General features: G+C 43.9%; 3 protein-coding genes across 3 annotated transcripts; 1 reads left to right on the top strand and 2 right to left on the bottom strand.

Annotated features, from left to right (window-relative positions):
* The first annotated feature begins 30,537 nt into the window (after positions 1 to 30,537).
* On the top strand, positions 30,538 to 81,881 carry EXTL1 (exostosin like glycosyltransferase 1). Its single transcript, XM_063312122.1, has 11 exons — positions 30,538 to 32,066; positions 62,304 to 62,397; positions 65,353 to 65,460; positions 68,821 to 68,940; positions 70,064 to 70,196; positions 71,852 to 71,970; positions 75,584 to 75,673; positions 76,156 to 76,242; positions 77,853 to 78,013; positions 79,938 to 80,109; positions 81,454 to 81,881. The coding sequence occupies exons 1-11, from the start codon at positions 31,129 to 31,131 to the stop codon at positions 81,640 to 81,642; spliced, it is 2,211 nt and encodes a 736-aa protein (XP_063168192.1). The 5' UTR covers positions 30,538 to 31,128; the 3' UTR covers positions 81,643 to 81,881.
* A 13,451-nt stretch (positions 81,882 to 95,332) lies between these two features.
* Positions 95,333 to 111,414, bottom strand: SLC30A2 (solute carrier family 30 member 2). Its single transcript, XM_063312185.1, has 8 exons — positions 111,235 to 111,414; positions 108,259 to 108,473; positions 107,415 to 107,561; positions 103,279 to 103,432; positions 100,845 to 101,004; positions 100,012 to 100,117; positions 98,929 to 99,063; positions 95,333 to 97,516 (listed from the first exon to the last, which is right to left on the bottom strand). The coding sequence occupies exons 1-8, from the start codon at positions 111,291 to 111,293 to the stop codon at positions 97,371 to 97,373; spliced, it is 1,122 nt and encodes a 373-aa protein (XP_063168255.1). The 5' UTR covers positions 111,294 to 111,414; the 3' UTR covers positions 95,333 to 97,370.
* A 4,344-nt stretch (positions 111,415 to 115,758) lies between these two features.
* Positions 115,759 to 132,212, bottom strand: TRIM63 (tripartite motif containing 63). Its single transcript, XM_063311753.1, has 9 exons — positions 131,923 to 132,212; positions 128,426 to 128,595; positions 125,850 to 126,018; positions 121,682 to 121,777; positions 119,956 to 120,189; positions 119,606 to 119,628; positions 118,881 to 119,005; positions 118,060 to 118,126; positions 115,759 to 116,194 (listed from the first exon to the last, which is right to left on the bottom strand). The coding sequence occupies exons 1-9, from the start codon at positions 132,079 to 132,081 to the stop codon at positions 116,134 to 116,136; spliced, it is 1,104 nt and encodes a 367-aa protein (XP_063167823.1). The 5' UTR covers positions 132,082 to 132,212; the 3' UTR covers positions 115,759 to 116,133.
* Between the last annotated feature and the right edge of the window lie 11,556 nt (positions 132,213 to 143,768).

Below are 143,768 nucleotides of genomic sequence, written 5' to 3' on the forward strand. Positions count from 1 at the left end.
CCAAACTCCAGTTCTTTATCTGCTCACACCATAAAGACAGATCTTGCCAGACTAAAGCTACCCTACCTAACTTAAGGGGAAATAACCTGGGAAGGTTCTAGGGCAGGTCTATCCTGGACCTCTTAGTCTTCCCACCATTGCCTCCCGGACTGTGCCTCCTCTTATCTTGTCCTCCTCTTTGGAATGTGCTCCCTCCTTCCTGAGAACCAGCAGCATTACCGAAATCCACCACAGCTATTTATGACTACAAAGATCAGAACAATCAAAGGAATGGTCTTACTGGTGTAATGTATGGTTCCAAAACCTGGACTTGAAGAGAGCAGCAGGAGGGAAAAATACAAACAACTCTTCATCCTATGGATCTGGAGACAGTTACTAAGAATACCACTGATTACAAGAAGAGCTGATCAATCACTCCTTGACCAAATCAAGACTAACTTGAGGCGATGATCAACAAGTAGAAGCTCCCATAACTTGGGCATGAGTTGAGCAGATGGTGGGCTGTATAATGTAGATCAGTGTTTTTCAACCTTGGCAACTTTAAGATGCGTGGACTTCAACTCCCAGAATTCCCCAGCCAGCATTGCAATGCTGCTTCTGACCATCTGTCAGCAGAACACTCTAAGAAAACAGAACAGAAATGAGCCAACTATAGTGGGAGGGGAGAAGCTGTCAAAAGAGTTTGAAAACGGGCTGGATCTGCAGAGAAAAAGAAATCTGAAGAAATTATCCTGGGTACATCCCAGTGGGACAGGCAGAGGGACCTTCTGCCCTCTCTTCTGGCCATATGCACCAGCACTTTGCAGCAACACATACAAATCCATATCAATTTTTTAAAAGCTATTGCGTTAGTGTCTTTTATCAGCTGCTGCCACAACTTGCATTCAGTTATTTTGTCCCCCTTCTGAGGCTGGGGTGGTGGTGGATAATTGTCACAGGGAAAGAACATGTTTAAAGCTCCTCCATGTCCACCATGATCCTAAAGGTTCTTGGTTTTGCTGGCTGGGGAATTCTGGGAATTGAAGTCCACGCATCTTAAAGTTGCCAAGGTTGAAAAATATTGATGTCGATGAGTAGAATCACAGAAATTATAGGAGTGTGCTTAGTGATTACTAAACAGAGGCTGAAATGGCAAGATCTGAACATGTACTCACTGAGAGGTGAGCCCAATTCAGTGGTGACTCACTGATTAATCAGTTCCTGTCTGCCAGCCCTAGTTCTAATATTTTTTTGCCAACAGAACACTGCCAATCAACCTTCTGAAATCCAGCAGAGGGAGCCATATAACTATTCAGCCACCAACGGCTTTCATTCTTTGTGATCTGATGGAATATTGGACATCAATTATATCAAAGCGTTCATCACTCTGTCCATCTGCTTCTGACCATCTGTCAGCAGAACACTCTAAGAAAACAGAACAGAAATGAGCCAACTATAGTGGGAGGGGAGAAGCTGTCAAAAGAGTTTGAAAACGGGCTGGATCTGCAGAGAAAAAGAAATCTTGAAGAAATTATCCTGGGTACATCCCAGTGGGACAGGCAGAGGGACCTTCTGCCCTCTCTTCTGGCCATATGCACCAGCACTTTGCAGCAACACATACAAATCCATATCAATTTTTTAAAAGCTATTGCGTTAGTGTCTTTTATCAGCTGCTGCCACAACTTGCATTCAGTTATTTTGTCCCCCTTCTGAGGCTGGGGTGGTGGTGGATAATTGTCACAGGGAAAGAACATGTTTAAAGCTCCTCCATGTCCACCATGATCCTAAAGGTTCTTGGTTTTGCTAGAGGTGCTATTTATGTAACAAAAATGTGCATGTTATTCTCTTACTTCCACAATTAACATCCATCTAGCTTGGCCTTGAGAGCCAGTTGGGTGTCGTGGTGAAGGCACCAGGCTAAAAACTGGGAGACCGTGAGTTCTAGTCCCGCCTTAGGCACGAAGCCAGCTGGGTGACCTTGGGCCAGTCTCTTTCTCTCAGCCCTAGGAAGCAGGCAATGGCAAACCACTTCTGAAAAACCTTGCCAAGCAAACTGCAGGGACTTGTCCAGGCAGTCTCTGAGAATTGGACACAACTGAATGGATTAAAAAAAAAAAAGCTTGGCCTTGGGTCTAATGACTAGTTGGGGTGCCAGCACAGAAAGGACTCTGCTTTAGGGTTTCTCCCCACTTATATCTATCCACAGCACAAAGATGCTGTGGGAACTTTCTTCCCATGTCCCTCACCAGTCCATGAGTGAGACAAGCTTAAGACATCCTTAGTTGTAATAATATTAAAGTAGACTTTCCCCCTTATTTTGACACCATCCAAGGATAGCGTTGAGGTATTTCAAATCTGTTAGGTTTGTCACCCATTCCTTGGAGGAAAACCAGGGGATTGTGGTGAAAGAGAAGAGTGGCAACAGAAGCAGGATGGAAATCAGCAATTTCACGTTGGTCTCATTTTCTGCCAATTGAAGGGTAGCTGGAGAGCTCTTCTGCTCAGCAGTGAGACATCCTCAAATACTCACTCACCTATATAATAATATAATAACCTTTCTTGTGATCAGCAACTAAGTTTAAACATGGTTCCATGACAAGGGTTACAGAGCTTGGGAAAAAAGTTAAAAGGTTTCTAGAGAAGCTGCCCAGAATAAGAGAAAGCTAAAATACTATAAACTAGGATACAGGAGAACTCACCCACATCTTGAAGACATGTACTGTAAAGGATTCGGGCTTTATATTAATAATTCTGCTATGATATGTTTGATCAGCAGTTTGAGAAGCAGCATGAGACTCTGTTCTTATAAATGGTAATAGCAGCAAGAGTTTTATATGCTCCAAGATGGAAGGATACACAAATTCCCACAATGGAAGAATGGATGGTTAAACTAACGGAATTGGCGCAAATGGCTAAATTGACAGCATTGATAAGAGAAAACTCTGTAACTGGATTTGTTTCTACTTGGAAACTGCTTTTGGACTATTTGCTTGTATGTGAAAAAAATGAAGTTCTGATTTTGGGTTTTGATGATTAAATTGTTTGATTTTAGAGAAATAATGTTACTAAACAATTAATAGTAACAGATTAACTTTTTAATATGCTTTTATATTTGTGTTGAAGAAGGTTGGAAGTCACTTGTCTTTTATATTTTTCTATCTATTCCTGCACTGGTTTAGTTTTCCCTGTTTCTTTTTTGTATTCTATCTGTTCTATATTCTATATTTTGTATTTTAATTAAACTCTGAAAAAATTAATAAAGCTTCAATAATAAAAAAAAAATTCTGCTATGAGGTGAAGGAAGAGGAGATCCTTCAGATTGGAGCCTTCCAGCGTACCTTGAATGGAAAACAAACGGCTGTGGGAGTTATTCAATATTAACTGCAGGTGGAGGATGGAACAGCCTTACTTTTCAACTTTAACCCACTTTGTGCTTAGTTCTTTCAGCTCATCTCAAAGCAGCACAATTAAAGCTACTAATTAGCAAGAAAAACCGGCTCTCCCTTTCATTTGAAGCTGTACCACAAGAGGCTTGTGATTTTCATTAAATACACGATGGAATTATGTTGAAAGAGGCACTTTTTCAATAAAACCTTTTCTCCCCTTTGTTTGTTTATTTATTTGCAAGGGCTTCTATTTTGAACTTAGTTTGGGGAGGAACTCAAGTGTTTTCTGCAAAGAGGCAGAAGTCACTCACCCTGAGCCAAAGAAGAAAATTGTTCCCAGATGGCCAAACCACGTTTTTGGGAAAGCTGTTTAAGCCCAACACCACTGACATCTGCAAGTTGGAAATGGTTGGGGAGAATTTTTGCTTGGTCTCCCCTCCTGATGGGTTTGGCTCAGTATAGCTATATATCCTGACGCCCTTCATTTTATCACTAATCAGATAAGTAGGCATGAGCATGACCAGGGTGAAATCACAGTTTTATGTATGTTAAGGGTTTCCAGAGAGAAATTTGAAGATTCTACTTGGTGGTTTTGAATTCCTTTTCTGTGGATTAGGTCTCTCTAAGAGATGGTTTGGAAGACCTCAACAAACTTGTACAGACTTTTCAAGGCTGACCTATTTTGCTGCTTTGGGCAATGAATAAGAGACACTACTCCCATTCCGTATAGAAAAGCCAGTTGGGCTGATAATTGAATCTTTCTTCAACTCTGGTAATGGGGCAGCAACTCTGACTGTTTCTGAAGGCAGGATGGGTCATGAGCAGGCTGGTTCTCTCCTCAGTTCTCAGTTCTCTCCTCCAAGAACTTGATGCCACCCATGAACATCTTCAGTAGAAGCAATGACCTCAATCTGCTTAACGATAGGACCAGCATTGAGAATTCTGTTCCCTAGCACTTCCTAGGAATTGCCAAGAAGCTGGAGATATGTTTGGTCCATCTTTCCCAATCTGGGTCCTTCAGAAGTCTTGGACTACAACTCTTATGCACTCCAGACAACTTGATTACAAGCTGATGTGGGTTGCAGTTCAAGACATATTTCTACCTATTATAAATACGAAGAGAATGTTCAGACAATCTTAGAAAAGAGACTGGTGCAGAATGGTTCACTCTATCAAAGGTGAGATATCAAGGGTGGGATGAGAAGCAATCAGGTAGGATGTTTATATATCACATCATGAGTATTATCTTCAGTTCTTTTCCAAAAGACAGGAGAAAGAGGACAGAAGGGGCAACTATTCTGCTTTCTGGAACATTCCCTCAAAATCTTAACGAATTTGAATGCAGCTGCAACAGTGCTTAGACTGGCCTGGTGAAGGACACAGGTCGGGAAAAATGGACTAAACATATCTCTAGGGTGATCTTACAATTAGGAAGGACCCATTGGATGATTTGGGCTCAGTCACAGTTTATTCATCTATGCCAAGCCAGAAGGTGGATTGTCTACCATGCTGTACAAAACTAGCCATTTTGATTTGTAAATTACAGGTCATGGCTTAGTAGGACTCATCGCTTTTGGCTTTGTCAATGATCTATTATAAAGACAAGAGATTAGTGAAACCCAGCCACTAACTCTTAGCCTAACCAACCTTACTGGGTGGTTGGGAGGTTAAAATAGAGGCTGAGGAGAGAAGCACGTACTTTGCCCTGAGACCCTGGAGGGCATAAATGGAACATGTAAATACATGCATACATAAAAGCACACAGGTCTATAATACTGATAGGTGCAGCCATGTTGGCCTGAGGGCTGCCCTGGACTTTGTATGCCTTATCAAGGACTGAACTCTAAAAGACAGCAGGAGCAGAACCTAAAGAGGTCCCAATTTTTTATTTGATTTAGGCCGTTTTTAATGGGGTAAAGGCATAAGGCTCTTCTTTTGACCCTTGAAATCTTCCTGTTGCTTGGCCATTTCCCCCCCTTGCCTGCTTTTTTTTGGGGGGGGGGCTCTCAGAATCAGAAAACAAATACTGATAGCTTTTGCACTGTGCCTTAATCTAATCTGTCTTCCCCAAGATAAGACCCCCAACTGAAAAACTACAAGGGCTTTAAAAGTAGAAATGCATAGGAACATCTAATGGTGGATCCCCATCCATTCTTCTCCTTTGGGTTTTTAATTTCTTGATGTAATGTGGACTCCCTTCTCTTTCCCCCGAGTTACCTGCAGGATATGGTCCAAAAACTCAAGATGGAACCACAATGGTGTGATCGAAGCTCCACCTGGTTTTTAGGTGACACACATAAAAAACAGGCATAGCTTTGATCACTCCATCATGGCCATCTTGATGTTTTGGACCACACTCTATGGACACCCTGGTTACCTGGAAACTCTTTTAAGGTAGCTGTTCCTTCCCTCCCAACAAGTCTGCATCTTGCCTGGAACAGATGCAGCATGAGGATGCAAATGCTGTAACTGAGCAGAAGGGTAAACTGAAATTAATGTTTACTAATGAGAGCCGCCAGGCTCTCTGGGGACCAGTTTATGAAAAATAAATCACAGTGTCCTTGCTTTGGAGAACAGGCTGTTAATTACAACTCACTTCCTTTTGGGACATTTACAGGAGGAGGCAGAGAGAATAACGGCCCATCAGTGCAAGCATTTATGGGACTTTTCTGGAGCTTTCAGCTGTTCAGTCTCTGGTTTGTTGAATGTCAAGGCAAGGTTTGATGCTGGCCCCTTACGCAATGTTTTTGGGGAAGCCACGACTCAGCCAGGTGAATTTTGAGATACCCCTTTCTCTGATTTTTGTTCCTTTAGTTCCTCCACCCTAAAGAGAATCCATCTTAATGCCTTTGCTGCTTCTCCGTGTTCTCTTGGAGAACATCTCTAGATCTTCATTGGCCACTCTTGGCACCTTTTTCAGACCTGGGAGAGGTGAGCTGCCCACTTCATCTTACTGCATTAAATCTTAATGCATTTCACCCCTCCTTTTCTCCTTCTCATCCACTGAAGTTGATGGCCCAGTAAATGGAGTGCATGGAAAAACCCAAAATACTACTCTTGGGTTTCCATTGTAGCTGATGAGTTTTTACTGCCTTAAATGAAACAGAAATGATCCATCTGATCATTTCAAGACATAAATGCCATACAATTAATACGATTACTCATTGTGCATGCTTTCTCTCCCTTCTGTAACGTTAAAAATTACAACTCAATAGCAAGTTTGAGAAAGGCTGTGGAAACTGCATCCAAGGCTAATGTAAATACGAACTTGCAGGGAGGGGGAACTGCTGGGGAGAGAAGACATTTCAGGAAATTAAAAAGATAAGAGAGTATGCAAATGCAAGCTGAAAAAAGTTGCAGGTCCTCATGAGGCAATTCAGTTAGCATCTGTGTGTGTGTGTACGGGGGAGGGGATGAAGCGTGAGAGGTGCACATCTTGTGCTACTTTTTGGGGTGCTAAGAGACTGTCACAACTGAAGAATGTTATACAGGAAGCACAAAGACAGGTCAAAAACAGACCCATATGGACTGCCCTGAGAGTCAGTCAGTCAGTGGAACCCTAACCATTTACAGTATTAGTTGTATTCAGGGGACTGGGGGGGCCACTGTCAAAAAAGTCAACATGATGTCCGGGACATTTTTTAAGCCTTGTTTCTATTTTACATGTGACACATGTGCGACCCATATAAAAAAAGGGTCAGGGCTTTAGGTGGTCTTGGCCACCATCTTGAAGTTTTGATATACCCGCTCCCCCACAGATGCCCCTTGTTGTGTTTGTTGTTAAACTAAAAACTCTGGATCAGATAGTAGTATGAAGGGAGGTGGGGGTTTTTTCTCCCCGCCCCCTCTCTTTTTAACCCTTTCCTTCTGCATTTTTCTGGCTGAAAATCCAATCTCCTGAAACTGCCATTTCTCAAAAAGCGGCTTTTGAGAGCAAATAGAAGGACCAACTGCAACAGAGGCTGTGTTTGCATGGCACACACAAACTAACCAACTACAGTAAGGTTAGCGTGTTGTACAAATCTAACCCTGCAACTGAACTGCAATGTATTACGCAACACCCAAATATCGGGTAAATGGATCCGTTATCCATGCAAAACGGGGCACTCCAAATATTTCAGCCGTACTTTTAACATGTTCAGAGGGAAGCTTACCTTATCTCAGGATCCAAGCTGCATCTTTGCAATGCTTGCTTTCTTTTTTAATTGCATTAGCCTGGAAGGGGCAAAATAATTAACCGAGTAAGTGCAAGCATGGAATGCAAATTTAAACGTTTCCTTCCCTCTGGCAGTTCTGAGGAAAACCTCTCTTCTGAAGCTGGTGTTGGCTTCTAAGAAAATCTAGCCCTGATCTCAATGACAGATTCTCCCTTGGTGTAAATAGCAGCTTTGGAAAGGGAAGAAAGAATCCTGATTGTTCCCTTGTGGGGGAAAACATGCAAACACCCTCCACCTGATGAGAGACCTCTGAACCTATTTGTTTTTATAAATCATGAATATGCTTTTTGCACATTACCTGCATTGGGCCAAAGACCATCTAGAGACTGGGTTTACCTACCAGGCTGAGCTGTGGTTTACTTAACCATAATTTGATCAATAAATCATAATGGGCTGGGTCTGCGCAACATGCTAAACCATGAACCACTGTAGATAAATCACAGTGACTGGGTTAATATACCATTATAAGCCTAAATCAAACAAGCCACATTATGGCTTAGCATAATGCATGAACTCAGCCAGTGAGTATACGGCAGAAAAAGGCGATGCATCTTAAGTAATCTTTTGAGACCCTCAGACAGTAGAAACCCAGGTTCAGATCTCAGTTTCAGCCTAGAAACAGCTGCAGGATCACTTTTAACACTTTCACTGTTGCCCTGCATTTTTCCTACCAATTCTCATTCAATTTTTGAAAAGTCTTTCCAAGAAAAAGAGAATTTTAAAGGAAGTTACATGGCTGGAGCATTCTTACTGAAGTGGTGAAACTGTGTGTATCTTTTGTGGCACAATAATTTCTCCAGCAACTTACAGCCTACCCAGATTTCCAAATTATTCCACAAAATAGCTTGGAATGGGAACAAAATCTTCACACTATGATTTGAATAGGGGTAAGGGGGAAATGGGTGTTTAAAGTCTCCCTCCCAGGAAAAATCACCCAAATCTTTCGGGACTCAAGAGGTGCAACGTTTCAAAAAACCTGGCCTAAAATTTCACCTTCCCACTACAGTAAAATCATGTCCCTAGTCATGTCCCAGATGTGCCCTTGCAGCCCAGAAAAGGTTGCTCGCCCCTTAGGTGGCCTAAGTTCAAGAAATCAAGAACTTCTCCCCATGAATTCACTTTCCAGCCCTTCCTGCTTAAAATCTGGGGGAAGGTGAAGATATCAAACTGAGAACTCTGGCAACTCTTGATTGTTCAGTCACTATGTACCACATGCCCTTGATGAAGCTTCTTGGAGCCTCTCCTGTGGCTTCATTCTGATGGAAATTGGAATCTCGGAACAGGGTCCTACTTACTGTCCCTGTTGGTGCTTCCTTGACCAAGGGTGGCAAGCAGTGGCAAGTTCTGGCAGCTGTTTAATTTCCTATAGTTCCTCAAAGCAAAACAGCCTGAGGTTCTCCAGGGCACTGGGAGGAATATAAAATGGCAGATGATACATTAGTTCTAGCTGCTCCTGCCAGACAAGATTGTAGCCAGGTGAATGGGCGGATGGGATGGGCCAAGGGAACCTTAAGGCTCTTTCCATAGAAATTCTTCCAAGCACTACTCAGACTTTTTGGGAACAGCTTAAAGAGGAAATGCTTTGGGAATGATCTCTTTGAATAACCTTTTACCTCATAAGCTCTACCTTGCTTTGGTTTAGGTGGATGAGTGGGGAGAAGAAGGAACAATTTTGTGTTTTGATACAAAACAAGTTAACTTCTGGAGGACAGAAATGAAGCTGAGGACTTACAAACCTGTGGAGAAATTTGAGAGTTGGGGAAAGCAGAACCTCATCTAACAGGAGGACCACCCTTCAGGAAGGAAGGAACCCTTGGAGATACCTGGACTGTTGAATCCTGCAAAAAAGTTGCTTTAGTGAAGAACAACGGGGCTTTCTAAAGTACAGGAAAAACTTTAATCATAGGTAAAGCATGAGTTGAGGATCTGCCTCATGGGAGGTCTGGAAACTTGGGGTCAGTGAAGCATACTGGTGGCCCCTATTATGGTCCTGACAGCCTGAGGGCTCTGACTCCTTCTATCTCGTATTTTATTAATATAGCTTTATTTGTTGCTCGATTTCTATCCCACATTTCATACAGGAGCTCAAGGCAGCATACACAGCATTCCTCATTCCTCCCGTTTTATCTCCACGACAACAACCCTGTGAACTAGGTTGGGCTACTGTAAATCCAGATCTCCTTACACCTAGTCCAGCACCTTCCCCACTACATCCCGCTGGCCCTTGGGCTGAGAAGGAGGGACTGGCCCAAAGTCCTGCAGGAAGCTTCCATGTGCTTATACTTGGGGCTCCCTGCTCCTGGTCCATCACCACTCTAAGATCTACAGCTAGCAACGAAAGCAACCTCCCCCAGAGATACCCTCCAGCTATGCTAGGTCTGAGGTTCCCAGAATTCCCCACCAGCTGGTTGACCACCCAGAGCAATCCTGAAGACAGCTCAAAGCAACAGAGCGGAGTTGGCAAGACGTCCTGCTTCTCGCCTCTTGTTTCTGTTGGCCAGACTCTGTGGTCCCAAGGGTTCTCCTCCACTCCTTCTCCCCCTGAAGTTGCCTGAGGCTGCCAGATCACAAATGATAGCCTTCGCAGTGGTGAAATGCAAAAGGATGGAAACTTCGATGAGGTTGAAAGGGAGGGGAAGCCATAAATGTGGGGTTGAGGGAAAGGGAAGTGGGCAGGGAAAGAGATGCTGAGCTGGAATACTACCCTTGGAAACAGATTTTCGGGGAGGGGCAATCTGGCAAGGCAATTCCACTGGAAGTATAGACTCCGTTCTAAAAAGTCCTATTTACACCATGGATCTCAAACTTTTTGCTCTCAAGGCCCTCCCCCACTTTTAAAAATTATGGGGGACCCCAAAAGAGAGCCAGTTTGGCCTAGTGGTGAAGGTCTCAGGCTAGAAGCCAGGAGGCTGTGAGTTCTAGTCCCGCCTGAAGCATGAAAGCTGGCTGGGTGACCTTGGGCCAGTCCCTCTCTCTCAGCCCAACCCACCTCATAGTGTTGTTGTGGGGAAAATAGGAGGAGGAAGGAGTATTAGGTATGTTCCCCGCCCTGTGTTATTTATAAAAATAATAAAGCGGGATAAAAAATAAAAAAGAGCTTTTATTTGCATGGGTTATATTTATCGATATTTACTGTATTAAAAAATTAAAATTGGCACATTTATTGAATCATGTAAAAAGAACAATCTGAAACCCATTATTAACATAAATAAAATATTTTTCAGGAAAAAAACCTGTATTGTTTAACAAATAAAAAAAATAATGAGAAGAGTGACATTGTTCTAAAGTTTTGCAAATACCTTCAATATCTGGCAAATAATTTTGATTTCGCAGACCCCTGAGAGGGTCTTGGGAGAGCCCCAGGGGTCCTTGGACCACACTTTAAGGATCACCAATCAGATTGGCTCTGAAAGCAGATTTCTTGCCATTTTCTTTCCCCATAGCACATGGGGGGAGGCGCATGAGCCTTCAACAAAACTCTCAGGGTATTCCCCAGTTCCTGGTTCTGTGGGAGAAGCCACGGCATGCGGCTATTTTCCCAAGATGGGGCCATTCAATTCTGTGTTCGGTGAAGGGATTCCTTTGGGTGACCCAAATCTTCCATCCACCATCGTGGCCCCATTTTCTGGCATTATAAAAGAGGAAGAAAACTCTCCCCTTGTTTATTTATAAAGCATACATCCTGCAAGGTTATACTTTTATAAGGCAGTGCCAAAACTGCCTGAGCTTTTTCCTGTCCCCTCGCAAAAGAGGCTTCTGTGCTTGAGGTTTTTAATTTCTTTTTTTCATAGTGGGCTTGATCATTTCTTTCCAAGTTCTGCTTTGCCCTTTGGGGGCTTACTTTATGATTAGAGATGACAGATGGTGCTACTGCTGGTTATTGTTAATTTTCTGCTATTGTTGCATAGCGTTCCATCATTCTGAAGTCTCCTTGGTTGTCCACACTTGCTAATTGAAATAGACCCATAGCAGGAAACTCCGTCTGGGTTTCATGAAAGCACAGACTTAATTTGACCTATTGGAAATGTCAGTGTACAATGCAAAACAAGACATTCACATTTGCTCAGCCACCCCGTCACTACATTTGGGTGAAAATATCATACTTTGTCTATGAGTATCTTACTAAAATTATCTTTTCTTTTAAAAAGTATTTCAAAAGCATTTTCCCATCCAATTGAATAAGGAAGATAAATGGGGGAGGGATGTCACTAATAATTTCATATAACTCTCTCATGTCTTCCTTAACCTGCTTTTTTCCTAAATGGAAAAATTTCTACAGAGGGAAGGTCTATGAACCTTGTTTACTGTGGCTCATTCAGTAAACCATAGGAAATGAATATGGCAGTAGACTCAGGGCAAATTCATGCAAAACAGGCACCACCAACCATGGTTTGGCTGCCTGTATGGCTGGAGGGCCTTCTCATCCGAATGTTGTATCTGTGACCACCATCTTTTCTGTAGACCAGCCTTTCTCAACCTTTTGACCCCGGAGGAACCCTTGAAATATTTTTCAGGCCTCGGGAACCCCTGCACAGTCAGGCTCAGTTATAGGCCGGAAGTTACAAAATGATTATATTCGTTTCTTGGGTAGGCCTGTCTATATTCATTAACAGTGTCCTTAAACTGAAAATAAAGAATGAAACTGACCTCTTTAAGGTGAAGTTGCCTGAATTTGAAATAATTTTTAAATAAATCGTGATCTCCCAGGGAACCCCTAGGGACCCTCACAGAATCCTAGGTTTCCACAGAACCCTGGTTGAGAAATCCTGCTGGAGACTAAACATACCCAGGTCCTTTAACTGTTCCTCACACAATTTGTTTTCCAGACCCCTCACCATTGTTGTTGTTGTTGTTTATTTGTTCAGTCGCTTCCGACTCTTCATGACTTCATGGACCAGCCCCCGCCAGAGCTTCCTGTCAAATGTCAACACCCCCAGCTCCCCCAGGGACGAGTCTGTCACCTCTAGAATGTCATCTTTGTGTACTTAATCCAATTTGCCACTGTCCATTTTGAACTGCAGTTCCCAGAGAGAGGCAGAGTATGCCAGGTGGGATCTGATCACGGCAAAGCAGAGAGGAAGAATTACTTCCTGTGATCTGGACTGAATGCTCCTCTTAATGTACTCAAGATAGCATTTGCCTTTTTAGCAGCTGCATCCCAAGGCTGGCTCGTGTTTAATTTCTTCTCAAAAGGAAATCCAGAACCTTTCCTTATTTAGTACTGCCAAACAGGTCTCCCACTTTCCATACTTGTGGGTTATTTCCCACATCCATGTCATGAGAATGTATAAAACTTTCAATACCCCATGGATTTCCTCTCTGATTTATTTTAACTAGTGGTAGTCATTGGCTGTTGGAAAATTAACTTTGCAAGGAGTTGCCTAATGCATTGGTGACTAAACCAAGTTGACTGGTGGCTGTGTCATGCAAATGTGGCTGTCTCTGAGTTTTTCACTTACTACACACTCCCCAGAGTATGATGTTTGTGTGGGTGTATACAAGAACAAGACCATTAAATAAACAAATGAAAGACTTTCTAAACCCCATGAAAGAATGTGCCTGTAGTCGAAGAAAAGCTTGAATCAAATATGTAACACTCCAGAATACAAAGAGATTTCACATTCTAACACATTCCATAGACTCTGAAAAAACCACCTCGTGTGGTTTGCTTTATAAGAATGAAAAATTGGTATAATTATAATCTTCTCAGCAAGTTTCAGTACTTGCACCTTTCACAGCGGCCATGCAAAGCATGTATTACCAAGCGGGACTGAGTTGGATCAAGATTTAGTTCTAAGTAGACTAGATTCATAGAAAGCAGTGGGCCTCATGATTAATTTTCCCTGTTAATTTCAAAGGTTCAGATCTAAAATGAACTGGAAGTACTTTCAGACTACCACCTTTCCATCCTTAAAGTATTTTAATTCCTATTGAAAATCTACTTGATATTGTTCTGGGTTGTGCTGGCCATTTCAGATTGCTACCACCACCAATTATTCTTCTCCAGCCTTGAGGTTCCCACCTAAACATACACTTTTTCCACCTCTTTGGAATAACAACAATAAATGGGTACCACTTCCCCATGATTTTGTGCTCACTATGGTTTGTATCTACAGTCCAGAGATTCCTACATTTGGGTTCCTTTCTCCAGTCAACCCCAAGGAGAGAGAAAGAAAAACAGAGGTCTAGTGGGGACAGAGAACTCCCCTCCCAGCATGAGTATGTGTCATTAAGTCAATGTCAGCTCTTAGGAACCACATAGATAGATTTTCTCCATCTGTCCCTAACCTGGTCCTTCAGGTCTTCCAATGATGCACCCATCACCAATGAAACCAAGTCCATCCATCTTGCTGCTGAACATCCTCTTCTTCTCTTTCCTTCCACCTTTCCCAGCATTAAAGCCTCCTCCAGAGAGCTGGGTCCTTGCATAATGTGTCCAAGATAGTGTAATTTGAGCCTGGTCATTTGTGCCTCGAGTGAGAACTCTGGGTTGATTGGTTTGATGATCCATTGGTTTGTTTTCTTGGCTACCATCCCAGTATAATAAAGCTAAAACAAGTTGATTGGGAAATAGTATCCATCATTATAGCTGTTCTCTGATCAACAGAAAGCATGGAACAAGAAATTTTGTATAAGCCATCAACCATGGTATTGTGCAGTCTATGGGGGCTCATCACAAATTCCTCCTCAGATGAAATCTTGCCTGGAAGTGCTCTGGGGATCAACAATCTTTACCAAAACACTGCTTTCCGCAAATCAGGTTGCCATTACAGGAGGCACAAGACAGGTCATCAGTTGACACTTGTCATGACTTGTACCTTTAGTCACTCTGTCTGGAATAAGCAGTCACTGAATGGACTGCCAGATGAAATTCTGGCATTGTTCCTTCCTGTACTTTTAAATGTTAACATTTAAGGGCTGTGAGGAGGAGAAATTCAGTAACTAAACTCATCCTGGTACAGAAATGTTAGGATGAAATTAGATCTTCTAAATATATTCTTACCATTAAACTGTTGTATCAGCCTTCTCCAAGCTAGAGATCTCAAATCTCATGCTAGTTTGAGGTGATAGGACTTATAGTCCTGTATATCCAGAGGACGCTAGAGTGAAGAAGGCTGGCCTATGAGACAGTTTGTGCAGCTTCCCAAGTAAAGGGCGTTCACAGGAAGATTAAAGAAAGTCAAGATGGCAGCCATGCTTGGACAATCATAGTCCTCTCCTTCTATATGCCTCATAAAAACGGTCAGAGCTTCAATTGCAGGGTCACAGCTGCCATCCTGACTTTTGCAAACCTCCCTTCCAGATGCCCCTATCTCAAGTGTCTCAAGTTGAACCTCCAGTATCAATCCAGACAGAAAGTCTCATCTGTCTGCTTTTTTCCATAGGGCAGCTGTTCTGCTTTCTGACATTCTCTAACCTCTCTCCTAAGCTGGGTGTAGGGCTGTCAGCTTCCCCAGGCTCTGAAAAATATCTCAGTCCAAACCGGAGGCAGAGAAGACCACAGACTTCCACTGAAGAAACATCAAGTCATTATTCTCAACCATCAGCTAGTAATATATTCGCTATGGTGGGAAACGGTCCTCAAAGGCCACTTTGCCCCAGATCCTTTCCATCCCATCCCAACTCGATTTGCTTTCAGTCACCCTAGAGAACCATAAGGAGCCTTTTGGGGGCAGGGGGGCTAGGAGCAATATGATGCAAATAAATTGAGTCTTAGGTTTCATTGCCCAACCCTTCCATCTCTGTCTACTTTCCTGTTATTGTTTCTTTCCCAAAGCAGAGCCTTTCCCCCTTTTTATTCCTTGGCTGGGAGTATTTATGTGGCTAGCGCAGACTGAAGGAATGGCCGTGTCTCCATAGATCATCCCACCAGCCGTAAAAGCTGGCAGAATGAAATGAGCTTAGTGTACGGGAAAGGGGAATTGGGAGGCGGGGGAAAAGGAATGATTGAAAATGTTACAGATTGGTCCAAGGCCTCATCTCTCTTTTGCAAGGAAGAAATGACTTCCCTTTCTGATCAGCCGATCCCAGGGCAGCCCTGTCTACTTTTTGCTCCTGATTAAATCGGCCTCTGTAGCTTCTCACATATTTATTAGGCTCCCCGAGAAGCGCTGGGTGGGGAAAAAGGACTCTATGATGTGTTCCCATGACAGCCTCTATACATCATACAATTTGTCCCACAGAAGGAAAGACTTGTGAAGGTCTTTCTTATAAGGGCCTGGTATAAAGAAAGAAAGAAGCAATCAAGCAAGCAAGCAAGCAAGCAAGCAAGCAAGCAAGCAAGCAAGCAAGCAAGCAAGCAAGCAAGCAAAGATTGTTACCAGTATAGGAACTAGCCTAATTAGTGGTGCATCACCTCAGTAGCTTCAGGAAGCAGCTTCTAGGGACCATCATAATGACCATTGTATTCTCCTTCAAGTCAAGCCCAACTCTGGGTGACTTCTTGGACACTTCCACAAATTTTTCTTCACAACAGTGCAAAAGGGGTTGCCATTGCCTTCTTCTGGGATGTGTTTTGGACTTCCCAGTCTAGCTTACAGCCTGGGATTTGTTACTGGTCTTTCAAACAAAATTCCAACCAGATCAGATCCAACTTAACTTTCTGAGATCAGCCAAGGTTGGCTCCATGGTGTGTCTAGCTGGGTGAAACTTCCAAAAGCTGTTACCCAACAGTAATTTTTAATGTAGCAAAAGGGGGAAATTATTTAAGATGGGAAAGGAGAATAACCATGTTAATTTGAGTCATATTAATTTCAGTTACATGTAAGTGAAATGAAAGTAATTTTAATTTTTGTCCTAGCCTCCAGAATGTCACTTCAAGGTAGGGGGGTCCAAAAAGTTATGATGGCAGCCACAACCAAGTGGTTGAACCCCTCCCCCACTTTTTTACAAGTGTTGCAACATGATTGTGGTGCCATCTTCACTTTTTTTACCCTTCCCTGCAGATATCCCTGGACTCTAATGTATCCAGAAAATGTCCACCCTTGATTTAGATCAGTCTTCTCAAAACTAGTGGCTTCTAAATGTGAACCCTCCTTTGAGGCTTCATACATAGACCCACCAATAAACTGTCTTAGATCAGCTATTACTGTACAGTATTTCCCAACCATGGCAACTTCTAGGTGTGTGGACTTTAACTCCCAGAATTCTCATCAATGTCCATGCTAGCTGTGGAATACTGGGATTTGAAGTCTACTCACCTGGAAGTTGGCAGGGTTGGAAAATAGTGAGCTAAAACAAGGGTGGAAAGGAAGGTATCTGCTTAGCAGCTCTAGCCCATCACTTGCGGACCCTTGCAGAGAACTTGTGCTAATCTTCTCCCTCTAAAATATGTTCAGATTATAAATGGAGTCTGTCTGCACCTGAAACCATCTAGAACAGCCTGAAAAGTGAAACTAGACTAGACAATCCACAGAGGGCAGAACACAATCTGGTCATATTAACGTCAAACATGGGGTTGCCTATATTGTGCCAACGTCTCTATGGTCACCTTCCTTGGGATCTGTGAGGCTTCCTGGATCGCCTAATTTGAAAACACACTGACCTAAAAAAAAAAAAAAGGTACGTAGCATATAGTAAAAGAAAGCACCAGCATAAACTTATGGCCAATAATGGCTATAGGCCCTAGATGTCTCCATGATCATTTTTAGAATACCAAACTGATGAGTGCTGTAACTCAACGTTTCCTTTGGAAGTCTTCCTGCGTACAGTCAAGAAAGCTCTGCAGGAGGAAGAGTGGGGCTAGAGGAGAGTGATAGATGACCCACTTAGTAATTCTGCAGCTTGTAACCCATTATTTTGTGAATGGGCATGCCGCTGCAGCAATGTTGTGAGAGAGCCCACAACCGACATTCCATGTGTCCGACATTCCATGTGTCCCCTGCAGTCCAAAAAGTTGGAGGTCCTTGGGGGAATACATATGAACAATAATACTTGAACCAAGTAATGAGGATGAATAAGCATGGAGGTCAATGCACGTGGAACCATCCAGGCTGTTGATCCCACCCTCCTTTGGCCAGCTTCTTCCCCCAGTCTTGTCACACTTGTAAGGCGTGTGGATTCCAACTCCCAGAATTAGGACACAGACATGTTTCCAAGTCTTATCTGGATACCAGGGTATATGGCAAGACTTGTGAAGGTCATTTAGACCAGTGTTTCTCCATGGCTGGCTGGGGAATTCTGGGAGTTCCACATCTTAAAGTTCACAAGGTTGGGAAACATTGTTCCCCTGTCTTATCTATTAAATCCCTAGAGATCACTTGCAATAACTATGTGGCTGCAGCATTTGCATTATTCATTGTGCTTGTGTGACAGCAACGTAGGAACAGAACACTGGAGTATGTGGACCTTTGGCCTGATCCAGCATAGCTCTCCTGATCATTTTAGGTCAGCAGTATCTGAATCTATCCTTGAGATGAAATCCATTTCACACACCCTGGTGGGGAAATGAAACCTCTCTCTTAGCTGACCTTGGTGACTGGGGAAAAGCTAAGCAAGGCTGGTTTAGCATTTGGATGGGAGACCACCAGGAAATACCATAGCTGTAGGTTAGGCAGGGAAGTTGGAAAACCTAGAAAGAGGCAATGGCTATACTGTTCCCAAGAGAATTGCACGGTCGTGTCCATGAAGGACTAGCAGCTGGTGTCAGCCCTCCCAGGTAAACCAGACAGGAAACACAACGAGATGAGCTAATTCTACTTCATTGTAAGGCTATGTTAACAGAATCTTGCAAGTCTGAAAGTACGATTTTCCCACCATCCCTTTTTACTGCCTGAGCAATTAGGGCAGGCCCTTCCTAAGTTTCTTTCTCTGGCCACTACTCTGTTGTGGACCCCTTCCTCTTTTATCTGATCGTTCCAAAGCACCCTTCCATTCCATCACAGCTGTCTTGACTCAGTGGTACTCTAAGTCTTCTCCCCTATATTCCTGCTTTGGCCAGTGACTGGCAACAGCATCTCACACGGGCTCTTTTAAGCAACTTAGAAAAAGAGCTGATTGCGAGAGGCTGTTCTGTGAAGCAGTGCTACGGCGGCTGCCGCTGGGGTGTGTCTGCGTGCGTGTCCCATGCTCGCAGGAGGATCAGACTGCTGTAGTACAGCTGGTTTCTATGGGCTTGACCAGAGTCTTAAATTACTGTACTCACGCTCCAGACCTGAGCCTCACCTTAAAACAAAGACAAGCTTTCTTTGGGTTGACCAGAAAAGAGCTGAAAATCCGTCACGCACAAAAATAAACACTGCGATGGCAGGCTCGTTAACACAAGGAGTCCTTGGTTTGAAGCCGTTCAGGCTGTTCCTTGTTTGCTCCTGGCCAGGGCGCGAGCAAGCAGCGAGTACCACACCCAACCTGGGCATGTCGGAAGCTCAGGTTTCTGCTTCCAGCAAGGCAAGGGGATCGAGGGGAAGGAGAGAGGTGGTGAGCAGACAGCCCTCTTCTTCTAAAAGCAGCTCTTAGGTGATTGAAGAGGTGCGGGAAATCAATCCGATCTGGCAAAGAGTTGAATCACTGCTCACTGAAAACGCTGCAGAAGGAGAGCCATGCCTGTCCGGGGTAGCTGAAAATCAGGAGGAGTCTGGCAGCCCCTTGTCCGACTTTTTATTAAAAGGCAAAAGCTTTTACGAGCTGCAGCTGCCTTTTAATAAAATTTCTTAGTCGGAAAAGGGGCTACCAGACTGCTCCTGATTTTTGGCTCCCATTACGACACACCTACCTTAGGTGGGTGTGTGGTAATGCCAGCTACCCTGGCTTTTAGCAACGGCATGTACCTCATTTTCCTATGGCCCGAAAAATGATCAAAAGCATAGTGATGCATGGCTCGGATGAAAGGAAGCTTTTCTGCATTTGAGAAGCCAAGGTTAAGAGATAAGAAATAGCTGGAAGCCTCATAGGCAACCCTCAGAGTTCTGTCATGATTGTGGAAGAAATGTGGAACGTAAGTAGAATTTTAAAAATGCAAGCATACTGAATTAGCTAAATTAAAAAGCAAATTTCATATCAGAGATGGTCTAAGCAGCTAAACCAGGATTTCTCAGCCAGGGTTCTATGCAACCCTAGGGTTCCGTGAGAGGTCACTTGGGGTTCCCTGGGAGAGCATGATTTATTTAAAGAATTATTTCAAATTCAGGCAACTTCACATTAAAGAGGTAAGTTCCATTCTTTACTTTTAGTTTAAGAACACTGTTCATGCATATCTACAGGCCTACCCACGAAACGAATATAGTAATTTTGAAACTTCTGACCTACATTTGAGCCTGAATGTGCAGGGGTTTCCCGAGGCCTGGAAAATATTTCAAGGGTTCCTCCAGGGTCAAAAAGTTGAGAAAGGCTGAGCTAAACTGTAGAGGGCAAAGGGAATGGCCTTGAGGGACAGGAGGAAGAGCTGTTACCAGGAAAATGGTCAGATAAAAGAGGACTTAATCTAGGGCAGGAATATAACCTGAGTGTATGTCTCAGACAAGCCCCTCCCAAGTTCACACAAAGATTAAGGGAGGGAGGGGGAAGTCCATTCTGAATTGCAAGATTGTGTTTTACAGTAAAAGTAGTACTGAGCTACGTGACATTGGATTCGTAGTCTGATCTGCCTTGAAGGTCTGACATAAACTGACTTTGGATTCAGAAGATAAGCGGAGTCCAGCCTGGTTAGTATTTGGGTGGGAGATAATCAAAGAATCATCCCAGGGCAATAAAACTGACTAGGTGGTCAAAAAAGTTTTCTAGATGAAGACAACAGCTAACCACGTCTATCCTGTTGCCTCCCGAATTCTGCGAATACATCCACATTGTCACCAGGAGTTAAGCTCAATTCAAGGGCGCCTTTTATCTTTCTTTTAATTTATCAGAGATGGGTAAAATTTAAACTTTGCTAATGAAGGGTCTCCTTCCTAATGTCTGTGCTGCTCCTGGCGATGCATATTGTCCTAACAGCCAGGAAACACACTGAGACAAGGAACTGGTCTCTAATATTTATTGCTAGTACTTAACAGGAATCCTAACAAACTGAAGAAGCGTGGGAAAACCCAGACATATAAACCCCAAAGGTTAAGGCGGTCCCGATCTGTGTCTCTTTGAATGGCTGACCAATTCCTCAGTGCTACGCATGCGCTTGACAGTCTGGATGGGAGCCCCCTGCTCGCCATCCTTACTCATGACACATATACTTGACTTCACAGTATCCTCTCTTTTCAGCAGCTAAAGTAGGCCTTTTTTCCAGCTTAGTTGCAATTTACTAAGTACATCAAATGCGTATCTGAACTGTAGCTCCTACATGAAATCAATTCTTGTTTTCCCACCCAAAGTTAGTGGTTTTGTTTTGTTTTGTTGAATTCAAGAGACAAATTAAAGGGAAGGGGTTCTTTTTAATTTAAAAAAAAAATTAAATATAGGAAGTTGGCAACTAAGATGGGCGGCTATAGAAATTAATTAATTAAATAAAAAAAGTTGCCAATTACCAATAAACTCAGACCTATATTTTGGAAAGAAGAAAGGTAACGGAAAAGCAGAAGTTGATTTGGATTACTGTTTTTATTGGACATTAATTGTTTTCAAAGTTGTGGCTAGGCTGACACATTGTACATAATGTGATCTTTTTAGTTTCAGTTTGGCCTGTTGTGAGAACCCAACCATTGCGGCTCATAAATCCTGGTTAAATAACCACAACTTAGTGCAATGTGTGAATCCATTCCTAATATCAAAAATATCACATGCCTTACAGATTAAGCCAAGTCTGCAGCCAATACCAGAACCTTGGTACTCAATATTCAATATTCCAGTACAGTAATACAGGCAGAAATTCACTATATTCATTCACAATTCTGGAGTAAAATTGTAGCTTTGAATGGGGAAACAATAAAATGCTTAGGATCTGAAAACCCCAAAGTAACATTCAGATTAAAAATACGTGATTAGACAGATGTAGAGATGTAATTCAGTTTTCAACAGTGATTAAGGTTTGTGGATCAAGTCATTGGGAAGATGAAAAGGATGCAGCTACCTGTTTGATTTCAGGTACAGGAGATAGATTACTATTATTTAATAAACCTATTTCATAAGGAACAAAAATGAGAGTGGTTTTTTTTTTTGGTGCCTTTAAGACAGCTCTGACTCCTAGAGACTGCCTGGACAAGTACCTGCAGTAAAAATATATAGAAAAGAGATTTTGCTATATTTTGGAATAATAGAATTCGAGATTCAGTGCTTCCATCTGTTCTACACCACTGCTCCACATTTTTAGGAGAATGTTAAAGCATACTTCTTATATAGTTATTTTTGGATAAAGGGAATTTATTATAATAAACAAGCACAGCTTCTTTAGCTTCTACACTTTTGTAGTAATAGTAATAACATACTTTAAACCTGTCTAATTTGGCAGCCATATAAATCTATTAAATAATAAAAAGTGTTCTGCTAGTGCCAAATGAAATAAAAAAATATTTTCATGAGTTTTTCCGATGCAGTTTTAATCCTGCTGAACTATTTCAAACAACTTTCTTAATGTTTTGTCATTTAACTAATTTTAGTTTTTATATTTACATTTTGATGGATTGGAAGTAGCATAGAAAAATAGCATAAAGATACAAAATTATTAAAAGTCTAGACAAAGTGATTATCTGGACTTTGCTATTTAGCACCAGAGCATCTGCGTGTTGTTCCTTCTTGATCCGGGCCATTCATTTACATTCGTATCTGTTTTCTTTTAATCTATTTTTTTTAATCTATGTGGACAAATTGAACATTTGAGAAAATGCTCAACTCTCATTAAGAACGTTACTCCTTTTAAAGTATTACCCTTAGGATTGGAGGTAGAGATCTTATTTGTTTCCCATTCATTTCTCTCCTTTCCACTTTAAGTCACCTTTAGTTTTAAAACTACAAAATTCCACACTTGTTTTCACCTAAGTGGAATTCTAGCTTGTGTGGGCATGTGGATTTGACCACAAGATTTTCCAGCAGTGGCCCTTGGCCAACACTATACACCCTTATTTTCTGGAAGGCAGTCTCTGTTGAATCAAGGAAACTAATCTCTTTAGTGTTTAGAAAAGCCTTAAAGATACTTTAAAAAACAAAATAAATCAATTGCCAATGGCTTAAAATTAATTTTTAAATGTGATGTTATTCTAATATTTGAATTGATTCCAGTTTCGCGTTTCTATCGTAAACTGCTGTGATACTTGGTGGGGTAAGATAATAATACATAAAAATGCATACAATAAATGTGTTTGCTGTTTCTTCTCCTTTAAACTAGGAATGGCCAACCAGCAGTTCTATGGACACATGGCCCCACTTTTGGCCCCATCCCCTTTTTTTGTTTCTTCCACAAAGCCCTATCGGGGCCCTCCTCTGATAGCACCACCCAGTGTGATAGGCGAGTCCAGATGTGTGGTGGCACCAACTTAGATGGTTTTAAAAGGGGATTAACAAGCTGAAATTCCTGATAGTTGGGGTGGATTACAGGGGGAACCTTCTCTTTACTGGTTGCTGGGGAATAAATCTTTCTACTCTGCTTCCCCCATCAACAAGAGCTTAGTTATAGAAGACTGGATGCTTCGATCTCCGAGGTCTCTTCTTCCATTCTGGTGATCTACCATTCACTCCAGAGCAAATAAAAGCCCCAGTGCCAGATGGAACAACTCAGTGGAACAAATCCAGGTAAAAGCCCAATAGCCACAGCATCAATTCTTGATGATTAAAATGTCATTTTGAGCCAGAGGCTCAAGATGTGCATCCAAGGAGGGCGGGGAAGTCACACCAGCCTTGGCCAACACCATCTTTTACACTAAACATCTTGCCAAAAAGAGTGAGCTCCAGAGTGCGGTGAAGAACGAAAGAGCTGTCCAAATGCCAACAGCTCAGTGGTTTGAAGGGCTCAAAGAAACCTCTTCTTCATAAAAGTCGGTGGCATCTTTCAAGCATCTTTGCTGACAAGGAGTCAAAACATGGTGGTGTGCTAGAACTGGTCTTTAAAGGGTGGAATGGCTTGAAAACAGGTTACTAGAAGCTTTACTCTCAGGAACAGGTGAAGAAGCAAAGGACAAAGGCTGGCTTGGGGTGTCCCAGGATGGAGAGGGAAAGTTAGTGTTGGAAAGTCAAGATGGCAGTTTTGACTGCGCAACTGCTATCTTGACTTTTTTTTTACCTTTTCTCGTGGGCACACCTGGGGCTGGCACTTGAATGTTACTTCAACTGAGGATGCATAATGTGAGTCCTTGGACCATACTTGCTTCCTGAACGTCTCAGATGTGGCCCACAGAATTCTTCCAAAGAGTGCACCAAAGTATAATTTCTAACCTGCTGATGGGTTAAAATGTTTTTAAGGACTTGGGGAGCAGTAAGGTAACTGAACTTAATGGAAATGAATTTCAGTTACAGTTAAATGCAATTTAATTAAATCCATTCTAGTTTATCCTTTGGCCCTGTTGAGCATTTTGTTCTGGCTCAGCTACACTTTGGAAGGGAGCTTCTAGTGCTCCAAGGCTGTCAGCTCCCTGAAAATAGCACAACCAAGAAATACCAGGATTTCAGATGAACTGAATCTAATTTACTATCATTTCCCAGCCTTTCAGGTTCTTTTATGTGACAACTGCCACAAATCCCAGTCAACAAAGTCAAATGGGAGTGGAGGCTTATTAAGGGAATAGTAGTTCAAATGATCTGGAGCAGCGTTTCTCAACCTTAGCCACTTGAAGATGTGTGGACGATGCTGGCAGGGGAATTCTGGGAGTTGAAGTCCACGCATCTTCATGTGGCCAAGGTTGAGAAACACTTGGATAGATATTGCCTCCCAGCTAGAAAGAGAATTAGTTTGAAAAGGATAGCAGCTCTAAGGATAGTTTCATCGTGAGGGCTCTTATGCTGTTCTTCTAGCATCTATTCAACAACAGATAGGGTAGATGTTGGGAAGAGAAAGAACAAGCTTTAGTAGATCTAGGCTTAAACAGATCTAGGCTTCTTCTTTCCAAAAAGCTGCAAAATTCAGATGTTTTTCCTAGCTACACTGAACCCTGCTAAACCCCCTTTTTAAGCTGCATCTGTGTAGGTGGTATAAAAACAATAGCCACCAGCTATCAAAAGGCATTGGTGTTCATGTTTGTGGCAATTACCCATGCATTTGAGTAAACATCATATGCACTTAAGTTGAACAAAAGTATAGGGGACATCTGGCTTTGCACTATCATGACACTACCATCTAAAACAAAAGTCTGTCTCTCTCTTGTACCCTTTACTAACAAAGTTGTAAGTATATATAGAGAGAGATTTGGCTCACAGTTGTATTAAACTATTATTTAACTATGGTTTATTAAATTAAGCACAATTGGCCGGAGGTAGCATATAACACATTTAGCTGTAAACCATGGTTTGCATACTATAATGACTGAGTGTCCACAACATGCTGAAGCTACAGGATGGCTCAGCATGTTGTGTGAATTAGGCCAGAGGGATAATTTTCTCTCTCTGATCTTCATAATGGGATCTCTGACTGATCCCCCTTGCCACCTCCCATTTCCACTTTCGTTCATTGCAATCTCTTAGTTCTGCTCATAATCTGATAATTCCATTCTTTATGAGATCACAACCTTTCACCATGGCAACACAATTGACCTGATTTGTAGGAAAGTTGCATGGCACATCCCTGCCAATTGGCAGCCCGCTGTTGTCAAAACCAACACTCTGTGGCTTTAAAACTGACATAAAATAAAGCTAAAATTATTGACAAGGAGGGCTCGGAGGATGGGACAGAAAAGGATTTGAGTTAGTGTCCCCAAATGGAAATACTTGACTAGTAAGCTGTAGGCTACATTCATTAAAATATAAGACTCCTGTGCCTTTAATAGGTGCAAATAAAATAGAATTTGAGTCACAGTCTTTTTTTCCCTCTTGAACGCTGAGAGGAGGGGAGGAATTGCATTTCCTAGACTTCATCATTCCACTGTGAATCTTCTGAGGATGTTTAATCTGAAGCCTCCTGACGTGCAGGAGAGATGTCCCATCAGTACGCTAAAGACTGTGGTTTTCTCAGCTGACTCCTGAGGTCTGCATTTAGGAGCCCTTTCTTTTTCTCTGTATGCCCATTAGCCAGGCCCCACTGACTGAGAAGCTTGAGGGGCATTGTCAATCCCACCCCCTATGCAATGAACATGATCTTCACTGAGTGGCTTGAAGTGGAACAGCTCTTCCGTGCAGACCTTAAGCTTTGGCTTTTAAAGCAAAATAGGCTTCCCCAATCCTTGTGGCACACTTTAGCTACACAAGGATTCATGCAACACATTAAGCTATAAACCATGGTTTTTTTTATCCATTCAATCCTGCCTGATTCTCGGAGACTACCTGGACTAGTCCCTGTGGCTTTCTTGGCAGGTTTTTCAGAAGTGGTTGGCCATTGCCTGCTTCCTAGGGCTGAGAGAGAATGACTGGCCCAAGGTCACCCAGCTGGCTTCGTGCCTAAGGCAGGACTAGAACTCACCGTCTCCTGGTTTCTAGCCTGATGCCTTAAGCACTACACCAAACTGGCTCAAACTATAATAACTGAGTGCACGCAACAGGGGAAACCAATGCTAAACAAGCTACATGTGGTACCTTACTCAGAACCATTTTGGAGTTGAGCAGCATAATAATACCATGAATAAACCCCACTCAGAGAATGATACTATTATTGGTAGTATATACCATCTTCCCCAATCTGGACCCTCCAGATCAGTGTTTCTCAACCGTGGCAACTTTAAGATGTGTGGATTTCAACTCCCAGAATTCCCCAGATCATTTGAACTACAATTCCATTAATAAGCCTCCACTCCCATTTGACTTTGTTGACTGGGAGTTAAAATCCACATTTCTTCAAGTGCCCAAGGTTGAGTAACACTAATTTAGAATATCTCCATGGAAGGGAGTTCCATGTTCTATATCTTTTTTACATACTGGTTGATCTTAGGCAAAGGCAAATCCTGGGAGTTGAAGTCCACACATCTTTAAGTGGCCATGGTTGAGAAACACCGATAGAGCCACTGTAGTTGTAACATCAACGTAGTCCATTGCACAGACAACGGACTACTGAGACCACTTGGGGCTCTTATGCCTTGAATTTAAAGTTTCCTTGTTCTTATTCCTATCAGACTTGGGATGTTCATTATGCTAATGTGGCTTGTTTGGTTTTGTAGGTTGTGTGAATCTAGTCATTGTGGTTTATTCAACAAATTATGGTTAAAGCAATGACTTAATTAGATACAACTTCTCACTTTCAGTTTCCTAAGCTTACTTTTCCTCTTTCAAGTTATGGATAAAAGGTATAAAGGTAATTGATTGTCACCTTGCAAACTGAGACCCTGCAAATGGAGGGAAATTGCCTCAGTGATTAATCTTAAGGGGGAGGAATAATGTGAGGGATCATCTGCCCATTCTGAACACCCTCTAGCTCATCCTGATCCCTGTGCGTGGCGGTGGCCTGACTTGTCTTCTTTCCTCTAACTACTAAGTCTACATAATTAGGATCGTCCACCTTGATCTCCTCAATCCAGGTGACAGTGCATATCATGGGTTGTATGCTAATTTAAATCAAGGTTTTGCATCCTGGTTTTCTAGGAAATGTTGAACTATATGGTTAAGTGTTACACACACTGAAGGTTAGAGTTAGTTTGTGGTTAGCCCCCAAGCATTGAGGTAGCAATTAACAAAGCTATCTAAATAGGAATCTTGCACACCAAATCGTGAGGCCCATCATTATTCCATAATGCAAACACAGGGGTATTTATTCACTGTAGTATCCACTAAGCTTTGGATCTCTCCTAATATTGTATAAGTCATCATGTTTGTGGGTGGCTAGTGCCCTAGAGTGCTCGTTGCATACAAGGACTGAGTTATTATTGGCCATTTGGATTCTATTTTTATCTATAATTATTGTTTACTTGTGACTGTATTTTTAGATATACAATAAAATTACAATATATAAAAATACAATATTTATGGTTTTATTGATTATTGTTGTAAACCGCCCAGAGTCCCTCTGGTGGGAGGAGATGGGCAGTGACAGATTTGATAAATAAATAAATAAAAAAATAAATTTTACAGACATAAAACGTGGCAGCAGTTTCAAAACTTTGCTAGTTAAACCCTTGACATGATGGCATGCATTTCTCCTGTACTGCATTTTTGAAGGAAGGTGACAAGAAGCAAAAAAGATGGTGGAAAGGGACCAGGACGCATGGGGCCATGTGCTATGGAAACAAGGACTGAGAGATGTGAGAAGCATGGAAAGAGGGAGAGGATTGATGTGCTCAAGTCTGTCTTTCCCAATCTGGCACCCACCGGATGTCTCAGAACAGAAAGGACTTGTGTTCTGAGCGTTGTAGGCTCTTTATCTGCCCTTTAAGATGCAGAACAGGAAGAACATTTTAAGCCTTACCTACTCTGGAAAGATGTAGTTTAGAGTTGGTCTACCACTGTTGACTTGAATTCAGCAGGAGCTCTTGTTAGAGGATGTGGTCCTGAGCATAAGCAGGGTGCTGAAAGAATACGAAGTATTAAAGTTGTAGAACATCCCAATTAAAAAAAAGTAAAATATGCTGATAACATAGTTGTCTTGGATACAGACAATCATTACACTTGAAGCAAAAGCTAGGCTTATTAAATACATGAGGATAGAAAAGCTCACTTTTATCTCAGCTACATTTTGAAGAGAAGGACGGAGGAACAGGAAATCAAATACTAATATTTAAGCTAAGCCCTTAAATACTATGGCTCATCCAGCAAGCAATAAGTCAGGTGAGAAAGACCAATAGAAAGAGGGACAAATGAAGACCCTTCTCCTTATCTATCACCAGCCATTTGCCCTAGTGGTCAAAACAAGCCCTCTCTCAGAAGCCTGTATGGATTATGGCTTAGCTTCTGTCAATCAAACCATGCATAACTTACTCAGCAAGTCTCCCATGAGCAAACCATAGCTTTTTAATGCAACAAATGAATCCAGGATTTTAAAGGCATCCTATGCAATGCTGAGCTATAAACAAACCACAGTATAGTTTACTGTGATAGGTAATACTAACCAAGTGTTGACCCGTTCTTTCCCCAAAAGCAGTGTTTGTAGAGGTAGTGGCCCCACTCCAAGTTGGAACAAGAAAATACCCAGATGCAGGCAGAGAACTGCCCAATTACCAAGACAGGCTCAGAATGATCTACACCATCTGTTCCCAATTGGGGACCTTCCTGATGGAGAACTGATTGATTATGTGCCACCAAGTCATTTTTTGATTCCTAGCAACCACATAGATATATTTTCTCCATGATGATCTGTCCCTAACCTGATCTTTCAGGTTTCCAACATTGGACCCATTGCCACTGTGACTGAGTCCATCCATCTTGCTGCTGGCCATCCTCTTCTTCTCTTTCCTTCCACATTTCCCAGCATCACAGACTTCTCCGAAGAGTTGGGTCTTTGCATTATGTGCCAAGATAGATTGATGTACCCTCAATTGGAGACTGCACGCATAGACTTTTTCATGACAATCTGTCCCTAACCTGGTCCTTCAGGTCTTCCCATCGCCACTGTAATTGAGTCCATCCACCTTGCTGCTGGTCGTCCTCTTCTTCTTTCCTTCCACCCTTCCCACCATCAGAACCTTTTCCAGAGCGCTGGGTCGTCTCATAACGCGTCCGCAGTAGGATAATTTGAGCCTCGTCATTTGTGCTTGGAATGAGCAATCTGTATTGGTTTGACGGAAAACGGGGGCTCCTAAAACCCCCAATTTGGCTAGTAACCCATCGCATCTGGAAGGGCCGCGATCGGTACCAAGCAATCCCCCCTGACCCGCAGCTCGAAGCAGGAGTCCTTCCCGCCCGCGGGGAGCGCAACCTTCGCCGGAACGCGGCCGCCCCCCGGTTCCCCCACGTGGACCCGCATCCTCGACGGGCGCGGCGGCAAGAGCCAATGAGCCGCCTTCCCTCCGCTCCCGGAGTCCCCGGTTAGGAAAGAGCCAGGGGGCGGCCACGCCCTTTGAGGAGGCCGGGAACGAATCAGAGGAGAGGGGGCGTGGCCGGGTGGAATGTTGTGAAGGTGGGAGCGCAGCGCTGCTCGTTGAGGAGCGCGGGCGGGCGGCGAGGGGCCGGCGGCGCGGAAGGTGGACGGGTTGGTGGATGGATGGATGGATGGATGGGGCTCGCCCCGTTCTTGACCGTCGCAAGGGAGCCGGTGAGTGCGGAGCAATGCGGAATGTAATGGACTAAGAGGGAAGGGCGAACGGCAGCCCAGAAGCTCTTTGGTGCGCTAAGCGCGCTGCGGTGCCTTGCCCCGGGATCCCCGCCGTGTTTATTCGGGGAACCCTCTCTCTCTCCGTGTACTTGGGATCTCTGACTCCCGGAAGACTCGGATGATCCAGGGCAAGCGGGAAAGCCCAGAAAGCTCCTGTTCTCCGGCCAAAGGGAGAAAAGGGACAGGCGGATTGGGGGGCAAAAAAGATCGTAAAAACCTGCGCCGGGACAGAAATAACTTCGGAAAGGGCTGGGGACTCCCAGGAAGCGGGGAGCAAATTAAAGGGGTCCAAGAAAGACGCGGAGGTGATGCAGAGATCCTCAGGGAGGCTTGGGAGGACCTCCGGAAGGCTTCTGTGAAGGTCGAGAGTTAAGCTGGTTGAAACTCCTGGGTAGCTCAAAGAATAGTTATATTAATAAAATAGAGGGAAACCGCAGAAAAACGTTGGCTTGAAGATCATTGGTGGAGGAAGATTTGGGCTTACTTCTTTGGGAGCAGAGAAATGTCTCCGTCGGAAGGCACGCAGCGCCAAGAATCCAAGAAATTTGGGACTGCGAGCGTTTCTTTGAATTTGTTCAAGGGCCGAAGAAGACGCAGTCACCTGGTTCATCTGTTCCTTTAAAGCAAAAACTCAGATTGAAACCCAGCCGGAGTGGAAGAAAGGGAGATTCTCCACTAAGGATCAAGTCTCCAATGAGACTTTTATCTGTTACCTGTTGGATTGTCTGATCATCCCCTAGAGGTATGTGATAAGGGTGGCCAAATCAGATACCAGAACAAAAGAAAAATCCAACAGAGGCACAAACTGGAAGGGTGAGTTGATAAAATGACATCGTTTTTTTTTTAATCACCAGCGGAAGAAACATAGGGCAGTCTTTGAAGATTTAAAAAGGAGGGAAAAAAACAACACCACCAGGAAGTGGTAAGAGAAAAAATAGTAATCAAACTCAGGCTGTTTACACAGACTGAAATAAATATGGAGTAAACATTGTAGATGATAAAGGCTGTGTGGTTCAGAACCACACCAAATTGTTGGAACTGAAGAAGTTGTTAGAATCAGCTCTAACAAGAGAAACTGTGGAGAGGTGAATTTCAAGGCTAGGGTGGATCCCAAAATGGGGAAAGAAATTGGACCCCTAGAAATGGCCATCGGCAGCATTCTTAACATAGACTCCAGTTCTGAGGTTTGAGCTCCTGTTTCTCTCCAGTGAATATAATTCCACCTTGTGCCTGAATAAGTTCACTTTCTGGATTGCTGGATTGGTCAAACGGACTTCCTTTTCAAATAAGGATTTGGTGGGTTCTGTATGGACCTATGCAGGCCAGGAAAAAATACATGTTCATGACTCTCGTTGCCACGTGGCTTCTGCTCGTTTTGTTTGGAGGAGACCAAATAAGACACTTTGCCTTTTTCTCCAGCAAAAAAGTTGAAGTGCTGAAGACCTGGCCTTGCTGGGCAGACGGGTTTCTTCTCAAGAACTTTGCAGATTCTGAGGAGCTCCAGAGCAATGACAGGGGCCACAGTGACCGATCTCCCAAAAGCCGGCAGGAGTTGAGGTTGAGTGTTTACAAGAACAGCAGGTGCCGCATGGAGACTTGCTTTGATTTTTCCAAATGTAGGGAACACGGGTTCAAAGTTTTTGTTTACCCCCTGGAAGGAGGGGATCCTGTATCAGAAAGTTACCTCAAAATCATCACCTCCATTGAAGGATCACGTTATTACACCTCCAACCCTGATGAAGCCTGCCTGTTTGTTCTAAACATTGACACCCTGGATAGGGACCATCTCTCCGTGGAATATGTCCATAGCATCAACGAGAAAATCCAAGGTTTTCGGCTTTGGAATGATGGGCGAAATCATCTCATATTTAACTTGTATTCTGGCACGTGGCCTAATTACACTGAAGACTTGGGCTTTGACATTGGACAGGCTATTCTAGCCAAAGCCAGTTTTTATGTTGAGAACTTCCGGCCTGGTTTTGATATCTCCATCCCTTTGTTTTCGAAGGACCATCCCCAAAAAGGTGGGGAAAGAGGCTGGCTGTATCAGACTTCTCTCCCACCCAAGAAAAAGTATCTCTTGGTTTTTAAAGGGAAAAGGTACCTGACCGGCATTGGTTCTGACACCAGAAATGCTCTCCGCCACATCCATAATGGAAAAGATATTATTTCTCTGACCACGTGTAAGCATGGGAAAGACTGGGAGAAGCACAAGGACAAACGATGTGACAAAGATAATACCGAATATGAAAAGTAAGTAAACTCTTTTTCTCTCTGAAGTGCATCATGCAGCAAGGCAAAGTGAGGCACTAGGTTTTGGATAGCGTTAATCATTGTTTAATTGGCTGTGCCCCAAGTTCCAACTGCATAGGGTGCAATGTTTATTTTCAACCTCAGGTACTGAGATGTTTAGGGCAAGCTCTGCTTATAGCTCAAATGGGTTGCTAAGATGATTAGCTGTTGGGGTAAGGAAATTAGAGGAATCAGCAAATTTTTAAAAATGCAAATACTGTAGAGCAGTGTTTCTCAACCTTGACAAGTTTAAGATGCGTGGACTTCAACTCCCAGAATTCCTCAGCCAGGATGGATGGCTGGGGAATTCTGGGAGTTGAAGTCCACGCATCTTAAAGTTGCCAAGGTTGAGAAACACTGCTGTGGAGGTTCTACAGTTAAAAACTGGGATATAGGAAAGCCTTGTTTGTTGTATGCCCCTTATATCAGTTTTGCTTGAATGTCATTAAGACGTTTGCCCAAACTACTAGGGCTAAATTATCCTTGTCGTCTTTTCCACTTTCAGAGCCCAGGTCTCAAAAATGTGAAACGAAGGGTGTCTTTAAGCATATATAGAATATTTTCCTCTCAATACTGAATCCTTGCAGCCAGCTTTTATTTTTGTAGGATGGGAGACAAAGGCACAAGGGATAAATTTTCCCTCCCATCTAGTTCTGGGATTTGATGCCTCCACATTTCAGCTTGCAAATGTTAGTATTTCGGATGATTTACAGGGCTTAAGCAATATGCATTGTCTCCTGCAATATCTCTTAACTCAAGGTCAGAAGAGGTGGCTAATTCCTAACAACTAACTTTGAAGACTTCTGTGTGACTTTTAAGCATGCATGGAACATTTACAGCACTATTTGGCACTAATAAAATGATTGTGTTAGATGCATAGTGTTTCATGCTCAGTTCTGAAGGCAACAGCTGCCTTATAATCCACCACTAATCTGCCTGTTTGATTTATTGAAATTGACATACTTTGCAAATCATCTTCAGAAGGCAATTTTCTGGATGGGAAAGATAGCGCTGAGGGACTTTTCCAGGCAGTTCCTCATTATAACTCAGATAACCTAACCAAATCCGTTTCCATTTTCTTGTATGTGACTCATCGCTTACCAGAATTCAACTGTAAAGAAAATGTGATGAATCTTGTAATGGTTTCACCAATACACATTTGATAAGACTCAACCTAACGGGCCAGTTTACACATGCACAAGCATTGCTTATGACTCCTAGCCAGATATCTTAACTAGCTTAACTGCATGAATGTATTGAAAAAAGTGAGGGACATAAACATTCATTTTGCTTGATCTTTACTGGTTCAGTCTTACGTACATAATGGATCCACCCGTTTTATTAAAGCACAATTTATTTATTGGTAACAAAGCCTTTCAATGGCTAATATCAGATTTATGTTTCTGTATCTGTAGCTGTTGAATAAATTACCTTTCACTTGGTTCAGCCAGGGTTTCTCAACCAGGGTTCTGCGAGAGGCCACCAGGGGTTCCCTGAGAGACCATGATTTATTTCAAAAACTATTTCAAATTTGGGCAACTTCACATTAAAGAGCTAAGTTTCATTTCTGATTTTCAGTTCAAGAACGCTGTTAATGCATATATACAGGCCCACACATGAAACAATTATAATTTGGTAACTTCTGGCCTATATTTGAGCCTGAATGTGCAGGGGTTCCCCGAAGCCTGAAAAATATTTCAAGGGTTCCTCCAGGGTCAAAAGGTTGAGAAAGGCCATAACCCTTGTTATATAAACCACAGTGTTTGAGTTCATGCAAAATGCAGAGAAAAAACCAAACAAACCACAATTTGGCTCACCAAACCACTTAAGTCACGTTGGAGTGCATGTGCCAGCCATCCCTTTGTGTTTCAAACTCAGTGTGGATTTAGATAGTGTGTGTGATTCCTCTATTCCTGTTCGACAATAGTGCAGAAGTGTGGGTTTGTGAGTGTTTTGATGGTTGCCTGATAGGAATGGGATAACAGTCCAGGACAGAACATTTTGGTGTTGTAAGGAAAGCAACTGAGAAGAAATGATTTGGGGGTTTGAAATGCTGTTTGGGACGTATTCCAGTTTCTAGATACCATAGTGCTGATGTGTCATTCATGTCTATGTATGCAAGGGGGAATGGCTCAGTTGTGGAAGGTTCTGTCACATAAAGCAGGATTTATTAGAACAAGGGTCACTTTAGTACAGATAGTTCTTGACTTATGACCACAAGTGGGACCAGAACTTCTGTTTCTAAGCGAGGCAGTCATTAAGAGAGTCATGACCGATTTTACGACTTTTTGCCATGGTCGTTAAGCGAATCTGTGGTTGTTAAGTGAATCATGTGGTCCTTAAGTGAATCCAGCTTCCCCCATTGACTTGGCTTGTCGGAAGCCAGCTAGGAAGGTCACAAATGGAGATCACATGACCCCAGGACACTGCAACCATCGTAAATACATGCCGGTTGCCAAGTGCCTGAATTTTGATCATGTGACCTCAGGGACGCTGTGACAGTTGTAAGGATCGGTCATAAGTCACCATTTTCAGCACCATTGTAACTTTGAACGGTCACTAAACAAATGGTCCTAAGTCGAGAACTACCTGTACTGTAGTTTCTTCCTTCACTTCGCTGCTCTGTAGTACCTCTGTACTACTTCTTACTGCAAACATTCTGGGGTTTGCCAAACTGCCTTTTTTTCAATTGGAGTGATGAAACCGTATTTTAAAGTCCTGATTAGAAATCCAAGACTGCAAAAAGAATCAGACTATGCTCTGCAATCCTGGACTGGAGCTGGAAATTAAACCACCATTTCTTCCTTTGTATTTTGTAGTTTCTCATTATGTCAAAGGGTTTGCATTAAAGCGTGCAAGAAAACCAGTTGGGCAATATATTCTTAACTTTCTATTACCCTGAATTTCACAACAGTCATGAATGCTGGTATGTATGACCAGTTCTCTTGGGTGAAACCAACCTTATCTATTTTTCACCTTTTATTTCAACAATTAGGGCTAGTCCAAAGCTGACTGAAAATTCTTGATTCTATCTCACTTTAGCATATCATTAAATTGTTTCTACAAGTCCTTGGAAAATATGCACTTGGTAATTTGTTAATAGACTTGAGACATTCAATCTACTTTCTACATGATGGACCAGTAGTTTTGAAACTTTTTTCCAGTTAATGTTTATTTGGTTTCTTTACTTCTAAGACCTTAAATTCAGTTTTTTTTTTACTGTTGAATTTCTGTAAGTACATATAAATGCATTGTTTTCCTCACCCATCTATTTAGCTATGTCCAAGTTGTGTGTATAGTTTAACTTAATTTGGGTTGCTTCTGTTTTGCTTTGGAAAGGGCAAGGTTGGCCCTGAAAACAACTAATAAATAATTGGAATAAAATATTTACTAATTTCCTCTGACCGTAAACTATGCAAGGTACCTTTACAAGGCAACTTTTAAAACTAATTAATTGCATCAGTATAAATTGTCACCCTTGAATCAGATTCTTGAATCAATAGCCAAGTGGTTTTTCATAAAGCAACAGCCTACTAATTTAAATAAAAAAAAAACAAGTTCCTAGTTCTCATTGTGGTGCAAAGCAGTTTGTCAAATCAAAACCCATCTGTACACATATCAGTTATTGGTAATTTGAAATTGTATTTGAGTAAATAAGCTTTTCCCAGGTTTTTCCTGCAAACCTATCAAAGGCCAGGTCTGGCTCTTGCTCCCTGAGATTACAGCTACAGTATATGTGTGAAAATAGAGCAGTTTGACAATAAATACAGAGACCAAGCAGATATATCTGAACTCTGTGGCTGCAGCCCCCCAGTCCCATCCTTTGGCACAACCCATCATTGTTTAGGTTGGGTGAAGCTGCCCCAATGTAGTTTATTTGATAAGCCACCGTTGAGCAAATCATGGCTCACCGCAGTGCGTGAACCCATAGATTGCACTGAAGCCTGGGTACATAGGTAGATTTGCACTATTCATCATTTGTGGGGAAACCCCCTTCTCCGGTTCTTTTGCCTTCTACTTCCTTGGGGTTGCATTTTCCTGCCCAAAGAGGCTGCAATCAGTTAATTTTCAAGGAAGCTTCATATCTTGGATCTCCTGTGGAGTGTGAAACCAACCAGATGAGATGATGCCTCTGTCAGAGCAGCAGAAAGGCTGCCAAATTTGTCTACTGCTGTGTGCGTATGTTTGAAAGATCCCCTTTGCTTGCTGCGTCACAGCCCAGGAGCTGGTCTCAGCAAGGTTCCCAGTTGTGTGGCTTCTTAGCAACCATCAGCAAGGACGTTTGGGGCAGCACCACTCAGCTGGAAGGAATCTGCTGGCTTGGGAAGAACGGCCTTGTGTGCGTTGACAGAGGCCTACAGCTGTCTGTCATTAGTCGTGCAGAACTGGATCAAAAAGGAGCAGTTTGCAATGATGCCATTTCACGAGATGTGGAAAAACGGAGGCAGATACAGGTGCTGGGTGGATCCATCGGGAAGTTTACCCGTACAAGCTGTGGTGGGAATGAGAACCAAACTAGGAAATCTTGTGGCAGTGTCAGCTGTAGGCTAATACTGGTATGAGGGATACTGTACCATTTTGACTTGCAAGATCAAATGCTAAAATGCACAGCTTAGAACAGTGTTTCTCAACCTTGGCCATTTTACCACGCGTGGACTTCAACTCCCAGAATTCCCTAGCCAGCATGGCTGGCTGGGGAATTCTGGGAGTTGAAGTCCATGCATGGTAAAGTGGCCAAAGTTGAGAAACACTGGTTTATACCACAATCTGTTTGATCTCTAGCAACCTGAGAACTAACCACTCCATTTGATAAACAACTCTTCTGGATATGGAGGTGAAATCTGGAGGTCCAGAAAATGACGCATAGGAATGCAACAGTAGGGAATTACAAGCTACAGTTGAAGCGCAGTTGTGGATGAATAAATATTGGAAGGAAAAAGGCCAGCACGGTAAGACTGGAGAATGAGCAGCCTTTTTGAAAGCTAATTGTTTGTCCTATCATTGTAAAGGAATTTAAAAGTACCCTTAAGGAAGGAATGAAATTGATGTTAAGGAAGGACTTGGACAAGTCCAGAGATTGAAGAAAGTGTGAGAAAGAAACTCAAAATAATCCCGCCTTGATTTTGCTTAGAATAAGCTGGGACGGACAGAAATATGAATGGGCTTTCAGGATTCTGTTCTTATATCCTACTATAATAAAGCAGCATTCCTAGAATCCTGCAGTGTCTGTTCCTTGACCGGGCCTACCTCAAAGGGCTGACAGTTATGACCTTGCCTCCCTATCAGACCTATTAACTTAGCCTTCCTCCATCTGATTTCTTCCAGATGTGCAAGGACTACAAGGCCAGGATCCCCACCTGGCATGGCCAGCATTGATTCAGTTTTGCTTTTTGCCTTTCTATCACGCTACTTCCCCTCTGTTGTTTAATTGCCCACCCCGACGACCACATAAACATCCTAAAGGTGTTCCAGGGCTCACCCTATGAATTCCTGTAGGGACAACCTGTAAGCTGGGGGAAAAAAATGACATGGTAAATATTTAGCCTGGACCATAAGGAAGGCTGAGAGAAGGAAGATCGATGCTTTTGAACTGTGGTGTTGGAGGAAAATTCTGAGAGTGCCTTGGACTGCAAGAAGATCAAACCAGTCCATCCTCCAGGAAATAAAGCCAGACTGCTCACTTGAGGGAATGATATTAAAGGCAAAACTGAAATACTTTGGCCACATAATGAGAAGACAGGACACCCTGGAGAAGATGCTGATGCTAGGGAGAGTGGAGGGCAAAAGGAAGAGGGGCCGACCAAGGGCAAGGTGGATGGATGATATTCTAGAGGTGACGGACTCGTCCCTGGGGGAGCTGGGGGTGTTGACGACCGACAGGAAGCTCCGGCGTGGGCTGGTCCGTGAAGTCACGAAGAGTCGGAAGCGACTAAATGAATAAACAACAACAAATATTTAGGAGAGACTTGCTTGGGTCCCTTTGAATATGGTCATTTACAAGAGAATATTGGGCATAATCTTAAAATGAATGCCCAGACAAGGTGGGGAAAAACAATGAAGTGCCAATTAGCAGCCATGAGTATTTTTAAAATCTTGCAAACAACAGATAAGACATTGCTGTGGATCTGGCAGCTATTTGATGACATATGCGGTGCATTCAAAAACAGCATTTCTGTTCATTTTGCAGCCTCACTGAGCATCTCAGCTCTTGGCAAAATGATTGCTCATCTCCTCTTTGCAATGACGCATCTTCGCCTTCTCTTGGGCCTTTCATGCAAAAATACACATATATGAAAAATGCAGCGCCAGACGTTCTTGGGCTTAATATACTGAGATATAAATCAAGATGCAGATTTTTTAGATTAATGAATTCATTTATTTTCTCAATATCCTTCCACTACCCCAGCAAAACATTTCTCACCTGTTTATCAGTATTTCTTTCCAGCCACAAACAAGATCCAGGGGAAGAGGAGGAAATGGTACATATATAAGAAAACAACTTAATCATTCCAGGACCCAAAGTGGACTCTTGATTTATTATTTTAATCTGTATCCCACTTTTTCTCTGAGGAATTCAGTTTGCACGTGCAGATAAAATGCATCCCACATTTTACCCTCACATTAAAATAGTGATGGGGTTCACACATTAGGCTAAGTCACGGTCTGTTTAACAATGTTTCTCAACCTTGGCAACTTTAAGATGTGTGGACTTCAACTCCCAGAATTCCCCAGCCAGCATGGTTGAGAAACACTGGTCTAAACGGTGTATTTTAGCATTTGATCTTGAAAGTCAAAATGGTACAGTATCCCTCACACCAGTATTAGCCTACAGCTGACGCCGCCACAAGATTTCCTAGCTTGGTCCTCATTCCCACCACAGCTCGGAGGGGTTAACTTCCCGATGGAACCATCCGGCACCTGTATCTGCCTCTGTTTTTCTACATCTTGTGAAATGGCATCAGTAGAAGGTTGAGAAACACTGACATAAACAACTCACTGCAGGCTCCTTGGCTATCAGTGAGGAGCTTCACTGGTTTACAAGAGAGCAGTTGGCTTGATGTATTTTGGGTGGGAAATGGACCCATTGCAGAGGTCTTGAATCCCATCCCTTTCTTCTCAATAAATGTTGCTCAGTCAAATGTGAGAATTGTGCATTGAACGAATTGCTTTAGGTTTTAGACAGCTGCCAAGGAGCCTGACACCAATCCTGAGATCTTAAGCATTTCTTGTCAACCTGCCTTGTTTCCCACTTAAAAGGCTAATGCAGCCACTGTGCATTTTCCTGATCTTTTTGCTTGCAAAAGTCCCTCTTTCCCCTGCTGATTTAAAGGAAGTGGATGGTATGGAGGCCGGCAGCCGTGGCAATCCGTGGTCCCTTGCGCTGCTTTGTGAACTGGGGTTTGCCCTAGCAGTTCAGCAATTTGTGTAGAGCTCTCTAGGTCTTCAAAAGAGTAGAAGTTACCTTTCCCCACTTTTTAAAATAGAGTCATGACAGTGTAGCCAGAGTAAATAAGTGGGAAAGAGTAATCATTATTCAGTAATAGGAGAGGTCTTCTGGAATTACTGGGGTGGGGGGAGAATTATTTCTGAATAGTCCCTGGTGAGTCTTCCTCCTACTAATTGTATTTCACTCGCAGATGCAGCCAAGGGTATTTCTTCTGCACCAGCTGGTTCCTCGAAAGGGAGAAACCCACCAGATTCGCTTACCTTCTGCCCAGCCACCTGCAGAAATCGGAATAAGGCTTAAAAGCAGCCATATGGCTCTTTAATGAAAACATCACTTCCAGTAGATTTGCTTTGGGATGTGTGCAAGACGCACGGTAGGAAGGCAGATGGAATCAGATCAAGATCCACAGATTGAATCGGACAAAGAGACAAGCAGGGGCGAGAGGAAGGTCTGATGGAAGGGGGCTAACCGCTGACCTCTCACTAGGTATTTCTGAGATGAGAGATTCTTGATGTCTAGTTTGCATCTTAATATAGTTGAGCCTCTTGTTGGGGGTGAGAGCAGAGAGAGATGAATTTCCCTCTGCTCTGTATGTGTGATCTCTCTCGGTTCTGGGGGATGAAAAGAAGCTCTGGAGACCTTGATGACTTATGCATCAAATAGCATTATTAAGTACTGTATTTATATATTGGGCATTTCAGTCTATTTAAGAGCACCCTCTCCTATTAGGATGCTCTCTAGAGGCTTGGGACTACAGTTCCTATAATTCTCACCTGGCGTGGCTGAGTATGATAAGTGTTGGAGTCCACCATATCCAGGGGCATCTGGTTGGGGGAAGGATAAGAACCAACTGCACATTTTTAGGGGTTACCGTCAGTTTAAACATCACATCTCTGTACAAAGCAGCAAGGATCTTGAACTGAAAATTCTCAGCATCTTCACCAAGATAATTTCTATGATTATTTCAAGGCAAGCTATGACTGGAATAAATCGGAGATGCACTGAGAGTGAAAATAGCCCTTGCTGTTTTTCAAAGGATGCAATTAAACTAAGAAAGGTGGATGTGCTTGTTCATAATCATCCTGAAGAAGGTATGCATAGCATCTAACTGTCTGAAGAGGGGGATTGTTGTGGAAGAAAGGAAGTACATGCTCTGGATGCAGAAATTGTCAGATATAATCTTTGGCATCTCCCTTATCAAAAGGATCCGATTCCAGATGCTGAGAAAGAAGCAGATTTTTGCTTAAGATTTGGGGGAGCTGCTGCCATTCAGAATTGTCAGTATATTTTGCTTTGCTTTAAAAAAATTAAAAAGAAACAGGTGAAATAAGCGGAGGTATTTATTTAGATATAGCTTTATTTTTAAATAGCTTTATTGTGTGCGTCTGCGTGTGTATAAAATCTGTTCAGTTGTGTCCAATTCTTGGAGATTGCCTGGACTAGTCCCTGTGGCTTTCTTGCCAGGTGTTTCAGAAGTGGTTGGCCATTGCCTCCTTCCTACCGCTGAGAGAGAGTGACTGGCCCAAGGACACTCAGTTGGCTGCTTGCCTAAGGTGGGACTAGAACTCATGTCTCCTGGTTTCTAGCCAGGTGCCTTCACCACTACACCAAACTGGCTCCCATCCATCTACCCACCCTCCCTCCCTCCCTCCCAAGTTGGATATCTGTGTCACTTTAAATACCATAATGGGGAAATCTCATTTTTAATGCTTCCCCATATTAAAAAAAAGTACATTGTTAATTAGGCCAGCATACCTGAGATAATTTTTTTAAAAGAAAATTCCGCTTCAGGTCTCTCCTTTTTGGAATAGAGAACTTTAGGCTGGGTTTGGTTGCATGCAAGGAGATTCCAGCTATGGTTCTTTAACGTCCTGCCTGAAGTAGCAAAGGGCATTCTGGTGCTGCTCCCACGCATTTCTGTAGATCCAGATTTGTTTGCTTAAAATTGAATTGAGAGGGCGGAGGGCTTGGGAGGAGTGCTATGCCGAGGGATTTTCCAAGGCCACCAAATCACATGATTCACCCTGCCTTTTTTTTTTTGCTGATTATCATATAAGAAGGCAGATGCATTGAACACACAAGATACTCAGGCAATTCAACTACAGTAGTGTTCCATCTCCAAACAGGAACTCGCTGATCTAGCCAGGCAAGGTGTACATAGCTGTGTAAACTCTGTGTCCCGTGAAATAAATAGACCAAATGAGATTTCCTGAGAATTTTGAAGTCATACAGAGTTAATTGAGTTTTATTTGGATCTTGCAACTCAAAGGCTGTTGCAAACAAGGGCCTGATGATGTTTGCTGGTGTGTATGTAAGAGGTATTAATGTGCGTGCTCCTCTCTGATAACCACACAGATAATTATTCTCTAACTTTGAAAATAGGTGCCAAAGACCTAATCTTTGACAGGCAAGTACAGAACCTGACCACAAACACAAAGAACAAGTCTCTACAGCCCTCCTCTGACTCCCATGACTGTGGCTGGAATGCTTTCATCCCTTGATTACACATTGCTGAACATGTGCGTGCTTTGAAAATTGTTTGGAAGAGATGCTTCAGAATACATGGGAGTGGGAGTGCTGCATCTCTTAAAAAATGCTGTGTCTCTTTTTCAGGCTCCTCCTCCTCCTTTGGAGAAAGAAAAAGACTTAGCTACTGTAATGAGTCACCATAAATACAGTTCATGAAAACTGTTGCAATGTTTCTCAAGTTTTCTCAAGTTCAGGCTGTAGTGAACATTTTTCTCTCTCTCCTGTATAATCTTAAGGGTATGCTGAAACTTCTTTCTGTTTCCCACTTGCACACAACCCAATCAGAAGTGGGGGTATTTTGGTAAACTTTGGGGGTTGGGCATCATATTTCTGAACTAGAATTAACTTGTTAGTATCAGAGACTACAGGTAGTCCTCATTTAACAACCATTCATTTAGTGACGGTTTGGACTTTCAACAGTGCTGAAAAAAATGACTTACAACCGGTAGTCACACTTACGACTGTCACAGCGTCCCCACAGACACATGATCATGATTTGGGCACTTGGCAGCCAGTTCGCATTTATGACCATTGCAGCATCCTGTGGTCATGTGATCGCCATTTTTGACTTTCCTGGCTGGCTCCTGGCAAGCAAAATCAATGGGGAACCATGTGATTCACTTAATGACCACATAGTTCACTTAACCCCTGCAATGATTCGCTTAACAACTGTTACAAAAAGGTAGTAAATTTGGGTTGGATTCACTTTATTTATTTATCAAATTTGTCACCGCCCATCTCCTCCCACTGGAGGGACTCTGGGCAGTTTACAACAAAATCCTCAATAAAACAATAAATATATGAAATACATTATAAAATTACATATTATTAATATTATAAATAAAAATAAAATCCAGATGGCTATATCTCATTCAGTCTTCACGTGGAAGGGGTACTTCAAGGCACTAGCCAACCCCAGGCATGACTCCTCTCCTCCCCAGGCCAGCTAGCGGAGCCAGGTCTTCAAGTCTCTCTGAAAGGCCAGGAGCGATGGGGCTAATCTCACCTCCGGGGGCAGAATGTTCCAGAGGGCGGGTGCCACTGCAGAGAAGTCCCGCCTTCTGGACCCCGCCAGATGGAATTCTCTTACCGATGGGGTCCTTAGCATGCCCTCTCTGCCAGATCAGGTGGGGCGGGTAGATGTAACTGTTGAGGTTTTCCTACTAACAGATTAAGACTGCTATTGTATCAAATCATTTTGGCCAGGTGAAGGGGTTGTATTAGATTGTCTCCTCTCACGTGCTTCATGCAAATAGCCTGGGGGAGGGGAGGAGCTGCCCGGACTTGTTCTTACTTCCTCTTTTTCCCTCTGCTGGAAATGTAGCTCAGCAAGGCTTGCTCCAAAGGGAGTTACGTACTTTAAATGTTTTGCTTTTGTTTTTGCTTTCTGTAAATAAATTATTTTTATAGAAATGCTTGGTGTGTGACTTTTTTGACCTCTCCTGGGCTAAAGGCTTTCCCAGCATCTGCCAACAGGTTATGGGCCCAGTAAACAACGCAGTAAAACCCAGAGAGAAAAGAGAGATCAACTCCACACCTCATGCACAATTTAAAGGCAGGTAGCAAAGACCTGTGAAGATTTTCTTTGGAGCCACCTGGAGATTTTCCAGCAACTGCCGGTCTACAGGACAAAGAAGCCAGCTGAGGTGACTTGCAAAAGAAGGAAGAAGCCATGGCTACCTCCCAGCCCTCAGCGATGCCTCTGGAGCACCTATCAGAGACCAACTATTTGAATTGGGCCCTGAAGATGGAGATGTATCTTCGCAGAGAGAATCTTTGGCTGCAAATTGGTGAGCAAAGCCCCCAAAATCCCAGTGCTGAATGGCTGAGACAGGATGAGCGGGCTAGAGCCACCATTATCCTGGGAGTTGAGGACAATCAGCTAGTCCACGTGCGAGGCATGCAGTCTGCAAAGCAACTTTGGGACGCTTTGAGAGACTTATATGTAAAGGCAACAGCAGGGAGTAAAGTTACTCTGACGAAAAAGCTGTACAGAGCCTACCTTGCAGAAGGAGATAGCCTTCCTGAGCACCTGCATTATATTCAGCAGCTGTTTGTTGAGTTGCAGGAGAGAGGAATAGAATTTACACCTCTCACAAAATCCTATATCCTCCTGTCCTCACTAAATGAAACATGGGACACGCTGATTTGTACCCTGGAGGCTTTGCCTGAAGCAGACCTCACCCCATCGTATGTTACACAGCGCTTACTCGCTGAATGGGAGAAGAGAGAGGAAAGATCCCCCCCCATCTCTTCTGGAAAGCTGCAAGACCAGAAAATGAGGGAAAAGAAGGGAAAGGAACCTGAGGCCACAGCACTAGCCAGCCAGCGATGCTTCACTTGTGGTTCAGCTGGACATTTGCAAAGAGACTGTGCCATGAGACCCAAGAGTAGAAAGACAGAGCAGAAGAACATAAGGGCAACACAGAAGAAGGCTCTTCAGACAACCCAAATTGCACAGGTTGCTGAGAAGGGTAATTCTGATGTATGGGTGTTAGATTCTGGGGCCAGTTGTCATTTATGTAATTGTAAAAGCTCTTTTGTGTCACTGTCTAAAACTGAAAGACAAAGTGTATCTTTGGCTGATGGGTCTGTGACCAAAATTATGGGACAAGGTGACTTGTATTTATCCTGCTTAGGAGAAACTGTAAAAGGTGTGTTGTATGTGCCAAATTTACAATCAAACCTTTTATCTGTGGCACAATTGGCTGCAACAGGGTATATCATAACATTTAAGAAAAATGGTTGTGAGATACGTAAAAATGGGAAATTGTGTGCTACTGGTATGTTAAAAGACTCCTTGTACATTGTGCAAAATGCAAGGAAGCCAAGCTGCAAGGCTGCAGTTGGCAACACACCATATCATGACCAATGTGTACACCTGATGCACAGGAGATTTGGTCATGCTAATTTCAAGTATATAGCACAAATGCCACAGCTGAGTGCTGACCTAAAGATAAAACCCTGTGATAAATACTTAGACTGTGTAGTTTGCAAAGAATGCAAAACACTAAAAGCTCCTGTGAGTAAGCACAGTGACAGAGTTACAACTAGACCTTTGGAAATTGTACACTCTGACATTATTGGTCCTTTTGCTCCAAGTCTTGGACAAGCAAGGTATGCAATGACCATCATTGATGATTTCTCAAGATACACATTTATCTACATCTTAAAACATAAAGATGAGGCATTTGAGAAATTTAAAAGTTTTGTGACATGGGCAAATGGAAAATTCCCTAGGCCTGTATCTGCACTCCAATGTGATAGAGGAGGAGAATACCTTTCTCACAAATTCAGAAGGTTCCTAGTGGAAAAAGGGATAGAACAAATTCTTTCTAACCCGTACACCCCTCAGCAAAATGGTGTTGCTGAAAGAAAGGGCAGAACCTTGCAAAATGCGATGGAATGCATGTTAAAAGATTCACGATTATGTTTTAAGTTCTGGGGAGAGGCTATATCGACTGCCACTTATGTTCAGAACAGGTTGTATAACTCTATGATTCAGGACACTCCATTCCATTTGTTTTATGGTGTGAAACCAAAGGTAAGCCATCTTAGAGTGTTTGGTAGCACTGCATGGGTTCACATTCCAAAACAGCAGAGAAGGAAAGGAGGCCCCACAACAAAGAAAGCCATCTTTGTTGGCTATGAACAAAGCCAGAGGAGCTACAGGTTCATAATGGGAGAGAAATTAATAATTAGCAAAAGCGCTTCTTTTGCTGAACAAAACTGGGGGAGATTAAATTCTAGCTCTCCAGTTGGACCACCACAAGAGAACAGCAAGGACTTGCTGATGGTGATCTTTTACCTGATGAGGACATTAAACCAGAAAAGCAAACTGAAGATCTGTCTGATGAGATAGATGCTTCTCAGGAAAGTGATAGGAGTCAAAATTTAAGCCCTGTATTACCTCGCAGATCTCAGAGGAGTAATAAAGGCGTTCCTCCACGTTTTCAGGCTGAAACAGTAAAGGCTTTTCACATATTCACAGAACCTGAGTCTTTAGAACAAGTGAATGCTTTACCACCAGAGATTGCACAAAATTGGCATTCTGCCATGCAACAGGAATTAGCATCCTTGAAAGAAAATAAAACATGGAAACTGGTAAATCTACCTCCCAATGAACGCTGTCTGGGTTGTAGGTGGGTTTTCAAACTGAAAAGGGATGCTGATGGCAAAATCCAAAAATATAAAGCAAGGTTGGTTGCAAAAGGGTTCACTCAAAGGAAAGATTTAGACTATGACAAGACTTTTGCATCAGTTACTAAAGGTGAATCAATTAGATTACTGTTAAAAGTTGCTGCACTCAAGGGAATGTCAGTTAACCACTATGACATTCAAACTGCATTTCTCTATGGTGATTTAGACCACAGATTATACATGCAGCAACCCCCTGGCTATGAAAAAGGGGAGAATCTAGTCTGTGAACTGCAGAAGTCAATCTATGGGTTAAAACAAGCTGCTAGATCCTGGAACCAAAAAGTAGATGAAAAACTGCAGAATTTTGGTTTTGAAAAAGGAAAAGCAGATCCCTGTGTATATATGAAGAAGGACAAACAAGGCTGTATGTATCTGTGCATTTATGTTGATGATTTGCTGCTGTTCACATCAACAGAAAAACAAAGGCTTGATTCTGAAGCCTGCATGAAAAGCCATTTCACATTAAAAAGCCTTGGAATTATAACAACCTAGGTTTGAAAAAAAAAAAAACAAAAACACAGGAAGAATGGTAACTTTCTGTTAAACCAAAGGGGAGATAATGGTAATGGTAATGTGAATGGAAAGACATATAAAGTCAGAGAAGATTGGTTTGCATCTTAATCTGTAGTGTAAAAAGGGGAGTGTTGAGGTTTTCCTACTAACAGATTAAGACTGCTATTGTATCAAATCATTTTGGCCAGGTGAAGGGGTTGTATTAGATTGTCTCCTCTCACGTGCTTCATGCAAATAGCCTGGGGGAGGGGAGGAGCTGCCCGGACTTGTTCTTACTTCCTCTTTTTCCCTCTGCTGGAAATGTAGCTCAGCAAGGCTTGCTCCAAAGGGAGCTACGTACTTTAAATGTTTTGCTTTTGTTTTTGCTTTCTGTAAATAAATTATTTTTATAGAAATGCTTGGTGTGTGACTTTTTTGACCTCTCCTGGGCTAAAGGCTTTCCCAGCATCTGCCAACAGTAACCGGGAAGAGGCGGTCCCTCAGTAACCTGGCCCCATGCCATGTAGGGCTTTAAAGGTGATAACCAACACCTTGAATTGGGCCCAGAAGCAAACTGGTACCCAGTGCAACTTGCATAGCAAAGGTGTTATATGTGCCCTTCTAGGGGCGCGACAAATAGCCCGTGCAGCTGCATTTTTGACCAGCTGAAGTTTCCGGATACTCTTCAAGGGTAGCCCCATGTAGAGCACATTGCAGTAGTCAATATGGGAGATAACAAGGGCATGAGTGACCGTTCAAAGGGCCTCCTGATCCAGGAAGGGGCGTAACTGGCGCACTTAATGACTGCTTCGCTTAGCAACCAAAATTCTGGTCCCAATTGTTGTTAAGCGAGGACTGCCTGTAAGCTCCATTTGGGAGCCAAGAGTTGGTAACCACCATATTTTCCCCATATCAATCTGAAAATTGTGCCATTTCATGGCATTTTGTGAGAAGGCGACACGGGATATGTCTACTTCTACTACAAAAAAAATGATAGTCACCAGTGGGGGCTGCCGAAATGCTTTGAAATAATGCATTTTAGCTTTAGGATGTTCTGTAGGGTTAAAATGCATTAGTATTTAGGAGAGACATGGAAAATGGGTGTGGAAATCTGATGATTGGCCCTTGTTTCTTGATTTGAAGCAGTTCAGTGCTGGAAGTTAAGGGAAGCAAAAGAGGTTTTGGTGAGACTGTGGACTGTTGCAAGACGATTGACCGGTGAAAGACAGGATACCCCCACACCCCTCATCTACCCCGGAACTAGAGAACGTGTGAGAATACCACATTCCAGTAATGACAATGTTGCTGAAATATTATTCCTCCTTTTAAAACGAAATTGATTCCTATCAGGTCCAGTGAGCAGTTGAAAAAAAAAACTGCAGAAGGGTTATTTTGTCTGATACTGTGTGTATGAATGCACAAAGAACTCTTTCGATAGATTCTTTTTCCTGACATAATTAGGTTGCAGTGCTGATGTGGATTCATCCATCGTGTGCAATGAGAGAATTTGCCAGGTCAGAGAATCCCACCTGAGTTTGCAAAATGCCATGTTCCTACTTTGCTTGTTCGACAAAGTAATAAATAATGCCATACTAATTCCCCCAGGATTAGGTTTTTGCCCCTTCAGCAATCTGCAAGTTATTTACTTACTTTGGATGTATGGGATCATTTGCATGGCCATTAGCATTTAATTTAGAAGAGGCTGTCAGTGATGGCCGCAGGGAACAAGAACCTGAGAAAGGTGTAGAAATAACATTTGGAACAACCTTTATCAGCCTGTACCACTGAAGACTTTAGGAAAAGTTTGGATTGGATGTTCAAATGCTTCCCCAAGGCAAGCACTGACATTTGGAATGCTAGCACATCAAAGAGAAACATTTTAGCCTATTGTGGTCCATGTCACGCTCTGATTGCTTCTTTCTCTTAACCTGAGGAATTACTGTGATTTCTTATTCTGAAATAAGACAGTTCTGTGCTACTTCGTGGCCTCTTCCTCCAGCAAGGTAGACTTAAACCTTGCAAACGACGTAGGCTTGTGGTACAGAATTCCCTCCTTATTTGGACTTGATTTGTGGCACTGTGCAGATACTTTGGAGGGGTCTCCAATTGAATGGAATATCATGTGCCCATGGTTTTCAAACTGCAGCATGGCACAAGGAATGTGCAGGGTCACTGGGGTGTTTTAAATTTTTACAATGTCCATTTGCTAAGCTGGGCTTTGCAATGTCCTATCTTCGCCAACACTAATGGTCCTGTGAACCAAGAAACCGTGGAAACCTCTGTCGTATACCATTCATGCGTATTTTGAATTCTAGCATCACCAGTTCAGAAAGATCAGGAGGCTAGTGATGGGAAAGTCTTCAGTGACACATTAGAATAAATAATCTTGGGTATAAAATAGCTTCCTGTAAATTCATCCACTTATCACACCATTCCCCTGGCATCTTTTCCATCATTCATGCAGATCATTGGCATTCAGGGCATGAGTAATGCTGCCATATAGACATAGACATAAGTTTTCCATCATCCCAGAGAAGTGAAGACTTAAGACATAGAGTCCTACAGACTTATCAGATGTCTTCCAACCTATGAGTCTTGAAAGCTGAATAAGTGAAAATGAGTAACGCTCTCATGCTCTGATCAGCCTAAATTTTCTGTAATCTTAATGGGCAAGATTATCAGGGCCAAGGCAAATATTTTCAGAGTAAAAAACATCGGGTACCTTCTAAAGACGCCCACTATGTGTATCTGGGGTTTTCACCAACTCAGAACTTTCCAGATATAATGAGACCATAACTCCTGTGAATTCTGGGAATTGTTGAGGACAAAAGATTCTGTACATCAGCTGACCTTAGTGTCCTTCCTGCCAACTTCTACCTCTCCAAAGAGTTCCCTTGCAAGAGATCTCTGTTGGAAGGTGTACAAGCAAAAGGGTTGAACAGAAAACAGTATTGTCCTGCATTTTTCACAGAATGGTTGTAAACAGTGATTATCCCTTCTTGCCCTTTCAAAAACACTGTCTGAGTCCACACAAGGCAATTAACTTGGTTACTTAATTAGTCCATTTTCTCACTTCACAGAATACCAACCCAGTAAGGGTTCTGATTTCATACAACATGCTGAAGCCACCCACTTGCACACAACAAATCAAACTGAGTGTGTTGTGTGAATGTACCCACTGGATCTTTAACTTCCTTGGATAATTATGTTATGCTAATGTAATCTCTATATTTTCTGTAGATCAGGGCTATGGAAATGTTTCTAGAATGGGTTTCACTTTAGAATGGTGTGTCACTACAGTGAAGAATAGGACAAAAGCTTTTATTTTAATCCACATTTAATTGCCTTTAAAGTTTAATTAATTAAATGCAAATAGTTCCTGAAATATTTAATTCCTTTGGTTACCTTGAGCTCATTAAAACATGGTAAGTTTTGGAGAAGGTTTGAGGGTAGGTCCAAGGCTTTGTAGAGCTGCTGCTGGGGATCATGGGTTGTGCCCCCTGCCTCTAGGGACTGGATGCTTTGTGGTCTGGGGTGCAACCAGGTAATTTTAGATCCTGGTCTATGTGTATATGAATGGAACTTTGCCTCTTCTTTTAAAGCTGTTTTTTCAGGTCACTCTAGTAACACATCAGGTTTGGAGAAGAAAAGCAAAAACGGTTCTCTCAGAAGTCAGATTAATAAGATTTTTTAGGAAGTCATTTGCAGTGATAACGCTGGAATTCTGGCAAGTAATTTTGCTTTCAAATGTGGAAATTATTTATAGGCAGTTCAAAGCGTTTAATTCTGGCTTTCTTCCTCCTGTGCTTTTGGTGTAATGGGGAGGGTTCTGGTCCCTTCTAAGAAGATGGGCGAGTCTGTCCTTGGGTTCTGTTTGCATAATGATTCCTAGCCATGTAATCAAAATGAGTGTGCTTGGATGATTGTTTAAGCTAGTGGCATCATCACCTCATGGCAGAAGCAACCCGTTGTGTGAAAAAATACTAGTGACTTTCTGTGCTGGTAAGAGGCATGGAGATGAAGTTATGTAAAGAAAAATAGATGGAGTTGAATATGATTAGCTGGGAAAACAAAGCTACCCTCATATATTAGAAGTCAGGCACATGGATGATGGATCATATGTGTTCTCTGTTGCTCCAAATTAATAGGGGCTGAACCAGTGAGAATAGTTTGCAAGAGAAAGGACTTGGGGTAAACTTTAGGAAGAACTGTTTGATAAAGCAAGCTATCCGATAGTGGAACAAACAATTTAGGAAGACATTAGAAATCTTCTTGGAGATGTTAAAGCTGGCTATCTACCTATCAGAGGTCCTATAGCCATGGATTTCTTATATTAACAGGAGATGGGACTAGATGATCTCTGAGGACATTTCTAACGATGTGATTCTGTAGTAATACTGCGAAGTAGTTGGTGACTCCAAATCAAATCTTTATTATGGTCCTAGACCAGCATAGGTGACTCCAAGTAACCATACAGTGAGAGGCAGTTTTCCTGGACAAGGAAGTTCTGCAGTTGACTTAGACTTGGGAATTGGTTGTTTGAACTTGGTTTCCTGTGAACAAAACCAACACGGGCCAACTGGTATGTTCCTTGTGTGTTGGGAATTCAATTCCCTGAATTGCCGACCAGCATGAGCATTAGCTTTTCTTGCCTGGGAATGTTGGGATTGATAGTCCTCACACATCTAAAGGATTAAGAGAAGAAAACCCTTAATACTTCTATCCTCAGCTGGGGGATAGAAGTATTTGCTTTGCTTCTTGTCTCTCTTCTTAAAAGGCAGCCTAGATTTTTTTTTTAAGTCTCCTTGGGGCTTGTTGTGGTTCTGAAAGAATTTGAGGCCCTTCTTCCTTTCAGTTAAAAGTGCATGAAAAGTCAAAGCTGGTTTAGCAACCGTTGCTGCTGCCGCCGTCGTTCTTATTTGAAGTTGGGCAAGGCTTTGGATTGAGCCACAAATCACAGGAACACACTGGGGCAGAATACTCCCCCTGGAAAATTAAGTCTTGCAAAAACCAAGCCCTTGCACTGTTAGACAGAATGCCCTCTAAACTGAGCCATGATCTCTGTATGGAGAGAAAGATATTTCATCGTGTGAACTTCATCTTGGCACAGGGGTTGATTATATTTGGATTCAAGGACCCATGTTGTAAACCATTATTGTTGTTGTTGTTGTTGTTGTTATTATGGTTGGTTGCACAGTCAGCTGGATGTTGAGACTGGATCTGGCATTTTTGTCCACCTATCAAGTCCTTCCCAAGGACCTGGGACAGGCAGATGTTGTTGTTTAATAATATTAAAGGTATCATCGCAGGATGTAAGCTGCCCAAGTAAAGCTGCCTTTTGCCATTGACCGATGGCGATTTTGTCGATGCCGATGGTGTTCAAGGGGTGCTCCAGAAGTTTTGGGATTGCACCCAAGGCGCCTATTACTATTGGTACTATCTTTGCTTTCTTTGCCTCAGTTGTTCTATTTGCAGGTTTTATATTTTGTGATTTTCTCCAGTTCTTTCTCTTCTCTTTGGCTATCTCCAAGTATTATCATTATCATCATTATCATTATCACCACAAACTACTATGGTCCATCAGAGTTGGAGAGCCAACTGCCAAAAGGCTGAAGTTTCAGCAGTTATAAGAGAAGTTCAGCAAGTAAAGCACTTAGCTTTTATCTACAAGAAAAATGTCCCTAGTTGATTTTGTGCTTGTCGAACATCTATTAAAAGCAACAAAGCTCTGCGAGGGGCAGATGGAAGACGGCAGGGGTGGTGAAGAAGAAACAGGCAATGCTAGTTTGGAGTATGCATTCGTTTGTAACAGGAAGAGTCCTGGTATGTTCCAGTTTATCATTGTTCCATTTAAGAATGAACATGGTTGACCAGTGGGGTTGCAGTAATAACTACCCACAGATTATTACAGAATATACCACAAAAACAGTCAAGCCATGCTAAAATGAGGTTGGGTAGGCTTGTTCAGAGCCAGTCTGGTCTAGAGGTTAAGGCAACGGGCTAGAAACCAGGAGTCTGTGAGTTCTAGTCCCGCCTGAGGCATGAAAGCCGGCTGGGTGACCTTGGGCCAGTAGCTCTCTCTCAACCCAAGAGCCAATCAGGCTTGGTATGAGAGTTCTAGTCCCGCCTTAGGCAGGAAAGCCGGCTGGGTGACCTTGGCCAGTCCCTCTCTCTCAGCCCAGCCCACCTCACAGGGTTCTTGTTGTGGGGAAGATAGGAGGAGGAAGGAGTATTAGGTATGTTTGCCACCTTTAGTTATTTGTAAAAATAATAAAGGCAGGATATAAAATAAAAATAAAATTTAATTTTTTAAAAAAAATAGTAGGAAACCATTTGAACATTGAGTGAACTGGGCCATTGTGTTATGCATAATATCGTTTCTTTGCATGGTGTGGCTAGTTATGTGAATTGTAGTTTATTACCCTGGGTTTAGCCAGTGGTACAAATTCCTATGCTGAAGCTTTACAATCCTCCTCCTTTGAAAGAAAATTTGAAAATCAAATTCGCCTTCCTGATGAGGTTTCACTCTTAGCCCTTGTGAGGGAACAGAATGGTTGGGTGTTAGAATTTCTTATTTATTTTATTTTATTTTATTCCATTTCTACCCACCTGACTCCCAGTGACTCTTGTTGCTCATCCAGTCCTAAATTCCTGTGTGTGGCCCATGGGGTCCTTGACTGAAGTCAAATCCCCTTTCAAGTGGGTCTTCTTTTTCTCTTGCACATGAAGCCCCATAGATCAGACTTGGACAGGCTGGGAGCAGCTCCAGCCAAAAACTCCCAAGGAGGATGCTGAAAGAAATCTGGGCTGGCTGTGCCAACCATGTAGCTAATTCACTGCAAGCAAGCTGGGACAATTGTGGTAGTGTATGTGGGGCAAAGAACTGGCAGTTTCAGGGATCGCTGGATGCTCTCCAGCCACCTGACACTTGTTCTCCATCCAGTCCCAGGCTGTTTGCTGTGTCTGTCCACAGCTGCCTTGATCTCACCCAGGCTTTGCCAGCTGCACTGCCCTGTTCAGCTCGTCCCAGTCCTGTGCCCACGTCTGTAAATGCCTCGTGTTTGGAATTAACTAAAATGATGCAATTTCCCCCCAACCTACCCTCATTTTAAAAAGATGTCCATTTGTGAGTGTGTGTTTTTGTCTCTGAGGCTAAACTCTTTTTTGACATAGGCTCTGAATTTCCTACCTTCTAACTGTGTTCACACAATGCCGTTAACCAGGTCTGTTACAAATCTGGGGGCTGCCTTAAATCAACAGAGAAACTAGTTTTTGTTTATGGCAGCGGTGCCCAAACTCTTCCGCTCATCGACCCCTTCATGAAGTTTCAGATTGTTCGTTGACCCCCAAACATTTTGTTGTTTATTCGTTTAGTCGCTTCCGACTCTTCGTGACTTCATGGACCAGCCCACGCCAGAGCTTCCTGTCAGTCATCAACACCCCCAGCTCCCTCAGGGACGATTCCGTCACCTCTAGAATATCATCCATCCACCTTGCCCTTGGTCGGCCCCTCTTCCTTTTGCCTTCCACTCTCCCTAGCATCAGCATCTTCTCCAGGGTGTCCTGTCTTCTCATTATGTGGCCAAAGTATTTCAGTTTGGCCTTTAATATCATTCCCTCAAGTGAGCAGTCTGGCTTTATTTCCTGGAGGATGGACTGGTTTGATCTTCGTGCAGTCCAAGGCACTCTCAGAATTTTCCTCCAACACCACAGTTCAAAAGCATCGATCTTCCTTCGCTCAGCCTTCCTTATGGTCCAGCTCTCGCAGCCATATGTTACTACGGGGAACACCATTGCTTTAACTATGCGGACCTTTGTTGTCAGTGTGATGTCTCTGCTCTTAACTATTTTATCGAGATTTGTCATTGCTCTTCTCCCAAGGATTAAGCGTCTTCTGATTTCCTGACTGCAGTCAGCATCTGCAGTAATCTTCGCACCTAGGAATACAAAGTCTTTCACTGCTTCTACATTTTCTCCCTCTATTTGCCAGTTATCAATCAAGCTGGTTGCCATAATCTTGGTTTTTTTGAGGTTTAGCTGCAAACCAGCTTTTGCACTTTCTTCTTTCACCTTCATCATAAGCCTCCTCAGTTCCTCTTCACTTTCAGCCATCAAAGTGGTATCATCTGCATATCTGAGATTGTTAATGTTTCTTCCAGAGATTTTAACTCCAGCCTTGGATTCCTCAAGGCCAGCTTGTCGCATGATGTGTTCTGCGTACAAGTTGAATAGGTAGGGTGAGAGGATACAGCCCTGCCGTACTCCTTTCCCAATCTTAAACCAGTCTGTTGTTCCGTGGTCTGTTCTTACTGTTGCTACTTGGTCGTTATACAGATTCTTCAGGAGGCATACAAGATGACTTGGTATCCCCATACCACTAAGAACTTGCCACAATTTGTTATGGTCCACACAGTCAAAGGCTTTAGAATAGTCAATAAAACAGAAATAGATGTTTTTCTGAAACTCCCTGGCTTTTTCCATTATCCAGCGGATATTGGCAATTTGGTCTCTAGTTCCTCTGCCTTTTCTAAACCCAGCTTGTACATCTGGCAATTCTCGCTCCATGAACTGCTGAAGTCTACCTTGCAGGATCTTGAGCATTACCTTACTGGCATGTGAAATGAGTGCCACTGTTCGATAGTTTGAACATTCTTTAGTGTTTCCCTTTTTTGGTATGGGGATATAAGTTGATTTTTTCCAGTCTGATGGCCATTCTTGTGTTTTCCAAATTTGCTGGCATATAGCATGCATTACCTTGACAGCATCATCTTGCAAGATTTTGAACAGTTCAGCTGGGATGCCGTCGTCTCCTGCTGCCTTGTTATTAGCAATGCTTCTTAAGGCCCACTCAACCTCACTCTTCAGGATGTCTGGCTCTAGCTCACTGACCACACCGTCAAAGCTATCCCCGATATTGTTATCCTTCCTATACAGGTCTTCTGTATATTCTTGCCACCTTTTCTTGATCTCTTCTTCTTCTGTTAGGTCCTTGCCATCTTTGTTTTTGATCATACCCATTTTTGCCTGGAATTTACCTCCGATGTTTCTAATTTTCTGGAAGAGGTCTCTTGTCCTTCCTATTCTATTGTCTTCTTCCACTTCCGCGCATTGCTTGTTTAAAAATAATTCCTGATCTCTTCTGGCTAACCTCTGGAATTTTGCATTTAATTGGGCATATCTCCCCCTATCACTGTTGCCTTTTGCTTTCCTTTCTTGGGCTACTTCTAGTGTCTCAGCAGACAGCCATTTTGCCTTCTTGGTTTTCTCTTTCTTTGGGATGTATTTTGTTGCTGCCTCCTGAACAATGCTGCCAACTTCTGTCCAGAGTTCTTCCGGGACCCTATCTACTAAGTCCAGTCCCTTAAATCTATTCTTCACCTCCACTGCATATTCCTTAGGAATATTAGTGAGCTCATATCTAGCTGATCTGTGGGTCTTCCCTAATCTCTTTAGTCTGATCCTAAATTGTGCAAGAAGAAGTTCGTGATCTGAACTACAGTCAGCTCCAGGCCTTGTTTTTACTGACTGTACAGATGTCCGCCACCTTTGGCTGCAAAGGATGTAATCAATCTGATTTCGGTGTTGTCCATCTGGTGAAGTCCATGTATAAAGCCGTCTCTTAGGTTGTTGGAAGAGAGTGTTTGTTATGCAGAGTGAATTGTCTTGGCAAAATTCTATCAGCCTATGTCCTGCTTCATTTTGTTCTCCCAGGCCATACTTACCTGTAATTCGAGGTGTCATTTGACTGCCCACCTTAGCATTCCAGTCTCCTGTGATGAAAATAACATCTCTTTTAGGCGTGTTGTCCAGTAGGTGCTGCAGATCCTCATAGAACTGCTCTACTTCAGCTTCTTCAGCATTTGTGGTTGGGGCGTATATTTGGATCACTGTGATGTTAGATGGCTTGCCCTGAATTCGAATTGAGATCATTCTGTCGTTTTTTGGGTTGTATCCAAGCACTGCTTTAGCCACTTTACTATTAATTATGAAGGCTACTCCATTTCTTCTGTGGTCCTCTTGTCCGCAGTAGTAGATCTGGTAGTCATTTGATGTGAAGTGGCCCATTCCAGTCCATTTCAGTTCACTGACGCCCAAAATGTCTATCTTTAATCTTGACATCTCACCAATAACCACATCCAATTTGCCCTGGCTCATAGATCTTACATTCCAGGTTCCAATGGTGTGTTGATCCTTAGAACATCGGATTCGCCGTTCACCACCAGCACCATCGGCCGCTAGCCGTCCTTTCGGCTTTGAGCTAGCTGCGTCATCACGTCTGGGGCTAGTTGAGCTCATCCTCTGTTCCTCCCCAGTAGCATTTTGACCATCTTCCGACCTGGGGGTCTCACCTTCCAATGGTATACCGACATATCTCTGGTTGTACTGATCCATTTAGTTTTCACGGCAAGAATACTGGGGTGGGTTGCCATTACCTTCCCCAGGGATCGCATTTAGTCTGACCTCTCTGTCATGACCTTCCCGTCTTGGGTGGCCCTTCACGGTTTAGCTCATGGCATCATTGAGGTGCTCAAGCTCCAGCACCACGACAAGGTAACGATCCTTTGCTGAAGCCCAAACATTTACTATAGGAAAATAATTTAATAAATACTGCTTTAACTAATACTACTACTAATAATAATAATGATGGACCTCTTGGATAGTCCTATGGACCCTTGGGGATCTATAGTGACCCCTTTGGGCAGCCCTGGTTTATGGCTTGGTGCGTGATGTGAACCTGTGCTGTTTGGTTAGTCTATGGTGCACTGCATAGGTCCATTCATTGAACAGGGCACGCTTGTTAACACAATCTGTTTAAATACAGAGGTTAAAGAGGTTGTCACGAACTTCTTAGCATGTTAAAAGTGGGAAATTGCTTTTTTCTCAGCCAGACAATTTTGTTTGCACTAAATATTTCTCTTACAGCAGTCTTCTACAGCCCTCCAGATATTACACCAGGCAGATTGCCTGTTGGTTGAGAATTTTGAACACTGTAATTCCAATACATTTGGAAGACATCAGATCAGCGAGTCTTGCTTTGTAGGACTACTGTTAGAACTGGGTGTGAAGTATTTTGAACACTTGAAAGTACCATGGAAATTCACGTACTGATTAATTTATAAAAGCATTTATATTTCATCCTTCTGGTATGTGTGTAACACTCAAGGCATCTAAGAACTCAAAAGCTAAAAGCATTTTAAAAATGAGCAAGGGAAGAACAATGACAGGGTAAGGCCATAGGATAGAGCTGTACCAAGTGTTCAGAGCAAAGTGCATATACCATGCATGCTCAGACAGCCAGGAGCAGCTTCTGAAGAACCCATGCAAATCCCACAAAAGATGCAGCTGCTATGATTGAAACAGAACTATCATTATGTGAAGACCCAGCACCCTTGAGAAGTCCATAATGCAGGGAAAGATGGAAGGAAGGAGACCAGGATGAACAGCTGCAAGGTGGATTGACTTGATTATAGCAGTGATGGGTGCACTGTTGAAAGACCTGAAGGGCCAGGTTAGAAACAGAAAAAACTAGAGAAGATTTCTCTATGTGGTTGCTAAGAGTTGACACCGACCGGATAGCATGTAATCAATTTTATTTGTGTTCCCAGGTGCTGTGAATCGCTTCTTCTGAAAGCTGTGCACAGCTCATTAGATAATAGATAAAAAGAGACAGGAAGTGTCCACACAGTGTCTTGAGGCTGTTAGGGGAAAGACTTCAGATTCTTGGCTGGGGAATTCTGGGAGTTGAAGTCCACACATCTTTAAAGCTGCTGAGGTTAAGAAACACTGTTTTAAATTACCTTCACAAGTCTGGCCACGTACTGTACCCCGGTATCCAGATAAGGCTTGGCAACATGTCCATGCCCTAAAACAATGAAAACCATTTGGCAGATTTCTACCCCATAACTTGTCACTATCAAACAAAAATAATTTTATTTTAATGAAAAAAGAAGGGGAAGAACACAAAGATGAATCAGAAAGTTAAAAAAAGTAGGAGTGTTGGGAATTCAAAATGAGATTGCCCTTCTTCGTTTAATTTACTTTTTGCTTAGTTCCATTTGTTTCCCTTGATCCTGCTTCCACTTTCCTTCCCATCTCTGGTTGTCTCCTTTGTATCACTTTCCAGATTGGCATGGTGCCTTTTTCCTGTCCTTTGTCCTTTATCATGTATAAGAATATCACAACTTTGCATAACATATTGATTTCCAGGGCTTGCACATAATTGTAACCACATTTGAATTGACATAGCAAAGAGAGGACCTGGATACGGATTTTTGTGGCGTAAGAAAATGCCTCAGATTTGCAGCCGAGCAAAACTAGCTCTTAGCTGGTTGGAGAGACTGAGGTGTGAAGCCACTGTTCAACTCCTACATTCCAAACACGGTCTGGACAAGCTGGTGGTCCACCCAGCAAACGTTGGCAAATTGGCAACTTTAGAGAAGTAGTGTGAGATTACAGAGGGGGGTGGAGAGTTGAGCTCAACAATCTGTTCAGCCTTAACTTTCTCTTGAAGTTTTGTACCAGAAGGTGGTCTAGCTCCCCACTAAAGTGGAGAGAACCCGTCCACACTGGATCACACTAGCTTCTTTGTGCTCTCTGCCCTGCTCTGCTGCTGACTGGTGGAGCACACAAGTTGATGTGTCCAAACGGAACACAAATATTGGGTTTTCCACTGTGGTTACGGGCACCCTGCAGTGCATTTATGTCTCCGTTTATAGCTTTCACAAAGATCTCTTTCATCCCACTGCACTTCGTGAAGGCTGTGGGCAGCTGCTAGGTTCCAGGCTCCCAAAGGCAAGATGTGGAACCAGAAACTTTCTTCCATGAAACTGGGGAAAATATTGGAGGAACAAGCATAAGGGGAGAATTTCATCTGGTCCACACTTGTAAGTCAACCCATCTAATTATCCTTCAGTTTCCAGCAGCTTCGGCCAGCCGTGACCGGATACGAGGAATGATGTGGGCTGTACTTCAGCAACGTTTGGGGAGCAACAGATTTTTCATCTTTATCTCATAATCCTAAATAATTACTTTGTGTGAAAAATATATTCCCCAAGCAACTGAGAACATGGCTTCTTTTATTGAAGGAGACGTTTCTTAAAGTCTGTTATTGCGTTCTAGGAGATCTATTATGTGCCACAGGTGAATTTACTTAACACATTGTGGTCACAGTCTCCTTGAATATTTTATATGAGGCGTGTTAGCCAGCAGGTGCATGTTTTGTAGAAAACAAAATATATGGTCTGTGGTAGAACATCTCAGAAATTCTGGGCCTAATAGGAAAAAAAAAGGGGGGGGGGCAAAGGAACCCACATAGCCTTTCAAAATCCTGCACCAAATTTATGGCCAGATGCAGGTAGTCCTTGCTTAATGACCACAATTGGGACCAGAATTTTGGTTGCTAAGCGCAGTGGTCATTAAGTGAATCTGAGCCAATTTTACAACCTTTTTTGCAGCAGTTGTTAAGCGAATCACCGCAGGCTTTAAGCAAACTGCATGGCCATTAAGTGAATCATGCGGTTCCCCATTGATTTTGCTTGCCAGAAGCTGGCTGGGAATGTCAAAAATGGCAATCACGTGACCACGTGATGCTGCAACTGTCATAAATGCGAACTGGTTGCCAAGTGCCCAAATTGTGATCATGTGACCATAGGGACACTGTGATGGTCATAAGTGTGAGGACAGGTCATAAGTTGGTTTTTCCAACACCGTTGTTAATCCAAGCTGTCATTAAACGAATGGTTGTTAAGCAAGGACTACCTGTAAATTGAATGGCCAGGATGTCCCAATTTCTCCAGAGGCAACAGAAATTCTCCAGTAATTTCTCATGGGAAACCAAAACACTGCTGCTGCGAAAGGTCCTTCAGAAGAGTTCCTTCTAATGTCTTCTGTTTGACCAGTCCTTCCCTCTCAGCACAATCTATCTCACGGCTTTGTTGTTGTGGGGAAAAATAGGAAAAGGGAACGCAGTGGATGGCCCCTGAGCTCCTGAACCAGTCAGTCAGTCAAGTTAAATAACTAAATGGCAGTGTAGGAAACCAGGAAAGTTGCAGATTGCCAGAGAAATGATTATACAACGAAAGACAGGACATTCACTTCATGCATATCCCTTGGCCTCTTCTTCACCGAATCGTGCAAGTCTATTATGCTTCCTGCAGAAGAATGACCAGAATTCTTTTCTTCTTTGAAGGAAATGAGAGCTGGTAAGAAAAAATACAGGAGGACGTCTTGGAATGAGCATTTGAGTTCCAACAGATTTAGAAGGGCCAGATTGGGAAAGCCTTGGCTATTTTTTAAAGCTGTCCATGGATAAGGACCACAGCTTCCCATACCAGCAGAGGCCTTGCCCTGCATGGAAGATAGTGGGTGCCTACTTGAAAATAGTCCTTTCAGTCATAGCCTCAAATTTATGGAATATCCTCTCCAGAGCGAGCTTCCTGGCACCTCCCTTATTATCCTTTTCTGCATTTTGTGAGGATCTTTCCACTTTCTCAGGCCTTTCATTCATCTTATTTTTTTGGCTGCTACACTGTTTTGGGGAGCTTGTATCTCTACGATCGTTTTAGCTTTTAATATGCCTCTTTTAGCTTCTGCTGCTTTTTCAACAGTTGCTGCCCTGACTCCCCCACCCCAATTTGTTTTATGCTGTTCTTCCTTTGATTTGACATGGATTTTAACTTTTTGCTTTATGGTTGAGTTCTCTGGTGGCTAATAAATCCCTGGAAGTAAGAAATGAGAATTTATGGGCATATCTCAAAGCTGACTGAAGCGGGAGCCACTGTCGGCTGTGTGCAAAAACACCTTTGCTCCTATTTGCGAGTCAGACAGCGGGAGGCCTGATAGCAAAATTATCTTGTGCAAATCCTGAGGGAAATCATCCCGATTACAAAGGTGTTTTGTGCTTTCTCGTCCTCTCATTACTTAGGACGTTCGTACATGTGTGGTGAGGGAAAAGTCAGCCTCTTTAACAGAATGGAGTGGAAATTTCTGTCCTCCACCAGGGTCAGTTTTGGCACACAAGGCTTTCTGTGTCAGGCCCTCGCCAGGCCCCGAATCCCCCCTTTGCCCCATGCTGTGCTTAGATACATGCTAGAAGGGCACATGAAACGGACCCACTTCAGATTGAGCCTGAGGTGGCTCTACGTTCTGAGGAATTTCTCAGTGGAAACGGAAAAAAACCCAGAAAGTCTGGTTTCAGAGGCTCTAAAGGATGTTCAGTATAAACCCATCATAGTACAAATGTCGTGGCAGGAGAGGATGTGATTGGCTTGGAAGCATGGTGATGATAATTCAACACAGCTGGAGGGCAAACTTGCTCGGCTAAGCAAAGTTGGATCTGGTTAGTATTTGGATGGGAGACCACTGGGAAATCCAAAGCCCAGCATGCCCATCTGTAATGAGAAGGGATTCATTTTGTTTGTTCCCCAAAGTCCCATCCAGTTAGACAATTCTGCTTATAAACTAAGGGAAAAGAACAAGAGCAATGAGCGACTGCAACTCCTTTGTAAAATTTTTGTTTCCTCTTTTCCCAGGTTTGATTATCAGGAGCTTTTGCACAACTCTACCTTTTGTATCATCCCCCGAGGGAGACGTTTGGGATCCTTCCGGTTCCTGGAGGCTTTGCAGGTACATTATTATTTTTATTGTTATTAGATTTTTATCCTACCTTTTATATATAACTCAAGGCGGCGAACATACCTGATACTCCTTCCTCCTCCTATTTTCTCCACAACAACAACCCTGTGAGGTGAGTTGGGCTGAGAGAGAGGGACTGGCCCAAGGTCACCCAGCAAGCTTTCATACCTAAGGCAGGTCTAGAACTCACAGACTCCTGGTTTTGCAAACTGGCTCTCCATCACAGGCTTGAATTGTTTTAAAAGTTATTTCTACTTCTTGTATACACACACATGCACACGCACACACACACACACACAGAGTAACAATACAATGGAGACTTTAATATTAAGTAAACAGTTTAAGATTGAAACCTCTATTCTACAACAAATACTTTGATGTGCGTCATAGTGGTTCTTTTTTCAACGTTACACTGTCAGGCCCAGCCCAAGGACAATGAAGAGTCAGTCCATTCAAACTCCAGTTCTTTATTTGCTCACACCCTATAGATGGAATCTTACCAGACTAAAGCTACCCTAGCTAACCTCAGGAGAAATAATCCGGGAGACTCTAGGGCAGGTCTATCCTGGACCTCTTAGTCTTCCCACCACTGTACCTCCGCTTATCTCCTCCACCTCCTTGGAATGTGCTCCCTCCCTCCTGAGAACCAGCAGCACTGCTGAAATCCACATCTACTCAACTTTGGATGAAAAAGCCAAATCCTTTTATGCTTGTAATGCTGACATCCTAAATTGTAATTAATACTGATAGAATATTTTTCTTTCCCTTCTCTCTTCTTAGTACTCTAAGCTATCTAAATAATAGAATGTTAATAATCTTTAATCATATTATACAAACATCCCTGTACTGGAACAACACAGTGTATCAAGATTTATAACAACAAAATAAAGTGGAGGAGGAGGAGGAGGAGATTTCTACTTCTTGAGAACTGTCTTTCCAAACTCGTTCCAGTTTTCCAGAGCCCCCCTCCCATTTCCCCAGTAGGTGAAACGATCAGATGAAATAACTGTTTTACGTGAATTTGCTAGCGTTGCAAGAGTGCTAGGTCTGTTTTCAGAAATAGCCTGATAGGTCACAGACCCAGAGGAGGGGTTGCACTGAGCAAGAGCATCGGGAAAGCTCCTGTTCACACACACCCCATGCTTTCAAAAGAGCGCTAGACCTGTTTTCAGAAATAGCCTGGCTAATAGGTAAGAGGGGCAGAGGAGGGGGGCAGAAGAAACTAGGAAGGAGCCATTGATCACAAGTGAACTGACACTGCTGGAGCCGGACTGGCTCCACAGTAGCCCCCAGAGAGGGCAAAACAGCATAGAAATAGACAAATATTTAATAATAGTAGCGTCTAATAATAGACGCTGCCTATTATTATTATTATTATTATTATTATTATTATTATTATTTGTGTGTGTGTGTGTGTGTGTGTGTGTATAAGTCGGTCTTGACTCCTGGTGACTGCCTGGACAAGTCCCTGCAGTTTTCTTGGCAAGGTTTTTCAGAAGAGGTTTGCCCTTGCCTGCTTCTTCCTAGGGCTGAGAGAGAGGGACCAGCCCAGGGTCACCCGGCTGGCTTCGTGCCCAAGGTGGGACTAGAACTTACAGTCTCCCGCTTTCTAGCCCGGTGCCTTAACCACTACACCAAACTGGCTCTCCACTGCCAGTAATAGAAATAGTAAAATATGTGGCCATGTGAAACTTTGTGTTGGCGGAGCAGCCAAAAAAAAAAAAACCTGTCATGCACCCAAGTGATAGAACCAGCAATACGCAAGTGATAGAACCCAGCTTCCTTTCCTGCTTTAAATTACTTGCACAGCGTAGGGCTGTCTTAAACATGGGTCTAGCAGTCTTTCAAAAGAGCCCTAAACTGTGTATAAAAGGAACCCATGTAAAAGCTGACAGTGCCAGCCAGACCTTATGTGGGCAGCTACCTTTGCAGAAGTCCAGTCTTTCCTGCCACCCACCTGAGATGGCCACAGAAGGCGGTGCCCAGCAACTAATCAAAGCTGGGCAGATCCCAATCCCTAACTGTATCATCACCCATATTGTGGATGGGGCTTACTAGATCATCCCCACAACTACAATTGCATCAGGAGAAGAGGGAAAACACCACTTTAAAATGGGAACTGTGAAAGATGACCTTAAGCTGCCTCAGCTGTGGGCTGGATGTGAGATGAAGGCAACCTCATTAGGACATGGCTTAAAGAAATGATGACAGGGTGTCTGTGCCATGGTTGGGGACATGAGGTTGAAGTCCTTGGTGCTCTCTGAGCTTGGTGCTTTGCTTGCAGACATATCATTACCCAACTAGGTAACACCATCATCAGATGATGCTACCTAGTTGGGTAAGGAAACATATGCAAGAAAACCACAAGGCTCAGAGAGCACCAAGGACTCCACAGTTCAACCCTGAGCTACAGATACTCTCTTTTATTGGAACCTGAGGATAAGCCCAGTAACATACCTAATCTTGACCTATTTCTTGGAAGGTTAAGCTGGTTCTTAACGTAGATCAGCTTTCCTTATCAGTGAATCATATTGTCTGGGAATTCCAGGAGTTCTAGTGTTGTGGTCTCAGGGTATCTGAAGGGGCAGAATTGGGGAAGGATACTTGAAATATATTTGCAAATGTTTGCAAGTATTACAAAATGCTGATGACCACTCCCTTTGCAAAGGAAACCAGATAGGGATAAGTACTGCCGCCTTGAAATACTGCATTGTTTAGAGAAGTGGGGTGGATATAACGCTATGCCCGACCAAGCAGCATTTTCAGTGCTAGAAGGGAGTGGGGTTTGCTTTCTGTTTATATACAGTGGCTTGCCCTGCTTTGATTGTCTATGCATATATACTTGGGAGTAAGCTCCACCGAAGATCCTTTGAATCTAATGCTCCCAGGTCACTTTCTCCTCTCCTGCATCCTTGTGATCCTTGCTCTCTTCTCTCATTGATCCAGGCTGCTTGCATCCCGGTCCTGCTCAGCAATGGGTGGGAGTTGCCATTTTCGGAGGTGATCGATTGGAGTAAAGCATCCATTGTTGGGGACGAGCGGCTTCTTCTGCAGGTAACAATGCCCATGTTCTGCAAGGGCAAGCAGGACAGAGCCTAGCCAGGACCAAATGATGTTTCACCACTAGGATTTTGTAACAGAGCTGGGCAGTGTGCCCAGCAAGCTGAGTCTATAGCAGGGCTGATCATGAGGTCACCCTAGCAATTGAAGAGCAAATGCCAGCTCTCTTGTTCCATCTGAAGGGGGAGTGCAGAGAAGTTGCACAAACAAGCTTTCTGTTTATTCATTTAACTATTTATGATTTGTTTATTTCTTGTACTTCAGTATCATTCCCACCTTGGTGGTTGACAGACTGGCAAATGCCATAAACTGAAAATGTGGACGAAAGCACAAGACAAACCCTTACTTTAAAAAAAAATGCTACAGAAGCCAAAGTTAAATCAATTGCTGAGGAAAGAGCTGCCTGGAAGATTGAAAAAAAAAAAAAAGCAACGGCATGGTTTTTAAAATTTTAAAAGTTTGGCAATTCCAACTGTGGGGCCAGGTGAACTGTACAAACAGCAGGCTGCCATTGAAAAGCCTTTCTTTTTAGCAGCCATTTTTCCTCGCCTCGTGCGGCAGAGACAGTGGGAGGTCAGGCCAGTGAAGAGTTTGCTAATCTTCTCCCCAGCTACCAATATTAACTTAGTTTTTATTTCTAACATTTTCACATGTTATTTAGGTACAAAGGCTCTCAGTTCAGTTCTTGTCAGTTTTATTTATTACTCAGTTCAATTCAGTTTTATTTATGAATCCTTTTTAAAAGAAAAATTGACAGTGAGAGGAGGAAAGAAAAAAGGGAGAAAATGGTGCAAAAATGTTCAGTTCTTTTCCTTCTTTTGGCAATGTCTCCTAAGATATTGGTCTCCTCAGAACTATTTTAGAATAGATTTAGATTAGATTTTTTTAATTTTTAATTTCTTCTTCTGATGGAAGGATACTGGGTTTTTTCCTGAACCATATACAGGGACAGCCCCATGTGGCGCAGGGTGGTAGGCGGCAGTATTGCAACCGAAACTCTCCCCACGACCCGAGTTCGATCCCAGCGGAAGCTGGATTCTCGGGTAGCCAACTCAGGTTGACTCAGCCTTCCACCCTTCTGAGGTCGATGAAATGAGCACCCATCTTGCTGGGGAAGGTGACGACTGGGGAAGGCAATGGCAAACCACCCCACTCTATAGTCTGCCAAGAAAACGTCGCGAAAGTGGTGTCCCCCCAAAGGGTCAGACATGACTCGGTGTTTGCACAGGGGACCTTTCACCTTTCACATATACAGGGACTTTCAGCATCTTTCAACTCTGAATTTTCTCAGACTTTGCTTGTATATTTGACTGAAGAGGTAGATATATCACGTTGCCTGCCTTCCTCTCTTGATGCTTCTATGTCACCTCAGTCGTATGACTTAGCAGTTTACAGCATAATATAGAATACATATAAGACATTACAATAAGAATTTGTTTTAAAAAATGGAAGAATAATCAATTCTAGCAGATAAATTCAACCTAATTTTAATAATAACCATAGCATCATAAAACTGGGTTGTGAGGATGCCTTGATGTGGAGTTAGGAATTGTGCTTCTCACTCTAAGCTGTACTAAGGAGAAGCTGTGGAGGTGGCAGTGACAGTGGTGGTGGGAACAGGCCCTGGTCCTAGCTATGATATCACCAGGGTGCATTCACTGATTTGGAGGACCACAGGTTTGAGACCTGTTAGCCCCACCAGCTAGAGCAGAGCGGGAAATCTACTCCACAGGAAGGCTAAAGCTACTTTTATTGAGAGAGTGGCTCAATAACATAATATAATAACAGAATCTTGCAAGTCTGATTATACTGTACCTCCTCCCACTTCTTATACTCCTGTGAATTGGGGAGGTGTCTGTCTGAGCTTCTTCTGCTAAATTTTTATCTGTTGTGGACTTAAGATATATTTTATCCCTCATCATTTTGGTAACAGATCTTCTATATCACCATCAAGGTCATCTTCCTTACTCTCTGCAATCTCTGATCTAAATCAAAATGTTGAGGAATGTGGAGATAACTTTGACAAAGATAGGCAGGAGCAGTTAAAGGGAGACAACTCAGCAGTAAAGTGTGAAAGAAAATAATCCTGCCTTAATTCTGTTTAGTATAAGGTGGTGGTGGGAGAAACTTAGCTTTCAAAATTCTGTTATTATAGCCTATGACAGTAAAGTAGTGTTTCAATAATCCTTGTGGTGTGTGTCTGTTTTCTGACCTCAAAAGGCTGACACAAAACAAGAAGGGGGGGGAGGAAGGAATTAAATTTTAGGATTACTGTATGTTCCAGTGCTTAAAATTAGTTTCCTGATCAGGATCATTTGGAATTGGAAAAATTCAGATAACTTAATGGAATAGCTGCTGGTTAGGTGAAAGTTGGGGAGAGATCAAGGCAGCCAACCTCTCTTTTTTTGCTCCATAGCTTGTTAAAATCTTGGCTTGACCCCCAGATTGGAGGTTTCATTCACAGGAATTGTCACTTCCGTTTGATAAGCCTCTAATGCAGTGTTTCCCAACCCTGGCAACTTTAAGATGTGTGGACTTTAATTCCCAGAATTCCCCAGCTGGCATGCTGGCTGGGGACTTCTGGGAGTTGAAGTCCATCCATCTTAAACATGCCAGGGTTGGGAAACACTGCTCTAATATATGAGCTTTGGAGCTCTTGTTCATTGTTATCTGCCTTCTTAAAAATTGCCTGAAAAGAACATTGTATTAGATGGTTTCATTTTCCTAAACAAAGTACACCAGTTATTTGGAATCTGGGGGCATTCTGTTAGTATTATCTATTGACCTCTTTACAGTATTTTATACAGCTTTTCATTGATTATGTCTCACTCACTTGTTATTCTTGCTGTGGGTAACTTAAGATTTGATTTAAACAGAGAAACTGATCTGGTAGCCAAAGTAACCTTTGCTAGGACATTGCCCTGAGCATCCTGGATAGATTGTATTTGTAGCAGTCGCAATCCTTCTTGTTCAGAGGAATATTGATCCTGCAGATAAATAGCTATAATATGCCTACATAGCTGAGTCAGTGCCTATCCTGCAGTTGGTTTGCTTGGTTCCACATCATCCCTCCTTGATGCTCTTTGTTGTTGAAGCAAGATCTTTTGGTGCTTCCCTCCATCAAAACAACAAGACCTTATTTTGGTCATAGACTAGCATAAAACACCAACAAGGAAAATTACATCCATTTCAATAATTCCACTGAAGCTATAAGCAATAAAAGATCCCAAGAAGCTTGGATGACTAATGCAATACTATACAATTAAAAGACTAAAATATCTCTATAAAAAATTATTGTCGTTCCCTCCATCATAAATCGCTCTGCATTCCTCCATTCATGCTGCTTCCTCACAGATTCCATCTACGGTCCGATGTCTGAACAGTGACAAAATCCTGGCCTTCCAACAACAAACCCAGTTTTTATGGGAAACCTATTTTTCTTCTGTGGAGAAGATTGTGCAAACCACTCTTGAGGTAAGCTGCAGAAGCATGCCCACAGTTTGCCCCAATATTTAATCTGTAGTTATTTCTGTTTCTGTGATTGGGTTCACATGTCATGCTAAACTGTGGTTTGCTAAATAAATTACAGTTGGCTGGATTCATGTAACACAAGCCATAAAACATGGTTTATAGAGCACAGTGACTGGGTTCACACAATACATGAAGCCATAAACCCTCAAACAAACTGGCTGGCTTCATACAACATGTTCAGCACATAATGGCTTAGGTTGGTGGTCAAAGGAAGCCACAGAGAGGTGGGAACCTTTCAGGTTGGGTGCAACCTTCAAGGTCTGTCTCCTTGGCCCATCAGTCAGGGAGTGGGGAAGCAGAAACAATACTCCAATCAAGGAACTACCAGGGAGACAAACAATCAAGCAGACAAACAATCTAGCAGAAAGCAATACCCTAATCAAGGAACTACCAAGGGGAAAACCACACCCCACCAACACTGGCAGGGCAAGCTACTGTATATAAATAGGGAGCAAACCCCTCACTCACCAGCACTGATGATGTTACCTAGTTGGGTAATGAAATGCCTGCAAGCAAACCACCAAGCTCGGAGAGCACCAAGGACTCCATAGTTCAACCCTGAGCTACAGATATTCTCTTCTATTGCTTTTAGTAATAGTTAGCATTTATGTAATACTTTAAGAGCTTTTTCAGACTGTCTCACCTACAGTTTCTTATTAAGGCATACAGTATGCCTGCCAGTACCCAGTGCGGCCAGTATCTTCAAAGCGGATATACAGAGGAGGAAACAAGAAGACAATAATAATAATAATAATTATATTTATATTTTTATTGTATTTTAATTGTAATGGTTTTATATTTTAATCTTGTTTTATTGTAAGCCGCCCCGAGTCCCCCTGTTGGGGAGAGATGGGCGGTGAATAAATTTATAAATAAAATAAATAAATGTCAAATTTGAATCTGGACTTCCTGGCTACTCTGCCACACTAGGCTGCTTTTTCTACCTGGAGCCAAGAAGAACAGTTGAGATTGATCTCACATTCAGGAGACGCCTTCTTCTCCAGCAGGTGCAGGTGGCTCCGGGGTGTAATGCTTCTATAATGACAACTACCTTTCTCTTTGCCAGATAATAAAAGATCGGATATTTCATCAGGAATCACGCCCAAAGTTCTTCTGGAATACGCTTCCTGGAGGGTTGGTGGCCTTGCCAGAATACTCCACTCATCTCAACGACTTCCCTTTCTACTATCTGCAGCAAGGTATGGGAAACATTCCTTTGCTATTTCTATCATCATTTTTTATCCCTACCCCTTGTTTCTTAAGAAAACAGTTGTTGGGGTGATGATGATGGACCTATCCCAAAATGTTGCAGTATGGAGGGCTCCTTTTCAAGGATTTAGTCTCTTCCAGGATACTCCATCATGTACCATCCCTCCCGCCACCTGTTTTCCACTTTCATTTTTAACAGATGCTCAATATTATCATTAGCTTGAATGTTTATTTGCTTACTTGTTGATCTATTTTAGGAGGTGGTGTTGTGTCCTTAGATTTTCCCCCCTAAAATAATTTTGTACTTTTGTAAATTTTAAGGTTTCCCTGAGTAAGCTGATGCCCATCTCCTTTTTTTTTAAATTAGTGTTTACTGTATTCATTGTTAGAGGGAGGTGTTGTTATGACACCTTCAGTGTCTAGCCTTACAGAGTGTAAAAAATTGTAGAGATGACCTTGGGGAAGGTATGAGAAAGCCATTAAGTGGGGAAGGAAGAAGCAAGCCATTAAGGAGGGACTTGGAGAAGAAATTACACAGTCCAGAGCTTGCAGGAAGCATGAGAGAAACAGCCCTGCTGTGATTTTGTTTACTCTAAGATGGGACAGAGAGAAACTTGGACAGGCTTTCAGAATTACAATAAAGAACATTCCTGGAACCCCTGCCATGCCTGTTTCTTGACCTGGCCTCCTTTGAAAGGCTGACAAAGAGTTATGTAAGTAACACAGAGCAGCCTCTGCTCCCAAGAAGCTTACAATCATTGTCACAAAACAGCTGCTCTGCCAGTCATAAGTCATCGATTTCCCCAAAGGCAAGCTGGTGAAATTGGTGCCTTTGCCTCTTCCAGACTCAAGGATGCTTTCTCTCTAATGCTTTAGTTTAATGATCTTTTTACCAGGCAAGTGAGTAACTGTCCATGCAAAGCACTGAGCAATACCCACTCGCTCTTTTTGTTTATAAGAAAGCCTCTGAGATTCATGTGGAGCAACCTGACATTTTAGGAAGGAAAGAGAATGCTGGGGGCATTAAATTAAGGTGGCTTGTTATAGAGTGCTCAAGGTGTGAGGTTAGAACTGGAGTTCAGCTGCCATCTCAGCCATGGGAATTCATAGGGAGATCTTGGGCCTGCTGCTTTTTCTTAGCCCAGCCTATCTCCTACGACTATTTGGGGATAAAGTGAAGGGAGATCCCTGTGTAGGCTGCCTTGAGCTGCTAGACGAATTGTGAAATATACTGTAAGTCGAGGAAATAATAAACACCGATGGGGCAGGGAACCTGTATGATGGTAAGGAAGGTGACCCTGGAGATTGGTGTCCATTGGAGCCATGTTGTAGTCTCCAGTTCTACTGCTGTAAACAAGCAGAGCTGAAATTGAAATGGCCCCTGTGACATCTTCCCTCATTCCTCTTGCTTTCTTCTACTGTTTTCATTGGCAATGAATTACAAACTGCAAGTTTCCTGGGGGTGGAGACCTCTCTTCTTTTACCTTCTGAAGCGTCATGTACACTGGTGGCACTAAATAAACCACTAATAATAATACAAACTTGGTTAGATGGGAATTACATTTCAGCAGGTAAGCCAAAACCCAAGACAGGTTTTGAGGAGGGTTTTAAGCATCCCAGACTCACCACCTCTCTCCCCTAACAGGATCCAGCCCCTCCAAGAAGTTTACAGCATTAATCTGGGCTGTCTCACCAATTGTCTCCCTTTCCCAGCCCATCCTGAAGCTCATCCAAGCTGTCTCCAGGTCCCAGTACTGCGACAAGGTAAAAGAGAAATCAAATGTTTCTTGCTGTCATTGCGGTAGAAAAGGAGAACAACTGAAGCCAGCAAGATTCTCTGTTCTCCACAAAGCTGTTAAAATGGGAGGGACTTGGGTCATGCTTTCATGCTTGCGGTATCATGCTAGAGGCATCTCGTTCTAGGTACTTTAAGGAAAATAATGCTTTTTTTAAGCTCTTTGGGGTTAATTTCCCTGGTCTCCCATGCCACAGAGGAGTCAACCCTACAGTGTGAAGATTTCTGCTCTCTGTTAGCACATCCCAAATGCATCATGTCCTGCTACTGAATTTTCGGTGTTATGAATATTTTTCAGCACGGATTCTTCAGTTCTCTTTGTTGCTGGCCATTCCAGACCTGGTTATGCAGGTAGCATCTGGTGTACTTTCATTTGATCAGCTGGAGGTGATGGGATTAGAAGTCAAGTCTTAATTCTCCTTTGAAAAACAACACACTCTCAGATCTTAGCATCTGAAGGAAAATGTTCTAACCCAATGTCTTTCTCCAGTACTAATGTATTTGTTTTACACTGAGGAGCATGAAAAAAGATCCACCTCCACCTGCAATTTGTAGCAGTACAGTACAGTCCATTCCAGCATCTTGAATTTTTATCACCTCTTTCCCATCACTCTTATGTTTAATGGCAGCTCTTACCTCTTTGCTGCCCTCTTAATCCAGACTTCCCCAGGCAGGTCTTCCAGGTGCTCTGGACCACAACTCCCACATTCTCATTCATGCCTCTTGTAATGAAGACTGCTGAGAGGTGTGATCTTCCAGAGATGTGCTGTACAAAATCCCATGAAGCTCTGGCGCCTTTTCCATTCCTCTGTATCTCAGAGGGTGGCGGAGGATGTGGCAGCCTTAGGGTACACCTGGGTGGGCTAGTAACCTTCATTGCTGTCAGCAGGTCTCACCTTCCCCTCTAACTACAGGGCAAGTCCTGTCAACAGCAACGTCTCTGCTGCAGATGAGCTCAGCTAGCAGGCCGCGCCCATCCTGAGCATTTCGAAATGTACGGCAGTAAATAGACTTGCCTTGGTGTGTGAGCTCAGGAGTCTAAGCGAACCGTCCTTGGAGCTTGTCTGCTTTAGAAGTAGAGGCTCATTTTACTTCAGAACATGCGTCCCAAGGAGACACGCATTGGTCTGTAATCTAGTGTGCTATATAGAGGCCAGTTTGGTGTAATGGTTAAAGGTGCTGGATGGAAGCTGGGAGACCGTGAGTTCCAGTCCTATGGCTGGTTATGATTTCTCAGCCCTCGGAATGTGAATGTCCTGCCTTTCCTAGTAGCGCCACGTTTTCAAAAGCTGGCTGCTTCCTGGCTTCCCATGATTCATTAAATCCCAGAGGGAGAGTTTGGAAAGACTCTTTTTCTATGGCTTTTTCAGGTTGGGAATTGCAAGCAGGCAGGGAGGCTTAGGAGTGACAGAAAAATGTCTAACAGAAAGCACACAAGTAGATTGTCCTTGGGTTACGACCACATGTTCACTGACCATTCAAAGTTACGATGGTGCTGAATGAGGGGGACTTACGCCCGGTCCTTGGAGTTCTGGCCATCACAGCGTCCCCACGGTCACATGATCGTGATTTCTGACATTCCCTGCTGGCTTCCCACAGGCAAAGTCAATGGGGAAGCTGGCAGGAAGTTGAAAGTTGGAAGTCGTGGTCATGTGAGGTCCTTGCCTAATGACGGCAACTGGGACTGCCGGAACTGCTGTTGCTAAGCAGTGCGGTCACATGACATTGTGCTTTACGTCGCTTAGCGATGGAAATTCCAATCCCAATTGCTGTCGTAAACTGAGGACTACCTGTATCGCTTCGATTGGTACTACCTGTAACTTCCACCATTCCACCAATACTCCAAAAATGTACCAAAGAAAACTTTGGAAGGAATTCTCAAGCAACTGAGAATAAGGCAGAAAAACAGAAAGCTCTTTCCAGTGAAAGAAAGCAATGGGGAAATTGCAAGTCCTGTTTCAGCACAGCATAAATGTGAATGGATTTTTGGCTGTCTCTCAGCTGCATGGCCTGGTTTTATGATGAGCAAAACAGAACGGTGTAGCCCACCGTGAGCCCTGAAAATAGGCTAGGGAAGGAAAGGGAATGCATGCTGAAAATGGAAGAGCTTCATGGTGCAGGCATTCCATGAACAAGATGCTGCCGCTAAAAGGGCAGATGAAGACATTGAGAAAAGAACTTACGATGAAGGTCTCAAATATTCCAGGTGAGATAATTTCATTAAGGAATATCAATGTCTCTGCAGCTTTCATTGTAGCAAGCAATTGGAATGTGCTTACTACAGCAACTTCTTAGCTGTTCCTTGGTTGTATAATTTAGATTTGCTGCAGGGAACCATTAACCTTTTGGGGTCCTATGAACTTAAAATGCTGGCTTGAGAACTACCTTCTGGAGCCAAAACATGGCAGCATTTGCACATTGGTACTCCTGCTTCCAAACCCCAGATGCTGCTTGAAAGCAGGGATTTGGGCAGCTTGCCAAGCAGGATAAGGAACATTGTACAAGCTGAAATTCCCGAGGCAGTCTTGTGATGAGACAAAGCCAAACAGGGCGATTTTGGGGCATCAGTGCAGGAGGCTGAGTACAAACAAGGTAGATTTAACACAAGTCTGCTACACATTTTCTTACATAAGACCCATAGAAAAAAGCAGAGCGTTTGGGCTTTGGCACAACTCCTGCCAATTTCAATGAGGTTCTCTGCCAATGGGTTTTGTTCCTCCCCCTTAATGGGAAGAGACTTGCCATGGGAGGTGTTTGCTGCAGAAACCAAGAGATGCTTTTCACAATGCTCTTAGCCTTGTGAAATTCTGTCTTCTGTCTAACTCTTTCCATAGTCCTCTCCAACCAGATGATCCCCAGAGATGGCTTTCAGCTTCCATAATCCCCAAGCAGGCTGGCAATTGGCCAGGTTGGTTGAGGAGAGTGGGTGTTGCAGTCCTAATAAGAGGGGGGCTTATAAAACCTAAGTAGGCAATTTTTTTTTCCAGCCAGGGCTGCACTTCAATTTTGTCTGGCATTGGAGAGTGACGAGGGAAGTCTTGATGTCAGGGAGAAGGGCCAGCATTTTTGCTTGTTTTCTAAGTTTTGTTGGTGGGTTACAGCAATGGATGCCTTCAGATAGGCTTAAAGCACTCGTTTCACTCCTAACTTCAGTCTGATTTTTAGGGGGATCAGGGGATTTTAGATGATAACATGAGGAGCATGTGCCTTTGGAGAAAATGAAATATCTCCCCACCCCTCCAGCTAAACCCACTTCGGATCTTCTGGAAGGCCTTAAAAACCTGGCTCTTCTTTCTGGAGTTAGAGCCAGGATGTTAGTGGAACCTGATTTGTTTGTATGCTGTGCTCTGCAATGAATTGAGCAATGGATTAGTTTTACCTGGCATCTTTTATTCTTTTAATTCTTTTAAATATGAATGTTTTTGCTTTTATGCCTTGTTGGCTGCCCAGAGTTAATTGATCAAAAGGGGCAGCCATATGGAACAAACCAACAAATAAACCAATACAGTGTGGGCCACAAAATGATTATTGTCTTGTTGCACGTTTCAGCTGGCTCACCAGGGGCTTCTGTTTCTTGTACAGATTTTAGTCTTATGGAGCTGTGAGAAGCCACCTCCACAGAAGTGGCCACCCACAACAGTTCCCTTGACTGTCCTTCAAAGCAGCAGCAAGGTAAGAGGCCGTCCAGATTGGCTTTGATGATCATGGAGAACATTTTAGGAAGGAGAGACCTGGGCAAAGTCTGCTAAGACCCACACTCCAGCAGGAATCCTAACAGCTCTCAAAACACCCCCGTTTGGCTCTTTATCATGGAAAGCCGGTTCCTCTCCTTATCCTTCAATCTGCATTTTCCAAGCATTCGACCAGAGACCAATGTAAAGGCAAGAGCAGAACTTCCACTTCTCTTGCTCTCTAATTTTGAGGAGAAGTGTCCTGGTGGACATGTATTCAAGAGGAAAGTAGTGCAAATAGCAAAAAGGAAGCAGAAATGTAACCTGGGTTCTCATGAAAAGGGAGGGAGGGAGGGAGGGAGGGCACTCACTTACAAGATTCTGTTCCTATATCTTTACAGTAAAAGTAGTATTGGCCTACATGACCTTGGTTTTCTGGTCAGGTCTTTTCTGTTCACTTCTTTCTCCTCTCTTCTCCTGCAGGTCAGCGAACGGTTTTTGCCTTACTCTGCCGTTGGGACGGATGCCGTGCTGAGCCTTGATGAATACGCCAGCCTTTCAACCAGTGAGGTGAGAAAGATCTCCAGAACCTTTCTACTCATGCCGTAGCCATGGAGCTTGGATAAGGGAAGGAGCAAGTGACTACTTAAATGCAGAGCAAAGCCCAGAACCTGGGACTGATCAGTTGAGAAGTAGTCAGTCCACTGGAGCTATCTCAGCTGAGAGGGATTGAGGGATCCTTGAGAAATGTCATTTCCCCTTCTCCCCAATGTATATCTCTTACCCATTTGACAAAGCATAGGCTGTAAGCCTATGCATTTATATATGTGCAATATTTTACAATTAAATGTTGAAATTTAAATTGGCTGACTTAGAAACAAGGGGGGGGGATTAAGTATATACACTAAAATATGCAATTCCGATGTCTAATGAGTTACCCAACTGTGATTCCCCATTGTAAAATACTTGCTTAGATAAAGAAAAAGAAAGATAAGTAATCTTTGCATGGTCTGTTTGCAAAAGGTTCTAGCTTTAATCTGTGACATCTCCAGAACTGGCTAGGAGAGACTGTGGCTGATCCTGGAGAACTGCTCCTGGCGAGAGTAGGTCAGCCTTTCCCGACCTGATGCCTTCCATTACTACTTCCGGCATGCCCCATCAGCATGGCTAGTGGCTGGGAATTCTGGGGATTGCTGCCAGTCACAGCACCTCTGTCTGTGAGGCTTCCACCACTTCCATCTCAGCTTAAGCTCACTTTGGCATCCCTCCTCAGCAGCTGACCTAATTTATTTTCACCTCTGCTGTCGTTCTCCAAAACCTACTAAATCTAGTTTTCCAGAAGAAATGTTGGAGCTCTGGAGGGCTTGTGGATGGACCATTTTCCCATTAGTGGGAACTCATGCGTCATCCTATCGCTTGGCTCATAACTTCTCCCTCTGCTTCCAGAGATTAATTTCATGCTATTAAATTTCTTTTAATAAATTGAGCAGAGGAATGGTGCCTTGGTAGCCTGCAGTCCTACCTAATTGCTAATGTTCAGAGGTGTTAAGTGCCAAACAAAACAGACTGTAGACTATGGCATGGGTCATCAATTCTGGGCTAGGTGAACCAAAACAGTTTCCTATGTTTCACTTTCCCCCTGGCTGTAATCTCAAGCAGAAGGTCTTTTAAGACCCCCACTACCTAAAAGAAAAGACTCCTGGAGAAGAAGTTCAGTTAATACTAGGCTGGCCTTCATCTGCTGCTTGTTTGTAGGTCCACCTGGGACTGTCTTCCTAGCCTTGTATCCAAATATGAGCTCAATGCCAGGCAGGATGGTCTTGGGCTTGTGAGGTATTTGTCACTTGGGGGAATGATGGAGAAGTTTCTTTCTTTTAAGCAGGTCTCAAGTGGGTAAACCACTCAGGGTGGGGCAAAATGGCTCTGGTTTTGGTGCACCTTTTTTCCCAGAGGACAAACAAAGAAGAGGTCTAGGTGAATACATCAAGCATGCAGTTGCATATTATGTATGCCATGAGCTAATACTGCAGAGATTATGCTACTTGGAAAAAAGAAGGAATATAGTTGGATAGTAGGAGACATGACTTCCATGCAGACAACCCTAAGTACCATCTTACAGCCCTCCAGTGAGAGATTCTCTTTCCCCAAACTCTTTTCCTGCTTTCTTCCTTACCTTTTAGGTTGACTTTGCCTTTGTAGTATGGAGAAGTTTCCCTGACCGGATCGTAGGCTTCCCAATGCGCAGCCATTTTGGGGATATCAGGAAGAACCAGTGGAGCTACACCTCAAAATGGACCAATGAGTTCTCTATGGTTCTCACTGCAGCGGCGTTCTATCACAGGTACCCTTCCTGATTGCAGCGTATCCTTGAGTTGGAAAGAGCCATTGAGCCATTGAGTATCCTTGAGTTGGAAAGAGCCATTGAGCCATTGGGTATCCTTGAGTTGGAAAGAGTGATTGAGCCATTGAGCATCCTTGAGTTGGAAAGAGCCATTGAGCCATTGGGTATCCTTGAGTTGGAAAGAGCCATTGAGCCACTGGGTATCCTTGAGCTGGAAAGAGCCATTGAGCCACTGGGTATCCTTGAGCTGGAAAGAGCCATTGAGCCACTGGGTATCCTTGAGCTGGAAAGAGCCATTGAGCCATTGGGTATCCTTGAGTTGGAAAGAGCCACTGAGCCATTGAGTATCCTTGAGCTGGAAAGAGCCATTGAGCCACTGGGTATCCTTGAGTTGGAAAGAGTGATTGAGCCATTGAGCATCCTTGAGTTGGGAACAGCCATTGAGGCCAGCTCCTGCTCATCCCAGTAGGTATCCCAGTGGATGTGAATCTGAGATACGGCTGTCAACTTCTGCTTGAAATATTCCTAGGAAGGGAAGCTCAGTACCCCCTCGGTCATTGGTTCATGCTGCTCTTGCTTGCAAGAAGCTATTTCTAATCTTCAACTGGAACGTGCTTTCATGCATTTTAAGCCCATTCTTCTGCCTCTTGCACTCTGGAACAAATGTGTGAAAACACCAACATCTTTCAGATATATTTGAAGAATAAACAGGGCAGCTTGATGTCATGATCCAGTGGTAACCATAAAATTGGATCACTGGAGTAGGTTCTGTGTGGACTGGTCTAGAAATTATGACTGGGGGCTTTTCCTCACACCCACCTAACCATAGACTACGACTGAACACTTTTTGGTTGGTTGGTTGATTGATTATGTGCCATCAAGTCATTTTCGACTCCTAGCAACCACATAGATAGATTTTCTCCATGATGATCTATCCCTAACCTGTTCTTACACTCTTTACACTCTTTAGTTGTAGTTGTCTTTAAGTATACCATTGCATTAGCATTAAGTTTTATTGATTGATTGATGGATTGATTGATTGTTCAAATTTATATCACTGCGCATCGCCCACAAAAAGGGGGACTCTGGGCGGTTCACAATAAAATCAGAATTAAAACCATAAAAAAAAATTACAATATCAACAACCGATATAAATAAAGAATAAAATTGATACAATAGCGTATTGTACATATACATTAGCATTGGCATTTTAAAAACTGAGCTCTCTGTGGATTATGAGCATGTGTGTACAGTAAATCTATTTTAATTTATTTAAATTACATCTATAATTTAACCAATTCTCCAATGCTTGGTTAGGCAGTCGTCAAAGAGAAATCCTTTTTTTTTTTTTTGTGGTTGCACCTTAGTTTGTGAAAACAGTTGGGAGAAGTAGGGATTATATAGCCACCCAGAGACGCTTGCTTTGTGAGATAGGCAGCTATATAAATTAATGTAAATCTAAATTTGACAAGTAAATAAATAAATAAATAAAACCAGACAAATTAAATAAATTCTTGATCTCTCCCTTTGGTAGATTTCAGGGAATATTGTGCAGGAGTGTTTTAGGATGAGGACTTTATATAATAGATGTTTAGTTTATGCACTAAAATTATGCTTGAAAAGATGGGATTCCAGTGTGGTAGAATCACAGCCCATTGATCAATGTTCTGACTCGGATGCCGGGAACTCTAAATCTTTGGGTATGCTTGACAACTGGTGACTTCTGGATCAATCTTTTCTAACCAGCCATGTTTCTTAATACTTTATGGGAATTCTGGGAACTGTAACCCAGAATTGTGGGTTGCAGTTCCCACAATCCCCATAATCATGTAGAGAGAGGAGGTTTTGGATGGGAGTCCTATACATTTATGTGGGGATCTTCTTTCTGCCCCATTCTCCCCACCCTTATGTTTTCCTTCCACAGGTACTATCACAGCCTCTTCACCAACTATTTGCCTGCTAAACTAAAGAGCTTTGTTGATCAAATTGCCAACTGTGAGGATATATTGATGAACTTCTTGGTTTCGGCTGTCACCAAACTGCCCCCCATCAAAGTGAGCCAGAAGAAACAGCTCAGGGAGAACCCATCTCAGCAGGTATGCAGGGCACGGACAGGAGGAGGGGGACAGAGGAGCAAAGGAAAGGAGTTATTCCTGCCTTGAAGACTTTTCTTCCAACACTTCTTGATGCCCTTTAAATATTACTCAGGCCAGCCTTCTCTCATTTGGTGCCCTCCAGAGACGTGGAGATTTCACTCCTGTAATGGCAGTATTGGCTAGTGTTGGTGGGAATTGACATCCCAAATAATTTAAGGACAGCAGATTGAAGAAGCAGCTTATTTACACCAGTCCAGCATTCTGTTTCCACACAGCCTGAGTACATTCTTCTTGGTAACCCCAAGCTGGAGATGATAAAATAGTGTCTTTCTGCTCAGTGTTTCATTGGAACTGATTCAGGCTGTGATTACACAACTTGCTGATCCCTAAATCCATTTTTTCCCTTTGCATAAGCACATTAAGCTGCACACTGACCACACTTGTGCTAGTCTTTGGAATCCATACTTAGCAAAGAGATCCATGTGACTCTTGTGAACCTGGGTTTCGGCGCAAAGAAAGCCATGAGCACTCTTTGAAAAATAACCTGATCGGAGTATATACCTGCAGCTCTTATTGCCCCTGGACAATAGACAGAAACGTGAAAACCTCCATATTTAGAGGGAGTTCACCTCTCAATGCTGGTTGCTGAGGAGCCACAGCAGAAGACGGCTGTTGTCTTTGTCATACTTATCCGGCACTGGGAATCAAAAAAAAAAACCAGGTCTGGTATAAGGAAGCACTCATTGTGGAAAGTGAATGAAGGAAATTGAGTTTGGTGTCAGTTCAGGATTTCACTCTCTAACAGTGTGCCTGAATGTTTCAGCTTTTAAGGCATTTTATTGTACTTTCTAGATCAGGGTTTCTCAACCAGGGTTCTGCAAGAGGTCACTAGGGGTTCCTTGGGAGATCATGATTTATTTAAAAAATTATTTCAAATCTGGGCAACTTCACATTAAAGAGGCAAGTTTCATTCCTTATTTTCAATTTAAGAACACTCTTAATGCATCTATACAGGCCTACCCATGAAACGAATATAATCATTTTGTAACTTCTGGCCTATCTTTGAGCCTGAATGTGCAGGGGTTCCCCGAGGCCTGAAAATTATTTCAAGGGTTCCTCCAGGGTCAAAAGGTTGAGAAAGGTTGTTCTAGATGTTGTACTTGGTACAAAATGTCTATGCTTTCTTTTCAATGTCATGAGTTCACATGTATGTCTATATGTTTTGGTATTTTTTATTATGAGGTCGACTGTTTAATTTGCTGGTCAGTGACTGTAATCTGTCTGCCTAAAAAAAAACAAAATTAATGCTCGGTCTCTTTCCTTGTCTTCCCTTGTTTCCCGAAGCTACTAAAAAGTGTGCCCCCATCCAACAGCAGCCTACATTTTGCTCAACGCCAGGAATGTGTCAATCACTTTGCTGCCTGGTTTGGCTATATGCCTCTGGTGCATTCTCAGTTCCGCTTGGACCCGGTGCTCTTCAAAGACCAGGTCTCTGTGCTACGGAAAAAGTACCGGCAACTGGAGAGGGACTAGAGACTAGCTTCGGGGAGAAGCACACTGCCACTCTTTGAGAACCTGCTTGGAGAAAAAGACACCAGCCACGCTGGACTGCAGCCACACAGATTCACTGCCGACTCCAGGCCATTAGTGCTATCGCAGGACATTGGGTCGCGTGCACTGCATTGGTGCCCTTTGAACTTTGGATACTGAAAGATGAATTTTCAGTCTTTATTGGGTTTTACCAGTATAAATAAAGGTTTCCAGAAAACAACTCTTTCTTGGTTGCCTTCAAAGAGCCTCTTTTCAGATAGAGAGAGAAATGCTGGCTTTGGTTTCTGACCTGGATGCGGGGGCATGGATTAAAGATATATAAGGCCTGATCTAAAGTTTGGTCCTCCTGGCCATTAGCTAGAATTGCAGGGGGTGAAATCAGACAAAAGATGTCTGTTCACATTCCTGGCTATTTCCCTGCTTCTCAGCAGTTGCAGGGCCTTTTTTTAAAAAGAAAGAATAAAACACGGCATCTTTTTGGAAAAGGAAATGATCTGCACATGCTGACATCACGGTGTTCTCACACTGACTTTTTCTCCAATAGTTGAATTATGCAGGAAGGAAAGTCCTTCTTAGAGGATCGTGCAGCTTTATTCCAAGGCATGCTTCTCATAACCTTTTAAAACAGTGTTTCTCAATCTCAGAGCCTTTAAGATGTGTGGACTTCAATGCCCAGAATTCCCCATGCTGGCTGGGGAATTCTGGGCGTTGAAGTCCAGGCATCTTAAGGGCTCTGAGATTGAGAAACACTGTTCTAAAACAGGAACCATTCCAAAAGGCAATGAAATTCTCTCTGCTCCTCTGTAATTAGAGTATTTTTTTTAAATGTTGCTCCATCACCAGAAGGCAAATACACTGTATATCATAAAGTAATTGGGGGGAGGGGGAGAGAGACAGAATTTTTATTAATGTTAATAATGTCCTCTTCTCACAAGCTTACTAGGGGTATAATTCTAATTTTATCCTGATCAGTTGCATGAGTTATTTGCTGCAGCTGCTTGTGATAATACAGGCAGGAAGTGGACATAAAAAGGAAACAAAGATTAATATGGGGAGGGGATATTTTCAGGACAAGGTTTCTTGTGGGGGTGGGTGATAGTTTGGGAAATGCTGTTCTGAGAAAGGAATAGGTAAGAGCATTTAAGCCACTTGCTGATTTCTACTTGCTAGTGTTCTCTTAAAAGCTCAGAAGAGCGAAGTGTTTTCTGACAATGAACAAGGCAGGCTGTTTCATAAAACGAACCATCCTTTCCTCCAGTTTGTAAGCTCTTCTGGCGTGTGGGGCAGAAACTAATGTTAATTCCATGAGAGGTTTGGAGGATCGGGATCCGTTTGAATTAGCAAAAGGGAACGTACCAATTGCAGCATGTTCCAGCCAAGGTGTCGAAATGCGTTCTACTAGCCCGGCCCTCTGTCTTTGGCAGCTGAACTGATCAAACGTCTGGCTCAGCTATGGTGCAAGAAAAAAAGAATAGCTGTGAATGCAGTTTTGCAGCCGGAACGCTGGAGGTTGAAGGGGACACTTTTTCATTGGAGGAACTCATAACTTGCTCCAACTCCTTGGTGGACCCCCCTTCCTCTTCTACAGCTTGAAGTGCCATAGCACCACCCTACTCTTACAATGCTTTTCCCAACAGAGCAAAGGGCTCGCTTTGCCATTCTCCTTTAAAATGATGCCGTTTGAAAAATACCGATTAATTAAACCATATGAAAAAAGCAAGTTGCGGGCTGTCAGTTTTTGCATTCCCATGTTGGTCGGCTGAAACTCTCTCCGGGACCCTCCGGTTGGTTGTCTGCCTGACGAGGAGAATTATGCCGTGTTTTGAAAATGATTCTGAAGGTCTGAGGAATGAAAACTGGCTGCATGGAAGTGCTGGGAGTTACTGATTTGGTCCAGGTTTTTTCAACATGGAGAGAAAAATGAGATGGGAAAGGAAATAAAATAATACATACATCGCTATTGATGTCTGCTGAAAGATTAGTGAGGCTAATGTTCATTTGCTTTCAGGAGGGACTTTGGGGAGGTTAATATTCTCTTGGGAAAAATATATGGGAATGAGGCTAAATGGAGTCATCTTGACTCCCTTTCTGGATGAGATTGACAAAGTTGTTCTGAAGTGTTTCCCACCTCTGAATGGCTGATTAATAGAAGTCAATAATGTCACAATTAGATGTCAAGCCAGGGAAGACCTAGGAACTGATAGAGAACATCAATCTATATTTAAAGTAATTGCACTCAAACAAACCACCCTTCCCATCTGGAAAGTACCATGTTGGGTGGTGAGGGTCCACATCTAGTAGGTTTCATAGTATATCTAGCACCAGCTTTCTCCAACATGGTGTCTTCCAGAAGGGTTGGACCGCAGTTCTTGACTTCTGAGGAGCTTCCAGAAAACCTACAAATGGAACTTAAAGAAAATCATTCTGTTTCATTGCTGGTCTCTGGCAAACCAATGTTTAGCTTCAGAAAGCTGGGTATAACTATTGAGGCTGGCAGCCAGCAATCTACAAATCACACAAAACTGAAAGAATCCCCCTTCTTATGCTAGACCAGTGTTTCTCAACCTTGGGAACTTTAAGATGTGTGGACTTCAACTGACCAGATGTCATGCGCTGCCTCCCTCTGAATAACGTTCAGACGCTGGTTTGCAAATCAGGTTCTGGTTTATTTCAGGGCAGGTACAACGTTGGTAGAAAAAAGCTGAGAGTGACAGGAGCGCGCCGGTGCGGGGTTTAAATACCCCGCGCCGGTCAGCGCCCCCTCGCTCACGGTCACGTCACCCCCCTTTGTCCCATGCGTTGCCCTGCCGTTGGTTGAGGGTTTCCAGGATCGCCCATCCTCAGGTTTCCATTCTTCTGCTGATTGCTTTCAGCTGGGCGATCCCCGTTGTATTGCCGCTGATGGCTTGGGTGGCTCCGTGATTCGTTTAGCTATTGTTTGTTAGCCGTTAGTCGTTGTGGGTTGATGGCTACTTAACTTGTGCCCCTTCACTTATTTCCTTGTCATTGTCATGTGTGCCATTGCGCTGATGACTTTAGCTCAACGGCACTCATGACATACTGCCCCCTTTTCGAATAGTGTTCTCCCCCGGTTTTCTTGGTTTTCCCCGTGGAGCTGTCAAAACGCCACATTTTTTTTTTATTTTTTTTTTTTTCAAAGTTCCCGCCGGAGTAGTTGTCGCCCCTCCCTTTGCTCCTCCCTCTACCACGTGCCTTCCCAGGGTGTGTCCATGGTGCGCATGCTCGGGTTCTGACCTGGCGTGCGCATGCTCCAACCACACCCTGTTTGTTTGGCTCAGTTCGGCGAGGCGAGAGGCGTGGCTGGTCGGGTGCTGCTCAGCTCCAGGTAGGGCCCTTCTTTTCTTATTTAGAGTGCGTCGCCTTTGTTGTGTCTCCTGGGCGTTGCCCCCAGGTTGCCCTGTTGACTTGCTTGCCACTCCCCCGCGGCCGGGGGGCGGGGGGAGGGTGCTGGCGATCGTTTGTCACCACCCCGTGGGCCCGGGGCGGGGGGAGTGAGTCCCGGGGGGGGGAAGGTCCACCCAAGTCGCGGGCTTGGGGGGGGCCCTTTCCCTTGGGGCACGGGAGGCGGGGGGGGGCCTGCGGGGGGGGGGTTGGTTTTGCTGACCTTGATTGCGGTTTGTCGGGGTATGCCCGGTGAAATGCTCTGGTCAGGTCAGGCGCGTTAACGTTGTGCGCCGCCACCCATTCCGGGTGGGGGAAGTGTTTCCACCTGACCAGATAGTGTAGAGTTCCTCGTTGCTTGCGGGAGTCGAGGATGTCCCTGATCTCGAAGTGGTGTTGCCCGTCGATCATTAGCGGTGCGGGCTGTGGCGTGCTTGGGTGCCATCGGGAGGTGGTTGCCGGTTTTAGGAGGCTGGTATGGAACACCGGGTGGAGTCTCCGGAGGTTGTGTGGCAGGTCCAGGCGTATTGCTACCGGGTTCACTATTTGCGTGACTCGGAACGGCCCGATGTACTTAGGCCCCAGTTTTTTCGAGGGTTGGGTTGACTTTAGGAACTTGGTGGAGAGATAGGCCATATCCCCCGCCTGGAACGTCGGTTGTTGGCGCCGGTGCTTGTCGGCCTGCTCTTTGTAAGCAGCCTGTGCCTCCTTCAGCGCCGCCGTGATTACTGGCCATGCTTCCGCGATCTTCCGTCCCCAGTCGCTGGCGTCCACCTGGGGTTCCGGGGGTTGAGGTAGCTCCGGTATGGGGACGAAGTCGCGCCCCGAGACTACTTCGAACGGGGTTTTCCCCGTGCTCGTGTGGACGGCGTTGTTGTATGCGACTTCGGCGAACGGGTGCAGTTCAGCCCAGTCGTCTTGGTGGTAGTTCGTATATGATCGTATAAATTGCTCTAAGGTGGCATTAAGAACCTCAGTGGCTCCGTCCGTCTGCGGATGCCAAGCCGTAGATAGGGCCTGTTGGGTCCCCGTCAGCTTCAGGAAGGCCCGCCAGAATTTGGAGGTGAACTGTGTGCCCCTGTCGGTCACCACACGTGCGGGACATCCGTGTAGCCTGTACACGTGGATGAGGAAGAGTTTGGCTAGTTGTTGTGAGGATGGGACCGACGTGCAGGGGATGAAGTGGGCCTGCTTTGAGAAGTAGTCCTTCACCACCCAAATGGCCGTTTTCTTCTGGCTGGGTGGGAGGTCCACTATAAAATCCATAGAGATTTCCTCCCATGGGCGGGAGGGTTCTGCCACCCGTTGCAATAGCCCCGCGGGTTTGCCTGGTGCCCGTTTGGCCCTAGCGCACGTTGGGCAGGACGCCACGTAGGTTTTTACGTCTCGCCTGAGCGCGGGCCACCAGAATTGGCGCCGTGTTAGGTGTAGGGTCTTGAGGAACCCAAAGTGTCCCGCTTGCTTGGCGTCGTGTGACCTATGCAAGATCGCCTGGCGTTGCGAGTCCGGGACGTAGATTCTGCCTTCCCCCCATGCCAGGTCTTGCGCCATCGTTACCTTGTCGGGGTTTGCCAGGAACCAGGGGTCGGTTTTGAGGGCGGCGGCGAGGTCCGTGCGCATTCCCCCTGGTAGTTGCGGTTGGCTTCTTTCCGTCGCCGGTTGTCCCGCCGTCGGCTGCGCCGTAGCGTCGAGCTGCCTCCGTGCGCCGCTTCGGGTGGTCACGGCCATCCCCAGTTGCGAGGCGGATAGGACCGTCCCAATGGTGTCTGGGGCGGGCTCTTCGTCTTGGGGCAGCCGGGAGAGGGCGTCGGCCAGGAAGTTCTTCTTGCCCGGCATGAACTTCAGCTGGAAATCAAAGCGGCTGAAGAATTGGGCCCATCGGACCTGTTTTGGGCTAAGGCGTCTAGGCGTTCGTAGGGCCTCGAGGTTCCGGTGGTCCGTCCAGACCTCGAATGGTTGGGTGGCTCCCTCGAGTAGGTGACGCCATGTCTCTAGTGCCGATTTCACCGCGAAGGCTTCTTTCTCCCAGACGTGCCATCGCCTCTCTGTCTCGGAGAACTTCCTTGACAGGTAGGCGCATGGTTTCAGGAGCCCCGTGGAATCTTTTTGTAGCAGGATGGCTCCCAGGGAGAAGTCTGAGGCGTCGGCTTGGACCACGAACGGCCGTTCTGGGTCCGGGTGCGCGAGGATTGGCTCCGTCGTGAACAGCGCTTTCAGCTTGTCGAATGCGGTCTGGCACGCGGGAGTCCAATTCAGCACTGTGCCTGGGTTCTTGGCGCGTCGGGTGTCCCCCACCCCTTTGGTTTTGAGGAGGTCCGTTAAGGGGAGGGCTATCTCAGCGAACCCCCGGGCGAAGGACCTGTAGAAATTCGCGAATCCCAGGAAGCTCTGTAGTTGCCGTCTGTTGCGGGGCCGCTCCCAGTTTAGCACCGCTTCGACTTTTGCGGGGTCCATTTCGATGCCGTCCCCGGAGATTCGATACCCCAAATAGTCTAGGCGCTCTTTGTGAAACTCGCACTTTGTAGGCTTTGCATAGAGCTGCGCCCTTCTGAGCTTGTCGAGGACTTGCCTGACTAAGGTTACGTGTTCCTCGTGTGTTTTTGTGTAAATGAGGACGTCGTCGATGTAGACCAGGACCCCTTTAAACAGATGTTCATGCAGTACCTCATTGATGAGCTGCATGAACACCCCAGGGGCCCCCGCGAGTCCGAAGGGCAGTACCTTGTACTGGAAAGCGCCTAGGGGGCAGTTAAACGCCGTCTTCCATTCGTCCCCCTCCCTGATTCGGATGCGATAGTACGCCTCGCGAAGGTCCAATTTGGAAAAGACTTTGCCCGTGGACAGGTGGGCGAGCATGTCCTTCACCAGGGGTAAGGGGTATTTGTTGGACAGGGAAGCCGCGTTTAGGCCCCGGTAGTCGGTGCAGAGCCGTAGGGTCCCGTCTTTCTTCTCCCGGAATAAGACGGGGGCTCCGACCGGTGAGCATGCTGGCTCTATGAATCCCCTGTCTAGGTTTTTATCGATGAACTCCCGGAGGGTTGCCATCTCCTTCGGGGTCATCGAATAGATCTTTGGTCTAGGTAGGGGGACGTCGGGCAGTAGGTCGATCCGGCAATCCGTCTTGCGGTGGGGGGGTAGTTGGTCTGCCTCTGCCTCTCCGAAGACCTCGGAGAAGTCGGCGTATTGTTCTGGTAGGTCTGCTGTGGTAGCGGCGTTGTCTTGTGTGGTCGCCTCCGCTCGTCCTACCGTGGGGTTGCTTTTGCCAGCTGGTACTGGTGCTCGATACTCGCCGTCGCCGAATGTGAAGGTGCGGGTCGCCCAGTTGATCCGCGGGTTGTTTTTCGCGAGCCATGGCATCCCCAGGACTGCAATGGGCCGTCCGATGGGCGTGACTACGAACGATGTGCGCTCGGTGTGAGTGCCCATTTGCAGGGTGACCGGCTCGGTTTGTAGCGTGGCTGGTTTCCCTCCCGCTGTAGAGCCGTCCAGCTGGTGGAATGCCAGCGGCGTGGGGAGGGGGAAGCAGCGGAGGTCGAGTTTGGCGACTAGGTCGGGGTGGATGAGGTTTTTTGAGCACCCCGAGTCCACTAGTGCCGCGGCCGTGGTGGCTCCGTTGCCGGCCGAGAGTTGAATTGCTGCCAATATTACGGAGCTTTTGTCGTTTCGTTGAGGTGGTCCGCGTTGCTGTCCCACCGCCTGCCTCGCCACGCGTCTCAGGGCAAGCGGGGAGCATTTCCCGCCGGCTGGTCGGGGTCGGTATTGTCCTCTTCTCCCCAGTAAGCGTCCCAGCCCTCTTCCGGTGTCGCTGTGGCCACGGTCATTCGGCGGTGAGGGGGCGGCCCCGGGTTGGGTGGTTTGGGGCTAATTTTCGGGGCGGGCTTGGGCGCGCTGGTCGGCGGTCGGTTGGCGAAGCAATCCGCCGTCTTGTGCCCTAATTTGCCACACCTCCCGCAGGGCTCCCGGTTGAACTTCTTTTTTGGGTATATGGGGCCGGCCATCCCCCCGTGTGGTGCGGGTACCTTTTTCCCGACGTAGTTTGTGTCTTCCGTGGTTGTCATAAGGAAGGTGCGGTGCGCGTGTTCGGCTTTCCCCGCGAGGTGGATCCACCCGTGTAACGTTTCTGGGTCGTCGCGGTAGAGGGCCCATTGGAGAACGTCGCGGTTGAGCCCCCTTTTGAAGATTTCCAGCAGGGTGGTCTCAGACCAGTCGCAGACCTTTCCCGCAAGGGCTTTGAACTCCAGGGCGTAGTCAGGGACCGTGCGTGTGCCCTGTTTAAGTCTCTGGAGTGCGCTTTTCGCCCGTACTTTAGCTAGGGGGTCTTCGAAGTAGTTTTTCATCTCTTTGATGAAAGCAGGGAAGGTGGCGAGGGCGGGGGAGCTGGACTCGTACAGTTGGACGTACCAGTCCGCCGCCCTGTCTTGGAGTTTGATCGCCACGGCGGCGATCTTGTCGGCCTCGGAGTCATAGGAGTGTCCGTGCCTCCCCATGAACTCCCTAGCGTTGGTAACGAAAAACGAGAGTTTTGAGGGGGTCCCATCGAAGAAGATGGGGAAGTCCTTTGGGGCCCGGGCGTTTTGCGCGGCCCCGCCTCTCGCTTCCCGGGGTGTGGTGTCGGCCGCCTGTGCCGTCTGCTGGCTCTCCGCTGGCCCGTGTGGGTTCGGTGCTTCGCTCGGGGTGTGGGCTTGTGCGGGGACGTCGTTGGGTGGCGCGGGGGGCATAAGCGCCTGGAGCATGGTCCGGAGTTCCGTCAGCTGAGCCCGCATGGCCGCGAGTTCAGCTCGTGCCTCCTCGTCCACAGCCCGCGCCGCCGCTGGGGCCGGTTCCGTTGGCGCGTCCTCGGGGGTGGGTTGCCGGTGGGGTTCATCGTCCCTCCGCCGCGGGTCCGCTTCCTCCTCCGTCTGATGGGTGTCTCCGTCGTCCTCCTCCGTGTTGAGCACCGTGGGGCTGTCGCTCCACGCCCGTTGCTGGGGTGCGATGTGGGGCGCGGGGTCCTCCGCTGGTTTCGGAAGTCGTGCTGCTCCCTCCCGCGGTCGGGTTGCCTCCGTCGCCATCTCCCCTTGGGGTTGGAGCTGAGGCTCGGGTCGGGTGGGGTGGGCGTCCATGGCTCCGGGAGTCCGCGGTGCCTCTGGCCTCGGTCGGTCCTCCTCTGTCTCTTGCCGCGCGGCTCGCCCTCCTTGCCCGCGCCGTTCCGGCCTCATCTTGCTGGTCTTCTCGCCGTCTACTCCTCCCGCGGCTCGTTGTCGTCCGGTGGGGCTCGGCGAGGCTGAGTTTATGACTCTCAGCTTTATGTCATGCGCTGCCTCCCTCTGAATAACGTTCAGACGCTGGTTTGCAAATCAGGTTCTGGTTTATTTCAGGGCAGGTACAACGTTGGTAGAAAAAAGCTGAGAGTGACAGGAGCGCGCCGGTGCGGGGTTTAAATACCCCGCGCCGGTCAGCGCCCCCTCGCTCACGGTCACGTCACCCCCCTTTGTCCCATGCGTTGCCCTGCCGTTGGTTGAGGGTTTCCAGGATCGCCCATCCTCAGGTTTCCATTCTTCTGCTGATTGCTTTCAGCTGGGCGATCCCCGTTGTATTGCCGCTGATGGCTTGGGTGGCTCCGTGATTCGTTTAGCTATTGTTTGTTAGCCGTTAGTCGTTGTGGGTTGATGGCTACTTAACTTGTGCCCCTTCACTTATTTCCTTGTCATTGTCATGTGTGCCATTGCGCTGATGACTTTAGCTCAACGGCACTCATGACACCAGAATTCCCCAGCCAGCCATGTTGACTGGAGAATTCTGGGAGTTGAAGTCCACACATCTTAAAGTTCCAAGGTTGAGAAACACTGTGCTAGACAAATACCAGTGGCTGGTGACCAAGTACTATGATTCAGCTGGGACAGCAATATTTCTTTCCATCTATTGCCAAAGCAGCGACAAGAGCATTGCCTTAACTAAATACCTCTCCTCGTGAAAAGACCACTCCTGGCCATGGCACAAATTCTCTCTCTCTGGGATCGAGGGAACTGCTTTTCCATAAACCCCCCTCTTTCCAAACACACTATTAGGGAAGTGTTGGCAAAAGTAACCAAAGGAACAGCTTGTTATTTGTGAGCACCCCACTGCAGGCCTTAGGATAAAAACCTATCAATCGACTGATCCTTCCTGCAAGGCAACCGACTGCCTACTATCCACAAAGCAGCCATTTCCCCCCCTTTTTAAAATGTATTTCTAAAATTATTTAACTTTAGAAAAATGCAAAATACACAAAGCAGCCAATTAAGTTCCCTGCTTAGTGTGTGTTTTTCAAAGGGGTGCTGAGTGGATCTGCTTTTGGGGACCATTTGGTGCATTTGCCATTTCTGAAGCGTGTTACAAAATGGCAGCCATTTGCCATAAATCTATAAATTGAACGAATGAACGAACGATAAAACCACCTAGTGAGATTCCGCCTAGCCACCTTCGTTTTGTTTTGTTCTTCCTTTGACAGGTGGGAACATTTCCAAGTGAAGCTCTGTGCAGCATCCACCCAAATGTTTATAATCTCAAAATGCTTATGGGATCTATATGGGTCCCATAGCACTCTTGGAAATAAAAATGTTGGAGGCTGATGCTTAGCTTTGTGGCATGTCAGCTTCCCTTTTGTTATTATATTTAATCAGAATACTATTTGGTGGGGCGGGGGGACGCGCAACATAGAATCTAGTGAGGCAGGAAATAAGACAGATGCCAAAAATGATTTTTGCAGGCACATTTCTGCCTATAAACATCACATTGCCAACTTCATAATTTCCGATGGCGAAATATAAGCTAGCATCTATTAACCCTGAATTGAACTGATCTCTTCTAGGACCTTACAGGCCCAGACAGATGGAAAAATACCAGTTTAAATTGCACACAATAATTTGAGCAAGCTGTATACCAATCTAGGTTTTCCCCCTTTTTAAAAATAATGATTTAATTTATACAAGATATTGCTACACAGATTTCCAGGCATCCTTTTTAAAAGGACTGCAGCACATAAGGCTTTTATTGCAACAGTATTATTTCCCAGTATCATGCAATTTGACCTGCAATTTCAATGCTCTTCTCTAAGATCAGCATCTAATTGGATAGTCAATATCATCATCTCTGGGTTGTCAGCTTTTTGAAGCCCTTCACTATTTTTGTGGGTCTCTCAAAATTGCACCACTTTACCACTTCTGCTTACTCATATAATTTTCTTTGGGTTTTTGCTTGCTTTTCCAGATTTGAAAATTGTACTTGGGTACTGGACATTGTACAACTTTCATCATAAATCACAATTATTAGATACCAAAATAAAACTGAATAATCAAACCAAGTTAAAAAGGCTTTCTTTCATTGGTATCTTGCCCATTTTTTCCAAGGAGTTTGGGAAGTATGCAGAAATATCTCAATTTATTCTTACAACCCTTAAGGTGGGCTCAGGTGGATTGGAATGAAAAGAGGCCATGTTCATCTCTGCAATCAGCTGTGGAAATTGATTAGGTTATTTTTGCACTGTTGCTATTTATTAGCAGTGTAGAATCTCTGATATGGGCAAAGGATCCATCTTGACCAGAGAAAAACAAGAAGACATTTACCTGCCTTGGGATCCATCCTTACCTGAAATTTTATCCCACTTGCCCATGAATCCATCCTGTCCTGAAATTATACTCATTCATAGTCCCTCATCGTTCAAGGAGGAATCTGCTTTTCCTTAAGGTCATTAAACGAGTGAGTATACTATAGGATCTGCCTTTGCTAACATGATGTCCCTTGTGTACTAGATTCTAGCCTGGTTCATACAACAGGTAAGCCATAAAGTGATTGGTTTGATTTTATTTATTTATTTTGATTTGGATGCCGCCCAACTCCAACCAACTCTGGATTTTGGCTTTGTGTGAGCCCATTCATTGTAGTTTGTAAATTATATCTGGTGGCTTAGCTTTGCAGGGAGGCAGTTGGCTTACTCAACAAACCATGGTTCATCTACCAATAACTTAGCATGTTGCATGCAGCAGACCAGCGGTTCAGTTGGTGGGTTCATACATTGTGCAAAGCCACAAAACATGGTTTACACACCACATTGAACAGTTTGCACATTTGAAAACAAGCCCAAACAAATCACATTTTCCTGCCTTAGCATGATATTCAAAGCTAGTCAATATGACTATACAGATGTGCTGACTGGAGATGATAGTTATTGTAGTTTTGATCTCTGGAGATTACAGGAATGGGAAAGTCAACATATGTGGGTAAGAACTTGAACGTGGAAGTTATTGCCAATTATATCAGCACTGGGATAATTGGGCAAAACTCTTATTTATTCTAATATACATACATTATATAATTATTAAATTAATTCCTACGCAGCATACTAATGAAACAGGGTAAAAGGTAATACATAAAACCATTTAAATAAAGCACATACTAACACATCCACATAATTAACATTGATAAAAACAGTATTAAACATAATCTAGCAGGGATTAACATTCTCTCTAAGCCATTTTTAATATGGCCATATTGCCAGCCTTCCATGCAGGTTGTTATTCAGAGGAATTCTTGAGATAAGTATGTGAAAGGCTTTCAGTATTCCTACCTTTAAAATACAATAATTAATGCAATATACTTTTGTTCATCTCCTACAATCATGAAACAGAAGTCAGAATGGAAATACCAGAAGAATAAGAATAAACCAGTGAAAGGTTTATTCAGTGCTACTGTTCAGCAGGTGGATAAAGGAGCTAGATTCTGACCCCAATTTAATTCACCAGACCCTTGCCTGGGTCTACTGGGCAAGCGGAGATCAAGTGAGGCCATAACACGTTAAATAAATCTCTGATGCCCTCTAGTGGTTGGCTGGAGGATTTGAATTAGGCTTAATCAGTTAAGAGTGGACATTGTTTTAAAAGACGCATTTGATTCTTGTAGCCTACAGGCTTGTACAAACCATGCAGAATCTGATTTCAAAAATCAACTCCAAAAATGAATCCAATTCAACTGTTTCCAGTTGAACAGACAAATCAGTTGGAGCGACTGTTCAAACGGGATGCCCAAATCCAGTTACTGGATTTGGATTTCTGAATGAGTTGGAAGAAGAACATTGCTGCACATATGCAAAAGCATCTGAAATTGTCTGCGTCAATTCAGAGACTGCTGATTCAATTATCTGAATCAACTTTCCAGTTTCATTCAAAAGCAACTTAGAGATTTAATCAAATGGTTTTCAAATCAGGGGGCCAAACTGAATATTCACACAGTCATAATAACCAGCATGCTTCCCAAACCAGAGTTGGCATAATCTCAAATATAACCCCATACATGCACACCCAATGAAAGTGTTTTTCCAATGGACTTACTCACTGCTATGAGAAGCCATACTATGATGCCTACATGGCTGTCATTTCAGTTTTCCAGGTAATACTATAGCAGTGAGACAGGATGGAAAGCCATCCAACCATTATTATGCTGAGCTAATAGCAATGAGGATAGGCTTTATATGGTGCCAACAATGGCTGGGTGATGCCAGAAGATGATGTAAGACAGGAGTGGACAATCTCCCCTAGTGGTTATAGCATATTCATAGCATCACTCATCTGTGGTTGAAGTGATAGAAAGCTTGCCCTTGTTATTGTTATCTTGGCACAACAATGGTTGGATAAGTCTAAGAGACACTGTACCATTTGGGGCAAGATCAGGGTAGGATGCTGGTAGAACCCTGGGATCAGAGTCCCTTCTTATAAAAGCCCTGTTCTGACTCCAGTCCTGTTGAAAAAGATGCACAAGGTTGAGCATGCTACCTTTTCTTCCCCCACCCTTAACAGCAGCCTGGCTTTCAACTGGTAGACACAGAACTGTTCCCATCACTCATCTCTGCATCCTTAAAAGTTTCATCTGCTACAGCTTTTCAAGGCTGGATTCACAGATCACATAAGGCCAGACTAAAACCAGTCACATTACACTTAGCACAAGGGCTAAATCTTGCCTGCGCTCCATCATCCTAAGCCATAATAATATAATATAATATAATATAATATAATATAATATAATATAATATAATATAATATAATATAATATAATATAATATATAATATATTAGTATGGCTCGCTCAAGTTTGGCTTGCTTATTTGTGAACTCAGCTCACTGCCCTTTGTAACCCATCAATCAATCAATCAATCACGTTTATTACAGCCCTAAGGCCAGACACAATAAAACCATACATAATAACAATCTTACATTAATACATATATATACATAAAAACAAGATTGATTGATTGATAACCCATCATTTATGGCTTGCCACAATGACTGAATCCAGTCATTGTGACTTATTTACCAAAACACAGTTAAAATGCTGGCTTGGTATAAATAGTATTCTGGTCTCAATATCACCCTGCATAGGGGCAAACCCATGGGGGGCAGGGAAGCAATTTCCAATTTTAAAAAATTAGAAGTTCTGTTTCAGCCTATTATATGATCTTGCAGTGAGAGGAACATATAGAAATGGGGAGGGAGAAAAATGAAAGCTTTTTTCAAAATGCCATGAGTGGGCAGATTTCAGTCTTGCAAAATTAACTTTATCTAGGCTAATTAAATTAAAGTTCTTGTTTAATTAATACAGCTACAGTTCAGTCTCCATAGATGACAGAAATTTGCTTGACAAGGCATTCTTCCCCAATCCAGCACAGATATATTGGATTTGTAACTCCTGTAACTGCCAGCTAGTCCGAAACATCTTGAGACCACCTGGTTGGAGAAGGCTATTCTAAAGAGCACTGCACCATCTATCATATCAAGTAGCCTTCATCAGCAAGTCATGGGAATGGACATCTGTTGATGCGATAATAAAACAAATATATTTAGAACTCAGTGGCAGATTATCTTAATGAGTGGCCTCCAACATCAGCATTAGGAAATGGGCTGAAAACCCATAGGGAAATGAACATGACTATTAGGCTAATTTACACAGAGTGCTAACATGTTGTAGGACTGAAGTCATCCCGCCAGCTAGAGAGAGGAAACAGATAAGAGGCCACATCCTTAAATTGCTACAAGCAGGTGACAAGCGAAACTGACGTTAAAGCTGACAATGTAGACAGTGAAAGTCCAGACAGAAAAGAACTTATGGTTAAAAGCAGTTGGAAAGAGTTAGTAGATTCTAGAAACAAGAATTTCTGCCAAGAAAGCAGGGCCATCTTTTGGGGGGAGCAAAGAATCAGGAGAGCACCATGACTATACAATTCAAGCATCACCCCTTTTTCAGTGTGATGTCATGATCACCAACTTGACTTTTTTGACCCCCCTGGGGGGCTGCCCCTGCCAAAAAAGTTTGAGTTTCTTTCCTCCCTTTCTCCTATTCCCTTCCAATAGGAGATACAGAAAGGGTCATATTTAACTGCAATGTGAGTATCAAACAGGGCTGTGAAGGACCTTCAATTGGAAGCAAAAAGGTGCTTCGGAGCGCATGAGGACATGATTTACCACTCATCTGCAACTCCTAAAACCAAGTGCATGTTTCCCAGAAACACAGAGAGGTGAATTCCCAGGAAAAGGCAAGGCTGCTTTAAGGTGTCACAGAAGGTGCTCTGCTTGTGTGCACCCAGATTTTAAAATGGCCCAAGTATCTTCTGGCTCTAGAACGCCAATGAGACTTCTGAATATAGTGGGGGGTTTTTTCTCCATTCAATCATGTCCAATTCTTGGAGGTTGCCTGGACAAGTTCCTGCAGTTTTCTTGGCAAGGTTTTTTGGAAGTGATTTGCCATTGCTGCCTTCCTAGGGCTGAGAGAAATGGTCACCCACCTGGCCTCATGCCCAAGGTGGGACTAGAACTCACGGTCTCCTGGTTTCTAGCCTGGTGCCTTAACTGCTACACCAAACTGACTCTCTATAGTGAATATAGGATTGTGTGTATTATAGGAAATTAAAGTTTGAGAGGTGCTTTAAGAAATCTTGCCTAGTAAGCAGACATGGAATGATGCTTAAAGCAGATACCATGACCTCATAAATAAATAGACAGGGAATTCCTGCCATTTTATTTGTTTGTTCTTATAAAACTATCTGGGAAGGAAGGAAGGAAGGAAGGAAGGAAGGAAGGAAGGAAGGAAGGAAGGAAGGAAGGAAGGAAGGAAGGAAGGAAGGAAGTTTGGTTCTTTGCTTCATCTCATACAACTAAAAATTGCACTTTCAGTTGGATGGCTCCAGAAGAAGGATTTGCGCACAAGGAATCAGTAAATCAGGTTACACTGAGGATACTCTGAGGTAGCAGCTCTGACAGGGCTGAACATCTGTCTCCAGCTTACTTAGCAACCACCCTCAGTGGATCAATCTGAGGGGCTCTGGCATTTTTGGCAATCCTTCATGTCCTCCGAATAGTTCTCTATTTGGATTGTTGTCGTGTGGAAATTGAAAGCACTTTGCAGTCGGCAGCTCGCTTCCTTCAAGACAGTCTGGGCATCGGCATCTTTACCTGGGACAGAAGTGACAGAGTAAAGCAAAGGGCAAGGTACAAATATTGGGGAATTTGGAAAAATCAAACTCTCCACCCCTCTCAAAGGCCAGTACTCAAAGGGTGGGCAAGGATGGTACTGACTTAGTCTGGGTATGCTTCAAAAACAAGTTTGCAAAAAATGCCTCAGGTCTTGTGCAAATGCAAGCACAGCACTTCTCTGCTATTCTTAACAGCCACCTAACTTTTTTCAGGTTTCTGCATAATCTGAAAGGAAGGTGGCGTGAGAGCTGCCTTAACAACAGGGAGCAGTGGCACTGTTTTTCCAGCCTTGGGCAGAGGCCTGAAAAAGTGGGGCTATTTTAACGAATGACAGTGTGGTGTTGCACTCCTGTGAGATTGAAAATGCTTCTTCCAAGCAATGTTCAGAGTGTGCACAGCCCACATGGATTCAGGCTGGTGGAACTTCCCACAGTCCACCGGGAAAGTCTTCCTCAAGTCAAGCTTAATTCCTGGTGACTTCAGAGCAGGGTTTCCCAGCCAGGCTTCCGTGGCACCCTTGGGTTCTGCAAGTGGTCACTAGGGGTTCCCTGGGAGATCACAATTTATTTAAAAAATTATTTCAAATTCAGGAAGAAGTAAGTTTCATTCTTTATTTTTAGTTTAAGAACATTGTTAATGCATCTATAGAGGCCTACCCATAAAACAAACATAATAATGTTGTAACTTCCGGCCTATAACTGAGCCTGACTGTGCAGGGGGTCCCCGAGGCCTGAAAAATATTTCAAGGGTTCCTCCAGGGTCAAAAGGTTGAGAAAGGCTGCTTTAGAGAAACATTTATGGAGTTTTCTTGGCAACAACAAGAAAACTGGTTAGAAGTTTGTTCCAGGGTGTTTTCTGAATTCCCAGTATAGCGCATTGTTCCTTGAACACTCCATCCAATCATTTTTCTTTTTCACTTTATCCAATTTCACTTACAGTACTGGGAAGAGACTATAAAGGCAAACTACACGTAACATTACTTCATTAAATTATCTAGGATCCCAGAACCGGGTAGTGAACACCATTATGTCTTTGTTGCAATAGTTAGTAAGTTTAAACCAGGTGGGAATTAAAAAAAAATATTCCACAACTAAAAAAAATCCTCCCTTATCATATCTGCATGCTCTAAGGCTTTCTCAAGCTTGGCAACTTTAAGATATGTGGACTTCAACTCCCAGAATTCTGGACAGGGCCACAACTGGTGGGGGGGGCAAGCGGGGCATGTGCCCCAGGCGCCGTGCTGGGGGGACGCCAAAATGAGCGCTCAGGGGGGTGCCAAAATGTGTGTGGAATCCATGCTTGCCCCGGGTGACACAGACCCTCGTTGTGGGCCTGCATTAACCTCCAGAATGGTGCAGATTCTAAGCTTGCCTTACAATGGTGTAACTTACTGATTGCAATATGGACTGACAGCACCGGCTGGGACACTGTTAGAGCCCAGATGTGAAGGCTATGAAGAGATTTCACGCCACTTATGGAGAGCAGGAGGGTCTTTGCATCGTTGAAATCTACACTTTTTGGAGTACCTGTGCAACAGTATGGAGGAGATAGAAGAAATGGGTCAAAACAACAGGATGCGCAGGATTATTTGGTTCTAGATCTCTATCACCCCTCTCGTTTCCTTTCTTGGATGACTCAATTACTTAAATAATGAAATAATGCTTTCCGTGTCTGTCTCAACTGTGAAATTCTCTCCTCTCCTCTCCTCTCCTCTCCTCTCCTCTCCTCTCCTCTCCTCTCTTCTCGGAGACTCCCAAAGTCCAGTCTTTCTATCTGAGCAGAAGCTGGGTGAGACCTTCTTTAACGGAGTTTTTAATTTATATAAGGCACTTGTTTTTCTTCAAACTGGATTTCAGTGCCCAGCAATAGAGAGGATAGGGTAAAGTAAATAGCATCCCATGGATTCCTGGGATGTGCTAAAAGCCTCATCGAATTAAATTAACATCTCTGCATTCTAAGTGGATGGTGTGCTTTTTAGACTTCCCTTCTCTAGAACTCAGCTCTTCCACTGGATCAGCAAGCCATTTCAAAGGTGTGTGCATGTGGGGAGATCCCATCTGCTTTCCTTTTGGGATAATCTTTCTAAGAGTGGTTTGTAAATTGCTTTCTGGAGCTCACTGGGGGGTGGCAGGATGGATGAGCAGGCTGCTATCCCCTCCAGTTCGAAGACAAAGGTTGGGAGCAATGCACAATGCAGATGTGTAGCATCCAGCTGTGAAGAGGGATCCAGCTGTGGGGAGGGACCTGGGTTCATAACAATCGACGATGCTTTCCTGCCACTTTGCAACCAGTGCTGTGAAAGCATTAAAGGAGCTTCCAACGGCAAACACGGGGTGGTATACTACCTCTGGGTGGTATACTACTGCATGTCATATCTTATTATTCCTACTCCATCACACACGTCAGCATGGGCCTGCTGCCTTCAGAATTCAACTTAACTCTCTCAACCTCATCCCCCTGCCCCAGGAAATGACCTTCCATCAGCACAAGGACAACATCTCGGAGGATGCTCAGCGTTGTTCCAAGGACCAGGATGGAAAACACAAAGGTACAGATAGGATCCACGAATTTATATTCTGGCTAGAACAAGAAAAAAATCGTGCATCAGTCCTCTCTTTGTTCAAGTGCTGAATCCCTTTCTATGATCTGCTTGGCATTTACCCCATCAGCGAGACACAGCTGATGTGTACTGGCAGCACTCTTACTCTAGGGTAGAAGAACCCATGGCCTTCCTGATGTTGCTGCCTCCTGTCACACCCAACCAGCTTGGCCATAAAGAATTGAAATCACAACCACCTTAACTTTTGGAGAACCAGAGGCTTCCAGTTTCTACTTTAGAATCAGCAGTTCAACTCTACAACAGAGGCGATCTCTGCATAGGAACGGTGGGGTCATTGTCTTCTTGATAAATCAGGGGCACGCAACCTGTAGTCCACATGAAGCCCCCTATCTGTGGCACCTCAGCAGCCCAAATCCACATTGCCAAAATCTGACAACAAAATGGCTAATTTCCTACAGAGTGGTTGCCTCATCCCTACTCCCTCAAGTTAAGTTCTGGGAAGTAGGTATGAAGTGGGAAGTTCCTGGTAGGTGAATTGCTTCTGCTCTCAGCCTCAAAACTCTTCAGTAATCCCACAGGATGAATGAGTTTGACTTAACTGGTTTTATATATATTTCCATTTCTTGCTTTAAGCTTGTGGCCCACTGATCAGCATTATAATGGGAGAGCAGTAATGGCAGTCTCATAGGATTGTTGGAGACATCCTGTTATTGAGAAAAAAAAATCTCTCTCTGTTGGAGCTCTTACCTTGAAGTAGATTGTGATGGCTGCCACCAAGACTCCGATGCTTTGCACAAGATCTCCAACTACATGGATGAACGCAGCTCGGACACTAGTATTTGGACTCCCCTCCTTGTGACTGTGATGGCTGTGACCATGTCCTGATTGGTGTAGGATAATGCCCATTCTATAGAAAGACATTAATAAAGAGCCAACGTAGCATAGTCATTAAGAGGCTGGATCTAGACCAGGGAAATGTCAGCCCTTCAAGGTAGACCAGACTAGGAAACTGATGCCATGTAGGTCATTATTACTTTTATTATAAAGGTACAGTTACAGAATCTTGCAAGTCTGAATGAGCTTCCCCCCTCCTTCCCCTTATCTTCATATGAACTAGGCTTGTCTGAGACGCTTACTCATGTTACATTTTTGGCCCGACTCAGAGCCCTTTTATCTGACTGCTGCCTTGGTAGCAGCTCTTGCTCCTGTCCTTCAAGGCCATTCCCTCTGCCCTCTACAGGAAATCCAGGTTCAAGTCCGCACTCATCTTGGAACTTACTGATCCCCCTCTCTGTCCACCATACCTCATTGGGATAAAATGAAGGGATGTTCCCCAGGTATTTTTTCTTGACCTCCCCAAGGAAGCAATGCAATAAACAAATGGATATTTATAATAAGACAAAATAAAGGCCACACAGATTCTCAATTCCTTTTGCCAATAAGGCATTCCTCATCTCTTCCTATCGAAGGCTTAAAGAGGAGACTTCATCCTGATTCCCTGCTTCTGCCTCATCGTACATCGGCTCTCCACAGAGCCGCCATTACAATAAGAACCACAGGACCGGAAAGGATGGGACCGACTGCTCATCAGAGCCCACTTTGCAACAAAGACACAAGCAACCGAAGGGCAGAGAAGCCTCCTGAGGACAAGTTGCTCCAGATCAGTGTTTACAACCTCGGCAACTTTAAGAATGGGTGGACTTCAGCTGGGGAGCTCTGGGAGTTGAAGTCCATGCAACCTAAAGATGCCAAGGTTGGGAAAGACTGCTCCAGATGATTCCAGAAAGAAGCCAGGCTGCCAGCCAAGCCAAACCCCTGTGAGTTTGAAAAGCTAACCATGATTGACTTGGGAAGTTTGTTATTCTTGGCATGAACAGAAGGGAAATGCAATCTCACTTGGAAGCAAATAGACACCTCCACACCAGATAAAGTTGTCTCTCCAAGATGCTAAAGGAGGACTGTGGGAGGTTAAGAAACAAAAACAGACTCAGAAAGAGAACATATGAGCATAGGCTTTGATCAGGCTGGTTCAGCTGTCCCCATTTCTAGAAGCAGAACTGCCAGTCTATTTGGCTTTTGAACTTAGAATGGGAGGATTTGCTATTTTTATTATTGTTGTTCTTTTTTTTTTTTAACCAGGCAGCAAGCAAGCAAGCAAATAAATTGCACAGGCCCTTTCTGAATGTTAGCGATTCTGTTAGGGATTCTGAATGTTAGGGATAAATTGCAAACTTTCTTAGCTGAGCAGTTCTGCCCAGGGACAAAGGGTTCCCTGTTCACAAATGACCATCCCCAGATCAGAACCCTAGTGTAGTATGTGGTGGGGGAGGGAAAAGCTTTAATTCTTTGCCCCTTACTATGATCCAGATCAGTGTTTCTCAACCTCTGCAACTTCAAGACGGGTGGACTTCAACTCCCAGAATTCCCAGCCATGCTGGCTGGGGGATTCTGGGAGTTGAAGTCCACTGGTCTTATAGTTGCAGAGGTTGAGAAACACTGATCCAGATTCTGCACCTGCAGTTTGCATTGCAAAATGCATTGTGGTTCATTTCAATGGAGACTTTGGCTGGGATGGGCACAATTGCAGACGCAGACATCCAGGTCCAGATTGGCAACACATAGAGGTGAAATTGTTCCAAGTTCCTTAATGGGCTTCCTTCCTTGCCTCCTGCCCCTCTGCGGGGGTGTGCCCAGGTAGGCAGTTTGTCTTTTGTTTGGGAAAATGCACACTTCTAAACAAAGCACTGGGTTACAGCCACCTACCACTTTACTTTTTGGAGGAGCCCAGAAGCACTCTGGTAGATAATAGCAGTGTTAGGAGATGACCCTTCACTTTTCTTGTCAAGGACCCTTCCAGCTTTTTTCAAAATAAAAGAGCTTTAAAACCATCAGGAGGGACAGAGAGCTTGGCAGACACTGAGGTTGGTATCCAGAGATGCACTATAGATACCTGCTCCAGAGTTTCTGGCAAATGCCTTTCCTCCCACCCAATTTTTTTAGCTGAATTCAATCAGGAGCCTTTCAAATGCCAAGCAGGTCAATGAGAAGCCCTGTTTGGCCCATCCCCAAAGAAGCTTCCATGTATTCCCAGGGTCAGGGCCCGTCAGCTGGAAAACTCCCTGAGTTTCTCTCAAGGGTTTTAGGAAGTTGTTCAAATTTTATCCTGAACATTCATACTTACATGATGTTTACTGCCACAGCACAGCCAGAAGTGATGAGCATGGCATCTCCTTCTATCTCATAGTCCCCAGAAATCAGTCGCTGCACTGCTAGATAAACCAGCACACCAGTTACCACCCAGATTGAGAGTACGGACAGCAGGGCTCCCAAAATCTCTGCGGCAAAAGTCAGAAAATTTGGGTTTGGCGTTAATGGTTGGAAAACTCCCAAGTTTGCACTGGCTGCCTCACTGACCCAAGGTACAATTAATGAGGAGTACATCTGCCAAATACGCATGAACTAAATGTTCTTTCAGCAAATCAACTCATTCTGCCATTACATGAAAGAGCAGTTGATTCATTTCAGCCCAGCTCTATTTGAGGAGATGGCTTCCATGGCGACCTTGGTTTGGTTTAGCATCTAGGCAGTTCACCATGGTATAAGACCAAACCACGATGGGCTCAGTTTTCATACGAAGCCAAAGCTTAACAAATAACATTAACGAAATGAACATGAAGTTTCGTGTTTTTATCAGCTATTATGTTTTTACTATGCTTTTCTGTTTTATGGAACAAACTGCCAAGAGTTGTCTTCTGAGAAAGAAAGAAAGAAAGAAAGAAAGAAAGAAAGAAAGAAAGAAAGAAAGAAAGAAAGAAAGAAAGAGCGAGCATGCGTGTGAGCTGGCTGGATTACTGGGGACAGATCAGCTAAAGGAAGTTCCTGGAAGACAAGGAACTAAGGACAAGGAACAAAACCAGAGTCCCTGTCATTGTCTGTCATTCTCACTGTCACTAAGGACCAATGACCAGTTGTGTTGCAGTTAAGGCACTAAGTACCTGTAAGGTGTGTGTGTGATCAAACTATACAGGCAGAAGCTCAGGGAGCTGGCTGGATCACTAGGGACAGATCACCTGAAGGAAGCTCATGGGCATGAGGAAGACAAGGAACTAAAGACAAGGAAAGGCAAGGAACTAAAGACAAGGAACTAAACCAAAGTCATTGTCTGTTTTGGGAAGCCAACAGAAAAAGCGTCACTGAAGATTGGCAATACGTCACCACAGCAAGCTGGGCAGATGTCCAGAGAAAAGGCACAGGTTTTGTTCACCCTGGCTATTTTGCACAGCACCTTAAACCAGCCAACTCTCCTGAGTTCATCGACCACACCAATTTTACAAAGCAGCTAAGTGAGCTTAAAACAAACCAAGGTTAGCCTGCAGGACAAAGGCAGCTGCTGGAGCATGTCGCTGACTGAGTGTGCCTTGTGAACACACACACAGAAGGACAACGTAGGTTGGAAGCCACCATCAAGGAGCAGAGAAAGCATCTTCAAAAACCTGCATTGCTTTCCTGTGAAAAAGAAACCAGTTGGGCTCTGCAGGTGGAAGTTGATGGAAAATTTCCTAGAGATGGGGAAAGGAATAGGGCTTGGATTATAATCAACCCACTCTCTATTCTGGGAGATGAAGTCCACACATGTTAAGGTTGCCAGGGTTGAGAGACACTGCTTAAGAGGCTGCAGATTTATTTGTTGATTTGATTCAACTGAGACAGCTACCCATCTCCCAGAGCTTCCTGGGCCAGAGAGGGCAAGAGAAGAAATTAAAAGCCCAGACGGGCTTCTCCCCTGCCAAGATGAGGGAAAACTACACAGAGGCTGTTTCCCTACAGCGCTGTCTCCTGTGGCCCCCTAACAAACAGTTACTTGAGGGACATCTACCTGTCCCATCAGGCCCAGCAGAAGGGGCACTGGAGGAGAGCCTTTCCTGATGCAGCCAGGGCTGGCTTTAGACATTTTGGCATCCTAGGCAAAGTCATGTTCTGGCACCTCCAAAATTGGCTCATCTTCCAATTTTGTTAGGCACCCTCTTGTTTCTTTTTTGCTTTGCATTTTTAAGCTTTTCACTTATGCTTTTCAGCCCTGGACTATTTTTTTCCCCTTTTCTTGGACATTTTCACCCTATTTCCACAGTAAGTAATTTTAATTACATCAGCACCCAATGTTGTCATATGGTGACAATTCTGCAAAATTGTATTTAACCCTTGAGGGGGCCTGCTGGCTCAGTGGTTACTGCTTTTCTATGGTTTTTTTTGGAAATCTTTTCAGTTTGGTGCCCCCTATAATTTGGGACCCCTCGGTGCCCTAGAGCCGGCCCTGGTTGTGACACTTGCCCTTTGGAACATCATCCCCCCTTAAGTCAGATTGGCCCCAACCTTGCTGGCCTTCCAGAAGGGCCTGAAGACCTGGCTGTGCCATCTAGCCTGGGGACCCAGTAATGTGAGTATGGAGCCTGCAAAGTAGCTGTATTGCTATGGAAGTTGTGTGCACTCTCCTGCCAACTGTTTTTTTTAATGGTTCTTATTGTTACTGTTTTAAATTGTTTTAATGTTTTTTTTAATTCTTGTTATGTTTTTGGTTATTTTGTTGTGTTGTTTTGTGCTTTTTAACTTTGTACGCTGCTCAGACTCATGTATGTGAGATGGGCGGCTACATCAATTTACCAAATAAATAAACAAACACCATAGGACTTCTGTGGGGTTTGGGAAGCTGAGCAGATTAATGACTGGCTTGACTCCTGCTCAGCAGGCTCCAGTCATCCTACTTCAGACACATTATGAGAAGACCCAGCTCTCTGGAGAAGGCTCTAATGCTGGGAAAGGTGGAAGGAAAGAGGAGGACAGAGGGCAGCAAGGTGGAGGGACTCAGGCACAGTGGTGATGAGTGTACCCTTGGAGGACCTGGAGGACCAGGTTAGGGACAGATCGTCATGGAGAAAATCTATCTGTGTGGATGCTAAAAGTCGACAACTTGATGGCATGTGATCAATCATCAAATGACTCCTACTCTGGAGGAAATCTTATACATACTATTGGTGTACAGTCCCCTGTAGCCTTGGTCTCAGGACTGCTCTTCTCTGGCCAGGAGAATGGCTCCTGTAGGGATGGTGCCTTTCCTCCCTCCTCCATAATTCCCAAGGGGCAGCTGGGGTTTCAAGCAGTTTGCTCCATGCCAAAAGAAATGGCAGCAAGGATGAGAGACCAAGGAAAAGGTGAAGCATCAGCCAGCTGCCATATATAATGCTCCTCCACCTTCTAGCTACAGGGAGCACCAACTGGCTCCAAAGGAAGGTGAAGATACTCTCCAAGCACTGTGCAGTGATACAAAACATTCTACTTATAGTTAGTGTGGGGATGAAGCCAGCAGCTGCATGGAAGGGCCAGAATCCTTTCAATTTCACCCTTACTTGCTTAAGAGGGAGATGCAAAGCTTTCAAAGCAGCATTCCACTTAAAGGACCTGCTAGAGTAGCCAAAGCTCAGGAGCCAAGAGGGGAGCCAGGAGTTTTCTCCAAAGGAAAAATGGCCCCCAGTCAGGTCAGCAGGAATCCGGCTTTTCCAGCCAACTGGCTTCAAAGCCATTCTTGTCCCCACCACAGCTAAATCACAAGGAAATAGCTTAGCTGCTGACGAGAAACAAAAGCATGGAATGACCCAGGTGTTGAATCGATCTGAGAGTGGTGCAAATGAATTTGTGTGGAAGTCCCCTCTGTAAATATTGTGCTAATATTTGGCCTGCATTGTGGGGGTATGAAAAAGTTTATTGAGATAACAGGCAAGTCTGGAACACATGTGAAATGCGGTAGTTAAATTGCTGCTGATTATTATTATTATTGGAATTTTTTTTAATCGGTTCAATCGTATCTGATTCTCAGAGACTGCCTGGACAAGTCCCTGCAGTTTTCTTGGCAAGGTTTTTTGGAAGTGGTTTGCCATTGCTTCCTTCCTGGGGCTGAGAGGGAGGGACTGGCCCAAGGTCCCCCAGCTGGCTTTATGCCTACGGCAGAACTAGAACTCACAGTCTCCCGGTTTCTAGCCTGATGCCTTAACCGCTACACCGGCTGGCTCTCTATTAGAAAATAAATGAGACTTGATTCTCTTCTGGGCAAGGTGGGTATCTTCTCTTCTTAAAGCAGAAACAGCTCAATCACTGGAAATTCTATGATCCCTGCTCTGAAGTCTACATGTGGTTGGCCATAGAACCGACTCTACTCACTTCTCAGTTCAACCGTGTGTACAGTATATTTACTCAGACATAAATGGCATCCATTTTAGTGGGGCTTATATTCCAGGAACTACACATCCCGTTACAACTCTGGATTACCTGCTCTATGCCATCCAAAAGTCATTGTTTTAGTAGGCTGTCGAGATGACATCCAGAGGGAGAAAAGGCTGATCATCATGCTAGCAAAATCAGTCAATAGGTGGGCTGCATCGGTCATAATGGCCAGGCTGTGTGCAAAGTATCCTCCTGGGGAGAACAACAGAGGATTATGGGCTCTGCCCCAATTCTCCTTCCTGATCAAGAGTCCCTGCCTAGCTTCCTCCCTGTCAGTCTCAATTTCTACATGCCCAGAGCAGTTCAATCAGTAGCACGCCTGCTCAATGTGTTCACAGCAGGCACAACCTCAGGAATGTGTCAGCCCCACCAGGTAGACCAGCCCAGGAAATCAACTCCCCAGGAAGGCTAAAACTACTTTTATTGAGTTGGCTATAATATCAGAATCTTCCAAGTCTGCTTGTGCTGTTATCTGTTACCTCTTCCCCCTTCTGATAATCCAGTGAATCAGGGAGGCGCCAGCTGCTTCTGAATATTAACTGGTTTCCCAGGGCTTAAAAATATGTCAGCCTCTTTTCTCTAGGTTCTTGCATATCTCCATCAAGGTCATCTTTGTTGCTCTCTACCACAGTGTTTCTCAACCTTGGCAGCTTGAAGATGTGTGGACTTCAACTCCCAGAATTCCCCAGCCAGCCACGCGTGGCTGGCTGGGGAATTCTGGGAGTTGGAGTCCACACATCTTCAAGCTGCCAAGGTTGAGAAACCTTGCTCTACCAGGTTGCTCCAACAATTTGTACCCCTTTGCCCTGATTTTGAGGTGCTCCTGGATCACCCCAACCACCAGCTTCCCTCCAAGAACTGCCTACGAGGACCATGCAGGGCACGCTACCTGCAACTTCCCCCGTCATGAAGACCAAGCAGATGATGGAGGCAAGATAGAGCTTCTGACGGGCTCGCTTTTTTTCAGCACTGTTGCCACTGCCAGATGCCCAGCTGGAGTGGCAGTGGAGGCTTCCCTTCAGGTCCAGCTCGACAGAAGGGAGGCCGGGCACGTAGCCGACCACTGGACCATGGAAGTCCTTTCCTGAGACTCCTAAATAGGACCTGCATTGTAAAGAACACCATTTGAAGAGGATTCTCTCAGAGATATTCCACCCGCAAAGCATTAATGCTCATATATACAAGCTTCTCCCATTAGCCTCTCTTGCTTAACTGTGCCTGCGTTAAGTGCTTTGTTGAACTTCACTGGCTGGGGATTCTGGGAGTGGGATTCTGGGAGTTAAAGTGCAGCACATCTGGAGGGCTCCAAGTTCAGAAATGCGCCACACCGGGTTAACCGTTGTAAGCCACTGTTTCCCAGCCTGCTGGCTGGGGAGTTCTAGGAGTTGATGTCTACACATCTGGAAGTCAGCCAGCCTGAACATACTGAGTTAAGCCCTAATTTATGAGCCAGAATGGCTGGAATTGCTCAGCATACTACACCATAAACTGTGTCTTAGAAAGCACACGGACATGTTTTGCACAGCAATCTGACCCACACATCCCATTAAGCTGTAAGGTGGCTTGTGTGATGGTCAGTTGAACTCAGCCACAGTGGTTTGCAAATTGTGGTTTAAGGCACGGGGTATTTTATGACCCAAGCTGATTGTTTAGGATCCACACCAATGGCTTAATGACTTAATGACCAATGGCTTAATGAGGTGTTGTGTGAACCCAACTAATACCTTCACCAAACATCAAATCGTATTATGACTTACTGTGAATCAGGGCAATTGACTTATTTTTTTCTTAAATGTGGCTTTCAACATTGGGCACGGTAGTCCAGATAAAAACCAGAAAGTACAAAATAAGTAGAAGAGTCCCTTCTGACAGTCTGAAAACTGGGGTTGCCCCAAATCATGTTTGCCTTGTTGGCAGCTGCATCCTGTCTCTGGCTTAGGTACAGGTTCTCATCTGCTTACCAAGATCGGCCCTGAGTACCAGCTGATGAATGGCATTTCAACAGGGAAAACATCTGCAACCTTCACATCCTGTGTGCATGCTTCCCAGAAGCACATGTTTGACTCTTGATTAGAAGACCTTCGGTTGGATACACCAAGCTTTTTATATTTTGCTATCATCACTCAGCATGGCTACATAAAATTCAGTGGTTGAGAATTCTGGGAGGTGCAATCTGAACCCAGGGAGTGGGTCCTAGAAGGTAGTACTGGATAGAGAAAGGCTACAACAGAGGCTTTGTAGGAAATGCCACCAGCAACTTCAAAGAGGCATTTCTCATTGGAATGGAGCCAGTCAAGGGAGTGCTCAAATGCCACCTCCTGATGGACAGTTGCTGCTTCTGGCTGCTTAACAACCCTTCCCATCCTCCCCCAAGTACAGGTAGTCCTCACTTAATGGCCACTCATTTAGTGATGGTTCAGACTTATGACAGAGCTGAAAAAACCGACTTACAACCAGTGCTCACACTTATGATCGTTGCAGCATCCCCATGGTCATGTGATCACAATTTGGGCACTTGGCAACTGGTTCGTATTTATGACTGTCACAGCATCCCGCGGTCATGTGATCGCCATTTTTGACCTTTCCAGCCAGCTTCTGGCAAGCAAAATCAATGGGGAATCGCATGATTTGCTTAACAACCATGTGGTTCGCTTAACAACCACTGTGACTGGCTTAATGACAGACACAAAAAAGGTTGTAAAATTGGGTGGGATTCACTCAATGACTTCACTTAGCAACCAAAATTCTGGTCTCAATTGTGGTCATTAAGCGAGGACTACCTGTATACACTGAGTGGCCTTTACTCAACTGGGTGAATTAGACTATTCCCTCTCAGCCAAGCCTACAACACAGGGCTGTGACAAGATAAAACAAGGGGGAAACAGTCAGAAGAAGCATTGCATTTTTTCTGATGAAAGCTAGGATAGACAGCTAATAAATAAATGTTATAGCCCAGAACTTCCTGGCTCTACCTGTCCTTTTCAAACCCAAATATTGCAGTTACAACTCCAAGGAATCTCCTCCTTCCAGCCTTGTTAGCTGCAGGATCCCACTTTGACTTTAACTAGCCCAGAGCAATTGGCGGTTCTGGTTGGGTCCCGCTCTCAGGGATGAGTGGATTAAAAACCAGAATCTACTGCTTTGCGTAGGTTTTTCCCCCAGATGTCTTCCTGATTGCATTTAAAGGACAGCAAAGTTGTTTGCAAGAGATAATGACTTTCTCACGCACAGCTGGGGAGGCCTGCAGGACCCTGGCTGCCATTTTTTCCTTTTTCCAAATAGGGCTTGCGGCTGCCTTCCCTTAGCAGATACCTAACAGGTGGAAGTTCCACAGGTGAAGCCTCTCAAATAATTGCTTCATGCTGAAGAACCTCTCCCTTTCCTAAACATCGGGGGGAGGCAATAAGAGGAAGCACCCACCTTATTTTCTGCCAACGCTGAGATAAAAAAAAAAGGGGGGGGGAGATATTTGAACGCCTAATGAGAAAGTTGAAATGGAGCAAATAACTCCAAATGTGCGGCTGCTTACTCCAATCTTTTTGCTGAGGGGAAATTCATTTGACTGGGGCGCACCCTTCCAAAGCGAATGGGAGTTAGCCAAGACGGCCATCCGTCAGGGCATTTCCCCATTAACCTGAGCAGCGGGCCTTATTTCGGAGCCGATGGGGATTTACTTCCGAGGAAGCCCGGGCTGCAGGAGGCCGCTTTAAAGCTGGGCTGGGCTAGCCACGCGCGGGAGACTTGGCGACGGGAACCGGCTTCGGAGTGGGGCGGAACGGAGCCCGTGGCAGAGCGGGTTTGCAGCGTCGTCGGGGCGGAGAAGTCCAGCGACAGGCCCGCGGGGCAGACCCTCCCCCGCACTCACCTGCTTTCCACGCCGTTGAGCAGGTGGCTTTTTTCCACCCCGCCGCGACTGGGCTCCATCCTTCGCCGACAGGTGCGCTGCTCCCCGGCCGGCCGCGGCTTTTCGCCCCCTTTTCCTGGCTCTTCCCTCCCCCGAAAGCTGCGCGTCGCCCACAGCTCCGCCGCCTCTTATCTCGGCTGAGCGAGCAGCAGCCCGGGTGAAAACGTCGCCGACTCGTGCGCAAAGCCCCGGGGGGAGAAGCGGGCGCTGCGCTCCGCCTGCAAAGTTTGCCGAGACGGGGAGGGCGCGCCCCCGCTCCCCCCCACCACTCCGTGACGCTCGGCTCCACGCCCTGTCTTTCGCGGGAGCCCCAGAAGAGGAGAGGGGGAGGACAAGCCGCCGCCGGTCCAGCGTCGACCGCCAACCCCGGGGGCTTCCTTCTTCTGAATGCAACCGCGCGGGGCCGTCCAGGCCAGCCGCCCCGTCCCGGGTGCGGGTAGACGGGGTCGCGCGGCTAGCTGCGCTGACGCGGGATGGGCTGCAGCCAGGGAGTTGGGCGACGCCAGCCCGGGTTGTCGGGCCCTGTGGATCTGCGGTTGGGGGGAGTCGGGAAACCGTGGTTCAAGTAAACCGTGGTTCGGGATAGCTTTGGTTAGAAGCGGCTTCAGCTCTGCCTGTTGCTCATGGAGTTCCTTCTGGCCGCGAAGGTTGGATCCCTGCCGCACAATTTCTCGTCGTTTTGAGCTGGGACGCGCCTAAAAACCACAAAATAGTTCCAAATGGGCATTTTAAAAAAGAGGCTAAACTCCCTTCCCAAACCCAGCCGCGTCCACAAACGCGATGGGGTCCGACATCCTTTGCACACGCGCCTGCTTAAAAAATTGCGCAAATACGGCCGCTATCCGATGCGACTTCGCCTCCACTCCCTCAGCCGATTTCGCACATCCTGCTAAGCCAACCAGTGATCTGTTTGTTTCACGTCTGAGGTCTTTTGCAACCCAGCCACTGTGGTTTGGAAGAGGTGGTTCGTGGCCTGGCATAATACAAGAGTCCAGTCCAGTCAATCCTGGTTGATTCAGGAAATGGTGGTTCATCAAACCCCGGATTAGTAGGATATGTGCACCCAATCAAGAAGCAAGGAAATCTTGTTGCAATCTACACTACTCCTTGTATAAGGGCAGCCTGCCCCAAACTGTCTGCTGGTGGGGATGATGGAAGTTGTAGTCCAACACATCTGGAAGGAGCACATTTGGGGGAGAAGAATTGTTTGCCTGAGGAAGTGGACAGAGTCCTCAGGACTGTGAGCTCAGCCACCTGCTTTTTAGGTCCATGACCCTCCTGGTTGGGTGGTGGTGGTGGTCGAGTGAGTGGGTTCTAGTGGTGGTGAATTCTTCTTTGAGTGAGGGGGTTGTTCCTTTACCTCTCAAGGAGGCCTTGGTTCTCCCCGCTCCTCAGGAAGCCATCGCTGGACCCCGCCATACTGGACAATTTTTGTCCTGTCTCCAACCTCCCCTTTTTGGAGAAGGTGATTGAGAAGGTGGTTACACAACAGCTTCAGAGGACCTTGGATGCAGCAGATTATCTGGATCCTTTTCAGTCAGGATTCAGACCCGTGTATGGGAGGGAAACGGCATAGGCTGCGCTTTTGGATGATCTCTGGTGTGGGTGGGATGGGGGCTGTGCATCCATCCTTGCCCTACTTGACCTCTTGGGGGCTTTTGATACCATCGGCTGTGGTATCCTTCTGGGTTGGCTCAGAGGATTGGGGGTGGGCGGTGCAGTGTTGTGCTGGTTCGCCTCCTTCCTCTGGGGTCGATTCAGCCCCTACTGTGTGGGGTGCCGCAGGGCTCGGTGCGCTCTCCCTCCTATTCATCATCTACATTGAGGCTGCTGGGTGAGATCATCCATCGCCATGGGGTGAGGTATCACCCACCAGTTATGTATCTCTTACCCGGGTGAATTAAGTGATGCTGTTGACGTCCTGTCCTGATGCCTGGAGTCTGTAGGGGTCTGGACGGGGAACAACAGGCTTCAGCTGAACCCTGGCAAGGCTGAGTGGCTCTGGGTTTTGGGGCTTGCCGATTCTTGGACTGTGCCATCTTTGGTGCTGGATGGGGTTGCACAGCCCCAGACAGACCCGGTGCACAATCTGGGGGTCCTCCTAGACTCACGATTCCTGCTTGAAGAGCAGGTGGCAGTCGTGGCTAGGAGGGCCTTTGCACAACTTCCTATTGTGCGCCAGTTGCACCTGTTCCTAGATCGAGGGGTTCTGCTCATGGTCATTCACACCCTAGTCCTGGTTGGACTACTGTAATGCACTCTACATGGGGCTGCCCTTGAAGAGTATCTGGAAACTTCAGCTGGTGCAAAATGCAGCTGTGCAGGCAGTTATGTATGTTTCTAGAACAGCACATGTCACACCTCTGCTCCGCGAGCTGCATTGGTGACCGGTCTGCGTCCAGGTCCAATTCCAGGTGCAGGTTTTGCCGTTTAAAGCCCTACATGGCATGGGGCTGGGTTATTTGAGGGACCGCCTCTCCCCAATTTCATCTGCCATCCTACCAGATTCAGCAGAGAGGGCATCTTATGGGTTCTGTTGCCTAGGGAGCTACATCTGGTGGGCCCTAGGTGGCAGGCCTTTTCTGCTGTGGACCATTCTCCCCCCTGAAGTGAGGCTGGCTCCATCCCTGTTGATTTTACAGAAGTCCCTCAAAACCTGGTCATGCCATCAGGCCTAGGGACCCCAGGGGACCGGTGAGATGGTTCCATTGTTATTAACATCAGCTCTTAGCCTAACATCTGCCCTCCAGCTGCTTCTGAACTACAAGTCCCAGCATCCTTCCTGACTGGCCATTCTGCCTGGGACTGCTGGAAGTGGTAGCTCAGGTATATCAGGTAGCTTTGCTCAGATGGTCACCTGCTGTACCCTTTAAGGAAAGCATCGAGTGGTGGAATGTTCTCATGTAACCTTTCCTGGATGATGTAGTTTGTCCAGCCAGATGGAACAAGAGGGAGGCACCCATGCTCAGCATGGGGGCAGGAAGGGGTGGGGTAATGGTGGCTGTAATCTGGTACAGCCCAAAGGCGGGGAGGGGCTGCTCTGTTAAGTATTGGTGGACCCAAACTTTGGGCATTGGACTTTTTCTCGGTTCCAGCCTCAATCCCCAATTTATTCAGTTCTTTTGATCTTTTTCCAAGGGCGGCTGCTTGCCTGAATGGTTTGAAATGCACATGTTCCTTGCAAACAGGCATAAAAGAAGACAGAATACAAAATGTTAATTCTTAATAATTCTCCAGTCTTAAAGGGTGTGTTGGTTCCTGGACTGGACTGTGCTGAGAGAGGAAACCCAGAATGTGGTGCATGCACACAAACACATTCAACCTCAGGCATTTGCTAAGGAAGGGCAGAAAAGTAGTGACAGTTCTTAACATGGGTTGTTCCAGTACATTTTGAATATCTTTTAATACATTTGTGGAGCACAAGCCTATTGTTAGCTGCAGGTAGAATTTCTATTTTTTCTGAGGCAGTTTTATCTCAGTTCCAGCGGAGAGCAGAAATAGAAATCATCTTTAAACCTGCTTATAAACGCCCAGAATAATCAACCCAGATGCTTCCTTTCAATGGAGTAAGTGTTTTTGTTGAATTTCGTAAAAAGGTATTTCTGTTTCTCTGCTTTCGCAGAATTAACAGCAGCTTGATGGCAGCTCCATTTTTTCCCCATTCCCGGTTCTTTGCTCTTCCCTTTTTATTGAAATAGCAAAGAACTGTTCTGTTGGTGGGCGTCTTGCTGCTTCATTTCTCCTCTTGGCTGGGGTGCCAAACAAAACATTCCCACCTCTCCTATACTGAGTGACTGAATGCCCGCCAAGGGGATGATTTTAGAACGGAGAGGATTGTGTTCTTGTGCTGTAGTAGACTTTTAAAGATGTGACTCCTACCATCCATTTAATATTTGCCAAGCCTTAAATAAAATAATGATCATAGCAGCAGTACAACCTAGTAGTTCCTGTTCCTGTTGCAAAATAAACCTGTCCCACCATGGTTTATTTTACAATGAAAATTAACAGATTTTGGATGGCCTTTGCCCTTGGAACCACCCAAATGTTGTTAGCTCCCCACTTCCCATAAGCCAGACTTTCAGCCCAGATATTCAAGGTTTTTGTTCCAGAAGTTGGAAGCAATGGTTGGCAGATACACCAGAAGCAGTGTCAAGGGTATCTCAAGGTATACTGGATTGGAACATGGAGGGTCTATTTTAGCCACCAACAGAGAAAACAGCTGTTAATTATATATTTTTTTCCAGCCTGTTTACAAGTAATCCTTTGAGACAGCTGCCTAAAATAGTGGCCGTCACAAATTCTTGTGGCAATGAGTTTTACAGGTGGTTTGCCCGCTGTTGCAAGATGTTGGCCTCAAGATAAAATTGGAATTCATTTTATTATGTAACTATGTACAACAAAGAAGAAAAGCCAATGAACATTTACATTCCGTTATAGGCAGACAGTATTTTTCATCTCTCTTCTTAGATTAAAAAGCATAACATTTTACTTCTTTCTTCCGTTTGGCTACATTCTGTCTGCTCGTAGCAACATTTTAACGCGGTCTCAGAACCAACGTCCTTCGGTTTTTGGAAGGGTGTGCTCTGATGTGAAAACAACAAAATCTTATATTTCCTTTAACCAAAAAAAAAAAATCAAGTGTCCTGACAATTCTGTACAAAACCCCACAACATATAACATGTATGAAAAGTTCCATTTTGCGCCTGTGTATAAAAGTGTCTGTGTGCATTTTTGCCTTCCTGCATTGCCAAGAATTCTGCATTCCAAATGACCCTTCTTCAGCTGGGCTTTGCCTTGTTACTTGATGGGCATTCGCTTTGGGCTTCCCCCCTCCCCTTCTTCCTTCTCCCTGTCCAAATCCTATAGAGCCAGATTTTCTTCTTGCTTTCTCCTTGGAATTTGATGTTCGTTCTTTGTTACTCTGCGCCTGCGGGAAACAGATACAAAACTCAGGATGGAAGCAAACGAAACCACTTGGAAACAAAACGTTCAAGATTTTGGCCACAACCTTGAAGCCACCCTTTCTCACAGTGTGATTTGCTAGACCAGCCCTGGTGGTTGGCCTATAAAAGAATTTAATGCTAGGATGAAATCTTGGAGAGGAAACTTAGCGTCCTCAAGAAGTTTTGAACGGCAGCTCTCACAACTGCTTGTCATGGGCCACCCCAGCTGTGACTAATAGAAATGGAAATCCAAAACACACAGAGGACCCCAAGCTGCCTCCCAACCCCATGCTTGGTTAACATACACTGATGTTTCATTTTTCTCTCCACCTATTTTTGAGTTTTTGGCCTGGGGATTGGTCTTCAAGGGCTAAAAAACATAAATCCCTTCAATGACGCGTTTAGCATATGGACTCCACTCTGCAGGCTGCAAATTCAACAGTAGGCAGGGAAAAGAACGAACTTGGAGTGCAAATTTAATTTGAATTTAAGAAAAAAGTAAGTTGATACTGGGCACCATCTTTGAAGGCAGCACCTAAGGCTGTTGAGTGCCTGCAGGTTGTTCACCTCTGTTCTAAATGCCGCAAATTTAGAATGACCAATTTGCCCTCCCGGAAGTGTGGAATGCAACTCCCTCATCCCCAGTCAATAGGATGCTGAAGAGTGCCAAGGTGGGGAGATGAACATCTTCAAGGGTGTATTCCTTTGAACAATTTAGTTAGTAACACCAGCCACCCCTTCTTCGCAATTTTCAAACCAAGGGCTCTTCTAGGTCATCAGCCTTTTCAGCTCCCATCTTTTCTCAACCCAATTTTAAAATGCATCCAAAATTGATTTGGACTGGTCTGACCACTTTCAGAAATCAGTGTGCTACAAGCATATGCATGTTGATCTGTTGGCAAGCCTAAAGTTTGCAAAGGTTCATTCCTACACTTCGACTCTTTGCCTTCTTCCCTTTTTTCAAAATCGTTTGTGAATCTGTCCTCATGTACTGTATTTATGCTCCTTTCAGCTCCATTTCCTAACACGTTGACGTGCTTCTGTAACAAACTCCAGTGGTGCCAGAATGGTGATGCAGTACACATAAGCAATGTCATCACAACGTCTGACATAGTACATAAGTAATGGCATTTGTGTGACGTTGCCATCACACCCCTGCATCATTTGCCCATGCTGGGAGGGAGAGCGAGTCAAGCATCCAATAGGAGCACAAACTCTCTCTCTGAGCTGAGCTCAACATGGCAATACGAATAGTCCTCAATTTACAACCATTCGTTTAGGGACTGTTCGAAGTAACAATGGCACAAAATGAAGAGACTTACAATCGGTCCTTGCACTTACAACTGTCCCTGCAGTCACATGATCAAAATTCAGGTGCTTGGCAACAGGCATGTATTTACGATGGTTGCAGCATCCTGGGGGCACATGATTGCCATTTGCAACCTTCCCAGCTGGCTTCTGACAAGCAAAGTCAATGGGGGAAGCTGGATTTGCTTAAGAACCATGTGATTCACTTAATGGCTGTGGTGATTTGCCTAATGACCATGGCAAAAATCATAAAATCAGGTGTGACTCACTTAACAACCGCCTCGCTTAGCAACAGAAGTTCCGGTGCTAATAGTGGTTGTAAGTCGAGGACTATCTTTAAGTGACCATTTCTGAAGAAGCACTGAGGTCTTAAGACAAGTTTTCCCAGGCTCAGGTACAAGGCTCCTGAAGGTATATTGAAATTACAGTTGCAAGTCCCCCATTTATGTTGCTTAATGATGCACGCAGTGCTCATCTCAGAAGAATATTGGGACAGTGCCTCTGTCTGGAAGACCCACTAGTTCCCATTTTGTACTTACCATCTATTTGCCCAACTTGCTGACCTCCTTCTGTTTCACCTTCCTCATTCAGTTCTTCATCTTCTTCATCTTCAGAAAAAAAGGAGGGGGAAGTAATTTAGACCCATGTTCCAGAACAACTCATGTGCTCTGTAACAGAGCTATGGCCTCTGTCTCTTAAGCATCTCAAATGCATGAGACATTTTTGGAAACTTTATTTCTAACTCTGCTGGGATCTATTAACTCTGTACCTCTTGGCACCCAACAGTTTGGTTAGCTTGCTGGTAACATTAGAAAGCACCACTTTTATCATGGAAACCAACAGACTTCAGCCCCAGAACAAGTACAGAGGGAAATTAAAAGCAGCAATAAATTTGCTCTCCAAATCCCTCAGTACAAAAAGCTGATGAATGTTCTCCTAGTATGCTCCACTATTTACTATTTGCTGAGCATTTATCTGCATTTGACGTTCCTCCCCATGATAATCTAATGTCACCATTTGATTAAGTATATTGGGTATGCCTGATGATAGTATTATTTGAGAGCCGATATGCAATGGTAATAAATATTGGCAGCTGATGCACAATGTTGTTTCTTTCAGGGATTTCCATATTCATTATTACACATTATATTTTCCTGGGTCTAAACAACCTAATGTTCAAGAAAGGCCGCTCACTGTCCCAGGAGCCTTCAGTCGACTGATGTGATAATAGTTTCCCCATTAGAAGGAATGTATTTGATAGATCAGAAGATTAAAAGAGCCATCTTGCTTTCAGAGATATTAGCAATTCAGGTTATACCTTTTACATCCTGAATGGGCACCTCTGAGTTATCGTACCTGCCTCAAAGTTGATGCTTCTCAAGGTTTCTGTGACACTTTCCAAGTCTAAGGTGAAGTAGTCCATGTTTTCAAAGCCTGGCTCAGTCTTTTCCAGCTGAGCACCTTTTGACGCATCCACAATCCTAGAACGTAGATAAAAAAGGGAGTTGCCTTTTCTCCTGCTATTGGAGCATCCAGCTGCAGCTTTTGGGCTGTCATTCAAACAAATGGTGTGGTACTCTTTCATGGGTCTTTCCACCATTACTGGAATCAACCCAGAGATTTATGAAGGATGGCTGGCAGTATTTTAGGGAAATAAAATAAGCAGAAGAAATGGAATGAAAGGAGGGGGCGTTGATCGAATACGCCTCTCCCTTTTTATAAACAACTCTGTTAAACTTCCTTTGGGTCTACCCTCCATTTCCATTCCCCACAATGTCCCACACCCAAAGGTCCCTGAAAAACGATACATAAAATAGGTTTCAATTTGCTGAGGGTGTTTTTTTTTTAACAAATGGAATGATAATTAAGCTGCCCCCCACTTTTTGTTAGCAGGAGCATTGCAACTGGACAAAGAAGCTAAAAAACTAGTCCATCTACCATTCACCTTTAACTTATGTTAAAGTGTCACATTGTTTACCCAACCACACAGACTCCTTCCTGCTTGGATCCTCTTTTAATTTATGAGGATTTACTGTTTGTTTACAGAAATGGCAATTTAGGAAGATATTTTCAGGACTTACGTTTTAATAAGCTGCTTGGCAGTCTGGAACGGAAAAGAGAAATGTCAACAAATGAATGAGGAAATTTCAGTTTAAAATTGAGCAATCAGTAAAATCATCTTGAGTCTCCCAGAAATTATTAATTGGTTGATAACACTGATAAAAATGTTGAAGTTATCAAGACTGAATCGAAGGCCCACCCACAAAAAATGTTGAAGTGCAATTGTACAGTTGTAAGATGTTGTAATTGGGTACCTTTGTTTTACTTCTATTTTGTATTCCACCATGGGTTTTCTGGGAGTTGAAATCCACACATCTTAAAGTTGCCAAGGTTGAGAAACACCGCTCTAGTGCATAAAAGGTTTCCTCACCATGAGAAAAGTTGCTCCTCCTTCCTCCTCCACCGACTGAATGGCAGTCTCAACCAGCTTGGTGGATTTCTCCAGTTGATCTTTATACTGTTGGATGAGGTTCTGCATGAACCCAATCTTCTCCTCCTGCTGCTTGGAGATGCGCTGCAGAAGGTCCATCCTCTTCTCCTCAAGGACAGCAATGAGGATTTCAAACTTCTCACACAAAGCCTGCTTAGCCGACTGGCTGTTCTCCTGCCACAGAGAGAAGCATAAAAGAAGAAGCTGAGCTGGTCCCTCCTGGACAAATCTCACTCATGCAGCAGCCATCTGGCACTCATTCAGAGAGACCCCAGGGCTTGAGTTGTTCAGGGGAAGGGCTGCAGCTCTAAAGATCTTGATCCCCCAGCTGGTTCCAGTTGGCAAATATATTCTGCGGAAGATATCTGCAGAGGATAGCATGTCCATCTCCATAGACAACTTTTTTTTCTAGTTTGGCACCCCTACTGCCAATGTATTGATTTTGTTTTAGAGTCAGTCCTGACTCCTGGCAATTGCCTACACAATTCCCTGCAGTTTTCTTGGCAAGATTTTCAGAAGTGGTTTGCCATTGTCGTCTCTTCCTAGGAGAGAGAATAACTGACCCAAAGTCACCCAGCTGGCTTTGTGACTAAGGCAGTGTTGGAAGTGTTAGCAAATCCAGCATGCCTCATTAGCATGTGCATTAGCATGTAAATTGAGTTCATCCCAAGATGCAACTCTGAGAAGCTGTTTGTTGCCACTCCTACTTCCTCTCTCTCTCTTTCTCCTTCTCTACCAGGAGCAAGCACACGGCTGTGTGCTGCTCCATCTCTGGGCACCATGTGGTGGGCCTGGAATTCCCAATTTCTTCCACACAGCTCTTAGCAGCTGTAGGGCTAAGGGTGAAGTAAGGGACAAAAGAAGAACAAAGATTTCATCTTTTTCACCAAACATGTATGTAACTGGACCAAGAATAAAAATAAGTAAGATATTATTTCACTCACTTTTAAACCTACTATGTCTAAGCGTGTGATTCTTTATGCTTGGGAGGGCTGAATGTAAGATCAATAACCTGTGTTTCTCTGATTTTTTTCATAAAGTTAGAAATCAGAAAATTAGAAATTCAAATTATTAATTCAGTCATCAGGCCAAGCAAATTATGCAAGCACCCTCTTTGAGTTTATATCTGGGATTTTAAGTTTCTAGGCAGACTACCGGCTCTTTCATCTAAATCAATGTCTTATCGTCATGCCAACTCTTCCAGAAGATTCAAGTGAGTGATCGTAACTAGTACCACTAAGATCAACTGGTAAACTTCCTGGCTGACTGGGAATTTGAATCTCCAAGTCAAAACTCCAGTTCTGGCTAGCTTGGTGCGGAATTAGGGGAACAAAAATCCAACACATCTGTAGATGAAGTGCCCTCTGGTGCAGTGTTTCTCAACCTTGGCAATTTTAAGATGGGTGGACTTCAACTCCCAGAATTCCCCAGCCAGTTTGCTGGATTTTCTGGGAGTTGAAGTCCACACATCTTCAAGTTGCTAAGGGTGAGAAACACTGATCTAAATAAACCTCTGCCCAGATTTGGAAACTGGGAGAAGAAAGCCACTGGGCTCCCTTCTCCTCTCTTCTCTGGTAGCACCTGTCTGACCAACCATCACTCTGGATTGGATTTCTCTTCCACTGCTCAGATTTCCAGGGGCTCAGCCATTTGTCGCGTTCCTCACCTCCGTCGTCTTGCACAATTCCTCCAGCTGGCTGATGATCGTCTGTACCCTGTCGTTCCCTGCTACCAGCATGGAGATGCAGTTGGTTAGCTCAGTCTGTGAGAGAAAATAATAAAAATAGATTTGGCTCCCCAATCCCACTTCTCTGAATCAAGGGGCATGCTGAGGTTCTTCTGGGTCGGTTGTGAAAGAGAAGGATGAAAAACCAGACTAAAGAAATATGAGCAATCCTAGGCTCAAGAATTGTTGTCAATACTGATTTGTTTTCCTCTTTGTTCCCCTCTTCAACCATATTGGACTGCAGGGACTGTTTTATTTTTCACGTTTGATCATTTTTCTGGGGCTTTGAAAGATTGAGGAAAGTTTGATGAAGACCTGAACTCAGTTAACTGATTAAGCCTAGAGGCAGATGATAAATCCTTCTCCTGCAAAGTCAGTTGGCTTCTGGTTGGCACAGTATTTTCAGCCCATGGCAGAAATGTGTTTTTATGATGCTGACATCCATGCAAATTTGGATGCCAAAGCCAACAATCCTTTTGCACCAACTGGCTGAACACTGCATCTGCCAGGGACTCCAAAATATTGGCTGAACTGGTTGTCTTGCTGCCAGCCCACGGTACATAGTTTGGTCTGGGTTGGCTTCACAAAGTGGTGCCCTGAAGCTCTAAATCTGCTTTTTGGCTCTTCTGGGGTGAGAGACATAACTTTATCACAAGTTCTGAGTGACAACTTGAAAGCTCCATGCACCGACCCACATTCAAATGTTCCCCCTAATCACTGGTTCAGTATAACACTGGGACAAGAGGAGAGTAATGGGAGATGGAAAATTCTTGATTGGACTGCAGGATGGCAAAGACTCCACATCTGCTTTTCTCATTTTTCCAAGCCTCTGCAGTGCCCCTGTGGGTGGAGGGACATATACTAGGCACCAAGAATTCCAGATGGCTGTGACCATAACTGAGTCTGTAGAAAAAGGGGCCAGTGATTGGTCTGTTCAATCTCTGGGAAAGGTGGTAGACTAACCATGGAGCCCATCCAAAATGTTCAGAGAAAGACCACAGCTTCTATTACAGCTGCTTTCTTGGGAATGAGAGCCCTCCCAACAGGGTCCTCTGCCATTTCGCAGCCCTTGTGGCTCTAAATATATCCTGCTGATGACTGCTTGTGGGCTGCAGTCTTCTCTGTATTCATATCAACTGCATTAGGGTCAGACACTATTCCTGAAAGGCACAGTGTCACAAATCCAGTGGTCTCTAATTCACCTCTTAGCCTACATGGGAGATGTTCCTTCGGCCCCAAGACTTCCTCTGCATACCGCGGGATCTGAACCCCTCTAAGGTGAAGGAATGCAATACTTTTTATCTCTGGGCACATGGTCAAGTTGCAGGCGTGGGAGGATTGTTCACTTCCATAGGGGCTGCTAAGCAGCATTCCAGGAAGCCTTGAGGCTGCTCAGAATTATGTCAGGGTGGGTGGCTGTTTGTGCATGTCCAAAAAGAAGAATACACCATGAAAAGGTTTTGCATGCACTAAGATTGATATAGATGCACACTTAAAAACAGTTGCTTTAAATAGAAATACTGATCATCTCCTCCTAATGGGGAAGATAGTGATGAAGGGACCCGTGTGCTTTCCTTGCGGGCAACATCAAAGGTGGGTGCACCTGATCCTCCTCTTCTGAGTCTTTTTCATTAACCGCAACTTGGACTACAGTAGATGGCAGAGAGAGAAAGAGGATTGCACTATTTAAGTAGGACATATAGTTAGATCTCATCAGTGGTTCTCCAAGGATTAGACTGAGGAGATCTCAAAAGATCACTTAGGAATGGTTTCCTCAAAAGATCACTTAGGAATGGTAACCAATTAAAAGGGAGTTGGGAGGGGGTGGTACATCTATGTATATGTATGTGTATTTTCCCCTTTTTAAAAAAAACCTAAGATAGAATAGAGGTCTGTCTTGTCAATTTGGAAGGGAGGATTTGAAAGCATGCAAAATATCTACAGTAAGTGTCAAAGTTACCAAGCCTGGCCCCGTGCTTCCAGATTAGTTGAAATCATCAAAGGGCAGCAAAGCAGGAAATGTTGCTGTGGTGATGGCAGTACATTCCCTCCCTACCATCTGGTGAGAATGAAAGCAAAGTAATGCCCTCCCTTGAGGTTCTTGATTAGCAAAGACTATTTGACAGCATGATGCCGTGATGCTATCACCTTCACACTGTGATCTCTGATTAGCTGGGTTCATATGTAGAGAAAGAATAAATCCTGAAGCCACATCAGTCTTCAGGCTGAATAACAGTGGCTAACAGTTTATAAACATACATAAAAATGGAAAAGAATGTGATATCAATGTATTTATTGGGGGAAGGGTAGGCCCTTTCAATCCTTCTAAGGCCACTTCTCCACTAGTGGGGTATACCTATGGCCTCACCTGGTCATCACAGAAGGAATATAAAGTCTGTCCTCATTACAGTTCTATCAGCCAAACAATGGTTGGATGACTCTAGAGGATGCTATGGGCCTTTCCCTCCTGCTGAGCTGAAGTGTTTTCCATCCATTCACGAAAACTATAATAGCATGAAATTTGCTGTCTTCACAGCTAATTCCTGTCTCTGTTGCCTCTGTTCCCATTCACTGCCAGCCCCCTGACCTCTGATAATGGGTGATAAAGTCTAACAGATTCTATCAACCTTGAAGTGTCAGGATAGTTGGGGGAAAGATTATTTAACATGATGCAGCTGAGGATGATTTAAGGTTGTCTTATCTTAATCTCTCTCATGGGCTGGGCGCAAGATGAAGGCAACGTTGTGGAGACCCAACAGAAAAAAAAAGATGTTGCCAGGACGTGTTTGTGACAAGGTTAAGTGCAAGAAGGGAAAAATTCTGTAAGGCAGCAATAGAGAAATGGCCTAAGGCATAGTTTTCACTCTGAAAATGCCCAGGGAGCAAATACTTGTGTTGCTATGCAGCTCATTGTGCAATAAGAAGGGAGCAGTGAGCAGGTTTGAGGGAACCTTCTTATATATGGGAGAATGAAGGCTGGTGGACCCTGCCAAGAGCCCACAGGAGCAATTTAAAATAATCCAGTCATTTCTCATAAACAGAGTTTTCTTCAGCAGGAATTCCTTGGAAGCTGATTGAGGCAGGAAAGGGGCAACTGGAGACCACAAGTTTGAAATCTAATAACCTAAGTACAGAGTGGTTGAAGGTAGCTGCTCTAAAGGTTGAACTTGTCAAGACAGGAACCAGCAATTCTCAAGCCAGAGAGAACTGCTATGTAAACACTGGGATGATGTCTCCAATTCTCAGGGTGGGAAAAGAATAATCTGTTCATTTGAAAAGCCAGAAGGAAAAGGCCTAGGATGTAAACTCTGGAGCAGATGTATATACAGGTAGTCCTCGACTTACAGCCATTCATTCAATGATGGTCTGAAGTTACGACGACCTCAGAATGGGTGCTTTACAGCCTGTAAAGCACTTCTGAGCATTGCAAAATGTCACACCCCCCACCCCCCACAGTCACAGGATTGCATTCTGGGCACTTGGCAACTGGCTCGTGTTTACGACCAGTTGCAGCATCCTGCAGTCATGTGATTGCATTTTGCAATGTTTTTTGCCATTTTCCGGCAAAAAACATCCATTGGGGAAGCTGGATTTGCTTAATGACCACAATGATTTGGTTAATGACTGCCATAAAAATGGTCATAAAATCCGGTCCAGTCACATGGTGACTCGACTTATGACCACAATGATTTACGATGGAAACTCCAGTCCCAACTGTGATTGTAAGTCGAAGACTACCTGTATACTACTTGATTTCCATCTTCTGGACTAGGCATATCTTCTGCAGATGTATGATGTCTGTCTGCTCTGCAGTAAAGCAGCTTATCTAGCTGTATCATGTCTTTGAAGCCTCTGCTGTAAGCAAGTTCTGGAATTTGGGCAGCAGGATCAAAATCAGCAACGTGGGCTGATAGACTGCCCTGATGCAAGCCCTGCTCCTTCTGAACATGCATGTAACACCCACAAAAGGGGTGGAGTTTATGTCATGATGCTCTGCCTGCCATCTTGCAATGCTGATGCCTCCTTCCCCTACCCCCTGGCAAATGACCATGAATATCGGTTGAACACTGAAGAGTTAAGAGTTACTGTGGTGAAGTTTGGCTCATACCTTTTGTCCCTGAAAGACACCTTGAAGAGGCGCCACTTCACAATCTTTGTGAGCTCCAAAGACTTTGCACATAGAGCAGGTAGGAACCTCGCAGGTCAAGCAATAGATGTTGATCTTTTCGTCTTCATGTTCCTTGCACATTGGGTGGTTTCCCTTCTTGAGTGGACGGCTGTTGAAGACAGAAGGCAAAGGAAGAGTCCAGATGAGAGTGTGTCTGTAGCTATTGTTCAAGTAGTAGTGGGAAAACAGACTGAAACTCATACTCAGCCCCCGAAGTCTCTGGGTAACACTGAGGCAGTCACTGTATCTGGCATGATGATTATGCCTCACTGCTTACAGCCACTGGTTTGCACATCTGAAAATATTTTAAACTATTGCTTTAGATGTTTTATTTTAAATTATGTAAAAGTTTGATGGCGCTGGAATTGCATGGCATGTAGTTAATGTCAATATGGCAGAATACAGTCAAATAATTGTGTGAAAATACGGGTGAAGACAGAGGATCAAGTTGGTACTGTGGGTTATCCAAATGCCTGGTTGTGATGCCCTTGGAACCGTATGGGCATCCTGATAAAATGCGTCAGAAGTTATTTTCCTAGTGGATTGGGCCCTTTGCCTATTAAAGAGGGAGGGACTGAAGAGTCATTTGGCTTGGTTACTTCAAGTTCAACCAATGTCTAGGAATTGGCCCCAGAAATATTCCTCTCTCAGGGCAAGCATTTTTTTGTTTAGATTTTTTTTATCCTGCCTTTATTATTTTTATAAATAACTCAAAATGGGGAACATCCCTAATACTCCCTCCTTCTCCTCTTTTCCCCACAACAACAACGACCCTGTGAGGTGAGTTGGGCTGAGAGAGTGACTGGCCCAAGGTCACCCAGCCAGCTTTCATGCCTAAGGCAGGACTAGAACTCTCAGTCTCCTAGTTTCAAGCCTGGTGCCTTCAGCCCTCCCTCCCTCCCTTCCTTCCTTTCCCAAGTCTTTCTTTTCATTTAACTTTTCTCTCATACAGCTGAAGTTAAATAGTGGATTTAGTAAATGAAGTTGAAAGTGAAGGGCTCCTTTCTCATCACCTACCCACACATCATCAGTTTGTGTTTCCATGCTGCATTTTTGTAACATACTTAACTGGGTTACTCCGTTTACCTATTTTCTGAGTCTGCATATCCTAACCAAATGGTCTGGGTTCACACAATACATTCAGCTGCAAAACCCAGTCAGGGTCACCACTAACCCATCTTAGTGTGTTGTTGTATGAGTGAATCTGCTTTATGGGTCCTGCTTAAACATGTGGGAATTCAGTCCCTAGGTAGAGAAATCAGACCAGCTGCGTAAGAACTGTTGCAGGTATGATGGGTTTGACGCTACGGGGATAAAGTTGCTGATCCTTCTTTCATACAGTAGATGGTAGATGGCCTTCTGTCTAATATTAACCTCCCCCGTGAAGTTATGTTTAGATCTCACTTCCACTTCTGTCAAAGTAGAGCCACTGACTTTATTTTGGGAAGCTGTTTATGGCTTATGATCACAGCCCCCCACCTCAAAGTAGCAGCCACTGCACTTCTGCTCCTATATTCGGATCCCTTGCTAATCCACCCAAGTTTCTTGATCCTTCATGGAAATGGACTAGTCAGAGCAGTTGGGGTTTCCTCTATAGGGTTTTTTTTAAAAAAACAAACACCATGACAATTGCTTTTGTTATCACGATTTAAAGCAGTTCTAATTCCTAGTTTTACAAACAATGCATGAGTCTGAATATGTGTATGAATGAACGAACAAATGAATAAATGAAAACAATCTAGGTCAGACCCAAAGTCCATCTAGGTGCTGGTCTGAAAAGAGTCAAAACCTTCCGTCTGGAGTTTTAAATCGGATTAAGCTGCCATTTTAAGATGGGTTTTATTTTATAGCATCTATTGCTTTTTGCACATTCAGTCTATTGTAAATTTCTCATTGATCTGATTAGTCTGTCTGCAGATTCCCCCCTGGTAATTGTTAGGCAAGCCCCCAGGATGAATCCCAGTTATGATGGCCAGCTTTTCAGTTCTATAGAGTCCTTCCTTCTTTCCTTCAACTACCAGATCTGAGCTGCAAAAATCCAGAGGACCACAAGGATCCACCAAAAATCCACCAGAGGATTCTTGGCAACCAAGAGTCAGAGTTTTCAATATTTCTTTGCTGCCATCTATTGGCTGTCTGGATTGTTGTGGCCCAGATATGGTAGCTCATACCTTCCTCTAATGCTGGGAAAGATGGAAGGAAAGAAAAAAAGAGGACCACCAGCAGCAAGATGGATAGACTCAGTTAAGTGGTGATGCGTGCACCATTGGAAGACCTGAAGGACCAGGTTGGGGTCAGATCCTCCTGGAGAAAAAAACAATCTGTGTGGTTGCTAAAAGTCACAACAACTTGTTGGTGCTTTGTCATCCATCCACCTTTCTCTAGCTGCTGCTCGATCTGGAAATGATTGTTCAAAAATTATTGGAAGATGCTAAGATCTGATTGCTTCCCCCCCCGCTCCCTTTTAGGGGAGAACTTCTTTTCCAAGGTGTAATAAAGTGGAAATTCACACCAACCTAGAATATTCCTGTTTATAGATATCAATGATATTTTCCACCAGCAGATTCCTCTGGAGACCATAGACTCCATGGCGGTCCAGGATGACTTCATGTCGGCAAGAGGGGCAGCGGAACCGTCCTCCTGATATGGTTGTTCCTCGGCTTGTTTGCCAGTATGGATTTGCAGCCTAGAAATGCCATCAATCATGTTAATCCAAAAGTCAGTGATTTTCACAAAATTAAACAAACTATGCATTTTTTCCAAAACTTGTGCCCTCCAGAAATAATGTACTTCAGCTCCCATCAATCCCACTCATGTCAAACCCAACACTTCAGGGAGGACCCAGCTGGGGAAAACTACAAAAATTCAGAATAATCTAATTTCTTCCCTTTCCCCACCCGTAAAATTATTCAGTTGTCCTTTTGATAAGACTGGACATCTCCCATCATGCTTTGCTCGTAAAACAAAGAGTGTCACTGGAACACCGGCCACTGCCAACAAATGAGGTAATTGCTCCAACTGGAACCTATTTTGGGCACAAACTGCAGTGACACCATTTTGTCAGAGCTGGGCATTGGCTGGGAGAACTAAATTTCAATTTGCTGAGTTATCTAGTCTGATCTGGCTTCATTACTTTATGTGCCAATTTTTATGTGCACGTTTATGCATCTGAGCCCTAGAAAAAGGGTGAGGTAAAGCCCCAAATAAGTATCAAAATAAAATAAACAGCATTTGTAGCAAGGTAGAGTTTATTCCTGATTTATTTAGCTAAAAACATGAGAATAAGACTTGCTGGTCCATCTCAGTTCTTGAAGGACTCAAGTTTAATCAGTGGCTGAATGGATGCTCATGAAATCACATAAGAATATATGGCTATCCTGAACTATTAATTTTGTGTACATCTTTTCTAGATCTTTTGCTAGATATTGAACATGGAAGAATCATATAAATTACCTTTATGCATTACCCCAAAGTGACATGAACTGCCAGAAAAGGTCAATTGTTCATAAGAACAAAAGCAGTGCCCTGCTGGATTGGACTTCTGGCCTATCTAGTCCAGCAGTCTGTTCTCACAGTGGTCAACCAACTGCAGAAGGACGTCTCCCAGCCAATGGCCTTCAGAGGCAGTCACACTGCTATCAAGGCTAATAGCCGCTGATCCCCATGACTTTCATGAAGTGGTCCAACCCTTTTTGAAGCCAGCCAAATTCATGTAGTAATGTACACTTGTAGATGCAAATATGAAAAAAAAACCATGATATTTTGAAGAGGAATATAGCCTATTACCTATCTATCCCAAAACAATGCTTAGTGGGCATGTTTAGTGAGCATGGGATGTTGACTGGTTAATTGGGGAGGGGATATTAACCCAGAAGAATGGAGAATGGAATAGATGAAGGCATGTCTCATTGTCTAGAACATCCTTCCTCACAGCAGAACCTACTAGTCCTGGATATACTCATCATAGGTTCAATCTATTCCTCCTTAATTTGTGTAACCCTAGCAGTTTTCACTATGTTCTCTGTCAATGAGTTTCTTGTGTTATATGAAGAAATATTTGGGGGGGACAGAACATCTGGAACCAGCGCAAATCAACTGGTTGAAAGAAGATGCTTCATCTGGTCCATTGTCCACAGAATCTTATGCAGAGTTCAGTGATGTTAGCCAATCTTCCATATTGGATTGCTTGTTGTTGTATGCAGTTGAACATAGAATTCACATTTGAATGACAGTAACTGTCTGCTTCCATGTTGCTAATGTTGGTATTGCCAATGGTTTGGTCACGGTTTTGAGGGGAATGGGCTTACAAGACAAGTACTGCATTAGTCTCTAAAACTTGTACAACACTAAGAGAAAGGCATCATCTATACACAAAAGAAAAGCCTTTTTCTATAATACTATATTCCCCAAATTTAGGAATACCCTCTATTGGGAAGTTCAGTTGGTACTAACATTATGATCAAGGAAACTTTTGGAATTATCAAGCAGACCTCTTCTGAAGTTCACAAAAATGGAACTATATGACCTGGTCCATTTTTATGTTGGGATTGGCAGTTTTCAGATTCCTTTGGATCCATGGTGGTTTTCAGATTCCTTTGGATCCATGGCATGAACCAACTCCATTGGCAGCAACGTAATACTTGCCAGATGTGATGGAATAGCACCTCCAAGGATCCCCAGTCAGCATGCCCCATGCTGACTTAAGATTCTGGGACTTGAAGTCCCAATGCACCTGGAGGGCATTAACTTGTAAGTACTGGTAAAAAATGTATTCAGTAAACCAACATTAAATAAAAATGATTCTCCTTCTCCTTAACAATATTAATTCCATATTTTTTTTAAAAAGGTGAAACAAAGCCACATGTGCAGTTATCACATGGCCTGATATGCCCATTTTTTTACAAAATGGAAATGATACACATGTAAGAAGTCATTGAGTGAAAAGGAAATAAAGCAACTTTCTCCAGTCAAGTACCACACAGATGTGTTGTGGCTATAGTTCCTGCCAACCATGCTAACACATCTGAGGATCTCCAGGATGAGAGGACAGTTAAAAACAACCTATGGCTTCAACAGGCAGGTATCTCTCTCCCCTCTACCCCTTTGCCTGCAAGCCAATGAGATCTTTGTGAAACCAAATTCAGTTTCTCCTCAGCTTCTTGGCTTTCTTTCTGCCACTCCATTTTGTGTTGCCTTGGAGGTCTGACAACAACAATCAACAAGTCAGGAAGGCAATGTCAGAAGTATAACAGGCCTCTAAAGGACCGGTGCTGAGCTCTTATCAGCTAGTTTTTAGCCAAAGCCTTTTGAAGACGTGGATTGATTATCTGAGGAATGGTTCCAATGTGGCCTCCAAGATTTGAAACTGGAGGTGGAAGCTGGGCTTTAGTAGATACACATGCAGTCTCTAGGGCACCAGAGCCTTAAAAAAACACCATGGTGGGAAAACATTTCATGGCCAGGACAATTTCATTAAATTAACATAAGCACAAGTGCAAGTGTGCTACATTTATATCCTTGCTGTTTTCTTATTAAAAGTTGCACAGTGATGGCTAATGAATCTTTCAGATGTAGCAGAGGCTGCTATACATTCACTTTCTGCCATTTTTTTTTCAGATGACTGAGAATACATTTTCCTGCATTCTCTACTTAAAAAGCCATCTCGCTCAAGTCCAATTTAAAAATAAAGATTCCTAAGTAGGGAGAGTGTTTCTAACCTTGAAGCTGCCTTGGAGGACAAAAAACTAAGCAAGCACATGGTCCACTTTTACACATTGTGAAATGCATTGTATGATTTACATATTATATATTATATTATATTATATTATATTATATTATATTATATTATATTATATTATATTATATTATATTATATTATATTATATTATATTATATTATATTATATTATATTATATTATAAAGTTCCACCCATAGATAATCAGCTGAATCGCAAAGTCTTCCTATAGCTACTGAATAAACATATACAAAATTGGCTGAAAGGATGCGTACTGACCTGAAAGATGTCATTAGCACATTTTCTGCAGAGGTTATGTTGGCAAGGTAGGATCACCACAGGCTTGGAGAACATCTCCAGGCAAATGGGGCAGATCAACTGTTTTTCCAGATTCTCCATAGGATTATTGTCCCGGAAGATACTCGACTGGTAATCCATTGTTTAGTTCAACACTCACAAATTATATCCTTAGATTTCGGAATCTTTTGACAAAAATCTTAGGGTTCTCTTCTGGGAGACGAGCTTAAGTTTTAGAACTAAGCCTTGCTGGGTTGGCTTTTCAAACTAAGTCACTGGGTTTTCTGCACTGTGCCTGCCTCTTGTCTATTTATAATTTATCTGGGAGTCACATGCATTTTGGCTGGCAGAATCATTTGGGAAGAGGGTCGTGTTTCCGAAAGGCTGACAGGCTGTCACATGGAGGGAGGGATGTGCAGTTGCCCCTCTGATGGGACTCCTGTAAACAAGGCAAAGGGGACAATCTGTTCAGAAACTGGGAAGCAGACTTCCAGGGATGTTATATTATTTATCAGTTTTGCCTCCCCAGTGTCTTTCGTGGCAAAGAAACTAGAGCTGTGGTTATGTAAACTGGTCACCCTTTTCAGGGAGCTAAGCAAGCAATGTGAGCTTGCTCACTTATTAAACCAGGGGTTAAGCTCAAACCACTCAGCAACATTGTTTGCTACTGCCAGGCCTAGTTCCAGGGAGTGACTCAACATAGCCAAGCAGCTCGGGATCTCTAGCTGCTTTCTCCTAATTCTGTTTTCTGTGATTGCTCAGGACAGGCCTGCAGAAACTGTGACCCAGTAACCTTTTTTAATTTAAATGTAGTAAACTCACTGGTTTACTAATAAATACCATATAATACTATAGTATAACCAGCTACCAAATATTACTGTAAAATACTATAAAATCTCTGCCAAAGAAGAATATATTGCTTCATCCTTTGATGAGTGGAAAATACTGCCTTTTCCAGGTCAGAGAGGTTACACATTTCCAAAAGTCATTAACATCTTTAACATCTGGAATAATAGCACTTTTCCAATTTCTCAATATTGTTCTTTTAGCCACCTCCCACCCCCACCCCCATGCACAATACAGCCATAATTCCTGATAGTCAAATTCCGAAGCTTTGGTATATAATTCAATATCACATTAATGAACCCTAATTTTTTTACATCTCCCAACAAAGAATATCTGAAGTCCATCCTTTTGAGTACATTTTTATGGAGTCCAATGCATTCTAAATACAATTTTTGATAAATCAACTTTAATCTCAAGTCCATTGATACCATTTTAAACATTTTTAAGAACATGAAGCCATCAATGGGGCATGGGAGATTCCAATTCTTTAGTCCATGTTTGAAATATCCCAGAAATGTCCACTTTGCAAATATTCTTGAGCTTTGGATACATATGTTATGAGTTTTACTTCTGCCATGGATTCCATCAAAGGAGAGAGCATCTCAGGTACCTCTGAAGTGGCCAAAGCTTCTGGCCCATATTGAGCTGTAAAACATGCTTAACTTAAGAATATGACCGCTGTTGTGAACTACGAAGACCAAATTACATTTGACATTGGGAAAAATCCTTAAAATAATCATTACATAATTGTTGATTTAAAGCCACTATCCTGGCTTCTACCCATAATTTTCAATAAAATGTTTTACCATGTATTTTTAGAGCAGAATTTTTCCAAAGAATTAAATATTCACAAGTCTCATTATTAAAACACAGCCTATGCCCCAACAGAGACTCAGTATCCTGAATATCACCCAAGCAGGATATGATGCCCTGCCAGGATCCCTGTAGCCTCCCTTCCCTATTTCATAGTCCCAAGCAACCCAGTCCAGCTAAAATAGAGCATCAAGCTTCTGACACAGATGATGGGCTTCATTTGGTCTCTGAATGACATCATGCACAGCAGAGATCAAGTTCTATAGTTCAAACTCTCTCTTCCCAGGACTAATTTGTTGTGAAGCTTAATTGGGAATCCTCCAGAATCCTCATTTAAATGAATGAAGTTGCAGAAAAATGTTTCTCATTCAGTTCCAAGAGAATTTCTGAAAGGACATTTGGGAGGGCTTGGGATATGTGTGGCCATTCAGGTGACCTACCTGAGGAATCCAAATATCTTTAGGCAAGATTTGACAAACATTTAATTGGCTCAACAGCACAATGGGACCAGGGGGATGTAGCATGCAGGTTCAAGGGCAATTTGCTGGCACAGACAAGCTTCTTTATATTGATCAGCGATGTCCAGCAGAGAAAGATGTCCCAGTAAACAGTGGTAAGTATGACTTGAAGCAGCTGTGAATGTTTTGAAGAAGGGCAGCCAGTTTCTCTGAAAAATAAATGAAAGGTTGCACTAGATCATTTGAGTATCTGTAAATATTTTGAATGAAATCCTGTTTACTATTCCACACAAAGAAGCTAAGACACATCTCTAGGTCTGAATGGATCAGAGGAACTTATTTCTCCCATCAGCCAGAAATTTGCAAGGAGGAGTCTCAGTTAATTTGAGAAAATCAAATTACCTCTCTTCTATGATGGTAATGAAATCTAGATGTTGGGAGTGACTCATTGCTGAAGGCTGAGCAATCCCTTTTTATCAAGTGGAAATCATTTCCCATTTAAGACACTTCTATGCATTTCTACTCATAAGGGGAGAGAATTATGTTTAGCTTACATTTGAATGAGAAGTTAGAGAATGGGGCATGTTTGAACTAAAACATGACCTGAAAATCAGGCATCGTTTAAAAAGTGTCATTTTCTAAATTTTGCTATGTAGCTTATTGGCTTTTTAAAAAAAGTAATCTTACTAAAACAATCTTACTAAAACATCTGCACAAAAATGCAGCTGTTCATGAAACAAAGGTCCAAAAATGTATTTAGTGGGTGAGAGCTATTTGCAAAAACTGTCCATGGGCAACACTGTGTACACAGGCACAAAAATAGACAGTAATTTTAGTGCCTTTTGGAGCAAAAGGTTTTCAAACCACGATAAATGAACTGAATTTACACATGGAAAAGAATGCAACTGAAAGAAACCTAAGCTGATACACATGGGGGGGGAGTGAAACTGGGAGAAACTAACATTGACCAATTTATCCAGCCCTGCTCCAAAGGGATGTTGCCCCAAGCCCCCATCTTGCTGGGGCTTGGGGCAACATCTACCCGGAAGGTCATCGTTTACGCCACAGCCCCATCTTCACTGCATTTGGTCAGTAGCCTTGAGACTGGAGCCCTACTTGGTATCAAAACTAAGATATTACAAATACATTTTTTGCTGGTTAGTGACTGTAATAAAAATAATCAATCCGGATCTATGGTTACTTATCTGGAATATCCCTAAATTCTCCCTCTCTCCCCCAAACCTTTACTTTTTCACTAGTATGCATTCAGAAAGCTTTCTCTTCCTCCTCCTAATAATACACGCTGTCACCACCATCTTGTACAGGTGAAAATGAATTCTCCCACCTACCTGGTCTTTCTGCACTCTGAATTTGCCTTTGGCTCACTATACAGACCTATTTTATGGGAGCAGCTCAAAACTGCATCTCTGGACGGGTACTGCCTTTTCTTGAGCTGGAGCTTGTACAGCTCCTTAAAAGATAGATGCAAGCCACCAGGGCTGCTGTCTGACATGATATGTATCCAGAAAGGGGTCTACCAAGGATGAATTCTCACCCCAGCAATGTTCAGCCTGTATATTAACTCTGTGGTAGAAACTTTAAATATTCTAGACTTCAGTGCTCCTAAAACTGCATGTTGAACATTTCCAATACAGTACTTAGTTGTGGTGATGACATTGCCGTCATCTTGTGAACCCCTGTCGGCTTTAAAGGACAATTAATTCAATACTTCAGTACAGCGAGCAAAACAGACTGGTACCTAATTTTCTAAAATCGTTTTTTAAAAAAGAAGCTAATTCCTCTCTGTGAGCCAGCATCAAAAATATGTGTCCCAGTTCACTTCAAAACCTTTGACTGCTGTCAAGCATTTATTTTTTTCCCTAAAGGAAGGGGATTAATATCTGAATCACTAAAATTCTTTAAAGCTAAAAGCCTTGGCCCGGATCCTAAACAGTGCCCAAATGGGAATCTACACCAAAAGAGGCCCACTAGATCACTGAAAATCAATTTGTGGAGGTCCATGCTAGTTGCCCACAAGGGCATAGGAAATGCCCTTCTCTGATGAGAGATATAGTGGAGTCCTTGGTGCCCTCTGAGCTTGGTTGTTTGCAGACATCTCATTACCTGACTAGGTAACATCACTCAGTTTCAGCACTGATGTTACCCAGATGGGTGATGAACCATCTGCAAGCAAACAACCAAGCTCAGGGAGCACCAAGAACTCCACAGTTCAACTCTGAGCTACATATCAGAGTTGAATTTCTTCCATTGAGAGATATAGCTGCTCAAAACTGAGGTGTGGGCTTGGAGGCTGTTGATTAACCACTGACTTAAATGCTAGTTTTTTCTTCCAGGTTTATTGCCTTTATTTTTGCAGACAATCCTTCAAACTGGAAAATTACAGTAGAAGTGAAACTAGCACCTTATGAGGTACCAGCAGGCATTTTTTAAACAGCTTTGATATATAATTTGAACAAACATCTTTTCAAATATTAAATGATACGGAACAGAAGATTGAAATCAACAGCTTGTCTGTCACACAGCAATGGAACTTGGGTTGTAAAACCTGAAAAACACTTTTTTAGCATTCTTAATTTGAGGAAGGCATTTCTAGGGCCAGGCACAATATCCTTTGTTCTGCACTTGTGCATAAGTATTCTAGCAAAGTGCACCTGTCTGCCTGTGCAGATCCAGGAAACAGAAACAGTTCATCATGTGCTACTATACTGTAACTACAGGTAGTCCTCGCTTAACCATAATTGAGACCAGAATTTTGGTTGCTAAGCAAAGCGGTCATTAAATGAATCCAACCTGATTGTACGACCTTTTTTGTGGTGGCCGTTAAGCGAATCACTGCAGGCGTTAAGTGAATCCTGTGGTCATTAAGCAAATCACATGGTTTCCCATTGATTTTGCTTGCCAGAAGCCAGCTGGTGTAATGGTTGCCTAATCCCAAATACTCAGTCTCACAAGCTCGGGCTTAAAGATAACTGATTTATTAAAGGAATAGTATGCAAATACAGAGAAAGCTGAGAATGAGCAAAAGCGCGCCAAATACAAACTTAAAAGCCTTGCCTTCAATCCAGTCCCGCCCCAAGCACCCGTCAGCACACACACCAGGGTTCCCAGGTGCTAGGAACCGTTACGCGCGCCTGGGAAAGTAACCTTGAACAGAAGCACAAACCCAAACATACATTCCAAAGTTCCAAAACAAAACAGAGCGGAGGAATGGAAAAACCCAGCCATGAGCAAGACGGGCATACACGGAGAACGGTTTGACATGTGAAACGTTACGATGTTAACAGAACATTGAAATGGGGAACATGACAGCTGGGAAGGTTGAAAATGGTGATCAAGTGACAACATGATGCTGTGATGGTCATAAATGCGAACCTTTGGCCAAGCACCCAATCGTGATCATGTGACCACGGGGAGGCTGCAACAGTCACAAGTGTGAGGACTGGTCATAAGTCATTTTTTTCAGCACCGTTGTAAGTCTAAACCATCCCTAAATGAATGGTTTTTAAGCAAGGACTACTTGTAATAGAGAAATATTGGAATAGTCCTGCCTTACCCCAGCTGCATTAATACCTAGGAAAAACAGACAATGATCCTCCCCTCAGATACAAAATTAGTTATCTCACGTACAGCAGCTAAGTTTTGCGTTGGTGCAACAAAAACAAGGGAAAGCTGATGCTTGCCTGAATATTGTTGTTTTTCCTTTTTAATTATTTTTAATGCAGTTTCCTAAACATTGATGAATTAAATAAATTGAACATATTGCCTGTCCAGTGCTGCCTTCTGAAACAAGGTTAAGTATTAAAATGACCATGATCATTTACCTTGCATAGAGCAGGAAGACTCTTCTGAAGGTGAAATATTTCATAATGGATTTCATTGTTCCTTTTCAGTAGAACAACTAAGACTTATCAGGCCAGGGGAACTTGCTATTTTAATGAGTTGGTTAGGGATTGAAAACACAGACCATGGAGCTGTCTGCAAATGAAGCTTTTTACCCTTGGTAAAGGGCAGAATTTTACAACAAGCCCAGATTTAGTTGTCTTCCAGCTTTAATTATTACTTTATTTATTACTTTATTTATTTATTAATAAAATTTAGCCACTGCCCATCTCCCCCAAAAGAGGGACTCTGGGCGGTTTGTGTGACAGTGGAGGAGATTGGCAGACCCATAATCTCAACTTGAACTAGGAAAACATCAGAGTCTCTACTCTAGCCAGTAGTCTTCCAGCTGTGTTGTAACTTCATTTCTATGATTCCTATTAGCATCGCCATTTCCAGTCGAGTCAGCAGGGCCACTGGCTGTGCTGGCTGGGGATGCTGGAAATTGTAATACAAACCATTGGGAAGGCTGCTTGATTGGGGAAAGCTGCATTAGAAAGTTACCTAACAGAATTGACAGAATGACTCATGTCCAGTTTCAATGGCCTCACTTATTTCCGTATGACCAGTCAAAAGGCCCAGAAAAAAAGAAAATAAAAATAGTTTTGCATCTTTTAAAGCCCCCCCCCCAACACACAACAGTTGCATTGGAGTCAGTCACCTCAAAAGCTGTCCAAGGAGACTCTACTTGCCCGCTGCATCATGCCTAGCTCAGCCCCGGGTGTATGTGCAGAGATGTCGGCACGCTTGGCAAACACCCAAGAACTTAGGATTGCTCAAAGGCACTCTTGCATTTCATTGCAAAATGACTCAGAGACACCTCCCCCCCCCACCGATCCCTGAACAAGAAGCCAAGGATCTCAGCTGACAAATCAGTTGATGCATGTAGAAGGGGACTGGGGGTGGGATTACAAAAATATCCAGCCAAAACAACAGCTGTGACTGGTTTCCCCTCCTCCCTACTGTAGATTTTGGCCACTCTGTTAGGACACTGATGACCCCTAAAAGTCCAGGCATCAGCAGGAAAGAAAGCAACTTTTTCACTACTTTGACAAGTCACTCCTAGCCAGGGAAGACATCTGGAGCTCCACAGAGTTGCAAAGGAAGATGAGCTTGAGAAACAATAACGGTAATGAAGAAGCTACAGGCGAGGCAGGAAGCAGGAAGGAATCACATTTCAAATGCTTGTTGGTCAACTGTGCACTAAAGAGATGTGGAAAACCTGGTCTCATCCAGATGTATCAGAGTACAACTCCTAAAATTCCTAGCCGGTATGATTAAGAGTCACACTGGTGAAGTATTATGAAAGCTGTTGTTGAGGACAGCAAGAAGACATGAGATCAGGGGGTAACAGGTGTCAAAGATTTCAGTTTCAAAGATTCTTTTTTTCTAGTGCTCCAGAATGCAGGATTAGATCTAATGGGCAAACTTCCAGAATGGTAGATTTTAACTGAACATTAAGGGCAAACTTTCAAGGCCTTGCCCCCCTACTGAGTTATCTGGTGGGAAGAGGGAACCCACTTGATAAATCTGTTTATCCAACAGTATTTTCAATTGTTGTTAATTCTTGGATCGAAGTTTGGTACATTAAAAAAAAGAAATAGAAACTACACATCTCTTTAGGGCCTGTAGAAGAAAACCTTATTGCAGTTTAGGGTTTGTATAAAAATTGTATGCAGCTATAAAGCAGCAGAGGCATCTGGTGGAAGCCATGTTGTCATCACACAAATGATGCAAATGATATCATTATGAATTACATAGAGTTTGTGTCATTTGCATGATGACATGATGACACATATGATATCACTTGGTTCCTCCCTGTGGACGCCCATGTAAAGGAGGCTGCCATGATCTAATAGTGTCTCAGGACTGAGATCTTGTTGCAATCCCCTCACCCTGGACTATGTTTCTGACAGAGAGACATGGCTTCTTGTGGTTTCCACCATGAGAACATTGCATTGAAACCCAAAAGATGGACAAAGAACATCTTGAACAATAGGTGAACAGTAGTGGCCTTCTGGAGAGCAATGATCTAGTTAGGAGTAGATCTTAACTCCTGGCTAGTCCAGTTAGAACTAGCTCAGAACACCACCAGAAGTATCAGGTAGAAGCCAGGAGTTTCAAATAATTAAGCTTTTACCTGAAAACATTCAAATTCTGGAACAACTGCTGTTATAGTATGAGCTTATATTTTGATGCCATGCTGTATTCAACTCTTTAGATACACTGATCTTGGACTAGGTCAGACTATGCTTTGCTGCTGGTACTGTGTTTAGTTGACTCAAATTCTGCACTGAATCCTGACTGTACTATTGTCTGCCATAAGGGCTCTGCTGGCCATTAGCTTTGGACCGTTCGACTGTGCCGTTTTGCTCTGTATGGTTCTGTGGCATAAGACTGATGCATCACTCATTGTCAGCCAGAAGGAGCGGGGTGAACAACGAACTTTGTAGCTGCAGTTCAGCATGCAGTGGCTGTTGTGCTAAAATGCCAGCAGTTCAGTTCGGCTCTTAGGACAGCAGTGCAGATTGAAGTCAAAGTAGCCCAGAATAGAGATGCTGGGCTCTGTGCACATTGAATGGCCAACATTGCTGGCTGGGGAATTCTGGGAGTTGAAATGCACACATCTTAAAATTGCCAAGTCTGAGAAACACTGATTTAGACCTCTAATACGACTCCCCTTTGGTCGTGTTTCTTAGAACTGGTGAAAGCTGCAGTTGATCAACCTCTGGAGGACCACATATGGTCAATCCCTGCCAATATGTACTAGTGTTACACACAAAGAACATGCTGATGTATTCTCTTTGTCTTGGACAAATCCCCCAAGTCTTTATAATATAAGCAATGTTGCTAAACTCTGCTTTTTAAGAAGTGGAATGGTGATATTGGAAAAAGAATCCAAGGGGCTAAGAGGGAAAGTCAGGGCTTTCTTTGTCTTCAGGAGGCCAAGTCTACAGGCTTGGCCAGCTGTCACTGAGGCAGAAGTGTTAATAAAAGAAACACTGCCTAGTAACTGCTCCCAGTCTCGGACAGCAAGTGCAGATCAATGTAAAGCTACTAATTTTGTCCCACTACTGCTCTGCTCTCTGTAAAACTCATCAGTGAAGGGCCGGGCATGGCAGGGAGGCCTTTCAGCAGTTCAAGAAGAGATGATAAAAATAGAGTGCAGAGGAGAGCAAGATCTCTAAAATTCAGTCGACTTGCAAACATTTTGTGCCTCTCCCGACATACATACACACTACAGAGACTTCAGTCCCTTCCCCACTTGTGCATACCCTGAAACAGTTTTTTTCTGCAACATCCCCACAATGTTGTTTTCATCTTCTCACCAGCCCAGAGGGAGACTACCTTAAGTCTGAGGTGTCTGTAGAATCCAATGCTTTTGTCAAAATAACTAAAACAGCATAGTGAGGTTGTGAAGCTTGTGTGGTAATGGTGTGATGCTACTTTTGTTTTGGCCTCCCCTATGGGGTGCCTTAAGTCATCCTGAGATGTAGCCCCATCAAATTGCTGCTGTTCCTCTTGTCCAACCAAGATCCAAGGACAGCTTTAAGCTGCTGGTTTCCTGTGCCTAAACCAGCTATAAATAAAGCAGCTTAAAAATTGCTCTCCAGATTTCAATCTGTTCTTCAGTTTGGGCAGTTGCTGGATGGATGTTCTGCCTGGTGAGCAGTTCGCACCGGTCTCAGTTCCTTCCTGCTCCCATCCATGTTGTGAAAGCAAGCACCAATTGACTTCCTTTCTGTGGGTGCATCTCTGAGAACAATGGTTTCCATTGATAGACTATTGTCAGGAGCCCTTCTCTGTTGACTGTCCTAGGAGTTGAAACTTGTTCAGTCCATTGAGCAGCTTCCCCAGAACTGTGGGGTGGTGTTTGCCCATGTGTGGATATTTAACTGGTCCAGTGGTGGTGGTGAGGATTCATCTAGTGTTAGATCAATCCATCCAAAGAGAAAAGGAAGAATGCAAGCAGTTGTCAAACAACATGCTTCATCTTCAGCTAGAGGGGTTTCAAGTATTGCTCACTAGCATGTGACCAGGAAATGACCATCTGCTGTAATCTACCTTCCCTCTTAATGGGAGATTCCACAACTGTGTGTCTTTAGCTGAATGATTAATCCACCGAAAATCATTGCCCATGTCTGGGTTTAAATCTAACTGTAGAAACGAGTTTTCACAACTTCTTGGGCTATAGTGGATGGGAATCCTGGAAACTGTAGCCTCAACACATTTGAGGGACATGAGTTTACTGAAGGCTGGTACAGAGAGAGGGGGGATTTTTAAAGCTTCAGACAAGTCCAGAAGGATGCAATTGATCATTTGAAGCTTTCCTTGGATGCAGCTTCCAGATACTCTCCAAAATTTGATAATTTTTAAGTGATATAAGATGAAACATCTGGGGAGCAATCATATTATCCATATTTCATTAATTTAATTTTAATTAAATTAAAATTCTATGAAATGTAACTGAATGTTTACCCAGATCCTGATCACTTATTGAAATGTGGCAAGCTACTGAAGGGTCAAACATGTCTGAGAAATAATTGTGCACCCTGACTGATTCTTATATTCTTATAAGAAACACCAACAAAACATAAATATTAAAGTTTAAATGCTGCAATGTTAAAAATAAAAAGAAATGTCTCATGGCTGTATGAATGTATCTGTCTTTTCTATTCCAGATGTGTTGACATGAACTTCCTGAATTCTTAGCCATGGCCATGTTGGCTGGGGAATTCTGGGAACTGAAATCAACACATTGGAGAACTCCTAGGTTAGGGAGGGTCGGTATCCATCTGCCCCTTTGTCAGAGGGCCAGTTAAGGGAGAAGAGCTACTTTCTTCAAATTAGGTGTTCTTAACCCTTTTTTGTGCCCTGGACCTCTCTGAGAGTCTGGTGAAATCTATGAACTCTTTCTCAGAAAAAGGTGTATTTAAATACATAAAATATGTAGCTATAGATTGCATTACAAAGGAAACCTATTATGCTCAAATACAGATTTCAAAATAGTTCACAAAAAACTAATATGTAATATAGTAATATATGTGCTTCTCTATTAATCCGTTAAATCAATAACAATACCCTTTTTAAAGGGTATAATAATTTTAGATAGTGAGACGTATTGATCTCACTGTAAACCTTTTTGGAGACTAGGGGCCATCAATTACTTCGTTGTCTACATTCATTATTGAATGAAATGTTACATTTCTGCTAGAGGTTAGTCAAAATAATGTTGTAATTTTTCCCCCATCCAAGTTCATGGCCCCCTTGACCCCAGGATAAAAACGCCTGCCCTAAATCACGAGGACAGAAAGCCTGCTCATTTGACCAGGGTTCCATTTTCAATTTTATCTGAGAACTCAAGTGATAAACAGGTTATTATTCCAGACTGACACAGAGACCTGTAAATATTGGTGGTCAGTGAGAGCCTGGGGGAACCACTTAATTTTAGCACTGTGACTCAGAGGGTTTTGATGCCAGCAGGCCTGGTGTTAAACAGATTGGCATCCCCTGGGGACCATGAGTGTCATGTAAAAAAGCAACTGGAGAGCAAGGCAAGAGGACAGCTGCCTCTGTACATTTGTCCTCACCCTACTGGGGATCCCACAACACCTTCATCTCCCTTGAAAGCTACAATTGCTGCTGGCCTCTGGACCGGGATTCCCCAGTGACTCTCCCCAGGTCATGAAAAGATGATCCCATAGGATAGAATGTGAGAAGGTGACCTTACCTACAACCAGGGCCAGTGGTCCATCTAGGCCAAAGGTAAGGGAAACGAGTTCATCAAACCCTTGGGACTGTACCTCGATA

This window comes from Candoia aspera, chromosome 10 (genome assembly GCF_035149785.1).
Source record: "Candoia aspera isolate rCanAsp1 chromosome 10, rCanAsp1.hap2, whole genome shotgun sequence".
Classification (NCBI taxonomy): domain Eukaryota; kingdom Metazoa; phylum Chordata; class Lepidosauria; order Squamata; family Boidae; genus Candoia; species Candoia aspera.

What these genes read in the sequence shown, in the direction of transcription:
- EXTL1 (XM_063312122.1), top strand. Translation starts at nt 31,129, where the DNA reads ATGCAGGCCAGGAAAAAATACATGTTCATGACTCTCGTTGCCACGTGG. An exon ending in TTTCTACTATCTGCAGCAAG is followed by an intron (nt 70,197 to 71,851) that starts GTATGGGAAACA and finishes CTCCCCTAACAG; the next exon opens with GATCCAGCCCCTCCAAGAAG. An exon ending in GGGAGAACCCATCTCAGCAG is followed by an intron (nt 80,110 to 81,453) that starts GTATGCAGGGCA and finishes TGTTTCCCGAAG; the next exon opens with CTACTAAAAAGTGTGCCCCC.
- TRIM63 (XM_063311753.1), bottom strand. Translation starts at nt 132,081, where the DNA reads ATGGATTACCAGTCGAGTATCTTCCGGGACAATAATCCTATGGAGAAT. An exon ending in GTGTCTTTCAGGGACAAAAG is followed by an intron (nt 121,778 to 125,849) that starts GTATGAGCCAAA and finishes TTTCTCTCACAG; the next exon opens with ACTGAGCTAACCAACTGCAT. An exon ending in GCCAAGCAGCTTATTAAAAC is followed by an intron (nt 119,006 to 119,605) that starts GTAAGTCCTGAA and finishes TCTACGTTCTAG; the next exon opens with GATTGTGGATGCGTCAAAAG.
- SLC30A2 (XM_063312185.1), bottom strand. Translation starts at nt 111,293, where the DNA reads ATGGAGCCCAGTCGCGGCGGGGTGGAAAAAAGCCACCTGCTCAACGGC. An exon ending in CTCAACGGCGTGGAAAGCAG is followed by an intron (nt 108,474 to 111,234) that starts GTGAGTGCGGGG and finishes TTTACAATGCAG; the next exon opens with GTCCTATTTAGGAGTCTCAG. An exon ending in GTCAGTCCATATTGCAATCA is followed by an intron (nt 97,517 to 98,928) that starts GTAAGTTACACC and finishes CTTCTGTCCCAG; the next exon opens with GTAAAGATGCCGATGCCCAG.